Source organism: Lithobates pipiens, unplaced genomic scaffold, assembly GCF_037356315.1.
Source record: "Lithobates pipiens isolate NorthernLeopardFrog02 unplaced genomic scaffold, aLitPip1_a1.2 Scaffold_18, whole genome shotgun sequence".
NCBI classification, from domain to species: Eukaryota; Metazoa; Chordata; class Amphibia; order Anura; family Ranidae; genus Lithobates; species Lithobates pipiens.
In genome coordinates, this window is record NW_027507758.1 from 332,439,490 (window position 1) to 332,583,668 (window position 144,179).

Sequence of the window (144,179 nt, forward strand, 5' to 3'; positions counted from 1 at the left end):
CGCTGCAGTCTTCCCAACTCCTTGTAAATAAACGTATCAAAATAAGTTGGGTAAGGAAACACCTTAGCCATGCAGGCCGGCTTGTGGGACCCGAAAGGGACCGACTCCTCTGTAAGTGCCCCCCGTCGTATCCTCCATCTTTAGGGTATCCCGCACCACTGCGAAAAGTGCTCCTACAAGCGCTTTTTCCTGCATTGACCTGGACCCGGAGTCATTCCCACTGTCCGAACGGTCCTGATCTGCATCCTCTGACATGTCAGAACAGGGGCTACCACATCGGGGCCCTGAGTCTGAATCAGCTTTCCCCAGAAGATGGTGGGGGGAGGGGGTGTTTTTTTTTTTTTTTACCCCCTTGGCCTCGAGGACTGCCGACAGAGCGTCCATAGGGACCGCAGAGGCCACAGTTGCCGTATCAGGGATGTCCGGGGAAGAAGCGCCATGCTGACGCACATTCGCCTGTCACCACTTAGGGACCTAAAACAAGTCACACAAAACATCCACCCTCCTAGCTGCCACAGACTGAGGGGCCCCCGCAGGACTCAGCACCCTGACCCAGGTACTGCGCTGTGCTTCTGCCCTCTCTTCCCTGAGTCAGCCACGAGGTGTTCTGTGTAGAAAGAGATGTTCTAGAAGGAAACAAGCACCCAGCGCTAGAGGAAAAACAAGCTGAGGCTACTAGAAAATGGCTGCCTCAGCAAAAAAAATCTGAGGGCATCGGGAAAATGGCCGCCGGACTTCCAGAAAATGGCCGAAAGAAAAAAAAAAAAAAAAAGGCTGTGGCTACAGAAAGATGGCAGCAGAGCACGCGGTGGCCTCCTCACATCACATACACACCAAATCACCCCACTGTGACCCAGAAACAGGCAAGAGGACGAGCGAACTTCCAACACCCAGCGCAGCCCCCCGGCCAGGTACGTGCACACTGGCCACCCCTGGATCAGACGGGGCATGTCATGGCCAACCCAGCGTGTAGCTAAAGTCTGCTCACGCTTGATTGCCAGGCTGGGGAGAATACCAGGATCTATTATCCAGCCTGTCACCCAGCCCGGCTGTTGATTGTAGATCACAAGAATCAAAAATGCAGAAAAAGAAAAAACTCCCAGGACCAATGGTCCCACCGGGAGCCAGGTCCTTCTACACTAGGTGGAAAAAAAAACAGCTGCTGGATGCAGTGTGAGGGGTTATAGCCAGTAGGACTGGCCCCTGGGTGGTACTGTGCAGTTTTGCGGTTTTTAACATGTTCTGCCTAGTCCTCTCCTAAAAGGGGCAATATAACCCTAAGGTCAAGATGAAGATATTGTGTCCATCAATGAACGAAAGGGAATTTTTTTTTATGGCATGCCCCCCCCAGAAAAAAAAAAAAATCCATACCAGACACTTATCCAAGTATGCAGCCTGGCAGGTCAGGAAAGGGAGGGGAGGAGCGAGCAGCACCCCCCTCCTGAACCATACCACATGCCCTCAACATGTGGGGGTGGGTGCTTTGAGGCAGGGGTCTCCAGCTGCCCCAAAGCACCTTGCCCCCATGTTGATGGGGAACAAGGGCCTCTTCCGACAATCCTGCCCAGTGGTTGTTGGTGTCTGCGGGCGGGGAGCTTATTGGAATCTGGAAGCCTCCCCCTTTAACAAGGTGGCCCCCAGATCCCCTCTTTTGTGAATGTTTATCGGGTACATCATACCCTTACACCCCAAAAAGCAGCGAAATGTAAAAAAAAAAAAAAAAGTCCTTTATTAAAAAAAAAAAAAAAAAAAATAGCTGAGCCATCTTCTTCCTCACTGCCAGTTACCCACTAAAAACAAAAAAAGGACGCTCTTGTCCTTAGGCCGTCTTCCTCCGTTGTGATGTCCCCCGATGTCTGGCATCTTATGTAGCCATTGGGGGTGGCCATCTGATTAAAAAAAGAAGAAAAAAAAAACACACACAAAATCAGGGTACAAATGCAGTAATTGCGTATTGGATGTGGGTCTATTACATGCAAAACGCTATGTCACTGGAAAAACAAAAAAAAAAAAAAAAAGTCTCCGGCCCTTTGAAAAAAAAAAATGGAGAGGCACAAATTTGCATTGATGTGAACGAGTGCCATAGGAACCCATGTTAAAAAAAAAATTCCTGACATTACTGCAAAAAGCATAGAAAAAACATCAGTGCGAATCAAGCCTAACATGTCAAGACAGTACAAATATTCCCCAAATTACCCCTTTTTGGAAAGTAGACAGTCCAATGTATTAAGAGGTACAAGTACAAGTTTTTTGTCAATTTTTCCCACAATTCTTTGGAAAATGTATTTTTTCACAAAAATGTAATTTTAACAAGTTATTTCTCACACACAGCAGATGCATACTTTCATCTACGCCCAAAAACACATTCTGACACACTGTTCTGAGTACGGCGATGCCACGTGTGAGACTTTCACAGCCTAGCCACAGAGAATAGCACCTCCAGCCATTATCCACCTTAAAACCAGGCCTCCTGACACTTTGTTTAAAGTTAAAAAAATTATATATATATATATATATATATATATATATATATATATATATATATATATATATATATATATATATATATATATATATATATATATATATATATATATATATATATATATATATATTCTAGAAAATTACATAGAACCCCCAACCATTTATTTTTGTAGCAGAGGCCCTAGGCCTAGAGAATAAAATAGTGGGTTTTGCAATTTTTGTCACATGGTATTTACGCAGCAGTTTTTCACACCAAAACGCATAAATACATTTTAATGAATTTCAATGCACACAGAAACAATATAATACCCAAATTTTTGGTAAAATATGGTGTTGCACCAGACAAATAGATAACTAAACATATCATACTTTAAAATTGCACACATTTGTGAAATGGCAAACTTCGATATTTGAAAATCTCCATAGGCAACGCTTTATAAACCTTTAGTGGTTACTAGAGTTATACAGGTCTGGTGCTAGAATTATTGCTACTGTTCTGACCTTTGCAGCGATACCTCACATGTGGTGCGATCGCTGTTTACGTACGAGTTCACCTTTGCACGCGAGCACCGGGGGGACAGGTGCAATTTAAATGTTTTATTTGTTAGTGGGACACTGACAGATGTTGATGTTACAATGGTACACTATTGCAGATGTTTTGTGCACTGGTACAGATGATGTGATGGGGCATTGTGACAGATGTGTATAGGGACAGTGGTGCTTGGTGTACGGTTTGTGGGGAATCTGTGACAGCTCTCTGTGTAAAATCATCCTTACAAAGAGCTGTCACAGAGGCTGCAAATGGCCCACCTGGCCATTTATGGGTAAAAACAGTACCTCTACTTTCTGCTTTTGTTTTACTTTAGTTTTTATTAGAACAACATACTCGCTGTGTGCAATGGTTTTATCCCCCCCAGCGCTACGTCAGCAGTGTTGCTGCGGTCTCTCCGCACAGGGGGAAATGGATATAAATAATATATTAATAAAATATCTATCTCTGTCATGAGAAGTGGAGACTCCCCATATCTGAATACAAATAGATCTATCTGGGATACAGATCATCCAGACTAAGGGTTGCCAGGCCGCTCTACCTGTTCCTTTCACATCACCAGCACTTGAAACCCCAAAGAGCCAATCCCTATGTTCTATATAGATTTGTTTTTATTGTGCTTTACAGGTCAAAAATGTATCTACAATCTTGACAGTTTACGCATACATCAACAAAACATTCCTTGGATAGGTTTTTTAAATATGGCATTGGTGATGTTATTTAGAAAAGCATTAGAAATACATATATACAAACATATTAAAGAGTAACATTTACAGAACATGGATGTTATTTCACAGACTAAAAATCACATTTCACACAGGGATGTTGATAATCTGTTGAGACTGATAACCTGTTTGAGAATTTTTATGGCTTCAAGTGGAAAGTAATGACTTCATCATGTATGGTAAATGCAGCAATATACAATGTACAGAAACGTGGATTGATGAGAATTCAAACTAGAACCAAAAAAAAAAAAAAGAAGTGTTCCAGGGAAAAAATTGGTTATACAGGTTACAACTGAATTACCACAATCAACACACACTGCTGGATAACCTAGACAGACACAGATGCCAAATTGAATCAGGCCATTCACACATGCACGCAGACTAGCCAATGTTTTTAATAGTGCTGGGTAATGTGCATCAGTTTTTTTATGCATAAAGGAACACAGAATTTACATATACATTTCTATTTACAAGCCAACAGTGGTAGTGTTACTGAAAGACACGGTAGAGGATTTGCTTTAATACTCTGGAGTAGTTACAAGGGTTTGGCTACAGGTCTTCACCTAATGATCATGCAAGGAGCTTTAAATGGCTCATTTTGGTGTTGCACTTTACTTGGTTGTCCATGTGTTCTGACTGGTCTCTTTGGCAGCTGGGCACAAATCAAGGCCCTTGTTGCTACTGCTATATTGTTCATACAAACTCTGCAAAACAAAAAATACACACACGCTGAAATGGTTTGTATTTAATTCAAATGAAGAGAAATTACTAGCATACATAATCTCACATCTTAACTGTACTAGCCCAATATACGGATACTAAAAAGGAAAGGTTAAACACATTCAAAGAATTATCAGCTGTAAAAGTTTATGCCTACTATTTACATATGTGTTCTGGGGGGAAATGCTGTATCAGTTTAGCTATTGGGAACGCACGGGGCTATCCTTGTACAGAAGTAGACCTTGGCAAGTAAAAACATCAATCTTCACAGTAAAGAGTACATAGGCACACGACAACAGTTAAATATTGTAGCATCTGATGTTAAAGCTTTTTTTTTTTTTTTTTTTTTTCACCTTAGCCGCTCTGGATATAGAATTTGGTGAATTCAGTGCAATGAGTTGTCCAAGAACTCGTTCCATCTCTTTTGCGGTATCATTCCTTACTTGATCTATAACCAAGCAAAAACACAACTTTAAACTTCTCTACAAAATCACAAATCACACAAAATATCATGTCACTACCGGAGGAAGTGTGTCTGAAGTGTAATGAAAAGCATTCCATTAACCACTTGCCTACTGGGCCCTTGTACTCCCTTCTGCCCAAGCTAATTTTCAGCTTTTAGCACTGTTGCACTTTGAATGACAATTGAGCAGTCATGCAGCACTGTAACCAAATTACATTTTTATCATACAAATAGCTTTCTTTGGTGGTATTTAATCACTGCTGGGTTTTTAATTCTTTTTTTTCGTTTAGCAAAAAATGCCTTAGTTTCGTTCCCTGATAGACTGCACTGATGGGCACAGTTGGGGCTTCACTGATATCAGTGTCCCGATTATCAGTGCATATGTCCCCTTTCCACTAGTCAGTTACCAGCTCTCTTCTCACGCTGAAGAAATGCTGATAATCAGCACGTGTGTTTGCATTGTTATCGGCTGTGTCCAATCACTTGGCTCTTTACCCCAATTTGTGATCAGCTGTGTCAAGAGGACACATCGATCATAGAGCTCGCTGTAGCGGGTGGGATCACGCAAGGAAATCACATGACGCCTTCTCAGAACTGGCCGACAGTTATATTTTGCTATAGCTTGGGTCGGTAAGTGCTTAAAATGTGGTGTTTCTGTTTTTTCCACCTTAATTTTGAAATGGAAACATTTTACATACCTGTTTGAGGAGGAGGGTGAGGGTGAGGGTGAGGTTGTATATGAACGTAGGGGTGCACCAACAGTTCAGCAACAGAAATCCTTTCCTTGGGATTTCTCACTAAACATTTCTATAAAAAAAAAAAAAAAAAAAAAAAAAAAAAAAGAAGGATTATGGTGATATAAAGCTGTAATCGCATAACATCCTACAGCATCGCTTTATAGCGTAAAATATGGTAAAAGTGCTATCATACCTCTCGATCGAAAACAATGTTAAAGTGGCTATATAGACTATGCCATAAAGAAAAAAACACAACCTTTCAGTAGCAGATTCCCCATTCCCCTCCCTAAACACTTACCTGAATCCTCCATCGATCCAGCAATGTGCCAGGCTGCAGGTCCTCTCTCCTCTTCTCCCCCCTCACAGGCTTGTCTGAAAGCAGTAGGAGCCACTGGCTCATGCGGTTGTCAGTCAAATCCCGTGAAGAGGGTGTTTTGGAGCAGTTCTGTACAAGAGTGTTGCACAGAGCAGTGAAGTATTACGATTATAGTAAAATAAAACAATGATTAACCACTTGACCGCCAGAAGATTTACAGCCCTTCATGACCAGGCCATTTTTATTGCGATACGACAGTTATTTTGACTGATAGTTGCGTGGTCATGCAGCACCGTATCCAAATAAAATGTAGGTAATTTTTCCCCCACAAATAGGAGCTTTCATTTGGTGGCAATTGATCACCGCTGCCTCCCCCCCCCTCGCACTTTAAACAAGAAATATATATAATATAGTAATGGTGGTGATGAGTGAATTATAATGGGACTGGAACCAGTGACACCAATACACAGTGCTGGAACCAGTGACATTAATACAGTGCTAAAAATATACACCGTCACTGTACTAACACTGGCTGGGAAGGGGTTAAACATCTAGGTCAATAAAAAGGTTAATGGTGCCTAGCCAATGTTTTTGTGACATGTGTGCTGCTTTTACAAGGGGAAAAGATAGATTTTATTCCCTGCTTTGCAGGGCACAATCCATCCCTTCCCCCCCAAACAGAATGGAACTCTGCCTTGTTTACATGGGCAGAGTTCCATTCTAAGTTTCTACAGACATCCAGTGCCCCACCTGGAGATCAGCTTCTGCTGTGATTGATCACAACAGAAGCGGCGTGTACCCCTGTAGACAGAAGAGCAAATCTTCTGTGGTGCTGTCTGGAAGTGGTTACCATTAAGCAACATAGTGGAAACTCTGCATCTCCTTTTTTCATTCAGCACCCAACACATAATCAACACAGTCTATAATCATGTTCTATTTTCTGCAACTTTTATGGACTATCACCAGGATCAAAAAACAAACAGAAAATTAATTATTTCACAAAGAAAAATAAAAAAAAAGTAAAAACACAATTATCTTAAAAAACTTTTCCAAATCCTCCAGGATGGTCACAGGATAGTAGACTCCTCCACCTACCGGAAGCACAAGCACAGTGGTTAAAAGCTCCATACCAGCTGCCACCCCTCAGTTTTAAAAAGATGCACAAAAGGCTAAAAAAATGAATTTAAAAAAAATGTGCCCATCAAAAGCCAGATCTTGGCTAGATACCAAGTGAATACTGTAGTGCCTCAAAGAGGTAGACTAGCTAGACCAAGTGGTGGCTTTGCAGATCTGCTCAATGGGGGCCTCATCTTTGTGAGCTGCAAACATTACAGAAAAATTCTAGGGTGGAACAGCCAGACTTGTGCACAGTCAACTTCCAGATAATCCACAAAAAAAGTTTAAGTAGCAGATGGGTGGCTAAGAACTATTCCAAATATAGATAGAGTCAGCTGTATGCATTTTCAGGGTACTGGTTGATGAGGCCCAAGACCTATATGTCTTAAAGTGGTTGTAAAGGCTCAAGGTTTTTTATCTTCATGCATTCTATGCACAAAGGAAACAAACCTTCAGTGTGCAGCTCCCCACTCATACTTGCATAAACTTGATCCAGTAATGTGCACAAGACCAAAGGCTCTATGGGCCTCTCTCACTTGATTGGCTGAGATGCAGGAGCCAAAGGCTCCCGCTGCTGTCAATCACAGCAAGTGAGGCAGAAGCAGGGGGCAGGGCTGAGCCTTGCTCTGTCTCATGAATGCAGAAAGCCAGCTCAGGAGCAAGCCATGCACTAGTACCCCCACAGGTGGCTTGCTATAGGGGCACTCCGCAAAGGAGGAGAAGCCCAGAACACCAGCGGGGGGACCAGAGGAGGAGGATCGGGGGCCGCTCTATACACAACCACTGCACAGACCAAGCATTACAGGTTCTCTTTTTTTTTTTTTTTTTAATTAAAGGTTTTCCTTTACAATCACTTTGAGTCGGTAACCCACGCTTTGTTTGCCTGGATTTTCTAGTTTCCTGGGGAGTAGTACACATATGCTAGAACAGGGGTGTCCAAACTTTTTTTCAAAGTGGGCCAGATTTGATGAAGTGAACATGCGTGAGGGCCGACCATTCTGTCAGACATTCTTTGAACCATTAAAATTGTGTTCATCCGAGCACTAATGCACTGCCCAACAAAAATTCTCTTACCTTTGTGGCGGTGTGTGGTGAAGAAATTAGCTTGGGCATGTTATATATTATAGGAGATATATTTCTATCTTTTGTGCCCCCCCCCTCCCCCAACGATTCCTCAAGCGCCGCTCAGGGCTAAGGAGGAGCTTGGGTGGGTTTATTTGGATATACCTTATTTATTGGCTTATAATAAGCACCTTCATTTTAAGAAGGAAGTTTCAGGGGGAAAAAGCTTACATTTTAAATAAAGAACTTTGAAGCAAAATAAGGGTCACAGTCCATCAATGCAGCCTGATCAGTGCCCATAAGCAGCCTCTCTATTGCCCATTAATGCAGCCTCGCCAATGCAAATTAATGCAGCCTGCACAGTGCCCATCAGAAGCCTCTCCATTGCCCATTAATGCAGCCTGCTCATCTGCAGCCTCGTCAGTGCCGGATTACACAGCGCCACGATCTCCTGTGTACCCAGCGATCAGTCACACACAGTACCGCCTCCTGCGATAGACAGAACAGTGGTCCAATCCTGGACCAGGATGTGGGACTGTGTGACCGATTGCCAGGTACACAGGAGATCGCCGCTCTGTGTAAGCTGGCATTGCCCGCCCCCTCCTTCAACTCAGACAGCAGGAATCGGCACACACAACTCCCCGATTTTCAGAGGGAAAAGTGCGTGTTATACACCAATATATACAGGTATATATTTTTTGTGGCCCCCAAGGCGCTCTGGGATTAATTGGGGCCACAAAAGAGAGAGAGGTTTATATATCCAAAAATACCAGTGGGGCCGTTTGAAACTGTAATGTAAGCCGCAATTGGCCCACGGGCTGGACTTTGGACATGCATGTGCTAGAATGAAGGCCCAAGTAAAGGTCAGGGCATCTTAGACTAGCGTTTGTTCTTCCTGTCAGAGAAAAAAAAAAAAAAAAAAAAAAAAAAAAAAAAAAAAACACAACACACCCGTTTAGCCAGGAAGTGATTTGCAGCAACTTCCTAGACATAAACTTGCCCCTGATGTTTTAAATAAGCCACCGTTGTGATGTTGCCTGAGAAGACTAGCATATGAAAACCCCAATACCTATTCTTGAAAGGCCAAGACAGCTTTGCAGATTGCTGTGAGCTTGCGAATGTTTAACATAAGAGATTTTCTTACACTTCCTTGCAGGACATGACTGTCAATGTGTGCCCCCCACTCATTGGTTTTTAAATCTGTGTTAAGGCAGACACGAGTTGGGGTAGATCAGTCTTAATTGCTTTAGGAGGGTCCTTGAACTCAACTACTGTAGCAATACAATAACAACCCTCAATGTATCTCATGTTCTGCTTCATCAAACTACCTGGCCATTTGGCAAAAAATTACATTTTCCCTCCAAAAAATAAATAAAAAATTATCTATTAGATCTCCCTATCTTGGATCTATGTACATAAAATGGTCGTATACTTCAAAGACAAAAGCGAAAAGATAAAAAGCGGTCTATGAGAACAATGTCTGTAACACAAACACTTTCAAACATTGGTCATAAAAAAAATTAAAAACACGCTTACTTTAAGAACATCCTGGAGGTGGTCCTCTGGTATATCAGGTATCTCTATTTCATAGCTTGGATCCAAGATTGTATGCAATTTAGTGAATTGATTAGTAATATGCTGGAATGGGGTCTTCCCGTAAGTCATACAATATAGTATGCAACCCAAAGACCACACATCGCCCTTAGGACTAATCTAAAAGAAGAAATCAATAGTTAAAAACACGGTGTCTCAGAATATACATGAAACGTACAAAGAACATAAAATATTCACATAAGTTCAAGTTATTTCCAATATTTTTTTTAATCTTCCATTTTCATTAAAGAATACCAGACAATCATGTTATGAAGGCCTTTGCTTTAGCTTATCCTGTTATAGGGTGAAAAAGCTTTATGTCCCCAGTTGTGCCCCTGTGTTATTGCAGTTTCATGGAGACTACAAGTGGCTAATTCATCACACACTGGTGCATCACCATCAGGAAACCCTCCTTCAAAAATCCCATTAAGTCATAACCCAAAGTAAATACATGTAGACTATAAAATGCTGGTGAAGGTGACTACTTTTTATTAAATAAAATAAGGGGTAGCAGCGCTCCTGCACTACAAAAGCCCTGAAATCATTGGCGATGTTGAAAAACTGGGATATGTAGGGAAACATCCTTATCCACTGATTTCAGAAGTCTCCCTCAAAGAAAAGCAATCATCCATCCTGAATTTTTAGCAACTTGTAAGGACCCTTGAGGTCTAGGGTAGGCCAGACATCTGTCTTGGGAAGCGTGAAATCTCCTCTCTACCAGCACAGGTACAAGAACCCTGTTGGGCAGTAGTGTTTTCAGGGCTACGAGGAAAAAAGTTTCAGGGATCTGAAGACACCCTTGAGCACATAAAAGTGTGAAGGGGAAAGCACAAATATTCCAGCTTGTATTCTGTGGACCCAGCCATCTGAGATCTCCTGAACCCGAGAGGCAACAAAGGCCCTTAGCAGCCCCACAACTGAGCAAGGGAGGTGTCCCTTCAATTAGAGAAGTATTTGCTTCAAGGACTAGGGAGCTTGAGGTTCTAGTTCTTACAAAGCTGAGATGTGGGCTTTTATTTGAAGCCGGAGGTTGGTTGCTTACAAAAGGAAATGCTTACTGGCTCCCAATCTGTAACCTTTGCCTTCTTCTTAAGGGGTAAGAGTACTTTTCCCCACAGTCAACTTCTGAAAGTAGACATCCAAAGATGGTCTGAATAAGTGTTAACCTTCAATGGGCTGCCTCTCAATACGCTTAAGCCATTGGATCATTCTCATATGAACAGGTATAGTGCCCACTCATGAAAGCTGCCATATAGAATCCTACAAGGTATCTATGGAGAAGCTCAGGGCTTTCTGAAAATTTTTCAGTAGCTGCTAAATGGCAGGATCTTTCAGATCGGGTTCTCTGAAACAAATACACTACAGAACAGCTGCACTGTGACTGCATCCGATAGATGCAACTGGTGTTCAGACATTTTTTACCTCCTTTGATTTTCTTATTGAAGTAAGTCGGGTGGGAGGATGTACCACAATTCAAAATTTTTAGCTGGTTCATTAGAAACCAGCCAAAATTTGCTTTGTGTAAGGCCAGCCTAAGCTCAACTGAGCAGATATGGGAGGGTTTACAATAGTGCAATATACATGCAACATAAAAAATGCAATGGCTATAATGTTATTGAACAAAGTCTTTGATTTTTATTTTATTTTTTCAAATCAAAGGGCAGGTTCTGAGAGAAAGGAATAAATCTTCTAGAGATATGAATAGTTCTTTTTTTTAGTTTTTGTTATTGATTGTGTGTGTGGTTCTTTCCAGATCAATATCCAATACATCTGATGAAATACTGCTAGGTTTTTTTTCCCCATTCACCCCAATGGGCTCAACGAAAAAACAAAAAAAACTGACAGCTCAGGTTGGAGCCGATGAACTAACAATCTGATGTTGGTACAGCAATATGCCCTGCTGCTGCCCCGACACTCCGGTCAGCAGACCTTTATTGGTCTTGCCTCTTCGACAAATTGCAAACGGCCAGCTTCTGTCAAACTGGCTGCAGTACATACTGGCTAAATGACGTCCGGTTTCTATTGAACCAGCCGATGCCCCCCAACATTCAGCCTGTGTGTACAGGCTTAAGTTTTTAATTGTAATATAAAACATTGATGAGTCTCCAGATAGCAACAAGAGAAGAAGCCAAAACAGCAAAAGGAATGGACATGTGACCAACTAAATAAAACCAGATATGACATTTTACCTTGGACCTTGGCCTTCCATTTTCACCAAAAGAAGTGTTATCTTTGATAGCCTCAGGTGGCATATAATTGACTGTGCCAACCTATTAAAATAAGCAGAACAGGCTTGTAATTACATATACTCAAGAGAAAGCAAAAAAAAAAAAAAAAAAAAAAGGAAGGTGGTGAGGAATATAAAGATACACAAGGTATGTTAGGTAGATTGTTAGAAAACCACACACGGTTGTTCAAAGCAAAGAAGAAAAGGCAGTATACTTTTCTGGGATATTTACCTGAGAATCTTTAACAATGCTAGTCACATCTGGCTGTATTTGGTTAGCAATTCCAAAGTCTATTAGTTTAAGCATGCCATCAACAATCAAAAAGTTTGCAGGTTTCAAGTCACTATGAACGATACCTAAAAAAAAAAATCAAAACGCAATTCCAGAAAACATCAAAATTGATAAAGGAAGTGTTATCCGTTTGTAATTTTACATGTTTTAGGCAATTAACGAGAGGCACTTTACTTCTAAAATTGATACTTTAGTGCTCTAGATATGCTCTTGTATTATTAAATAACACCCCCTTTTCTTCCCACTTTTTTTCCCCCTTTACCTCCCTCTCCCCCCACCTAAATCCTCGTGCACACAGTACGATTGTTGGCAGGGGATTGTCTGTTGACGGACTGTTGTCCTAAAATCTTACTGTTAGTACGCTCCATTTGACAATGGTTGTCCAATTTTCTGCCAACAAATGTTGGATGACAGGCTAGTAAGTTTTCAGCGAACAGTTTGACGTCAGATTTTCATATGATCAGTACACAAATCCATCACACAGAAGTTGAATGTACAAACATGCATGCTTGAAATCAATGCTCAAACACGAAATTGGCAGAAGGGGCAAAAAAGGGTGGCGCTCAAGAGCTGAAATTCCTCATTGTACGTCACTATATTCGTGTTTGTGACACAACAATTGTGTACCGTTAGTATACAAGACAAGATCCTGGCACACACCCTTTTGAAAAAAAAATCTGATGCTTGGTTTACCAACAATTGTACCGTGTGTACGAGGCTTAAGTTTTCATGTTCATTTTCCATCTTTCCCTTTTGAGAGCAATTTTTCCATTGCTTTTTTTCCCCCAGCTTTTAGTTTGTAAAAGATGCCCCAAAACAAATATATATTTTCTAAAAACTCATGGACAGCAGAATAAAAAGGTGCTACTGATTAAGGCACTGCAATATTTGCGCAACTGTTTATCCAGTGAATATTTTCACTAATAATACACTAAAATCATTAGTAGATTCATAAGTTTCAAAAATTTACGAGATTCCTGCTAAAGTCCTACCAAATATAGGAGTAAAAACTGTAGAGTTAATAAGAAATATTTGTACATTTTAAATGGCACCTTTTTATGAAAAACCGTGAATAAAAACAATTTACTCTAAAAAGCTGGAGGTTTCCAATTTCTCTCTTACAGCTTTCAGAATTTGTAAAAGACCCCTCAAACCATACATTTTGTAAAAGCTTATGACCCATGGAACAAAAAAGTTCTGATTTTTTGGACCCCGCATTGCGCAAATGTTCATCAAAACGATATTTTCACAAAAAAAAAAAAAAAGGAAAAAAAAAAAAAAAAAAAACATTAAAATCATTACTATTGAACATAAACACAACTTAACTTACAAAATTCCTGCTAAATTGCTACTAAAGCATTGTTTACATGTGGCATACTAAAGCGTATGCCCTTTGAGGGCCATGTTTACCCACACAGGAATACACAGGTGTTCCATGCATTCCCGTGCAGGTAGTCCCATTTATGTCAATTCAGATGCAATAGCTGCACAGGCATAGCCAATGCCTCCAATCTGACATCCTTGGGTGTGTGGGTGCACGATCCCAAACGCAGACCATGTGAGCTTAGGGACATTGGGGCAGGAACTGGAACCTACATGGATGTAAAATTGGGAGCAACAGCAGTTACTACACCCCAAATGTCATCAATGGGACTGCCTGCACAGGGATTCACAGAACATCTGTGCATCCCTATACAGGTAAACACACGATTCCAGAGGTGTAGGCCCCACATGAACAAGGTCTTTAGCCCCCTTTCACAAAATGTTAAATACCCTTAATATGGTATTTAAATCGTTATTCTGTAAATTATATTGATGGGGAAAGTTCCAAGGAAGCCTGTTCAGCTCATGTGTAAAAATTGCAAAAAGTAATAAAATATCAAATATTACAAGAACGATATCAAAATGTAGAATATAAAAATATCAATGTATTATATTCTTAAAGCGGAGGTCCACCCTAAAGTGGAGCTTCCGCTCATTGGAACCCTCCTCCCCTCCGGCGCCACAATTGGCACCTTTCAGGGGGGAGGGGGGGTGCAGATACCTGTACAGTACAGGTATCTGAACCCACTTCCGGCATAGATATCTGCAGAAGGTACGCCCCTTTCCGCAGAATCTACGCCCCTTTCCGAAGGTCCCCCGCTGTCTGCTGGGAAACACACGGATCCCAGAGACAGCAGGGACCATCCTTATTGTGCAGCACGACTCGCACATGCGCAGTAGGGAACCGGGAAATGAAGCCGCAAGGCTCTACTTCCTGATTCCCATACCCAAGATGGCAGCGGCAGCACCCGAGAGACGATCGAGAGATCGGCTTCGGGTGCCGACATTATTTTAAAAGTCAGCAGCTGTAGTATTTGTAGCTGCTGGCTTTTAAAAAAAAAAAAAAAAAACGTCGGACTCACGCTTTAAGATGAAGATTGAATCAGGTGTGTGTGTGTGTGTGTGTGTGTGTGTGTGTGTTTCCTTCAATGTCTTGTGGTGTCTGTCTCTGCAGCAAATTCTGCCCAACTGTCTTTTTGTTCCTAGTTTTTACTCCTAAAATCTGACCGTGACCTTATCTTTAAAAGGCCTGGTTTAAAGTTCTTCTTCCTCAGACATGTGAAAGAGCCTTACTATGGGGTTTTTTTTTTTTTTTTTTTAAGGTGGGGCACATCTTTGGTGAGATATCACATCTCAGACCGCAGATATCTTTTTTGAGACAGGGGAAAGGACTGAAGAAAGTCCCATTCTCTGTAGTCTAAGCTGCACATTACATGGATGGATGAATGAATCTATATAGACTCCTTTTTCATTCATAAACCGATACATAGTGAACACCGTTTTATGGGGGTGTGGGAGGATGAAAATCAGCCCTTTAGGTGTTATGAAGGAGATCGGAAAGAAGAGTGGAGGAAGCGTTTTTGTTTTATTAAGAGGAAGGGGAGTATTGGGAGGTGGAGAAGCTGGAGACAGGGAAGCAGGAGGTCACATTTGAGGTGAATGACTCCGATCAGCAGATTGTTCAGCAGAGTCTGATGAACAATTATGCTATATGTCTATGGTCATTGAAGTGACCTGGCCAGCTTGAAGCAGTGCTTTAGGTCCATACGCTGTACGACCTGGCAAGTGAAAGGGTTGACTGCTGTGGATGGTCCCAATCTATTTGCTGAAAAGAGAATAAATACAGTGCTTTTCTCGATTAATATTCTTTACATTTGAGACAATAAAATTAAAACACATTTTTCGTTCCATAATAGGATTTTTGGAATCCACTGAGAAACAAGGCAATTCTTAACCTTCAGGTACAAACTTCTGCCTACAGGAGGAGAATTGACACTGGCAAAAAAATAAAAATAAAACCTGCAGGCCAACACATACCCCATGCCACTACCAGACTGCCTCAATTTAGGAGCAAAGCAGTACCAAGTGCTTGATCACAACAGAGGGGCAAGACCTGCATCCCTCATAGGACAAGTAAAGTATTTTATGGCAAGCACAAAAACCCTGCTTTTCCTATTCATATTTTGAGGGACACAGGAAGTCTCTAACACACTATAGCCCATGAAGTTGACCCAGGGGCAATTCAGATTGATCAGCACCATCACAGTGAATCTCTCTGATCCATCCTGAAGCACTCCAGATGGAAGAAAGCAGAGGATTTCAAATTCCTGGACTGGCTGTGTGGGCACTGACAGCTCTTCATCCCCAGAGGCAAATACAGCAGGAACCAGGGGGGGGGGGGGGGGGGGGGGGGGTAGAGTGTTTGTTCACCTTTTATTTAGAAAAAAAAGAAAAAAGGAGTGGCCGAGAGAAACTCACAACTCAAACTCATCCAGACAATGGAGGAAAGTTTGCTTTTGTTGAACTGCAGCCAGACAGAGGGACAGGAGAACAATGTCCGGATTAAGGTAAAAAAGAAGAAACTCTCAGGCAAGAAATGCTGGGCCTTACCACCACCTTACTCCTATGCAGAATCAAAAAAGGTTCCTCACAAGAGAAGGTCACCAGACACTCACATTGCAGAGGTAATGGCTACATCAGGCAAACCTGACCCTCTAAAGTGCTGAGAGCAAAATGCTGACCCAGATGCAAGGAGAGGATTTATCTCACACAGAAACTTCTGGGGTTAAAGCCCCTTGGAACTTCAGTTTCAATGGAAATGTTAAATCTAGTGACCGAGACAGGATGGTAAATCAGTCCCTAGAAATTAAGCATCCTGATACAGTAGACTACGGATAACCTGCTAAGTTTCATCAAGTCGTTGAACCAAACTTGCCTGAGGCAGTCTGACAGAATGAGGATCATTAGAACACCCCTTTGGTTCAACATCCCAAAGCATAATGAGGAAAAAATTTAAAAGGGTATAAAAGGCATAGGTCAAGGTGTACTGATCCCAGAGCATGATCTTTGTACCTGGAGACAAACAGGTTCACTTTGATGCTCAACCTGGAGGCATCCCTGAACTGACAAGTCCTAGAAGACCACAACCCTGAGTTCAGGCACTGACAACTGAAAGTCTTCTTGATTATCAACATATGCCACTGCTGTGGTGTTGTCCAAACGAATCAGATGACCATCTGGAAGGATGGTACTACATGGGAGGAGACAGCTAAAGCATCCAAAGTTTCAAGATGCATATTGGGAGATAAAAATTATTCCAAAAATGTCTGTGCTGTGGTACAAAAAAAAAGAAAAAAAAAAAAAAAAAAAAAAAAAAAAAAAAAAAAGCAGTGCACACAGCTAGAACAAATATAAAAAAAAATAAAAAAGTGTGAAGTGCCAGAAAATAAATGTTACATTTAACAAAATGAAATTGTGCAAGTAATCAGACAATAAGATCCACCCCCCCCCCATAAAAGATGGTAATATGAATGTACTCATGCGCAAACCACAGCAGCTAACACTAGTGAGTAGCTGCCAACATGAAATAGGTTCTCACACAGCAATAATCTAAAAGTGGTTGTAAACCCTTACAACACACTTTGACCTACAGGTAAGCCTAGATTAAGGCTTACCTGTACGTCCAAGAAATATCTCCTAAACCTACACGGTTTAGGAGATATTTGCCGAAAGACAGGCACAGCTGTCTACGGTGCATGCGCCGTAGACAGCAGTGCGCAGGCGCACTGAGCGCGCCACGGTCAACGGCGATATGCCGCGAGTGGCGGCTCCCGTGCACATGCGCGGGAGTGACGTCATCGCAGCTTCGCCGAATGACAGTGGCGAGATCCACCGAGAAGATGGATGCGGCGGACTACAGGGGACAGCGGTGACTTCGCTGGCTCCTGTGTCAGGTAAGCGACACATAATGGACTACTATGTGATGCATAGTAGCCCATTATGCTTTGCCTTTTCAGGGAATGAAAGAGGAAGTAAACTCATCAGGGTTTACTTCCTCTTTAAATTAATCTGGAGCTCTCACAAAATCCTTAAGTGCTAATGCAATAATGTAATCCAAATATGCAAAAAATACAGTAATAAGAATCAAGTGCTTGGTGCAAAAAATCTTCGGCGTAAAGAATTTATATGGCGCCGCTAATCACCATGCAAAACAAGAATATAAAGTCTCAATTGATATGGTATTCAAATAAATTCATAAATATTTTCGGTATAATAAAGTGCAATATTGATTTGTAAATAACAAAGTCCATAAAGTGCCTGGTGCAACAAATAGGTCATAGATTGCGTCACCAATCACAGTGCAAAACAATATCCAATACTTAAGTAGTTCTTCCACCACCCGTGCACATAGTGTGTCCCAGCTGAGAGGCTGGGACACACTATATACACAGATGGTGGAAGCACTACTTAAAAGAAGAAGTTCAGCCTGAGCTTTTTTTTTTTTTTTATCCAAACAGCCTGACCTTTTTAAGCTGGGCTCCGAATGGTCACAGGAGTGCAGTCTGAAGTCCACTCTCTGCCAACATCACTGTCATATCAGTCGAGGCGGCGCGTCACCCCCACTTGCCATATCGGTATCCGCCAGCTGCCTTGATTGATGGCAGTGTCAGCAAGCGGCTGAGATGGCCTCTCCCCGGTCCTCCACAGCTCACTGCTCCAATGAGTGTGGTTAAACAACAAAACTTTGTATTTTAGGGGTCTAGAGTGAAACTGGACAAATGGGACCACCTCAAAAAGGAGGCTACAATCAGACCTAGGACTCGTGCAAAAGCAGAATATCAAATGGCTCCTGAACTGGAGACTTCAAATATAGGATACTGAAGTGTCTGATGTTTTTCTTTTGGAAGGAACACTGGCCTGAGTCCAATGCAGGACTGGACCCAAATACTAGAATCTATTCCTCTGCTGATATGAGGGTTCCACCAGATCCATCCAATATAACATTTGAAAGAATAACTTCATGTTGTCCGCAGAAGCTTGCAAACTGTTCTCTGAACAGGAAGTCATCTAAGTAACCAAACAATAGAGACGCCTTCAGAATGCAGTAGGGCTAGTAAAGAAACCAGCTCCTTGGTGAAAACCAGAGGTGCAGGCTGAAGGGCAGGGGCATGAACTGGTAGTGCAGGGCCCCCACAGAAAAACGTAGGAATCACTGATGTGCTGGAAAAAGGGGACAGGTACGTGAGCACCTTTGATATCCACAGAAGCTAGAAACTCTCCCTGGCAGTGACAGATTCGGTAGATTCAAATAAGGTTTTTGTAACCTGATTGGCTTGAATTCCTCTAATCTGTAGCCAATGGATTTACAACAATTAGCATCAATATCTAGCAATTTTCTTCTTGGGCATACATCTCTGCAGTCAGATTTTGCTGCATTCAGATATTATAACCATCAACCAGTGATTAAAAGTCTCTAAACAATTAACTCCGTAAGTTGCGAAGAACTAGTATTCAGGCCCATTTGCTGTGATAACACCTGTGTTCCCAGGTGCCTGGATTTTTGACCAGCCAGACATGGTTTGACAAAAAAAAAAAAAATTCACAAACCGAATTATATGAACAGGGCCAACAGGGCCTGCCAATAAAAACAGATGTCTAGAAAGGGCTTTAAACTGCTTATTTATAAAGAGCCTAGTACTGGAAAAATTAAAATCTAGCTATAAATCAACTAGCCTATCTAAAATAGAAATTAAGGTGCCTTGTGCTAGTGTATTCTAAAACTTAAATTCCAGCAATCATGTGTTTATATATCAACATAAGTAACTAAGTAAAAGGAAAAAATATTCCATAAAGTGCAAATGTTAAAACGTGCAATTCATAGTGCATGAAAAAATGGTAAAATACAGTCTTTAGTGAAATTAAATAAAGTGCCAGTGATAGTTAGTTCCGTAATCTTCTTAAAAAATAAAAAAGTTGTTAAATATGTATATAAGACAGTCTATATAAAAGCTGAAATAGGTGCTCAGTGACTTGTTCAGTGCTTCTCAAAAAGAAAAACAGGTGCCAGCAATCGTGTTGTAATTTCTGTGTCTCCAGTATACACGGCACATTAGGTGAAATGGCCCCTTACCTTACTGCTGTAAGGTAAACAGCAAATCAAGCAGCAAAAACAAGGGTCCAGGGATTCTATCCCAATTCCTAGCAGGTGGATATTGGTCCCCTCAGGTAGGTATTTTTCTCTCAGATAGTTTTCATATAGATCTTTGGCTTCAGTATAGCTCCCAGAGGTCTTTTTCCTAATTGATATACAGCTGCCACGCGACCCAGATCTTCCCCAGCCTGTCAGACAGGCTGGGGAAGATCTGGGTCGCGTGGCAGCTGTATATCAATTAGGAAAAAGACCTCTGGGAGCTATACTGAAGCCAAAGATCTATATGGAAACTATCTGAGAGGAAAAATACCTACCTGAGGGGACCAATATCCACCTGCTAGGAATTGGGATAGAATCCCTGGACCCTTGTTTTTGCTGCTTGATTTGCTGTTTACCTTACAGCAGTAAGGTAAGGGGCCATTTCACCTAATGTGCCGTGTATACTGGAGACACAGAAATTACAACACGATTGCTGGCACCTGTTTTTCTTTTTGAGAAGCACTGAACAAGTCACTGAGCACCTATTTCAGCTTTTATATAGACTGTCTTATATACATATTTAACAACTTTTTTATTTTTTAAGAAGATTACGGAACTAACTATCACTGGCACTTTATTTAATTTCACTAAAGACTGTATTTTACCATTTTTTCATGCACTATGAATTGCACGTTTTAACATTTGCACTTTATGGAATATTTTTTCCTTTTACTTAGTTACTTATGTTGATATATAAACACATGATAGCTGGAATTTAAGTTTTAGAATACACTAGCACAAGGCACCTTAATTTCTATTTTAGATAGGCTAGTTGATTTATAGCTAGATTTTAATTTTTCCAGTACTAGGCTCTTTATATTTATATTTATATCTAGTTCAGGTAGCGCAACACCATCTGTTTGATTTTCACTTTTATTATCTGGGGGTTAGGGTTCATACCCCTGTCGGTAGTTTGCTGCAACCTATCCTTTTATATAGTTTAGGCCCTTGACGACAGCGCGGGGATACCCTAAACCCAATTTAAACTGCTTATTGATTTGGTCCTTAACCGCATGACGATGTATGTCAGCACAATGACATGGCAAATGGGCATACAGGTGCGTCCGCTTTAAATTGCGGCATTGTGGGCACACGCACCCGCCGCGTACTCCCTGACCGCCAATTCTATGTCTGCCGGGGGACACGGAATGGAAGAAGCCTTTGTAAACAAGGCATTTCCCCTATTCTGCCTAGTGACATGACCGGGATCTACTGATCCCTGTGAACAGGAGCAGTGATCGGCGTCATGTCAGTGGTAGCCCCACCCCCCACCCCCCCCCACAGTTAGAACACCTCTCTAGAACACACTTAACCCCTTGATCGCCCCCTAGTGTGTGTGATTATATGTCAGTATTACATTGTATATCCCTGTATGTTGCAGTCGTTCAGGTGCCTATCTAATCGTTTTTTTTTTAAACTATTGATGCTCCCCGCGGAAAACACCGCCTGTGGAAGGGAATTCCACATCCTTGCCGCTCTTACAGTAAAAAAAAACCCTCTACACAGTTTAAGGTTAAACCTCTTTTCTTCTAACTTTAGTGAGTGGCCATGTGTCTTATTAAGCTCCCTTCTGCAAAAAAAGTTTTATCCCTATTGTGGGGTCACCAGTACAGCATTTGTAAATTTAAATCATATCCCCCCTCTCAAGCGTCTCTTCTCCAGATATAATAAGTTCAGTACTCGCAACCTTTCTTCATAACCAATATCCTCCAGACCCTTTATTAGCTTTGTTGCCCTTCTTTGTACTCGCTCCATTTCCAGTACATCCTTCCTGAAGACTGGTGCCCAGAACTGGACAGCATATCCCAGGTGAGGCCAGACCAAAAAGTCTTGTAGAGTGGGAGATACTTAAGCTGGATACACATACAATTTATGTTCAATTTCCTTTAGATTTACCTTCAACTATTTAGTGCAAGGGCCTGCCTGATTGCATACAAATTCAAAGTGTTTAGATTTGACATTAACATAATAAAAATGTGTTCCCATGCATTCCTGCATGACTCGAGCCCTGCCCCCTGCCCCTCCCCCCCCCCAGTAATGTCTTCCTCTGCCCCCTTAATCTACCCCCCCAGTAAGGTCCACCGCTGCCCCTTCACCCCCCCCCCCCCCGGAATGTCCTCCTCTGCCCCCCTCACATCAGTGTCCTCCTCTCTGCTGTGGCGAGGCGCAGCCACTGAGACACTCACATCAGTGTACTGCTACCATCCTCCTGCTCTCTGCTGGTGCGAGGCGCCGCTGAGACTGGGTGTTACTGCCTTCTATTCAAAAATGGCACCAGGTGGAGCCATTACACCACTGCGCGTGCCGGGCGAAAACGGGTGATCATGTACGAGCTTTGCAGGCTTTGGAGTGGCACATACACAGTTGAGCTATTGGCCCTGCAGGACATGGCTGCTAATGGGAACATCGTTCCCATGCGTTCCTGCAGGACTTGAATCCTGGATTTGGTAAAGCTAAAAAGGAAACTAGACACACACACACACACCCATCTGCAGGTTTAGGCCATAATGTGCTAGTATGCACTGCATACTAGCACATTATGACACACTTACCTGTCTAAGAAAGCCCTCCAGCACTGAGCCGTCACTGCTCCCACACCCATCCATCTGCTTAGTCTTCTTTCTGTGTTTCGTCTATTCAGCCACTTGAATGGCTGGGCCGTGATGAAGTCAATCCCACACATGCACATGCACATGGGAGACATCACCACAGCACAGGGCGGGTGCCGTAGATATATGTAAGCTGACAGACAAGGGGGAACATTTAGGACAAAAGACACCGATAGGGTGTCTTCTGTCAATCATCCTACCTGTCAATCACCCTACCTGTAAGCAATTTTTTTAAACGGAGTAATACCAATTTAAACTGTATGTTAACCCAACATTTCATATGCCTAAAAATACCTCTGTTGTACCTCTTAAGTATATGAAAAAGTATCTTTGTTCTCTTTACATTGCTTCCTTTTTGTGAAATACCTGCCAATCCCCGCTTTCTGATTTTAAACTGGCTATACTAGGAATGGAAGAACATCCACTCTACGTGGTCAGTTTTCTTTGCACTCTAATTGAGAGCACAGCCTGCCTGTACCTTCGTGGTCAGATTTGTGCTGATATGCCCCCTGCACAGCTCATCACTGGGATTATGCTTGTACCGCTGTAACTCTGCCTCCTGCTGACATGCCCCCTGCAGTCTCCACCCAAAGCTCTTCATGTAATCACTTCTATTTAAAAAAAATATAGCTAGATATAAATGCAGGACGTAAAATAATGAACACGTCATCATTTTTCTAGGTAAATAGATTTCTAAAGGTGACATTGACCCATGCAAGCCATACAGAGAAACCAAAACAAATAAAGTTGAGAACTTAAGTTATATGTAATAAAAAGGGAAAGACATAGGGAAAAAGTATTGAATACATGAAGAATGGGAGGTGTAAAAAGGCAAGTAAAACCAAGGCACCAGCAAAAATGTATCAGTAATTAGAAAGCAATCCTGCCCCTTGTCAGTGCCAATTAATATCAGCTGGTTCAGTCCCATAACGGCATTTAAAAAAGTTGACTCATTAGTACCAAGGTGTCACACAAGAAAAATCTCATTATGGGTAAAGCAAAGAGCTCTCTCAAGACCTTCACAAACATTTTGTTGCAAAACATACTAATGGCATTGGTTACAGAAGGGTTTCTAAACTTCAGAATGTTCCAGTGAGCACTATTGGGGCCATAATCCAGAAGTGGAAAAATCATCCTTTCACCATAAACCAGCCACAACCATGTGCTCCTCGCAAGATTTCTCACAGAGGAGTGAAAAGAATTATCTGAAGAGTTGTCCAGGAGCCAAGGACTTGTGAAAATCTTCAGAAAAATCTGGAATTAGCAGGTACAATGGTTTCAAAATAAATAAGTAATGCACTCAACCGCCATGGCCTGTATGCACGCTCACTACACAAAACTCCTTTGCTGAAGAAAAATCATGTTGAATCGCGTTTAAAGTTTTCTGCACAACATTTAAACAAGCCCACAAGACCTCTTTGGAGGTCAAATGGCACTGAACATCACTCCAAAAACACCCTTATACCACCAACAGTGAGGGTTGGAGGTGTGAAAATCATGGTGTGGAGCCGTTTTTCAGCATACAGTACTGGCCAACTTCATCTCATTGAAGGAAAAATGAAAAAAATGGACCAAGACATTCTTGATACAAATCTACCACCATATACCAGGATGATGAAGATGAAACAAGGGTGGACATTTTAGCAAGACAATGATCCCAAACACAAAGCCGAGGAAACGCTCAATTGGTTTCAAAGAAAGAAAATAAAGCTGCTAGCATGGCCCAGCCAATCACCCAACATGAGTTCAATAGAAAATCTATGACTAAAAATAAAGGTCAAAGTTTATATAGCAGCCCATGGACCTTCAAGATTTGAAGACGGTTTGTGCAATGCATGTGATTAGGTTCTCCATACAGGAGGAGTCTTGAATTTGTCATTACCAACAAAGGATTTTGTATAAAGTATTAAATACATTTCAGTTAGCATGTTCAATACTTTTTCCCCATGTAATTCCATTACATACAACTTAATTTCTGAACTTATTTGTTTTGGTTTCTTTGTATGTATGGATTTCATGGGTTGTTACCAAAATGTGGAGAAAATTGAATGTCAATAGCACCTTTAGAAATATATTTACCTAAAAGTATAGCGTTTACAACTGCTTTGAGGCTGTAGTACTACTTTAAGCACTGAAATCCTCTACCACAAAGACAAAAATCAATAACCAGTTTTTAAAAAGGTTGACAAGTGTGTCAAACACCCCCCCCCCCCCCCCCCCACCAAACTTTGGGAGTTAACGAGAGGTTATAGTGATAGATCTTGATCTTTCTTTATCCTAAATAACCACGTAGGTATGTAAAAACAGATGTCAGCAACCAAAATAGTCACCTACCATGCTGGTGTATTGTGTGAACTGCTTCCAGCATGTTCTTCCAGTAACTCTTCCTCTCCCATGGGTTAAGAGTCTTCTTTTTTCTCAACCATGTATTTAGATCAATGCTGCCACATTCCATAACCATGTAGATGTGCTGATTTGTGATTTCACTGCAGGAAACAAGTTAGCTTATTTTGGGTATTTCAAAAATAAAAGTAAAAAAAAAAAAAAAAAAAAAAATCAATAAAGGATTGCATATACTTACTAATCATACAGTCTAATTATTTTATCACTGTGTTGCTGAAGTTTATTTAAATGACATATCTCATTTTGATAACTCTCAACAGTCTGTTTGTCAGCTTCCTTCAGGTCCACATACTTTATAGCATACAAATGTTTTTTCTCATCCATAACCTGAAAGACCTGTAAAAACCCCACAAAATGCAGATTAGACAGAAAAAAAAAATCCTTGAATACATTTCGGAGTATATTATAAAAAAAAAAATAAAAAAAAAAAAAAAAAGGGATACCACTAATAAACCCATCTATAATCAGAGAAATATCCTAAGACACTAGGCTTTGTATATGAGGTTACAATGTCCAACAAATGGCAGAGCATTTAAGTGTTACTAAACCCACAAAAGTGAAATCAGTCTGTATATACAGTAAAAGTTATACTTCTAAACCTAGAGGTTAATCCTCCGCATTGTGTAAAAAGGCTGTCTGATACAGTTTTCTCTGATCCTCCCCTTCTTTTACAGGCCCCAACCCATGCACTGATAGAACAGAGCCTAGGGGGCTAGAGAGGTTTTGGAGTTTTTTTTTTGGAGTGGGTGCATGTGACCAGCACAGGGACAATCAGCACTGTTTAGACACAGTCAGGGGTCATGCAATTTTATAGGACAGTCAGGGGAGAAAACGCCTACAAGCTTTAACTCATGCTCAGCCGGACACTGCTATATACTGCTGATGAGAAAATGTATTTAGCAGTTTATATTTACTAAAATAATTGCATTTCCATGTTCTGTGGGAGAGCAGATATAGTGACTGGAGGGTCCGACTCGTCCGAAGTTTAGTAACACTTTAACCTAGTAAAATACCAAGCTATGTTTACAAGTGCAAGATAATCTCTCCAAGTGGATGGACTGCAAAAAACAAGATGCGGATGCATTAACCAAAAGCATACAGACTGAGATTAGCCATGTCCTTTCATGAACTTCAACGGTGGTCAGGTGTTTTTTTTTTTTATCTTCATGCATTCTATGCATGAAGCTAGAAAGCCTTGTGTGTAGCAGCCCCCCTAATATTTACCCAAGGTCCCTCTAGATCCAGCAATGTCGCAGGAGTATCTCGGCTGCCCAGGACTCCCCTCATTGGGTGGGACAGCAGAGTGGCGCCATTGGCTCCTGCTGCTGTCAGCCAGCCAATGAGGAGAAAAAGGGGGGGGGGGGGAATGGGTCGTAGCTCCATGTCTGAATGGACACAGGCTGCTTTGTGCAAAACCAATACATAGGGCAGGCAAGTATGACTTTTTTTCTATTAAGAGAAAAATGAAAAATTACTGCGCTCCTAATCTAAAAAATAAGAATTCACCTAAATTCCTAAAGCTGCAGCCACCAAGATGTGATACACATCCAAAATATCAGTAAACGCAAAAATGTGTAGCTGCGCTATCTAAATGCTCCCACCTGGCTGAATCTGAATGACTGATATCACAACATACAAACCATCACCATGATAAATAACGCAGTCACGTGATCTCTGAGCGAACGGGCGCTCGCTTGCCGGCCGGCATATACTCTGTTATTTGACTTGTGTTTGAGTATTATGTGGTTTATTATAAAGTTACTTGCCAGTTTTACACTATGGGAGGCTTCTCTATTTATATTTTATGAGTCACTTATATGCGAGTTTCCCGGGAGAGGTTCCAGTCAGAATTGGTGAGGATTTTGCGATCCATCCGGCAGACCACGTTGCATATTGAGCGAGCATTTACACGCTTCCCTCTGGTAAGCGTGCATTTTTATTGGTGATCAGCACAGTTTCTTGGTGAAGGAGGATTGCACGTTTGACTGATATCATTTGAAGGAGCCATTCCTCTCACTGAAAGGACTTTTATGTGGACTATGGGTTACTGTTTCGCACATTTATGTATTGGTGCTCTTATCTTTTTTAGATTATTGATTTAAGCATCTCATTTTTTTTCACCCTCATTGTTTGTCGCATATTAGCATTTACCAATTTGTGCATTTTTTATTCATTTATTCATACATTTCTTCACTCTTATCCTTCACCGATATTTATTAGGGGTGCACCGAATGGGTTTTTTGGTGCCGAAACAGATACCGAAAATGAAAAATACACTAGGCCGAAAACCGAAACCGATACCGAAACAGCACCGATACCGAAAATGACTGTTTTTAAAAAATATTTTCATACATCAGATGGTCAGAGACTGCAGGCATGGTACAGGAGCTGGTCAGAGACTGCAGGCATGGTACAGGAGCTGGTCAGAGACTGCAGGCATGGTACAGGAGCTGGTCAGAGACTGCAGGCATGGTACAGGAGCTGGTCAGAGACTGCAGGCATGGTACAGGAGCTGGTCAGAGACTGCAGGCATGGTACAGGAGCTGGTCAGAGACTGCAGACATGGTACAGGAGCTGGTCAGAGACTGCAGACATGGTACAGGAGCTGGTCAGAGACTGCAGACATGGTACAGGAGCTGGTCAGAGACTGCAGACATGGTACAGGAGCTGGTCAGAGACTGCAGACATGGTACAGGAGCTGGTCAGAGACTGCAGACATGGTACAGGAGCTGGTCAGAGACTGCAGACATGGTACAGGAGCTGGTCAGAGACTGCAGACATGGTACAGGAGCTGGTCAGAGACTGCAGACATGGTACAGGAGCTGGTCAGAGACTGCAGACATGGTACAGGAGCTGGTCAGAGACTGCAGACATGGTACAGGAGCTGGTCAGAGACTGCAGACATGGTACAGGAGCTGGTCAGAGACTGCAGACATGGTACAGGAGCTGGTCAGAGACTGCAGGCATGGTACAGGAGCTGGTCAGAGACTGCAGGCATGGTACAGGAGCTGGTCAGAGACTGCAGGCATGGTACAGGAGCTGGTCAGAGACTGCAGGCATGGTACAGGAGCTGGTCAGAGACTGCAGGCATGGTACAGGAGCTGGTCAGAGACTGCAGGCATGGTACAGGAGCTGGTCAGAGACTGCAGGCATGGTACAGGAGCTGGTCAGAGACTGCAGGCATGGTACAGGAGCTGGTCAGAGACTGCAGGCATGGTACAGGAGCTGGTCAGAGACTGCAGGCATGGTACAGGAGCTGGTCAGAGACTGCAGGCATGGTACAGGAGCTGGTCAGAGACTGCAGGCATGGTACAGGAGCTGGTCAGAGACTGCAGGCATGGTACAGGAGCTGGTCAGAGACTGCAGGCATGGTACAGGAGCTGGTCAGAGATTGCGGACATGCTACAGGAGATCAATGCAGCCTCACTGTGCCAGCAGCCTACCAGTGCATATAAACATACACATATAAAAACGCGTGCACACACACACACACACATATATATAAAACATATAACACATACATGCGCACATGCACACACTTAACACACATACATATAAACATGCACACACTTAACACACATACATATAAACATGCACACACAACACACACACATATAAACATGCACACACATATAAACATGCACACACATAAACATGCACATACATACATACATACACACATACATACATACACACATACATACATGCACACATATAACACACATACATACAACACACACATATAACACACATACATACAACACACACAACACACAGGCATACAAACATATAGACAGTCTTTTTTTAAAATTGGCAGCTGCAGCTCTTCATTAATCTCCATGCTGGGTACTGCACTCTAGGGGGAGGCAGAGAGCACAGCACACACTGCTAGACGCCTCTGCTTTGGTTTCACTTTCACAGTGAACATCGTGCCCAGCTCCTGCACAGCCGATTTACACATCGGCTGAGGAGACATATGCAGCCACCGCTGTGGAGAGGGGGACTTTAGAGCGAGACCCCACAGGCTGACTGCAGCATAGGTGAGGAGGGAGGGGAGCAGGAGAGCTAAAGATAGAAGGACACCCCCCCCGTGATGGGCGGCACCGGGGGCGGGGCCAAGCCCCGCAAGCCCCGCCCCATTTTCGGCACCAGTATCGGCGGAAATTCTTTCGGCTTTTTGCCGAAAGGGCCATTTTCGGCCGATATGTTTCGGCGGCCGAAATTTCGGTGCATCCCTAATATTTATTAGTAACATTTATGAATTTTGTGTTTTATTTATTACTCTTTTTATATGTTAATGAATCATTTGGGAAAGTATTCACTTTTTTTTTTTTTAAGTTAAAAACAAGACTTGAAATCACTAGGAAACGTAAACTGATAAAACAGGGTCTTTCGTAGCAGCATAAATTTTATTCAATAAGACTACTGACAAAAGTGTTAAAAGGCTGGCAACATGTGCAAATATATTTTTGTAAACACCACATGGTCTTCTTGCATGAGACATTTTGACTTGCCTGTAAACGCCATATGTTGCAATACAGTACGGGACACAGGCTAGATAACCATGGACCCTGGGTTATAGGCTGGTACCTTCAGGTGACCGGACACTGGCAAAGCTTTTAAAAACCATGCCCCTGGGTGCCTCCCTTATAACTACCCCAACTCTACAAGTCTTCAGTTTTGTAGCATGCAATGCAGAGTAACCAAAGAACAGAATGGAGGGTGGCCTCTGTACTGTCTGCCAAGATATGCAATTTGTAGGTACATCAAAACTGCCATTATCTTAATCATACAGTATAGCCGCGCTCAAAAATTTCCACTCTCCTGCTCACATTTGGTGAGTGAAAATTAGTTGAGGGACAGTGTGGAGCAGGGGCAGACTAGGCCCTGTCAAAAAGGCTTCACTGCTTCTGCCAGAAGTGACCAGACAGGAAACGGTCAGGAGAGCCAGCTGAATCGCACAGAGGGGAATCTCCCACTGTGACACAGCTTGTTTATGAAACGCCGGCAGCTGTCAAACAAAGTCCTGCCTCCAGGACCGGCTACTACGATAGACAGCACAGTGGTCCAATGCCAGTCCAGGAGGTAGGACTAAAAGCGGGCGGCTTTTCTTATATACACGCTGTGTCACAGCAAGAGAACCCCGCTGTGTGATGCGACTGGTAGTCCTCCCGATTCCTCCCTCGGGATCCCTGTGGCACTGATGGGCTTTATGTTAATATTGTTAATATGTATTTTTGTAACTTACCGTTATTCTGCAAAAAACATTTAACAGTGTCATTTCATTAAAGATTTTATGAGGACGTATTTAGGGGCGGGGCAGGGTAGGGGTTGGTGGGGCAACTGGTGGCTTTTAACTCATAAGGCCTGGCTAGTAGCTCAGGACTTGAAATTTTGAGCTCTGCAGTACATGACACAGGCTGGATATTAGACCCTGAGACATTCCCAAGCAATGAATAAGGCGGCTGGGCAACAAGGCAAAACAGAATTATGCAAACAGACCCAACAGACTTCTGCAGCAAGAACTTGGTGGTCGAAAAGTTGCATATGCAGAAGCTTGAGAGAACTTGGAGAAGGTATAAACTAAAAACTAGGTGACTGTCTTGAAAAGCTGGGCAACGGAGGCTTGGTGTGCAAATGCCAAGGAAACCTGGAGGAGTATGCATGCAGGAGTGCTGGAGATCTCCTATCCTTTGGAGTCTAAGCTCTTGAGAGGAGTTGTCTTATCCACCTGGCAAAATGGGATTTTGAAGTAAGATGTCCTTTGCAAGGCCCCGACAACAAGAAAGTTTCCATCTTGCCTATAGAAACCGTAGCTTTTAGAAAACCGACAGCTCAGACAACTTCTAAACAATGAAGGACAATCTTTGGGGTGCTTAGGAGCAGGGCACAAAGAAGGACCAAGTCTTCATTAAAGTGGAAGTTACTGTAGGTCTTGGGTGCAAGACTACTTGGTCTTTGTAAAGGATCAAGAAAACCTTCTTACAAGAGATAGAAGCTAGTTCAGAGACGTATCTGACAGACATGTAGCCACTAAGACCACCACTTCACAGGAGAGATCACTCAACGAGTTCCAACAGGGAACTTTAAGGGTGATCTGATCTGAGAAACACCTTAAAGAGGAAGTAAACCCTAATGGGTTTACTTCCTTTCATTCCCTGCAAAGGCAAAGCATAATGGACTACTATACATCGCATAGTAGTCCATTATGTGTCACTTACCTGACACAGGAGCCAGCAATGTCACCGCTGTCCCCTGTAGTCCGGCGCATCCATCTTTTCGGTGGGGTCTCGCAGCTCTGCTGCTGTCATTCGGCGGAGCCGCAATGACGTCACTCCCGCGCATAGGAGCCGACACGCGCGGCAGCTCCGTTCTTGGAAATGCCGCGCTCAGTGCGCATGCGCCGTAGACAGCGGTGCCTGTCTTCAGGCAAATATCTCCTAAACCGTATAGGTTTAGGAGAGATTTCTTGGACCTACAGGTAAGCCTTAATCTAGGCTTACCTGTAGGTCAAAGTGGTTTGTAAGGGTTTACAACCACTTTAAAGGCTTGCCCCCCAGGGAAATGTTGACATTTCTCACATGCATGAAATATTTTCATTTTTGTGACAGAAAATGACTTGGAACCACAAAGATTATATACAGCATTTTCTGAAAGCAAAAGGCCCTAAAGAATAAAAATGGTTTCTGTACTTTTTGATGTTACATGCCATTTGGGCAGTAGTTTATCAAAAGCAAATAAAAAAAAAAAAAAAAAAAAGGTACAAAATACAAAATTTCAATGCACACAAAAAAAAATAATAGAGGACAGTAAATGGATATTTAATATGTCTCGTTTTGAAATTTTGCACATCCATGGAATGTAGACAAACTATGGAATATTGGGGTTGATTTAAAGGCAAATCCACTTTACACAAGTGCACTTGGAAGTGCAGTCGCTTTAGATCTGAGGGGAAGTTCTGAAACAAGGGGAAGCTCTGCTGATTTTATCATCCAATCATGTGCAAGCAAAAATGCTGTTTTTTATTTTCCTTGCATGACCCCCTCAGATCTACAGCAACTGCACTTCCAAGAGCCCTTGTAGTGCAAAGTGGATTTGCCTTTACAAATTCAACCCCATTGTATTATCCATAGGCGACGATTCAAAAAAGCCTTTACAGATTACCAGTTTAGAACGCAGAGCACAGTGCCACTTCCATGCATAGGTTCAGGAGTGAAGGCATCAGCCATTCAAACACCTGAGGCCCACGAACCCAGAAGGAACACTGGGTAAAGATGGTATGCCCTGGCAATGGTGATAGCGCACCACTGGAGGGCTTTATTTGTAAGGTACATTTGTCTTGAGGTGCTAGTATGGGGCACATTATGGCATAAACCTACAGGGAGGGCTGTTTTATTTTTTTTGGCCAGTTTACTGCTGCTTTAAAGAGGAAGTTAAGTTTACTTCCTCTTTGTTTCCCTGCAAAGGCAAAGCATAATGGGCTACTAAGCATCACTTACCTGACACAGGAGCCTGCGATGTTCCCGATTTCCTCGTCGGTTGGAAGCGTCCATCTTCCTTCTAGGGTCGTGGACTGTGGCTTTGTGACTGGCCAGAATCCGCCAGTGACAGCATGTCCTTTAATGAAAACGGCACTCCGTGACCCTTCTAAAGCGTGCATGCGCTGAATACACTGGCGCATGCACAGAAGGAAAACTTGTATGGGGAATTGTAAATATCTCCTAAACCATCTAGGTTTAGGAGATATTTACAGAACCTACAGGTAAGCCTTAATCTAGGCTTACTTGTAGGTGAAAGTGTGTTGTAAGGGTTTACAACCACTTTAAGCTTGCAAGATGAACAGCCAACCCATTCTGTGTGGCTTTACAAGTAAAACAAATTCAAACTAAGACCAGTCCCTTGTTAACATTTTGACATGCTAATCACATGATTTAAACAGTCACCTTCCTCTCGGCTCTGAGCTATGCAGAGACCTTTTTTTAAATGAAATCTTATAAGGTCTCATGAGTGAAACATGAAACAAGTATTTTATATTTTCAGTGCTAAGAAACAATAGCTAAAGCATGGAAATCCTCAACCCTTCACAGTCAAAATCACAACAAGCAATATATTTTTACATGAAGACGCAACTATCTTATCAGACAATCAAGACAAATTATTGGCCAAGTGGCAACCACAGACTGAATATACTTGCCCTGCCAATTTTGACTCCATGCTTTTACAACTCTAGTCTCAATAATACGGACTGCTATAGATGCCACCTTGATTTGGTGGTAAATGGTAATAGATCTCTTATCAAAACTGCCACAAAAATAATAATTTAAGGTGTATATTTTTTGTCATTGAAAAAGCAATGCACACAAATGAAAGCAATCCCTTCTCCGAATGACAAGGTGCTAATTCCAGTCCATGCTCTGCACAATTATGTGAATATGTTTAAGCAAATCTTTTCATAAAACACGTTAACCATGCTGCAGTCTGTATCATGGGATTGTGAAGTTTTGTATGGCTATTATTGAATAAAGCTTGTTTTCTTTTAGGTCTGGAGTGCAGTCGCTCTTCTGTACATAATTGTGCATTACTGCCAAAGAGCTAAAAATAAACTCTCCTGCATCGGACAATCACAGCAATAACACATATGTATAGGTTTGTACCCATAGTATGATGCAGAAACAATAGTGGAAATTTTGCTTTTTATCCTACCTAGATTGGACATTGCAATTTTACTTTTTTGTTTTCCTTTTAACTCGGGCCCTAACCTAGATCAAAACCCTGATCTAGACATTTGATCTTTATTTTTTTCTTAAAATTTTTCCTCCATTCTAGAGTACATAAAATATAGGGGCGGGGCTGTAGAATGACTGATAACTGACAGCCAAAGGCTAGGCGGCTCCTATGGGTCTTGGTGCTCTCAATGAGAACAAGTCTCTGTACGAGAAGCACACTGTGCAGCGTGTTTACAGCACAAACACGTACGCATACACCCACAAATAAAGACCCACTACTGTGAGGCTACATGTGTTTGTTTAGTTGGCGAGAAGGGATTAAATATGGTAGCTCCAGAATACAATTTGCACAAGGCATACAAGTATTGTGGTATATATATACAGATCATATCTTATTTTGTAAGTCAAGACACAAGGTCATCATTAAGGACAAGGCCTTAAGCCATAGTTTCATGTATCAGTCACTTTAGTTTAGAAGCACTCTTTTTATGGGCATATTTGAAAAGAATCTCTGCATGAAATTTACTGAAAATGTTTTATTTCCTCTGCAATCACCTGCTTTTATTCCCTAAATACTGAACAGGAAATATGTTAGACATGTTGCAGAACCATAAATCAGTGGTTACCTTGCTAGAGCCACCAGTACCGATTTGCTTTAAAACTGCATAAATTCTTCCTTTCACTACAATACAGTCATTGAATGCAATTGACGGAGTCATCTGAAGAAAGAAAAAAAGGGTACAGGTTAGTTTTATCGGCAACTAAGGTAGCCCCCCCCCCCCCACAACCACAAAGATCTGTCTATTATTGCCAAGTCCAGTGTTGCAAAATTTGAAACAACTCCAATACTCTAAAAAGGATCTCCTTTTCCTATTGAAAAAAACTACTACTCACAAGTCTCATTTTCTAACAAGCTGGAATGGATTTAAATGATTAAAAAGCACTTCCTAGGTTTGTGCATGAACTGCACAGTGTCACCCAATGTTAGCATAAAAATCTTTTTTCTCCTGCAGATCACAAAGTCTTGTTCATACAGTAAAAGATATCATGTGCACGGGGAGGGAGATGCAAGGGACCACAGATTGGGCAGTATTACCTGGTTTGGCATTGGCAATCAGGAGATACCACCACTTTGCCTTCAATGGCAAACTATACCCCCTAGAGAGGTGATCTAATGATTGGCTTCCCACCAGTAAGAATGCTGAAAAATTTCCTTTGATTAGCATGCTGCAGCCGGTCGACTAAAGCTCTGAACAGTGTATTCTGACAGTTGAGGAGAGTCCCTGCTTTCAGAATATAGTAGTGCAGCAGGGAGGATTACTTCATTCACTTCAATCTTGTGAATGAGGGAATTCGCTCAGGTTTTGTTTAGTCACCTGAAAGGATAAATATTAATATGCGGATGAGGACATCTTCCTTGTGCTAAGATCTGGGGAGGGTAGAGTATCCCAAATCCTACGGAGAAGTGCTCTCAGCACTGTTCTGCAATGTCTTCTTGCAAAGACTAAGTATTCACCATTCCCAGAAGAATAATGTCATGACCTACACTAGGAAGCCAGAAGAAAAGAATGAATAAATCTTTCTGCCCTTTTTTTGGAATCTGAGTAAGAGGGGTAGGGAGAGGTGGACACATTAAACCTTTTTGATGCCATTTGGCACAACTATTAAATACACATTTTTTTTTACATGAAAAATACCCTTAAAAACTACAAAATAATAAAATGCCTGTTGCAATTTTTTATGTTAGCACTAGTTTTTTTTTGTTTGTTTTTTTACTGAAAACAGATACACAAAATAATTTTAACAAAAACACTAGAAGAGCAATTTTTTGGGATATTATAAATATATATTTATATTAAAAAAAAGTGATGGTGTTCGATAGCAAATATGGTACCCACAGGCAATACTTTTAAAACCTTTACAGCTCAATTTAGAGTTAACAGTGAATGATCTCCTAAGAATTATTGCCCTCATTCCAGGTTGTGTAGTGATAACTAAGGCCAGTTTCACACAACGGACAGCTGCTGGAGCACTTTACCGCTCCTGCAGGCTGCCTGCTACTGGCTTTGGTAGGGGTAGTGTGGTGCATGGTTCAGTGGATCACATGGCTCCCTTTGTTTTGTACAAAATGTACACTTCATTCATGGCACTGTGCTGCCGTATAATTCGATTTGTGATTCGGTATGATGCGCCATGATAAAATGCAGGAGGTCTGCATTTTAGTGTCTGCGTTGCAGTGTGAATGGGACACATAGGAAACAGTTTCCTGTGTGTTCTTGCAATGTCAGACATTTTACAATGCAGTAGTGAATAATGTGAATTAGTCTTAATGTGTGGCTCAATTGTAGCTTTTGTACCAAACATGTACGTCTGCATTCTTAAGCGCATGTACTTTTTTTACTTTAATGTTCTTGCCATCACATGGGGGCTCCGGGTACTATGACACTTTTGAACTCAGGGGGGCAGGAAGAAAGGTTAATGTACGATATGTAAAGCACTGCGTAATTGTTTGCGCAATATACTGCATATACCTGAAATAAATAAATACAATCGGCTATAGTAGTCGGGAATTTTTTACATGCTGACCCTGCCACCGCAGCAGTGAACATTTAGACCTTGCATGCAGTGAAGCAATGTTTATCAATTAAGCAGAACAAAACTAGATCACAGAATACACACACACAGATGTGTGTGTACCAAGAAGAGAAATACATTACCGGGAAAGTTGAAGGCTGCAGAATAGGATTGGCTGGAGTATGTGGGAGTTTATAACTGGGTAAGTTGTTACATGGAGTAGAAAGCATTGAAACGGGTCTCAGTGGGTCTTTCACAACAGGAGTTCTGAAACTAAACCATAAGAATTATGTTAAAAAAAAAAAAAAAAAAAAAAAAAAAAAAAAAAAAACTTACAAAACCTACAACTTTTTTTTAATATTCTGGTATCCAAAGTGCACAAAAACCAAATGTCATAAAAATTACGCCACCCAAGTGAAACCTAAGGTGTTGCAAACATCCCTATAATTCAGAACCAATTGCAAAAAGGTATCCCCCAGTACATTGGGACTTTGTATTGATGTTGGTGGATGCCATAACCCCAACATTAGTATCAGAGGTCATTAACTCCCAGCACTGATGTCAGGGGATGCATCAACCACTAGCACAGGTGTCAGTATTATTAACTCCCTCTCACACATTGGTGGTCAGTGACATTGAAATGTATCCCCTCCCATTACCCCCAATGTGGGAGGGAGGGGCTTAACTTTTACTGACATTACTACAAATGCAGAAGGGGTGGAGGGTTAAAATGTCACTGCCATGAGGACCAATGCAAGGGTGTGGGGGGGGGGGTGTTAATAACTGGCATTACGAATAATGCATGTGAGGGATGGGGGATAAAAAAAAAAAAAAAACCCACAACACATAGAATCACCTATATTTTATGACAGGGCCTAAAATATCTTATGTGCATAATCCTGCGGCGTGGCGTCTGTGCGGCGCGGCGTCTGCCACACACATAGTATGGCTAATATTGCACCGCATCTGGTTCAAACACGCACAGGACCCTTTTTTCTGTTCGGACCAGAACTGGATCGCATGCGTGTTCACACATCCGATTCATGTCCGAACTGTCAGTTTGCAGTGTGATATGCGAGCTGAAATGGGGGTGTCGTTAACATAATGACAGTGTGAACTGCCATGTGTGTCGAGTGCGGTGCGTGAACCCGCAGTTGATTCGCAGGGTTCTCGCATTGCAATAATGTGAACTGGCACTTAGAATCAGGAAAAAAAAAAAGCCAGTGCATTGAGGAGAAGCGGAGTTTTGGTTGAAAAAATGCTTGACACTACTAAATGCATCTAAAAACACACTTGAGCATTAATTCGTTTCCATGGGCAGACTAAATTATTCTGGCCGACAAAATGAACGCCTATGCTCTTGAAACATGTAAAGATGGCTAAAAGCTTGTAAAAACTTTAGACACTTTTACAAGCCTCAGGGTTTTTTCTACAAAAACATTGCTGCCAGGAGGAAAGGCTTCAAAGGAATGTTTGCAAAACATCCTGTGTACATGAGGCCTAATGTTTAGCAACGTGCAACTAACATGTTACAAATATTGGTAAAAATGTAAACACTGAAACGTTCATGTTAACAAGTAGGCATTTACATAACATTTTCAATTTATAGTCTTTATTGGCAATTACCAGTTCATATAATCCTCCTGTGGTTTGGCAGGTGTTCTGCACGTTAAAACGGGATCACATTTAGATACTGCCACTGGTGGGATTATCCTTCTGGCAGCTGGAAAAACACTGGGATCCATACTCTTTCGCTTGCCCTAAAACAAAAAGACTCAGTTAGACTTACCGGTGACGGTATTTCTAAGAGCCTTTCAGGACAACCCCGGAGAGAGTAGCTCCACCTTGCAATCAGGAAACACATGCCCACTTTAAAAACACCTCCTCCTCCTCCATGGCTTCAGTTATTGTGGCCTTCCGACGCTGGAAAACAAAGCACAGAAAGCACAACACCATGGTAGAACTTAATACATTTACTAAGCATAACCTAGGGAGGGAAGTAACGGTTGTCCTGAAAGGCTCTTAGAAATACCGTCACCGGTAAGTCTAACTGAGTCTTTCTCAAATCGCCTTTCAGGACAACCCCGGAGAGGATAACCGAGAAACTTACCCTAGGGCGGGACTACTGCCTGCAGTACCTTCCTGCCGAAGGCCTGATCTGCTGCAGACAGTAGATCTAACCGGTAATGCCGGAGAAATGTCGAATAACTGGACCAAGTGGCAGCCTTGCAGATTTGTTCAGGCGTGGCACCGGCCCTTTCAGCCCAGGAAACTGCCGTGGATCTAGTAGAGTGGGCAGCAATACCTGAGGGAGGTATTTCTCCTTTTGCTTTATAGGCTTCTGTTATAGCCAACTTAAGCCACCTACCCAGCGTACTTTTAGAAGCTTTCTCCCCCTTGCGTGATCCAGAAAATATCACAAAGAGGGCGTTTGATTTTCTAAATTCTTTAGTAACTTTCAGAAACTGTAAAAGACATCTTCTCACATCCAATGTGTGAAAAACTTCCTCTCCTGCATTTGCTGGGCTTGCAGAGAATGTAGGTAACACTATTTCCTGTGATCGATGGAAAGTTGAGGATACTTTCGGTAGGAATGCTGGATCCGTCCTCAGTACCACCCTGTCCTGATAAATTCTAAGGAAGGGTTCTGTAATAGCTAGAGCTTGGAGCTCGCTGACTCTCCTGGCCGAGGTGATGGCCACCAAAAAGATTGTTTTTAAAACCACCTTCTGCAAAGAAGCTTCGTGTAAGGGTTCAAACGGTGCTCCCGAGAGACCCTGTAAAACTGCAGACAAATCCCAACTGGGAAAGTCTTTAAGGGCTACTGGTCTATTTCGAGCAAGAGCCCTAAAAAATCTAGAAATTAAAGTTTCTTTAGATAAAGTCTTTTCAAAGAAAACTGATAAGGCAGCCACCTGAGTCTTCAGGGTACTGGCTGCGAGACCCTTCTCCATTCCTTCATGGAGAAACTCCAAGACTGACACCGTGCTCTTGACCTTGAGTTCTCTAGAACTGCACCAGGAGTTGAACTTTTTCCAGACCTTCATGTAAATTGCCTGTGTAACTGCCTTCCTACTGGACAGCAGGGTCTTTACTACTTTATCTGAGAGACCTTTAGCCTTTAACAGGTCCTCCTCAGAAACCAGGCGGTTAGCTGCAGGAGTTCCACTTCTGGATGACTTACTGTCCCCTGGGATAACAGATCTTTTCTGAGTGGTAACCTCCATGGGGGCTTCGAGGCTAGGTTTCGAAGACCCGCGAACCAGGGTCTTTTTGGCCAGAAAGGAGTGACTAGTATTAAGTCTGTCCTTTCTTCCCTGAATTTCCTCAGTACTAGTGGAATTAGAGGAAAGGGGGGAAAGGCATAGCACAGCTGGTAATGCCAGGGGTGAGCAAATGCATCCAACCCTATTGCTGCATCTCCTCGGTGAAGAGAAAAGAATCTGTCCACCTTTGAGTTCTGCTGGCTGGCAAAAAGGTCTACCTGAGGAACCCCCCAGGCCTCGGAGATCATCAGGAACACTTCCTGATTCAGACTCCATTCTGCCTCTAGCAATTTGCGCCTGCTTAGGAGGTCCGCAAACAAATTCTGAGAGCCCTTCAGATGCACTGCCGATAGTGAGGCTGTGTTCTGTTCTGCCCAGGCTAACAACAGATTGGCCAGCTCCATCAAGCTCCTGCTTCTGGTTCCCCCTTGCTTCATAATGTAGGTAACCGCTGTTGTGTTGTCTGACAACACCTGAACATGGTGGCCTCTCAAACTCTGCTGAAATGCCACTAAACCCAGAAAGATCGCCTTCAACTCCCTCCAGTTGGATGATCTTTGAGCTTCCTGTTTGGACCAGACCCCCTGAGATGTCTGACCATCCAGATGGGCTCCCCAGCCCCAGGCACTTGCGTCTGTAGTAAGGCGCTTGTCCACAGGAAAGGTCCACACCAGGCCCCTTGAGAGGTTTGCCTGGTCTCTCCACCACCAAAGAGCCCTTTTTGTCTTTGACAAAATTTTTAGCTGTTTTTCCAAAGGATCCTGATGGGACCAGCTTGACAGAACCTCCCTCTGAAGGGGTCTGGAATGGAACCTGGCCCACTGAACAGCCGGGATTGCTGCCGTAAGCAGGCCCAGAACTGCCATAGCCATCCTGACTGAGACTGTCTGGTTGCTCTGTATCCGCTGTACAGCTAGCTGTAACTTTTCCTGTTTTTCCAACGGCAGGAAAACTTTCTGGAGAATCGAATTTAATGTATACCCCAGAAATTTCATTTCCTGTGAGGGGGTCAGGATTGACTTCTCTAGGTTTAGAAGCCATCCCAGGCCCTCGAGGTGAGACTGGGCCCTCTGGAGATTGACTAGGACCTGCTCCCTGGAGTCTGCAAAAAACAAAAGGTCGTCCAGATAAGGAACGACTGGAATCCCCTTCAATTTCAGGGGTTCCAAAGCCTCTGCCATAATCTTCGTAAAGACCCTGGGAGAGGACGAGAGTCCGAACGGCAGAGCCCTGAATTGGAGGTGCCATACCGAACTCCCTACCTTCAATGCCAGGCGCAGGAACTGCTGCGATGCCTGATGGATTGGTATATGAAGGTAGGCATCCCTTAGGTCCAGGGATGCCATGAAGCATTCTGGGGTCAACAGCTTTGTGATGGAGAAAATTGTATCCATCCTGAAATGTTTGTACCGAATGAACCTGTTCAGGAATTTCAGATTCAGGATTAGACGGTACTTCCCTGAGGGTTTTTTCACCAGAAAAATATGTGAATAAAAACCCCCGCCCTGCTGGTTTACTGGGACTTGAATCAGAACCTCTTGCTGTATCAGCTCCTGTAACAACAGCTTCATTGCAGAGGCCTTCTCCTGATCCCTTGGCAATGTTGTCACATAAAACCTGCTCGGGGGTAGTTCTGAAAACTCCAACCTGTACCCCTGATCGACAACGCTCTTCACGAACAGATTTGGAGACAGCCTGTCCCATTGTTCGCGAAAAGCTGACAGTCTCCCCCCCACTGGGGAGATATTGTCACTTGTTCTTAGGGGACTGCTCTGTGGGGGATCTAAAGAGGACTCCACCCCTGCCTTTGCCCTTCTGTGAACCCCATCTGCTCTTGTGCTCCTGGTCTTTTTTATGGGACTGCTGAAAAGCACGAAAATTCTTTTCAGCAATCTGCTTTTTCTTAACTGGAAAAGCCTTCTTTTTATCGGCTGTTCTATCCAGCACAGACTCTAAATCAGGACCAAAGAGCAAGTCACCCGAGAAGGGAAGACCACACAGCTTGACCTTAGAGGCAGTGTCCCCAGACCATGTTTTCAGCCAAACTGCTCTCCTGGCTGAATTTACAAGAGCCGAAGACCTAGCGGCCAGTTTAACTGATTCTGCTGATGCATCCGCCATGTATTTGACTGCATTCAGGATCAGTGGAAAGGACTCTAAGAGATCCTTGCGGGGTGTCCCCGCCTCAATATGGCTCTTCAGCTTCTCTACCCAACATTCCAGATTCCTGGCCACCACCGTAGCTGCCATTGCTGGTTTTAGACTGACTGACGCAGCATCCCAAGCTTTTTTAAGGATGGAGTCAGCTTTTTTGTCCATTGGGTCTTTAAGGATCCCCATATCTTCAAAGGCTAGATCCGTTCGTCTGGATACCTGCGAGAAAGCTGCATCGACTCTGGGTTTCTTGTTCCAAACCTCTGAGTCCTTATCTTCGAAGGGAAACCTTCTTTTGAGAGCTTTAGAGAAGAAAGGGGCTTTTTCTGGGTCCTTCCACTCCTTTCTCACTGAGTCTGAGAGGACCCTGTGGACAGGAAAAACTCGCCGTTTTGTTTCGTCCAACCCCTGGTACATTTTGTCATGAACTGACAGTTGTACTTTTTCTTCCTGAATTTCTAGAGTAGTGTAGATTGCTTTTAAAATATCATCTACTTCCTCTAGTGATAGCTTGAATTTGGAGCCCCTGCTATCTTCTTCCTCTTCCTCCTCCTCAGAATCCCTGAAGGAGATGAGAGTACTACCCCCTTCGTCTCCAGACTCTTCAGTTTCCACTTGTCTGGATGACGACGCCCTGGGGCTGGGCGGTAAGTTCTGGGGCTCGGTCTGTGCGGGAGGGTTTTGTATCAGGATGGACTTGACTGAACTCAAAGAGTTTGTCAGCTCTTTAACCGAAGAAAACAAATCCTTATATTGTTGAGATGTTTCCTCTTCCACCAATTCTCTGATACAATTTCTGCACATTGCCTTCTGCCATGAATCTCTGAGGGGGGTTTTGCAAGAAGGACATTTTCTCTGACCTGGTCTAGCTTTTCCTAGTGATTTTTCCTGAAACGACATACAGGTTTAATTCACTAAAAGCTCTCAACAACCAGTTGCTTAACACCAAGCCAGTGCAGAGACCCACCACCAAACAGACCTACTAGTGAGACCCCAGAACTAGGCTGCAAAAGGTCAGAGCGAAGTCCACCTCTGACCTGCAGCGACAAGCCCCCAAGAGGGGGGAACAAACAAAGACATACCCACAGTAAAGCAGAGGGTGCCAGTGCACCTTACGTACCTGGGCTGGACCGGTGCTGGGGGCGCCTGTCTCCGCCATAGCTGGCTTGCACTCTTCCATCGTTTGAGTGAGGCAGCTATTTTACAAACAGCTCTCATTTTAAATTTTCCCGGCCGCCGCGTCATCAGGGCCGGCCGGAAGCGGAAGCACGCGGTCACCTGACCCGCCCCATGACCCCTGCGTTCCAGGCGCTGAACCACGGCGCCACGCCCCCTCAGAGCGCCCGCGCGTCACCGTGAACGACGCCGTCGCCGCCCGGGACCCGGCGCCGAAAACGGAGCCATGCCGCTGACCTGCAGCGGCCTCCGCCAGCAACAGAGCCCTCCCTGCGCTAACAAGCGGACACCGGGCACCCGACGCCGGCACTCCGAGGGTCCTTACTCCCGTGAGATGGCGGGACCAGGAGCTCCAGGAGTCCTCTCCCCGTGGAGATGCTGCTGGGGGTCAAAGAGAAACAACCTGCAACAAAAGGTAAGCCTTACTCCCCTGCAGAGAGTGTAGCTCTCCCTGGTTCAGGCACATGCTTCCTCCAAGGAGGAAACACAATAACTGAAGCCATGGAGGAGGAGGAGGTGTTTTTAAAGTGGGCATGTGTTTCCTGATTGCAAGGTGGAGCTACTCTCTCCGGGGTTGTCCTGAAAGGCGATTTGAGAAAAATTGCTCAAATTAGCACACAACAGCAAAACCAGCAGAGAAAAATGTAATATCAATGGCCAATAATGATTCACTAAAACTGGTAACGAAATGCAAATGCAATTTCTGACTTTAGGCCTCACGCACGCTAGAAGTCCTGCGTTTTGCTTTTCTAAGCGCAAAAGAAGCCATTTGGGAAGCAGAGATTTGTATAATATGCTTCCCAGATCACTTTCCTCAGTTTAGAGGTTTCTGCTTTAAAGCAGGTTCAGCCACATTTGGATGTGTTTAACCACTTGCCGCCCGCCCTATAGCAAATAGACGTCATATGATCAGGATTATGAGCCGCCCCCGGGGGCGCGCATCGCGGCGATCGTTGTTGCGGGGTGTCAGTCTGACACCAGGCAACTACGATCTCGGTAAAGAGTCTCCGACAGAGACTCTTTACCACGTGATCAGCCGTCACGGCTGATCACAGTGTAAATAGGAAAAGCCGGTGATCAATGTGACTGCCTTAAAGGATAATCGGCAATTACTTTACCATTTAAAATGTGCTGGTTTACAATTGGTTAAGTCCAAAGAGGTGTTTGCCACCACATGGACTTACCTCCCATTTACAAATGACAGCTTTACTAAGTGCCATGCTATAGCTACACTCCCAGCGCTGATTGGAGAGATGAAGTTGCTGTGTGACTGTCTACCTTCTACCAGCCCCTTTCCTGTCCATTCATAGAAGACTTTGTATGCAGAGGCGATCAAATACCACCAAAAGAAAGCTCTATTTGTGGGGGGGGGGGGGGGGGGGAGATGTCAATATTGTTTGGGTACAACGTGGCACGACTGCACAATATTCAGTTAATGTGGCTTAGTGGCGAATCACAAAAAAACGGTCATTCAGTAGCCAAATCTTCTGGGGCTGAAGTGGTTAATGTGTACGTGAATAAACATTTCTGTACAGTACTACTCACATCTCCTTGAAAAATATCACTTGGTATCTCCCGAATTTTCCACTTCCATTCCATTTCAGAATTGTTGGGTTGTTGAGGCTCAAGCTGCTTTGCATCCATTTTGCTGTCACTTTGGGGCACTGGTTCTTGTCGTTTATTACACTGTGGGATGTATGGTGCTGTAGTAGAATCTGTCTCATCCATATCTACATCTATAAATTATAATAGTTAAAATAAAAAAGGTGTAAAATGGATTATATGAGGTCCGTGCATTAAAAAAAAAAAAAAAAAACACACACACACACACACACACACAGCTTCTCTTATGGGTCTGAATAAAGGTGCACGGTCATCTAGGGGACACAAAGCTGAGTAAAGTTCCGCAGTTCATGGAGATATATATATTAGGGGTGCAACTAACGATTATTTTCATAATCGATTAGTTGGCCGATTATCCAGTTAATCAAAACTATAACCTTAAAAGTGTGGTCTATAATTTAGCTAATATATAAAGCTTAAAAAAAAAGCAATTTATTGTTAAATATCTCTATGTAGTGGTAAATATAAATAACCAGATATATGGCAAGGGAGCAAAATCTCTAATCCACTCTGAGGACAGACAGAAGAGAGATACTGTATATACCAGTGATGGCAAACCTTGGCACTTCAGATGTTTTGGAACAACATTTCCCATGATGCTCAGGTACATTGCAGAGTGCACGATCATCATAGGAAATGTAGTTCCAAAACATCTGGAGTGCCAAGGTTCTCCATCACTGGTATATAACAATAGAGGTTGAATCTGGTAAAGATCAGACTCAGATCAAAGACAGTTTGGCAGATTTTCAGAGAGAACATATTATGTATGACAGACAGCTTGATAATAGCTACCTGCACCTGCTGTCACTTATGCTGGCCATACAAAAACCATGTCTTCCTTAAAAAAAAAAAAAAAAAAAACTTCTTGGTGAAAGGAATGTTCAGTGTATGCGGTTTTTATTTTAAAACTGAATGTTAAAAAGCAACATAAATTTTCAAACATTCTTTCATTCAGTGAATGTACAAAATAATTTTCGTAATGAATATTCTTGTCTGAAAATCGAAATGTGTATGGCCAGCATAAGGCTCGGTTCACATATATGCAATTTGCTTTTGATCTGTTTCTGCAGTGCTTTTTGCATCTTTTTATGCTTTCTTTTGGCCAATTTGTTGTTGGGCAGATTAAAAAAATGCAAATCACAGCAACAACGCACTACATGCTTTTCTGAAGCTTCTCCATTTACCTTTTCCAAATACGCAGAGGCTGAAAAAAAGCAGACGTGAACGTGTCGCATAGGAAACCATGTTACATGAACCTTAGTGCATTGCTGCAAAAAGCACCAAAAAAAAAAAATGCATAGGTGTGAACCCGGCCCAAGATGTTTAGTAGCAGCATGCATTATTTTGTATCACCTATCATAAGAGGGTTAAAAAAAAAAAAAAAAAAAAAAAAAAAAAAAACTAGCCCAGTTCACACCAGATGCAGTTCTGTGCACTTCTTTTCTGCAATAAAAATGCATGCACAGAGTTTTCCATGTATTCCAATGGCTCAAGTTCACACCATGCAGTCAGTTTCCGGTGCAGAAACTGATCGGAAACTGACTGCATGGTGTGAACTAGAGCCATTGGAATGCATAGAAAAAACGCCATGCTTTTGGTGCAGAAAAAAGCACACAGAACTCAACGGAACTCCGTCTGGTATGAACTAGCACTATTTATAGTACAAAAAGGAGCAAGGTGGCAGATGGGCACGGAGCAAGGCGGAAGATGGGCACAGATTAGGCTGCCTTGATACTCACTAACCATTATCTTGCTTCAAAAAAAAAAAAACACCCTTTCCTGAAACTTCCCTCTTAAATTTGTGTGCGTGTTATACGCCAATAAATACGGTATTTACATCATCATATAGAATGGCAAATATTACTCCTATTACTCAATGCAGTGCATGTTAGCTTGCAGAGCTTGGATTAAATGAGTTTACCAAAAATGCAAAAATATTGCAGAAAATACAGCCTCATGCTATATAACTTAACTCCATGTCATGCTGAATAAACTTAATTATTAATATATCTCAAATAGATTTTTACTCCAAAAGCATTTTTTTTTTTTAATAAAAACTTTTAGAAAAAAAAATGCTATCTCCATGCAGAGCGGGGATCGTCAATAATTACTTGTATGACACAGCAGGGATCTCCCACTGTGTCAGGAATTGTTATAACACCGATCGCTGATCTCCCCCCCCCCCCCCCCCCCGGTAATAGTAACATTGCGCTGTCAATCATAAAAGCATCAGTGATTGGTGTTCTCATATATGAATACCTGATACAGAGAGAGATCCCCACTGTGTCATACAAGTGATTCCTAATAATCCCAGATTTACACTGGTGGTCTCTGGCATGGTGGTCCCTGACAAGCGGCACTGGTGGACACTGATAAGCTGCACTGGTTTGCATTTATATTAAATGCAATATTATATTAATATGCTTTGAATTTATATGGCTGTAACCTATCATACCGTGTGTTATGTATGGCTTGCTGGCTGCAGAATGAGTGGTGCGATTTATGTTGAAGTGGGAGAGTTCACATTTACAAGTACAAGCCTAGTGTACCACCCACATTCACTCCCATCCCAGGGATTCATGGGAAATGTGGGCCGATTACAGTTGGGCCCCTTTCACATGTGCGAACCGTTCAGATCTGCCTGAAAAAAAACTGACAGCGGATCTGAATGGTCACTCCATACATCTATCTCTATGGAGCAATGGATGTAAGCGGTGACATGTCAGCGGATATCCAATCCGCCCCGATCCAATCTGCAAAATCCAGCCGGATGGAAGTCCTATTTTCCATCCGTCTGGCGGATCAGATGAAAACGGACAGTTGGTCCGTAATCATCTGACCCCCCCATAGAGGAGAGCGGTCTCTCTGACAGGTCCGTCCCTGCACAGTGTGCAGAGACATCCCAATCCTGGGACGGGTGATCTTTCTATTAAAGTTCCCCGGATAAGGGGGAGGGGCTGTATGTGACGGCACGCAGCAGGGAACACACACTTGAAATTAAATCTGATGTTCCCAATGCTCTAATCAACCAGGTGGCTCTCCTCTCTTCTACTCTATAGGAAGCCCCCGTGATAGGCGGCACCAGGGGCTGGGGGGTGCAGCCCTGCCCACTTTTTCGGTTTAATTATCGACCACTTTTCTCTTTCGGCAAATTGCCCAAAAGGCCATTCTTGGCCATTTTGGCGGGCGAAATTTCGGTGCATCCCTAGCTGCACTGTTCTAAGAGCCTCCCTGCCAGAAAAGATTATGCATTTTTTGAATCACAAAGCAGACTTCCTGAAAGACCAAGTTAGACTTACCGGTAACTTGTTTTCCAGAAGTCTTTAGAAAGATAGTGACTCCTCCCTCCTCATTAGGAAACACCTTTTTCCTCCAACATTTAAAGGGAGGCACCTCCCTACTACACCTCAGTTGTAGAAGAGAACCTCCGGCCCCGGCTGGAACACAAACATATACGTTAGTCACAGCGTAGCATAATACAATACAATAGGGCGGGATGTTGCTGTCCTGAAAGACTTCTGGAAAACAAGTTACCGGTAAGTCTAACTTGGTCTTTCCCAAGGCGTCTTTCAGGACAGCACCTGAGAGGATAACAGAGACTTACCCCTTAGGGCGGGACAACAGCTTGCAGGATCTTTCTGCCAAACGCTTGATCGCTGGCCGATGTGGGGTCCAGTCTATGTTTCACAAATGTTTGAAAACTCGACTATGTCGCCGCCTTGCAGATCTGCTCAGGGGTGGCACCAGCTCTCTCTGCCCATGTAGATGCCAGAGCCCTGGTTGAGTGTGCACAAATTACTGCCGGAGGGGATAACCCTGCTTGGGAATATGCTTCAGAGATAGATAATTTCAGCCATCTAGCTAAAGTAACTTTAGAAGCCTGGAAACCCTTTTTATTTCCGGAAAAAGGTACAAATAGTGAATCTGAACGTCTGAAAGACTCTGTCCTTTCTAGATAATTCAACAGAGTCCTCCTGACGTCCAACATGTGGAAAAGAGTCTCCTTATCTCCTTTTGGGTTAACGCAAAAGGTTGGAAGTACCATGTCCTGTATACGGTTCTGAACTGAAGCTACCTTCGGTAAGAACTTTGCATCTGTTCTAAGAATAACTCCGTCAGGAAAAATGGACAGATACGGTTCTTTAATTGACAGAGCATTTAGCTCACTGATCCTGCGTGCAGAGAGAATGGCAAATCAGAAAAACGGTCTTTAATGTGAGAAACCTAAAGGGCGCCTCCTCAAGGGGCTCAAAAGGACCCCTTGTTAGAGACTGTAGGACTACCAACAAATGCCATCTAGGAAAAACCTTAACCACTTTCAGACCGGACCAATTTGCTAGTCAAAGACCAGACCACTTTTTGCGATTCGGCACTGCGTCGCTTTAACTGACAATTACGCGGTCGTGCGACTTGGCTCCCAAACAAAAATTGACGTCCTTTTTTTTTCCCACAAATAGAGCTTTCTTTTGGTGGTATTTGATCACCCCTGCGGTTTTTATTTTTTGCGCTATAAACAAAAATAGAGCGACAATTTTGAAAAAACTTTTTGCTATAATAAATATCCCCCAAAAATATATATATATAAAAAAAAAATTTTCCCTCAGTTTAGGCCGATACGTATTCTTCTACATATTTTTGGTAAAAAAAAAAAAAAAAAAAAAAAAAAAAAAATCGCAATAAGCGATTGATTGGTATGCGCAAAAGTTATAGCGTTTACAAAATAGGGATAGTTTTATAGCATTTTTATTAATAATTTTTTATTATTTTTTTTTACTAGTAATGGCGGCGATCAGCGATTTTTATTGTGACTGCGACATTGTGGGGGACCCAATCGGACATTTTTGACACATTTTTGGGACCATTGTCATTTATACAGTAATTACTGCTATATAAATGCAGTGATTCCTGTGTAAATGACACTGGCAGTGAAGGGGTTAAGTGTTCCTAGGGGTGTGTTACTAACTGTGGGGGGGTTGGGCTTTCATTTAGTGAACACTGATCTCTGCTCCAATCACATGGAGCAGAGATCAGCATCACTAGTTGCTAGGCAGAATAGAGAAATGCTGTTTACAACGGCATTTCTTCATTTGGCGGCTCCGTGAGACAATCGCGGGTATGCCCGCGGCGATCGAGTCCGTGAGTCCCGCGACCGGACTCACAGGGGTCCCGACCAGCGCGGGAGCGTGCTGCCGGCGGCGCGCTCCCGATGGCAGGGCGGCACATTTAAAAGGGGCGTACATGTATGCCCATTTGCCTGCCCGTGCCATTCTGTCGACGTACATCGGCGTGCGCTGGTCGGCAAGTGGTTAATAGGCGCTGGTCTAGACCTCTTGAGAGCTCTAAAGAATCTGATTACCAGAGGAACTGAGGCCACAGATCTTTCTAAGAACACTGTCAGTGCCGCTACCTGCACCTTCAGGGTACTAACTGCTAGTCCCTTGTCTGCTCCATCTTGTAAAAACTCCAAGATGGAGACAAGGCTCCCTGGCACCTGGGCGGCTGAAAAACACGTTTTAGAACGCTTCCAAACCTTAGAGTAAATGGCCCCTGTAACCCTTTTCCTACTTGCCAAAAGGGTTGAGATCAAACGGCTGGAAAAACCCTTGCTCCCAAGGAGCTGCTTTTCAGAAACCAGGCTGTGAGGGCCAAGCTGGCCACTCCTGGATGGTTTACTGGGCCCTGCAACAACAGATAGTGCCTGAGGGGCAGATGCCAACAAGGCTTGATTGTCAGACCTAGAATGGTCGAAAACCTCTTTGGCCAAAAGGGCATGATTAGTATAACTGGCACCCTTTCCTTCTGAATTTTTCTTAAAATTAACGGAATTAACTGAAATGGGGGTGGGGAAGCGTAGCAAAGACGGAATTCGCATGGATATGCTAGCGCATCTGTGCCCAGCAACCCATCGCGACTGTCCAGGGAAAAGAACTGGGGAACCTGGGCGTTCTCCTTTGAGGCAAACAGGTCCACCTCTGGTAGCCCCCATTTCCCGGCAATCATTGCGAAGACCTCTGGGTTTAGAGACCATTCCGCTTCCCGAATAGGGTTTCGGCTTAGGAAGTCCGCTAACCTGTTTAGATCCCCTTTTAGGTGGACTGCTGATAGAGACAACAAATGCATTTCCTCCCACCGAAGGATCTCCATGGCCAGTACTTGGAGCGACCTGCTTCTTGTACCCCCCTGCCTGTTTAAATAAGCCACCGCCTGGACCTGAACATGCTGGGACTGAAGATCCTGAACAACTCCAGAGCTAAGGCAATCGCCTTGAGCTCTCTCCAGTTTGAGGACCTTCTTTGGCCCAGGATCCCTGAGTAAAACGTGTTCCTAGGTGGGCTCCCCATCCCCAGGAACTGGCGTCGGTTGTTAGTCTTTTCTCGACTGGAAAGGCCCAGACTAACCCCTCTGATAGGACATCCTGTCTTTTCCACCACCATAGAGACCTTTTCACCTGGGTTGGCACTCTTACCTCTGCCTCTAGGGATGCCACTGTGTGATCCCAAGATCTTAGAAGAAAAGCCTGCAGACACCTGAAATGCAGCCTTGCCCACTGGACTGCCAGCATTGTTGAGGTTAGAACCCCCAAAGCTGACATAACCTGTCTTACCGTCAGATTTTGACTGGTCTGCAGTAAAAAGACTGCACTGCAAATCCTGTCCTTTTTGTCTGAGGGAAGGAAGATCTTTTGATCCACAGAATTTATTAGATACCCTAAAAACCGAATCTCCTGGGATGGGTTTAGGGAAGACTTTGAGGTTCAAAATCCACCCCAGAGCCTCCAAATGGCTGCGAGCTTTGCCTAGATTGATCTGCAATTCTTCGCTGGATGGGGTGAAAAACAGCAGATCGTCTAAATAAGGATTAACTGCGATTCCCTGAAGTCGCAGCGGAGCTAAAGCTTCTGCCATCACTTTGGTAAAAATTCGGGGAGATGATGACAGACCGAAGGGTAAGGCTCTGAACTGGAGATGATGAACCACACCCCTCAACCTCACCGCCAGCCTGAGAAACCTCTGAGACTGGGGCGAGATTGGAACATGCAGGTATGCATCCTTTAAATCCACTGACGCCATAAAACAACCTGGTGTCAGCAGATTCCTGACTGAGAAAATTGAGTCCATCTTGAACCTTCTGTACCTGATGGACTCGTTTAAAAGTTTTAGGTTGAGAATCAACCAAAATTTTCCGGTCGGCTTTTTTACTAGGAAAACATGCAAATAAAACCCCTCCTGCTGTTCTTGCAGGGACACCTGTACTACTACACCCTGCTGCATCAGTTCCTCGAGAGAGGACTTCATGGCCAGGGCCCTTAACGAGTCCCGCGGGGTGTTTGTAATCAAGAACCTTCTTGGGGGGGTTGTTGGCAAACTCGAGTGTGTAACCCTGCGAGAGAGTGGTCAGAATAAACGAATTTGAAGTTATCCCTGACCACTGCGGAAGAAATTCTTGTAGTCTTCTGCCCACCCGCAGAGACGAGTCATTGAGATTTTTCGGCCTGTGTAGGAGGACGAAGAGAATTCCGCCTCTACCTTTCGGCTTCGGGGCAGACCAATTTTTCCTTCTCCCCTTGATCCCGAGTTTTTTTGAGGTCGAAAAAGACGTTTTGGTACCGTTTTTTTTCTTTTTGACCAGGAAGGATCTCTTTTTATCGGCTATCCTGTCAAGAATATTATCGAGGTCAGGGCCGAAGAGAAGGTCATCCGAAAAGGGTAACCCACACAGCTTGTTCTTTGATGCCGAATCACCGGGCCAGGTTTTAAGTCATAAGGCTCTTCTTGCAGCAATAGTTAGAGCTGCTGACCTGGCTGACATCTTAAAGAGGAAGTAAACCCCTTCAAACCACTTTGACCTACAGGTAAGCCTAGATTAAGGCTTACCTGTAGGTCCAAGCAATATCTCCTAAACCTATATGGTTTAGGAGATATTTGCCCGAAAATGGGCACCGCTGTCTACGGCGCATGCGCCGTAGACAGCGGCGCGCAGGCGCACTAAATGCGGCAAGTCCAAGAATGGATTTGCCTAATTTGTCGACTCCCGTGCGCATGCGCGGGAGTGACGTCATCGCGGCTTCGCCGAATGGCAGCGTCGGAGCTGCGAGGCGCGACTCCCGTGCGCATGCGCGGGAGTGACGTCATCGCGGCTTCGCCGCTGTCATTGGTCGGAGCTGCGAGACGCCACCAGCAAGATGGATGCGGCGGACTACAGGGATCAGCGGCGACTTCGCTGGCTCCTGTGTCAGGTAAGTGACACATAATGAGCTACTATGCGATGCATAGTAGTCCATTATGCTTTACCTTTGCAGGGAAAAAAAGAGGAAGTAAACCCATCAGGGTTTACTTCCTCTTTAATTGCCTCAGCTGAGGCGTCTGCAATATAAGCAACTGCCGCAGGAAAAGAATCTAAGATTTCCTGTTTGGGGGAATCTGCAGCTATATGCGACTTTAGCTGGTTGAACCAATATTCTAAATTCCTGGCTACACAAGTTGTGGCCATTGCTGGCTTTAAATTTCTCATAACTGATTGCCATGATCTCTTGAGCAAAAGATCCATGCGTTTGTCCATCGGATCCTTCAAAACTCCCATGTCTTCGAAGGACAGATCCGTGGACCTTGAGACCTGGGAGAAGGCAGCATCCAGTCTGGGCACCTTGTTCCACACTTCTGCAGGGTCCTCGAAAGGAAAACGCCTCTTGTGGGCTTTGGATCCTGCCATTCTTTCCTAATGGCCTCAGAGATGACCAGATGAACTGGGAACGTTCGGCCCTTAGGCTCGTCCAACCCAGCATACATGCGGTCATGGAGTGATAATTCCCTTTCCTCACTTAAGCCAAGCGTAGCATGAATAGCTTTAAAGGAGCCCATCTACCTCTTCAAGGGACAGTTTGAACTTAGAGGGGACCACCTCAGTCTCCAACTCCTCTTCCGAATCCTTAACGGAAAGAGCAGTGGACTGCTTTTCCCTATCTGAAGGGTCTTCAGGCAGAGATTCCAACACTGGGATAGAGAACGACCCCTGGGAAGACTCTGAAGTGGAAGGCTGACTAGCAGCCGGGTTTACTAGTGAGTCACGAAAATTCTGAATCGTGGCGTATAGCTCCTTCTTTACAGAGGCAACCAGATCCTCACATACAGAGGCTGATTCCTCTTTAACCAAAGAAGTAATGCAGGCACTGCATAAGGTTTTCTCCCAGTTTGGCCCTGCAAGAAGGACATCTCTTCTTTGGGTCAGTGCTCTTAGCCTATGAAGAAAAAGACAAAAAAAGGGAAAAAAAAAACAGGGGACCCTTAGCGAGACCCAGTCTCAGCTTTGATAGGGATCACCACACAGGTGCACTGAGAAGAAGCCAGTCAGCCTCCAGTGCCCAGACAGGCCCCCCTTGCCACCAGGGGGGAAAGAAAAAAAAAAAAAAAAAAAAAAAAAAGAAGAAGAAGAAGAAGAAGAAGAAGAAGAAGAAGAAGAAGAAGAGAGAGACCAAAAGCCAGGAAATAGGAGAAAAAGGCAGACTTTAACCGCTGCCTCCTACCTGACTTTGCTGGTGCCTGTCCCCACTGCTGCAGACGCTGATTCTTCCATAGCAGGTGTGAAGAATTCCACTTGTGGCTTCACACGCCGCCTCCGGACTCCCAAAATGCATCTGCACCGGAACGGAAGCGGAAATGGGCACCAGCACCTGTCCTCCCTCCTCCCCCCTGCGTCCACGCCGGAAACTACGTTTTTGCCGACCCAGTGATCCGCTCTGTCGTTTCCGGCGCGATCGCCGAAAGAACATGGCGGCGGCACGCACGCGCCGCCACTCCTACGGACATGCGGGCCATTGAATCTTCGGCTCTCTCCGAGCACTAAGAGGGGAAGAGGAGCCCGCTTGCTACCGCTGCCGAGGCCTGGGTAGGTCGGGAGGACAGCGGGTCCCTAAGGAGGAAAAAAAGGGAAGGAAGCCCTGTCCCTCAGGAACACCCAAGAGACCTTGACTCCCTCCAAAAAAGATGTTCCCTCCGGGCCGGAGGAAACACAATAACAGAGGTGTGGTAGGGAGGTGCCTCCCTTTAAAGTTTGGAGGAAGAAGGTGTTTCCTAACGAGGAGGGAGGAGTCACTATCTTTCTCAGGTGCTGTCCTGAAAGACGCCTTGGGAAAACTCAGTTGTATCTCTTAAACAGTAAGAAATTTCACAAATGTAATAAACTGTTTAGTGATGTGATGTGTGTGCGTGCGTGCTAATGGGGGATTTTTTTTTTAATTTTTAAATCCTGGAGTTCTGCTTTAACAGGCCTAATGCCAGGACAGATCCCCTGAAGAAAATAAATAAATAGCCGCTTTATTCCTGCCAAAGGGAACCTGGTATCAGGAAATCAAGATGCCCTGCTGGCCATCGGTCCTGAAAGATTGGAACTTGCTCTGGAGATCCCAAGTTACTGAGGCAGGGCTGCTGTTAGAAATCATGGGGCCCCATACAGCCTACCTGACAGGGCCCCCCCCCCCCCATGCCCTGCCAATCATTAGTGGTCGAGACATTCGGCACATGTATACTTTTATCCATGTATATGTGTGGCTGTGGGTAATGCCTCCAGTTATGATTGGCAGTGCACAGGGAGATGCTAACTGTTAAGTCTTGATTACTTTTGTGTTTTGGGTGGGGGGAGGCAGTAAAAATATGCAGCTGAGCCACATTTTTACCATCCCCCAAGCACTCCCCCTTATGCAGCAAAGGCACTACTTCTGTAGTACACCTGCAGGGTGTTTTACACAACATCCCGTCACTACTGCAGCACTATGGCAGTAGTGTCTTTGCAGCATAAAGGGGGAGTGGTTGGAAGATGGTATAACTGTGGCTGAGCTGCACATTTTTACTGCCTCCCCCCCAAACACAAACGTAAACAAGACCTAACAGCATCTCGCTGTGCTTATGTGATTATCATCATTATGATGATGATCACACGGTACAGATGTTGTATGCCTCTCTTAAGTTTGTTTCTGTACTGTACCTTCCAGAAAACGTGAGCCTGCCCGTGCATCGGGATCCTTATGCTGCCTGCGCTCTCAACCACTTCTCTCTCATCTCCCGCTCAGATACAGCCCATCCTCTGCCCTCCTCGGTTACTAAGGGAGGAAAGGAGAATCACTCCGCCAGAGATCGGCTGTCATCAGCCGCGGCCAGCAGGAACTTTTAAAAAGTGCGGCGCTGACATTAGACGCCTGCACCCGAAATTGAAAAAATAGTCCCTCTCTGCTAATACCTCCTGGGCCCCTCTGCTGTACTGATGGGGCCCAGGTAAAATAGATTTATGTTACAGCAAGCCTAGGAGCATTATCAATGCTTTCACCTGGGCAAAGTGCTTTTACCAAAGCTGAAGAATAAAGTTGTCTGGGCCCCCCTGCTGGCCGGGCCCGGTACAGTAGGGCTGGCTGTACTGCCCTATCAGCGGCCCTGTACTGAGGCAAGTACATAACCCAAACAGTCTAAACCAAAAGTTCTCCTCAATTGGGCAAAAATACTATTGTGACAGTAGAATAGTTTCTTGAAAAAAAAAAAAGGGGGAGAATTCAGAGGCATTCCAACATAATACGCACATATTATGGCCTCCATATTTGCTCCTGGACAGGGTTCATGGCACCCTCGGGACACACACACACATGGCTACCAGTAAAGAGAAAATGTAACTCAGGAGAATGCCCCTACAGGCATTGCAGTCTAGTCTGGGAGGGAGGTGATTTACCCAAGGCTGAATTCCACAAAGCAAAAAGGGTACCACCTGCTCTGGTAAGCTAAAAAGTAAATGTGGCCAAGGATCAAAGGGAAGCATCAAGAGGAGAACAGTCTAATAAAATAAGGTCCCTCAATATTCTATGCAAGGGAGAGAAGAGTATGCACCTTCCAGCAAAAAAGGGACATCATGACTGAGTAGTAAAGAACCATGTTTGGTGCTAATACCACAACACTGAGTCTGATGAAAGAAAGATCCCCCTCGATCGTGGAGGTTACCATAGATCGGTAAAAAATTTTTTTTATAATATATATATATATATATATATATATATATATATATATATATATATATATATATATATATATATATATATATATATATATATATATATATATATATATATATATATATATATATATATATATATGTTCTGGCCTAGTGTAGAATCCTGAGTAGCCAGTGTAATTCTGAAGAGAAGAAGGTTAGGCAAATCAGATGCTTTTTGGATATGGCAACAGTTCCAGGCCTCTGTGCCAGCAGCAGACCCATGCAAAATCAAAGTTCAGAAGCTTGTAACAAAGAATCAGACACTTGAAGACAGGGTCTACCAACAGTCCTCAAAGTGGTTGTAAAGGCTAAACCATTTTTACCTTTAGTCCTAGGTAGATCCAGCACTGTGCTCGTCTGCAGTGGTGCTGGTCTCTCACTCTCTTCCTTCACAAATTTTGACAACAGTGGAATTCATTGGCTCCTGCTGCTGTCAATCATAAGAGGATAGAAGAGAAGCCAAGAGCGCAGGCGGGGGACCCCAGAAAAGGCGATTCCCAGCTGCTCTGTGCAATACCATTTGTTTTTTGTTTATTATTTCAATAAGAAATTAAAAACACCATTTACAGCTGCTTTAAAATCTTAGAGATGAAACAAATCCTCCTACACAAGTTGTACCGATTTATCTGCAACCTTCTCTCCCTTAGCTCAGCTTAAAGCACATAATTTATAAAGCTTGTCTGACCTTCAGCAGGCAGGGTTATGTTACACACTGCACAGCTCAGAGGAGAGCTCTGTTTAATCTAAGAGTGGAGGGAAGTCACAAACCCCCCCTCCACAAAGGACACATGGAAACATGCACAGCTGAGGCCAACTATTACAGGCCGTGTGCTGAAGCATCCCGCCCTGTCCCTTTTCAGTAGTGAGTCAAGCAAATAGTGGAACTAGACAATATAGTTCAATATTCATGGAAAAGGTTTACAAAAAACGTTTAATAAGGAATCTTATTTTAACCCTGTTAGAAGAGACCATCAACTGATAAAATTCCCTATAAAACTGGGGGCTTTTATTTATTTTCATCTGGTGATTCAGCCAGTAAGTGTTTTTCCAAAGAACAAGCTCTTTTAAATCAGTTACAGGGTTGAAACAAACATTGGTAGGGGTTCTTACAATGGTCAGAATGTAAAACCTTTATCCCAAACGAAAAAATATAACTGTTTGCGGTCACTGCTTATACAGCATTAACTGGCATCTTGCTTCAATTTGTTAGGTGTACTAGCAAGTTTTATATACATCATCATCATTCCCCTCCCCCAGACTGATAATGTTGCTGCCCCAAATGCTGTAATACAGGGGGTGCGTTACTGGCCAGACCACCATCTGATTATAGGTAAACTGCAATATATGACATTTGTGGTTTTGGGTTTAAAACTGCTTTAAGCTGGGCCAGTTGATATCTAGTAGTAGGGGTGGAAGAGTAAGTAGAGACCAATTTGGTGGTCTAATGCCGCGTACACACAATCGAAGTGTCCGGCGGACTCGGTCCACCGGACCACAGTACGCCGGACAAGAAGATCGTGTGTGGGCTCCAGCGGACTTTCATCCTAAAGTCCGGAGAACTTAGAAAGTAGTTTTGACTCAAAATTTGTCCGCCGGACTCGGCTTTCACGGACAATCCGTTCGTCAGTGTGCTAGTCCGGCGGACTAAGAATGACGCATGCTCTGGATTGTTTGCCGGACCATTCAATCATGTGTACACGGCATTAGAAATTGTGCACAGGGGGCAATAGGTGAAGGGTTATTATATGTCCCACACTGTATCCAAAGTGCATGGCGAAGTTGATAATTATGGAATAGTCATTTAGAGACGGTAATGTTTTGTAGCTGGGAGAATTACTTCCTTACTGCACAATACACTGGATCCCCACCACGAGGGTTAAAGCACTCATTAAGCACAATAGTAGGTACCACAAACAGCAATCCCGCACACCAAGCAAATGAGAGAAGAGAGAAGGAAAACACCCACTGATCAGCTGGTGTCTGCAGATTATGGCCCAACCTGGAGGGGAATACGTCAAGCCAGGCTGTTCCAAGTTGGGCAGAGAGAAATCCCCACCAGTTAGGTGGACTGATCACCAATCATGTCAAAGCCACAAGCGTACAAAGCTGCCGGAAGCCCTCCATCATAGTCCACTGACAAATTCCTGGGTTTGAATTCTCTTAATGCCATGTAGGCAGCCAATAAGCCTCACCCATGAAGTGCAGCACAAGTTACATCCACCAAGTGGAGATAACAGCTATTCTGGTCAGTAGCAAGGCCAGAATGAGTTGTGCCACCAGAATTATGTCAGCACCTGCCAAACATTACCAGAACCGGCCTCTATCATGCTGCCACCAATGACCTGCCCCGGTCACAATGGCAAAGCTGCTAGCCCCAACCCATAAGTTCAAGTCCCTGCTGTCGGAAACTGACTCAGCACAGCACTAGATCACCAAGGATGTAAGCCAGGCCAGACACAGAGAATCACCTTGGAGGCCAAATAGTCACAAACGATGCCCATCTCCAGCTCAAAAGGCCCTCGTGCCTGTGCCAAAAGCTGAGGCATTTACCAGGAATCAGGGGTAGAAAGACAAGGCGCAAAAAAAAAAAAAAAAAAAAAAAAAAAAAAAAAAAAAAAAAAAAAAAAGAGCTTGCAGGTACTGTAGGACACAAGAACTGAGGGAGAGAATTAACTTTTAACCTCTTTGTGATAGTTTACTGGCAGTGGGCCAACTCATGTGCCCATCCTTGAGGATGACTTTGCCATATGCATAAATTCAAACACTGGCAGAGGATGAAAAACGCATGTACGTTTACGTGAAGTTTTCACAAAAGAAAAAAACCTTACATTTTTCTAAAGATCTTTCTACCATCAAGATCTTGTGTATAAACATCTCTAAAATTGTTAAAAAAACATGTACAAGAAGCCTTAAAAATATTTCTAAAGCCGAAGTGTTTTTTGTGAATGGAGTAGAGAATAGTTAAAAACAACCCTATAAGAGTTTTTTTTTTGTCACACATGTCCTATTTGAGTTTTTCCCCTTGATTTCTTGCCCTGAAAAACACAAGTAGTCAGAGGTAGTCTCTTCAAGTGAAGTAATGCCCCTCTCATACATTTATCACCAGGACATGTCGGCACTGAAAGGTTTCTTCTCTATCTCTGTTCTAATAGCATCTCCGAATTTAGAATTTTTCCCCATTTTTAGTCAATCTCCTGAACAGGGACACAGAGCAGTGAAACCCCAACATGGGCTCTAACCCCTCACTAGTCTAACAAGAGAATATATAAAAAAATAAAATGTAAACATACATACACACACACACACACACACACACACACACATAGGCCATTTTATTAGGTACACCTGTTTAATTGCTTGGTGACACAAATTTGCTAATCAGCCAAAAATCTGATTCATTCTCTGAAAATCCTAGAGATGGTTTTGTGTGAAAATCCCAATAGATCAGCGGACTTTGAATTGCTCAGACCAGCCCGTCTGGCACCAACAACCATGCCACATTCAAAGTCATTTAAATCCCGTTTCTTCCTCATTCCGATGCTCAGTTTGAACACACATATATACATACTCACCGGGCATTTTATTATGTACACCTATTTGCTTGGTGACACAAAATGCTAACCAGCCAATTACATGGCAGCAAATCAATGCATTTAGGGATCTAGACGTGGTGAAGACAGCTTGCTGAAGTTCAAACTGAGCATCAGAATGGGGAAGAAAGGGTATTTTAGGGACTTTGAACGTGGCATGGTTGTTGGTGCCAGACGGGCAGGTCTGAGCATTTCAAAAATCTGCCGATCTACTGGGATTTTTATGCACAACCATCTCTAGGATTTTCAGAGAATGGTCCGAAAAAGAGAAAAGCCAGTGAGCAGCAGTTGTGTGGATGAAAATGCCCTAATTCAGAGGAGAATGGGCAGACTGGTTTGAGATGATAGAAAGGCAACAGTAACTTAAATAACCACTAGCTACAACCAAGGTATGCAAAATGCTATCTCTGAATAAACGACACATCAAACCTTGAAGCAGATGACCACACCAGATGCTACTCCTATCAGTTAAGGCTCAACAAAATTGGACAACAGAAGATTAGAAAAACTTTGCCTAGTCTGACAAGTCTCAATTTCAGCTGCGACATTCAGAAGGTAGGGTCAGAATTTGGTGTAAAACATGAAAGCGTGGATCCATTCTGCCTTGTATTAATGGTTCAGACTGGTGGCGGCGTAATGGTGTGGGGGAGGTTTTCTTTTTTTTGCATTTATGCAATTATCTTCAGTTCAGGGGAAGAGAAAGGAAATACCTTCCATAGGCACATACATAACCAAAACACTAATATTCCACTTTACAGGCCAACAGTCTCAGAACGTAACAATTGGTGTTTAACTATCCCACATCATAGTCAATAATATTATCTTGATCTATTAGTCAAGATAGATTCCCTACTTTGGTCAGGGCCCCCCCCCCCCCAACCTATCCCCATACTTGTCCTCCTAGAGCAGTGATGGCAAACCTTGGCACCCCAGATGTTTTGGAACTACATTTCCCATGATGCTCATGCATTCTGCAGTGTAGTGGAGCATCATGGGAAATGTAGTTCCAAAACATCTGGGGTGCCAAGGTTCGCCATCACTGTCCTAGAGTATCCATCACTTAAGGTGTCCAACATTCTCCTCCCTCCCCCTTTTTTCTTTCTCCACTTTCCTTACCCCTCCCTACCCATTTTCTTGGCACACTTGGGGCCCCTTATTACCAACTGAACATTATTTAAACGCCACGGCCAACCCAAGTATTGTTGCAGACCATGTCCATCTCTATGTAACTACAGTGTACCCATCTTCTGATGGCCAATTCCAACAGTAGAATGCACCATGTCACAAAGTTGAAATCATCTCAAACTGGTTTCTTGAACATACCAAAATGGTCACTGTACTGCAATGGCATCCACAGTAGAGGCCAGCCGATATATTGGCCGATATTTGGCGTTTTTTAATTAATCGGCATCGGCCGATTGTGCTGTTAAAAAAGGCCGATATATTCAGCGCGACTTGCAAATGACTTCAGTAATAAAAGTCAGTGTAAGTTGCCTGGAGACTTGAGTGAAGAGACTTGTCTCCTCTCTGGGCAGTCTGCCAAGAAAAGATCAAAAAGCTACAATGTTTACACTTGAATGAATGAACTCAACTCAGTGTGTAGAGTTCTCAGTTTAACCATTTAAAGACCAAATCTTTTTTGACACTTGATGCTTACAAATAAAAATCCTGTATTTTCTGCTAGAAATTTACTTAGAACCCCCAAAACTTTATATATATATATATATATTTTTTTTTTTTTAGCAGAGATCCTAGGGAATAAAATAGCGGTTGTTGCAATATTTTATGTCACACGGTATTTGCGCAGCGGTCTTTCAAACTCAATAAAAAAAATAAATAAAAAAAAAAGAAGAACAGTAAAGTTAGCCCATTTTTTTTCATCCAAAAGTTTTGATTACCAGTTTTTGTGTAATATATCTAAAAAAAAAAAAAAATTTTTAATATATATGTTTGTTTTGTTTAATAAATGTAAGAAATTTTCTGTATCACTTAAGGCTGCTTTCACACTGGAGCGAGCAGGCGTTGACTGTAGAACGCTGCCAGTTTTAGTGGCACTTTACCGTCATTTTAGCGGGGCACTTATAATCCAGCTAGCGGCCCAGGAAGGGATTAAATGTGCCCGTGAAGCGCCGCTGCCAAACTGCATTGCAGGTGCTTCGGCAGCGGTGCCCATTCATTTCAATGGGCAGGAGTGGTGGAGGAGCGGTATACACCACTCTAAAGATGCTGCTTGCAGGACTTTTTTTAACGTCCAGCGCATCGCCTCAGTGTGAAAGCACTCGGGGCTTCCACACAGACTGCAGGGGAGCCGTTTTGCAGGCACTTTACAGGCGCTATTTTAAAGCTATTTTAAAGCGCCTGAAAAATGCCCCAGTGGGAATGGTGTCTAACTGTTAGATTTTATGAGATGAAGGGGAAAAAAATAAATAAATAATCAGCCTAACATATCGGCCCAAAAAAAAAAAAATCGGCATCATATATCGCCCATCGGCCGTGGCGATTTCTAAATATCGGTGTCGGCATCGGCCAGAGAAAAACCCATATCGGTCGACCTCTAATCCACAGTCACCGGATACCAATTCAATAAAGCCCCTTTGGGATGTGTTGGAACAGGAGATTCGCATCATTGATTTGCAGCCGACAAATCTGCAGCATGAGGCAATCATGTCAATATGGACCAAAATCTGAGAAAGTTTCCAACACCTTGTTGAATCTATGGCACAAAGAATCAAGGCAGTGCTGAAGGCAAAAGGGGGTCCAACCTGGTACTAGCATGGTGTACCTAAATAAACTGCAGCCATAATCTTAGTAATTTTCTTGGACAGCGATTGGCTGTCTAGTAAAATTAATCCCACAGGTAAGCTCTATAGCCGACCAATCACATTTATGGCATCAAAAGTGTTGTGTGCAAATATAGTTCTCTCGTGCTACATCTATATACGCAACTGCCATTTTATTCCCCAGGGCCTTGGCTTTTATAAAACTAACATTTGGGAGTTTTAAGTAATCTTATAAAAAAAAAATGCAGATGATTTTAACTTGTGTGAAAAGTTGCATAACCAACAGTCATTGACTTGAAGAAAAGAAAAAAGGCGATGCACAAGAAGACAGAACTCCCTATCTGCCAACCAGGTAGCACAGGTCAGGGACTTGGAAAGCAGGTTTACTTTGCCTTATATAAACAAGGTCAGCTCTGGTATTATTGGTATTTTCAATGACCAAACTGAATTTACTGCAGTACACAGAGAGAACAAAGCAGATAGCTAAGGAATGCATAAAAAGGGGGATGAAGTCAGAGAACTACATTTTGGTCATTCAAAAACACTGAGCAGTAAATTGGTTCACAGTTTGCAAAGTACTAGACTATGTACGAGATCCTTATAACAAAAAGGCTCCCCAAAATTTAACATAAGAGGTTTAATGCTCATGAAGGCAAGATATGAAGATCATACCTTTATCTTTTCTGACCGTGATGCTGCTGTCTGTTCTAATGATCACTGACGAAGCAGTCTTCATCTCTATGCTGTCCCCATTGAGCTGATGTTGAATTGCCAGACTTCCAATGTTGATTGACTAGGAAAAAAAAATTAAAAAAATGTTTTCAATAAAACTGCATTCAGGTTTTTCCGTAAAAGACCCTGCAACCAAGCCAACTAAAAACAACTTTAGGTCTCGTAAACTGTCTGACTATTTAAAAAGGGAGGAGTACAGCAAAGCGAATAAGCTTCCCAAAATTAATTTTAGTGTCATTTCAGCCATAATCAACTCTAACTTCAGAAAACACAGGAAGCCGTGTCTTGCACTGCTCAGCTTCAATTCCACCAAGGGTGCCAATTTATCGGAGAGATCACTTAGGATCGTGATAAAGGGCAAGTATTTTCCTTTGTAGTGATACATTTTCTGACACGGCTGCTTTAAAGCAGACATTCACGCTAAAGGGCATGTTGTGTCACTTTGCCTCCTATTTCCCCAGCTATCTGTGCATGTGCAGGGTTTCACACGCAAAGACTGCTCACAGGGTAGTCCAAAACCTTCCTTGCATATGCATGGATAATCACCCGTGCAGATATGCCAACAGGTTCTGCCATGAACAAAAGGATGGGCAGAGCCCATAGGTACATCTGTGCATGCACCTTAAATGGTGCCAGCCAAGGGTAGGGTGGAGTCATCTGGGAGGACCACTGAAGTACTGCTTTAAGTTTATTTAAGCATTAAAAAAAAAAAACAATTCAAAACATTTTGTGTTGCTTTCTTTAGCATGTGGTATAAGATGATCAGTTCTCGTGCATTTCCTGTGCTGTCAATACACCTACAAAAAAAAAAAACCCACACACACCATGCCAACATTTCCCCCTGGACAGAAGATTTTTGCAATAACAAATCCTAAATGTTACAGGTTTGATAAGATGTTGTAATCTTAGTTTCCTTACATAGCTTTTAGACTGAAAACAGAACTCCTGTGATAAAAAAATATTAGTCTGGGAATTTAAATTGATAAAAGAAAGAAAAAGAAAGATTCTTAAAAAAATGGTAAGAAGGGTCGTATTGCAGGCAACCAATCAATACAGAGATGTAATCATTAGATATTACAACATGACAAGGCTAGCAAAGACTGACAATGTCACATGCAGCATACATAGCTTCTAACCTGGTTTTTGGAAGCCTGTAGGTCCTCATCTACACATCTGGATTTAGACAAAGAAGGTAGGACAGGTGCATGCATAGAACTAACGGGTTGCCTTGGGGGGAAAAAAAACAAATATATAAGAGAAAAAGCAGTATATTATTAAAAAGGGTCACTCAGCTTTAAAGTTCAATACTGCCGTTTTGGGTAATTAGACCCATTTCAGAACCATCCCTGTAGCACGCAAGTAGCTTCCAACAACTACAATAGAACTATCAGTCGGTGGTTGTAAAAAAAGAGAAGGCATGATAATACTGTCTTACCGAAGATACGGGCCCTATAAAATGGTCTCTCTCAGATATGCGATACGGGTACACTAATCCACATGGACACAAATAACCACTGATGGACGAGCCCCATATATCTCCATGTCCACAAAAAAAAAAAAAAAGCTTGCTCTTAATCAAGACTACATTAAAGCGGTAGTAAACCCGCAATTTATTTTTTTATTTTTTTAAACCTGCAAAGCAAAAGGCATAATGAGCTTGTATGCACCGCATACTAGCTCATTATGAAATACTTACCTTAGAACGAGGCCCCGACATCTCGCCCGATCCACGCCGAGGGAGCCGATATGCTCCCTCGGCGTCTCTTCCGGGTATCGCGGCTCCGGCGCTGTGAGTGGCCGGAGCCGCGATATCGTCACTCCCGCGCATGCGCCGAGATTTCAATCCGGCCGGGCGAGCGCTGCCGGATTTTCACGGAGAGAACCCCCTTGTGCTGCAGTCAGCGGCGCATACCGAGGGGAATATCTCCTAAACCGTACAGGTTTAGGAGATATTTTTTTTACCTACAGCTAAGCCTTATTATAGGCTTTCCTGTAGGTAAAAGTTAAAAAAGTGGGTATACAACCACTTTAACACAAGATCTCACGCCACAAAAAATAAAAATGGAGAGGTTGAACTTGGTAGATGTTAATATTACCACAGAGATAGAACGTTACATTTTTAAAAATAACGGCAATGACCTCATCCTAAAGGTATACCTGTTATGGTCATTTACATAATCTTTATTGTAAATCATAAAAATGAAGTTTTAGTTAAGTGGCCTTTTGGTGCATAGGGAAGCGCACCCTCGTCTAGTTCTAGTCTAATTTTGCCACAGTTAAGTATTATCAATATCACAGGCTTTTGTATATAAACAATGTACACTTGCAGATTTTAACTCACTTAAAGGATATCTTATCCAAGTATGTTTGTCAACAAATTCCTACCTTTCAACACTTGAGGTGGGGAGCACACTACGATTTGTTGTTCCAGCATTTGGAGAAGCTACAGACTGTACAGATACCCTTCCAAACTGACATGTCTAGCAGGTTACAAACAAAAACAAATCTCAATTAAATACATTAAATACTTGGCAGGAGGAACCTTCTGGGGATGTCAACATATTACAAAATTACCTTAATGGGTATATTTGCTAAAGGTCTTCGTTGCATCTCTCCACATTCTTCAGGTGAACTAATCTTTTCCCTATAAAAATGAAGCAATAAAACAGGTCATTTAGAAATACACACATATAGATAGATATCTCTCTATATCTCTCTGCTTACCCAAATAAAAATCGCATGTTTACAGAGAGCTCGTCTGAGCTTTCACTTCTGGTTTTCCTTGGTCTCCCAAAGCCACAGCTTGGAACATTTTCTCCATTATGTTGATGCAAAGACACTGCACCAAAAAAAAAAAAAAAAAAAAAAAAATCAATTTGAAAATTAAAGGTGACTCGTGAAGGCCAATCCAACAATGGTGTCAACTAGACAAATACTAACAAGATAAATTTTCTTTATCCTCCTCTGATATCAGTTGAGGTTTCCTTAATTGCAGGTTCTTCGTTGCCAACTCAATCATCTCAGTTGGAACAGCTCCACATTCCTTACCTCTCAGAAGGATTTGCTTGCTTTTTTTAAAGTTTCCTAAAAACAAAAAAAAAATAATAAATAGAATAAAGGAAACCAATGTAGCGCAAATCTGAAAATCCATAAAACATACCACTAAGAGAAAGCTCTATTTGTGGGGAAAAAACGACCTCAATTTTGTTTGGGTGCAGCATCACATAACCACGCAATTGTCAGTTAAAGTGACGCAAAAAGTGCTTTGGTCAGGAAGGGGGTAAATTCTTCTGGGGCTGAAGATGAGCGCATGCTGGATTGTTGTACTGGCCAAGAGAAAATCTTTAAAGCCCCAATTGGGCTACTAGGTTTATGTAGAGTATAGAACTATGAATGTTGCCTTAATGTGCAATTGCAATTCCTTATAATAGAAACATAACATTTTAGAAGTTCATCCGATACTTTTTACCATCAATTAGGAAACTTATTTAGAACAAAAAAAAAATTGTTTAAATATTATTAAAAATTACCTCCTGAAAGCTCAAACTGAGCAAAAGCAACATATACAAAAGCAAATGTTTTGCAGTTTAATCTTGCAATTTGGAACTGATCACGTCCCTCATCTGGATCCAGAATACTAAAATAGGAAAGTGGAGAATTAAACTTAGAACTACTAGCTGCTGAAAAAAAGTATAAAGCAAATGACCAAATATTTATGGAACAAACCCAAAATTGTTTGCAAAGTTTAAAGCGATTGTAAACCTGATATATGAACAAGGCATATCCCTCTTTAGCGTTTGCTTGTCTCAATCCAGAGCACCAAGTCATTTCTGTCTGCATTCTCCTTCCTCTGCTATCTGCATGAGTCACTTCTGACAGGTCTTCCTGACACCAAGAGGAAAAAAAAGTGACAGGGGAGGGAGCTTCAGCACATAGCCTGTGATGAAGAGTCGAGACCGAGACTCATCATGTGATCCTTCCAATCAGCTCTCAGAGCTCCCCTCATTAAAGTGGATGTAAACCCAAATCATGAAATTTGAGCTGGGCACATATCTGCAGTGTTTTGTTCTCTCTCGTCAAAGCACCATTTCCCATAGCTGTCTCCTGTTCCGTTCTGTGATCAGCCTGATAACTCCCGACAAGTTCTCAGTCACATGTGATAAAAGCAGCCCGAGTTTTGTTTTGGGGAGGATGCTATAGATTAGCACAGAGTTGAAAGTCTCTACCTATGAGGTGTGTGTGTGTGTGTGTGTGTGTGTGTGTGTGTGTGTGTGTGTGTGTGTGCCTTTCCTCCAATCAGCTGTCTTGGCTGCATGCCCAGGCTTCACTGCAGTGCTAACCAGGAAGGGAAAAATCTAACACGAAAGTGCTTTTTCTAAACAGTATATAAAGATGAAGACCACAGATATACATGTAAAACTTTTGTAGAGAGATTTGTTTCATCCTTGTGCATCTGAGACTGTTCACTTCACTGAGTATATGTGAGGGTTTACATCCACTTTAAGGTCTGCATGGTAACTTTAGCTTCCTGCCCCCTGCTTTTTCAAAGCTCAGACAAGCTGTATAAATTCAGCATTTTGACTGGATGGCTGTAGAGAAGGGCTGCAGATAAGCAGGTACATCTTATGGAGGAGGACTTGTTTAATCTCTATCACCTGAGGCTAGTCACTTCACTAGGTATATGTAAGGGTTTATTACCACTTAAAAATTAGTTGACTAATTCTTGATGTTTCAAACGGAATGCTTTAGAACAGAACTACACCCAAAATATCCTCTGGCAACTTGGCTTTTCAGACAATCTTCCATTATCACCTGCCTTTAGTATGCTTGCAACTTGCAGCATAAATAGGCTTCCTCTCTACTCGCAGCCACACAGAATGGCAGGAGAGCAAGAGAAATGCAACTACACTGTATGTGTGTATGGGCAGAGCAGCAGTTAAAAGAGAAGTATGGGTTTTTTGCAGATTATAATATATATATATATATATATACATACATACATACATACATACTTACCTAGGTGGATGCAGCATTGTTTTTTATTAAAGGCATGTGTGTGTGGAGCGGGTCTCTACCTTTAAGTTTCTGGGAACATGAATTTCTGAAAACTTATAATGGACAATCATTAAAGCCACTATTAAGAAATCGCAACAGCATTTATTTTTTTGCAACTTCTTAGGAAGACTGGCTTGGGAAGGAAGGTGCTAGGAGACCTTCTATCGCTCTGCCATTCAGAGTATATTAACATATTGTATTCTAGTTTGGTATACTAGTTGTACGCAGGCAGATAAAAAAAAGGAGAGTGGTTTGAACAGCGCAGAAAATTGTAGGGTGTGAACTTGTTTCTCTAGAAAAAATAGATGAGACTTGCTGCCTTTGTAGAGCAGGAAAAAGTGAGAGAGACCAGACTCATCCTGGTTGTCATTTCTTTGAATTATTGCCATCTGGGAAACATTTTAGGGTGATTAAAACAAGGACGAAGATTTCTTTCCCAGGGCTATCAATGCAGGAATAAAATTAAAGAGGTCAGTCTTAATGTCTTGTTTAGTTTTTAATATGAGGACACGTTATACTTTTATAATATGGGGACAATTTTATATATATATTTTTTGGTATAATTTAATCCTGTGTAGTAAATGCATGGTTGATAATTGTGATGTACGAACAACATGTAGAGTAGAAATTTAATTTCGTTGTGAATTTGTTTTCTACAATGTCAAAATATTATCTCTTCGATGCTGCATCTGTCCCCCCGCGATCTAACACCGCAAATCAATCAGTTCTCATAGCACCCCGAGCAGAGGTCGGGACGGTGTCTCTGGCTCTTGGCGGTTCGCAAAAATGCAGAGCCAGATGACAGTCCAGGCATGTGGGTAGATCCTGACCCTAGTGTAGCAATCTCACCCAAGCCTGGCCCGGCTCTGACGTCAGACAGCGGACTTCAGTCTGCTGAAAATGGGTCACAGGAGTGCAGAATGAACTGCACTTCCTATGATCCACAGCCAAATGAGCTTTGGCTGTACTTCTCCTTTAAGTGAACCTGTTTTACTCTACATTGTGAAAGTCAAGGTAAAATTTTACCAGAATTCTCTCTAATCCATTTCAGGCAAACTTCCCAGTACTCTAAACATCTCGGGTGTGTGTCAAACAGATTCAACTTTTAATAAAGTTTGAAACTGACAGGCAGCTTTAAGAAACACCACAGTACACTCACTTTGATACACAAGGCATTCTTTACCTAATAGAGCAAGGAGCTTGCACTTCTGTATTACAAAACACTTAAGCAAAAATTTTAAGATTACCTGTAGGATTCTCCGAGTATATAACAAACATCAGTGGATTTCATATTCATGATTATTTGGGATGTCCCAAACCCCTGAACATGAGGGATGGGCAACAAAGCAACAAGGTCAAACACCTAAGCCCAAAGACCCAAATGGGGGGACCCCACTACAAAGCCACCCGCAAGATTTTCTGCCCACAGAGGCATGAACATCTATAATGTATGGCGGAACACCTTGATGGAGGTCAATTTTTTGCCTTGGGAGGGTAGGATTTTCAAAGTCAGAAACGCTCCTATCCCTCAGCATTGGGCTTCAAAAGCCAAAGCAGAATAGATTGAAAACTGGGACAGCAAAGCTGGCATAACTGGAAGAGCTCATGGCTTGCTACCAAGAAAATGCCAATGTCGGCATAGCACATTCTTGGCCAAACAGATGTGATCAGGATCACCAAAACACCCTTCACCTTTAGACTGCAGAACAGGCAAGAAAAAAGGCTGCATTGAATCGAAGGATAGATCAGGGAAAACTGATCACAAGGAGTCAATCATGTTTTTAAGAAAAAAAAAATTGGGCCCAGAAGCCGAAAATTGTGGGGGGGCATGGCTCTTCCGGACGCAAGTCGTTATTTCTAAAGCTTTGGATTGGTGCCGCCACGGGTCTCAAACAATGGGTACAGGTACAACAGACCCTTTCTGGGATCCCGTTGGAGTCAGTGCAGTGGTGTCACATGGACTCCTACACTCGGGTTCTGGCTCATCCTTCAGGAGGGGGAGACATGGCGGTTCAGCTCCAAGGCATTTGGGAAGTTTGCTATTGCCCCAAGCCCATCGCCGCTCACTTCCATAGTTGGGGATCTGGCTTTCAGCCCTGGCCCAAATTTAAAGATTTGAAAGCTGCGGGGCTGTTTCAGGCCCAGCACTTAATAGTGACTGGCCAATGGGTCACTTGACAGCATAAAATTGATGACCTGAGGTTTGAGGGATTGTCTTTTTGGTATAAATTACAGCTGACCCACTTTCTAGGCTCCTTACCCCCACCAGATGCCTTACTACGTTTGAGCTCCTCTGTGTGGAGCAATCACTTCCAGTTTAATCACAGGAGGAAACCGAGGAAAGATTGCTCCTCGACCTTCTCTGCAGCTTGCCATCGTGGAACATGCATGGCAAAAAAATAAATAAGGGACACACACACACAAGGCATTAAGATCCTCCTTTACTCTATCCCAGGTTTTCTCCTGAGACAATTGCAAAATGACAGCACAGCTCTGTCAGAATAGTAAACAGTAATACTTACGCTTTCAGCTCTGCAAATCGTACCAAGATTTTTGCATAACTCTCATTGTTGCTGTGATCTTCTGCAGGAAGTGATCCAACAGCATGACTGTAATTATCAAGCAGTCTATTGAGCAGTACATGGTCAATCTGTGGAAGGCCTGTGTTTTCTAACTTTAAAAGAGAAGCTAGCCATTCTTCCGGGGTCTTCGGTGTCAGAAAAGAATTAAAAACTCCAGAATGTTCTGAAAAAAGAAGAAGGGCGAGGAAGAGAAAGTGTTAGGTATTAAAATCAAATAAATAGATGTAACCAAGAAATCACCACCTCAAAAATAGAACTAAAATCTTGACTGTATAGTTATTACCCTAAACATAATCCAATTAATTATAATACACTTTGGAACTCCAACTCCAGACTGTTCCCTTAAGGCATGGAAAAAGCACCTGAAAAACACAATTTTTCAGCAACTCTTACCTTATTCCCTGGCCACTCTGCAAACACCAAGCAGCAGCAGCATTAAAATAAAACAGATCTAACAGTTTTTATTACAGCTTATCACCTTTCGACATACTTATGGCTTTCTACATAATGTCTTATATTGTGTAATTTCTCCATGCCCTATTAAAGTAAATGGTGTATGATGGAGTCTGCAAACACGTTTTTGTGCAACACCTTGGTGGATGCATGTACCAACCCCACTCCCTGTTAAAGCAGACATGCTACAGTGGAAATATCAAAGTACAAGCTCCTAGAGGCTGTCCTGAAGTTGCTTAAAGTGCCTGTAAACCTCAGACATAAAAATATGACCAAAAGCATATTCTTCTATACTATGCCTTTGTCTCACTTCTGTCTGCAGTTTTGTTTCTATGCTAAAAACATGTATCACTTCTGCCAAGTTTTCCTGACACGGGGGGGGGGGGGGGACGACACACAACCTCAAGCTGATTGATGGCTTCAGCTATGTTCCTGTGCACTGTGTAGAGAAGGTTAGACAGCAGATTTAAAAAAAAAAAAAGGAAAAAAGAAGAAAGAAGAAAGAAAAATAAATAATACAACTTATGAAGGAGGATTTGTTTCATCTCTTTATCACCTGAGGCCAGTCACTTCACTGGGTATATGTAAGGGTTTATAACCATGTAACAGCATTTTAAGTAGAACTATAGGCAAAACTTTTTTCGTTTTGGATAAAGTAAGGAATTGTTATAACCCCCCATGAAGTCCCCCCCCCATCCCATTAGGGGAGATTTATCTTCACTTCCTGTCCCATAGCCAAACAGGAAGTGAGAAAATCCCAGCACATTAAGATAACTCCTTGGGGACCGCCAGGTCACCAGAACTAGTGTCCCCATTGGAAGATTCCCCTCTGGCTTTTCTGGGGAAACCCAAAATTTGGTATTTGCTTTTACTTTCAATGATAACGGTACACAGAAAAAATAGAGGAGGGGGGGGATAGACAGCAATAGAAACTGACAGGGGTTCCAGATAATCCCCACTATCCAAAACTAAAAAGGAAAAGGTTTAGTCTTTAGTTATACTTTAATATACCTGCATTTTATACTGGTTGTCAAAGTCTACAGTACTACGTCAAATTTGAAGGCTGGTGGTACAAAATTCAAATCGCAATAAAGCTAAACATATCGATATATGGACAGGATGAGTTCATAATGCAAAACTGTAATAAGTAGAGCAACGAATAAACCAAAACAATAAAGTATGACTTTGAAAGCATTACAAAATTCCATCAGAAGGACAAAAAGTAAGCGACTATTGGTTTATTTTGCAAGAGCAGCAATAAGGGGGAGATCTATTTAATAGGTACAGTGCCTTGCAAAAGTATTCACCCCCCCATTGGCATTTTTTTTGTTTTGTTGCCTTACAACCTGGAACATGGTTTGAGGATGTGCCTCAATTTACAGAACATGCCCACAACTTAGAAGTTTTTATTGTGAAGCAAACCCATAAGACAAAATAATAGAAAAAGTCAATATGCATAACTATTCACCCCCCTAAAGTCAATACTTTGTAGAGCCACCTTATGCAGCTACTACAGCTCCAAGTCGCTTTGGATAAGTCTCCATGAGCTTGCCACATCTTACCACTGGGATTTGTGCTCATTCCTCCTTGCAAAACTGCTCAATCTCCTTCAATTTGGATGGTTTGCACTTGCAATCCAAGTCTGACCACAGATTTTCTATTGGATTGAGGTCTGGTCCTTGACTAGGCCATTTCAACACATTTACACATTTCCCCTTAAACAACTCAAGTGTTGCTTTAGCAGTGTGTTCAGGGTCAATGTCCTTCTAGAAGGTGAACCTCCATCCTAGCCTCAAATCACACACAGAGTGGTAGAGGTTTTGCACAAAAATATCTCTTTATTTAGCACCATCCATCTTTCCCTCAACTCTAACCAGTTTCCCAGTCCCAATTGCTGAAAAACATCCCCACAACATGATGCTGCCACCACCATGTTTCACTGTGGGGATGGTGTACTTTGGGTAATGTGTTGGGTTTGCGCCAGACAGCGTTTTCTTTGATGGCCAAAAAGTTCAAATTTAGTCTCAGACCAGAGCACCTTCCTCCACACATTTTGGGAGTCTCCTACATGCCTTTCCTCAAACTCAAAATGTGCAATTTTTTTAGCTGAAAGTAATGGCTTTCTTCTGGCCACTCTGCCACAAAGCCCAACTCTATGGAGCGTACGGCTTATTGTCATCCTATGTACAGATACTCCAGTCTCTGCAGCTCCTCCAGGGTTACATTAGGTCTCTGTGCTGCCTCTCTGATTAATACTCTCCTTGCCCGGTTTGTGAGTTTTGGTGTGAAGCCGTCTCTTGGCAGATTTGCTGTTGTGACAAGTTCTTTCCATTTGGTTATGATAGATTTGATAGTGCTTCTAAGGATCAAAGATTTGGATATTACCTAACCCTGACTTGTACTTCAATAACATTGTCCCTTACTTATTTGGAGAGTTCCCTGGTCTTTATGGCAGTGTTTGGTTAGTGGTGCCTCTTGCTTAGGTGTTGCAGCCTCTGGGGCCTTTCAAAAAGGCGTGCATATGTAATGACAGATCATGTGACACTTAGATTGCAAATAGGTGGACAACATTTTACTAATTATGTGACTTCTGAAAGTAATTGGTTGTACCAGAGCTTTTTATGGGCTTCATAACAAAGGGAGTGAATACATACACACATGCCATTTTTTTTATTTCTGAAAAATAGTTTTATGCATATATTTATCTAAATTTACTTCACCAACTTAGACTATTGTGTCCTGATCCATCACATACTGTATATTTCAGATTAAAAAAAACATTGAACTAAAGGCTATAATGTAACAAAATAGGTAAAAAGTCCAGATACTTTTGCAAGGAACTGTATTTATTAAAAACAGAAGAGATGATCTGTTTAAAAGTATCACACAACATGAAAAGAAGGTGGGGGAAAAAAAAAATAAAGGAGGAGGGGGGGGGGCGGGTGCGGGGGCAGGGGTTTACAAGTGGTGATGCGATCCCAAATAGACAGTATAGTCGAGGTAAATTGTGTAAAAAAATTACCAAAGCAAGAATAGGGTGTCAAAGTCTGGAGTCCAGAGTTTCGCAAATTGACCGATTAGAACTCTTTCGATTGCTTCCATTTTAGCACAAATAAGAGCTTTAGTTCTGTGTATGGTTTCAGCTAGATATAAATATTGTAGATGTCCATGCCTTAGCAATGGTTTGTTTTGTGGCTATTAGGACCTGTAAAAGAAGGTGAAATTGATTGTGTGATCCCATCAGGTTTAATAGGGCTGTAGCAGGATTGGACTGTATAGGCGTTTCAAAGATTTTGGAGGCCAAGTCAAAAACTGCCTTCTAGAATTTTTGGGCAATTAGGCAATCCTACCAAATATGAAGCCACGAAAACAAGCTTCAGGGTGGTAAGAAGCATATTTCGATATTCTAACAGGGATCAAATACCAATGGGTTAGCACCTTAAAGTTAGCTTCCATAGCAACATTAGACGAAGTAGACTTACAGGCGGACCATATGCTAGACAATTCAATAGCATTAAAATTAGCGATTAAGGCAGGGGTAGGGAACCTTTTTGGCTGACAGAGCCATGAACGCCACATATTTTAAAAAGGAATTCCGCGAGAGCCATACAATGTTTAAAACAAATTTTTATTTTTTTAAATCGAATAATCAACTAATTTCAATTATAACTAATATCCACATCTCCCCTATGATTGTCTGCTTACTTACCACTACACAGGCAGGCAGATCCACGAGCAGTTGAGGCGGACGATGGTGAGGTCAGTGCGCCGCTCACCTAGGCCGCCGCCGGGTGTACCAAGATGGCCGTAGCTCCGGAGGTAGGCCGAAGCTGCGGCCTTTCCTATGGGCTCAATCCACGGATCAGCACACTACGCAATCCGCAGATTGAGAGGGGAGAGCCAGATGCAGCCATCAAAAGAGCCACATCTGGCTCGAGAGCCATAGGTTCCCTACCCCTGGATTAAGGTCTAGTTCCCATTTGGAGACATGTGGGGGGACCAGTGTTCGTACTAGCTAAAATTTGATTATAGAGAAACAAAACAATTCCTCTAGCATGAGGGTCAGAAATACATATGGGTTCAAAATACGACATCTGGAATAGTTGGGAGTTGGAATTGAGATAAGGTTGGAAAACAAAATTTAATTTGCAAATATCAGAACAGTTCCGATTGAGGAAGGCCAAATGTATCACACAAAGTAGGAAAAGAATGTATGGAGGAGGCAGATACCAAATTATATAGACAGGATAAAGATATAGTCCATGCTTTGAAAGAAGTTTTGAATCTGTTCCAGATGGATAAAGAATGTTTTGTGATAGGATTGCAAATAAAAGTATGATCAGTTGGTCTTAACCATAACATGTTAGAATGAAATAGGGTCACCGTCAATAGACTCAATTGTTACCCATAAAAGGTGCAAGGTGTACAGCACGATAGTAAGCAGAAATATTTGGAAGAGCTTAACCTACACAGCATTGTGGGAGACAGAGTGGGTTTAGGAGGTTCCATGTTTTGTTTTACCCCAGATAAAAAGGAGATAATTCTGTGCTGTATAAGCCATAAAAAAAAAAAATAAATAAAACACACTCTAAAGATATAGCTATCTTCATTATATAAATTTTACCTCAGCAGGATAGAGGACTATTGTGATAATTCAGTAACCTGTTAGTAATGGAGGGCTGTAAGCTGAGTAGAAGTCAGTTATCTTTGGAGCGAGTTGTATTCCTAGGTATGGAAGTCTATGGAGGTGTCCAAGAAGAGAAGTGAATATTCAGCAAGCTGAAGGAGGCAAGGCAATGTTAAGTGCAGTCGATTTGATAGTTAACGGTTAAGCCCAAAACGTGTGCAAAAGGTTTAGAACAGAGGAGGAGACGACAAGAAGAGCAAGATGTCATCATTAAGGGTCTCTTTGCAGATGACATCCAGCTAATTCAATGGGTCAAGGGTTCAATGAGGAGTGCAAATACAAACACGAGAGATCTTCCAATAGGGAAAGGGTTCGATTTAAAACCAGCATATTTGATAACTGCATTCGGCTTGTCGTACAAGGATGAAACCCACTTTAAAAAAATAATAATAAAAAAAAGAGGCCCAAAACCCAATTTTTGAAGAATATATTGTAAGTATGGCCATGAGACAGTGTAGAATGCTTTTCTTATATTGAGCGATAAACACGCAGGTAGACGTCTGGATTTAGCGGCATGGGCGAGTAAAGAAGCACTAAGAATATTCTCACTTACTTGGTGTGAGGGGATTAACCCAACTTGATCTCAACTAACAAGTTTGCTTATTACTTGATTCAAGCAGGTCGCAATTATTTTAGCTAAAAGTTTAATGTCAATGTTAAGAAGCAAAACTAGGATGGTAAATTGTCCAAAGAGGTATCAGATTTAGATTTGGGAAGCATGGAAATTATGCCCATTAAAAAGCAGAGGGGGGAGAGGGGGGAGTAAATACAATACAGGTATTTTGCTCTCCACCGCTGTCTTCTGGGAGACACACAGGTCCCGGGATACTAGGAGTGCAACGGATCAAAAAACAACTCACGGATCGGATCATTCCCCAAATAGGATCATTTTTCAGATCAGCAAATAATTGAATTTGCAAAAACCTGTGAAAATTCCAACACATAGTCCCCATTGTAATATACATCTCCCCCAATGTAATATTGGCTGAGCATGGATGGGTATGGCTAGGTATTGCAGAGTATGGAGGGATGGCTGTGACTGCAATTGTCACAGAGCAGCCCTGTGGTCACTACAGATGCAGTCCACAGCACTGCTGCCATCCGATCTCTCCCCTCCACTGTACAGATAGGGGAGAGAGGAACCGGCGTCATGTTTCCAAGTGATCGGTCATTTGACGGAGCAATCACTTTGTAAACGCCGTCAGGTGCACCAAGATGGGTGCCGCGCCACAACTAGGCTGAAGCCGTGGAGCACGGCGTGTGCCGATCTGAGCGGGATGACCCGTTTGGATTACGGATCGGTGCCGATCCGTTGCACCCCTACAGGATACAGCAGGGACCAGTGGGAATGCACAGTAGGGACTTCCCGTTTCCCTTAATGAAGATAGCAGCGGCAGCACCTGAGAGCCAAAGGACAGATCGGCTTTGGATGCCGACATCACGGGCGCCCTGGACAGGCAAGCGTCCATATTTTTAAAAGCTCACCAGCTGCAGTATTTGTAGCTGCTGACTTTTTTTCAATTGGCGGAACTCCGCTTTAAGGATTCTGAATGAAAAAAGTGTCCCCTCAACATATTGAAGGTCTCAGTTAGGATAGGAGGAGATTATCAGAAAATTTCTTGTAGTAGGAAGCAGAAAATCCATCTAGGTCACGTTTATTACATTTTAAAGCCTTAATAGCAGCGACGACTTCTATTGCACAGATGGGACACTCGAGTCGTTCACAGTGGGTTTGTGAGAGTGTTGGAAGAGTAATTTGTGAAAAAAAGGTAATCTGCAGCAGTATGGTCATTAATTATTGGGCAAATATAATTTAGCAAGATTTGAGCAGAATGCGTTTAAAATTTTGACATGGTTACTTGTGTATGAATCACGGTTTAGTTTGAGTTGCACAGATGTCCTAGGTTTATGCAGTGAACATAAGGTTCGAGCTAATGTAATTTGTTTGCTTTGAGGTAATAGGGATGTTGTGATTCACATATTCATTTATCTGCAGTCAGCAAAAAAGTACCAGTTACTTACCGGTAACTGTCTTTCTGGGAAATCTTCCAGGACGGCACACCTGAGAGATGAGAGGCTCCTCCCTACAGGAAACACAATCAATCGACAGCTGTTTTAAGTCCCCACCCTTCCCCTTGATCCTCAGTTTGTAGAGAAGTAACTCCTGAACCAGGTTCACAAGGGAAATCATTCCTCATAGGTACTCACCTTCTAGTGTTCTAGAATTTTCCCTCCTCCAACGGGCGGGAAGTAGGCCTGCCGTCCTGGAAGATTTCCCAGAAAGACAGTTACCGGTAAGTAACTGGTACTTTTCTCAAGTCATCTTCCAGGACGGCACACCTGAGAGGATAAACAAGTACCTCAGGCCTACCTTAGGGTGGGGCCACTGCAAAACCCTCTTGGCGAACCTTGGCTCTGCAGTGAGCTTTACCTCCATTCCATACGCTCATATGCTTGATGAAGGCATCTTAGCTGGATCATGCGGCTGATCTGCAGGTCTGCTCCACAGATGTTCCTGCCTTTTCCGCTTCAGATGCAGTATCTAGGTGAAATGGGCTCTTAAAAATGGAATCAGAAAACATGTTAAACTTGTAGGTTAGCAATGTTGCCTATCTCACACATCTAACAACCATGGCCTATTATGCCTGTAGGTGCTACTTAGAACCACTAAAAAGATAAATAAGAGACCTGTGTAAGACAAGGACACTACATTAATCAATAAGAGGGCCTGTCTTAACACTATCCTGTTGAGGGAAATAAAACTGCTTCCTTTTTATCTTTATGTCAGCAAAAGACTAAAGGGAAGCCTACTTAAGGGAAATAGATTAACAGAAGCTTGAACCCTGGGTTTAAGGCACGCCCAATCTATGTCCTTACTTACGCCTGAGAGCCTTCTTCAGGAGATTAAAGTCCCTAGCAGGAGTAGACTACCCATATTGCTATGTCTAGTTTTGCTAAAAGGGCAAAATGAAGGCCATGCACCGAGCCGAAACCTATTCGATCGGGTATACATCTTTATACTTCATCCTTAGGCCCTAATACTCCTCTGAACAGAACTCTCCAAGTTCTTACTAAACAGGGCGATTCATTATCCCCTTCCTCCAGTGTCCCATAACCCTACAGGGCTTCAACCCTAGGAAATGGTTCTGGCATCCCTGAATGCAAGTGGTCAAGGTTTTCTGACATGTGAAAGCTGCAGCCCGAACTCCTGGCCCCTCCATGGAAAAGAAGGCTGAAATACAAAAAGGTGATACATGCATTATTAATATCACAAATAAAATGATCATAGATTGTGGGCACGGCACAATAGATTTAGACAGAAAGGACACAAGCATAGACAACAATGTTGTGTGCCTGAGTGTGACTAGCTAAACCAATATATCAAATATGGGAAGAGACCCAAATCTGAACCTCAACGTAGACAAACAGTCCTCATAGTCTGGTTTTCTGATGTGCTGCCAAGACGTAAAAACATTAAGACTCAAGCAAACACTAAATGCTGCGTATTTCTTTAGTGCAGCTAGCTAGGTCATAACTGATATATAAATACGGAAAGGACAGGAACCCCCTTTACTGTTGTGCTTTACCTATGTACAGCAAAACAAGGCTATAAAGACAGAAAGACCCAAACTTCTATGTTGTGTATTTCTGACAAACCACCACAGTTATAAGATTAATATGAACACCAACTCCCGTGTTGTGCATTTTTGCTATGCCACAGGGAAAAATATGGAACACAAGACAATCCTTTCTGTCATGCACTTCTGTAGTGTAGTTCAGATAGAACCAACACTGAGAAAGGACACAAGCAACCTGCAGCATTGTGTTTTTCTGAAACAGAAAGCACCAACAAGCTTCAATCTTGAGTATTTCTGCTGTGCAACAACATAAAAGCAGACACTGAGGAAAAAGACAGACAGCCTTTACAGCTGCAATCTTTCTGGTCTGCTGCAAAATAAAACAATAACGCCATGATGAGTATTCCTGCTGTGTAGCAAAACCTCAATCAGAAGGGACAGATAAGTTTAGGGTTCCCACACCCGTGCGACCCAACCTGCGACTTGGGACTGCAAGACGCATGAGAAGTCATATACTATGGCTTCCAATGGGTACCATTTGTGTCTGTGCGACACCAGCAGTCCCTGATTCCTGGATCCACAGACCTCAAGATTACACAGGTCGCAGGGAAAAAAAAAAAACAAATAGCAATTTTCAGGTCGAATAAGTAAGGGGTCCCCAATGCTGTGACTCCCTGGAGGATTGCAGCCAACAAACCCCTGCTGTGTATCCCTAAGATGCAGAAAGGTAGATCCATGAGAAACACTGCTTAGCCTGATATACAAACGATAAGGCAGTAAATATAGGACATACAGGACACAAACATTCAATCTTTGTGTATGTCTGAAGTGTAGTAATATACCACTACTGAGCAGAGAGGCCACCATCCTCAATGTGTCTCTCAGCTGAGCAGCAAAAACAAAATCAGAAAAAGACAAGCAATCTTCACTGCTGTGTCCTTTCTGATAGGCAGCCAATAAGGCAGTATATGCAAGACATAAAAGGACAGACAACCTTCAATCTTGTATATGTCTGATGTGCAACAATATAACAATTCTGAATAGAGATAGCACATCCATATTGAAGCGATTTGGCCTTGCGACTCAACATGTCAAATCGCATGGCTAAAATCAGCACAACACCACTTTGTGGTGCTACATGGATTACCAAAGGCAGTATATGTACTACACCTGGCAGGGGTTCAATTTGTATTTCTACTAAGTAGCCCAACAAATTCGAACCATCAATTTTCACTGCTGCCTTTCTGATAAGGCAGCAATACAGGACACAAAACCTCATAGACCTTAATGCTGTATAAATCTGATGTGCAACAATAAAACACTATGAATAGAGATAGCACATCCATATTGAAATGATTTGTCATGCGACTCAACATGTCAAATCGCATGTTTAAACTCGGCAGCCATTGCTGTTAATAGCACTGTCTGAATCAGCACAGCGCCACGCAAATCAGGACCATCAGACTTCACTGCTGCCTTTCTGATAAGTAACCAACAAGGCAGTAAAACAGGACACAAAGCCCCACAGACAGACCTCAATCTTGTGTATGTCTGATGTGCAGCAATATAACCATTATGAGCAGAGATGTCACCAGACTCAATGATGTGCATTTCTGCTGTGCAACACAAAACCAGAAAGTACAGACCACCTTCACTGTTGTATTCTTCTGATCTGTAGCCAAACAAAGCAGTACCTTTAGTATATAAAGGACAGCAAACAAGCTTCAGTGCAGTGCATTTCTGATGTACAGCAATATAGTCCTTATTAAGCAGAGATGTCACAAATCTCAATGTGTATTTCTGCTGTGCCACAAAAACATCCCAGCAAGCACAAACCTTCACTACTGAGGTCTACTGGTGTGCAGCCAATGAGGAGTCATGGTCTATCCCTTTATGAAATAACCAACAGGCAATTTATTTCATAGGCATAGCCTGGGCTGTAGATACTAAACCTTCACCACCAGAGAAGGAACAGATCCTAAAATGGTTGGACACCCTACTATTAGTAGTAGTTGTTGTCCTACCTTACCTCCATAGACTGAGCAAACGCTAGCCAGCACATATCCAGGTGGTGCTGATTAGCAACTAAAGTCTCAATGAGCTCAGCCCTAGAGACCAATTTAAGACCTCTCTAGAAGAGGTGGTTACCAGTTTAGCCTGGGAGGTAAATAGCTATTTGCAGGCTTCAAGCAATCAATTATGTAGCTCTTGCATAGGTTTGCACAGAAAATCCTCAATTAAAAGGATGTAGGGAGCGATCTATGGTGAATCGCCTTTAGATCTGCCACTGAGTGGATTGTAGCCCAAACCAATAAAAAAAGTTTCTTCTTACCTCCTACACTATAATATAAACACAGTGTAAAGGTGGAGTGGGAGGTTGGAGCTTATGAAAGTTAACTATAGCAGGCAACCCCCAAAAGGAGGATCTGTGACAAGGGAACCCCTACTGTGCCACACAGTAGCTTGGTCTCTGCCCATCCTTGAATGTTAGGTCAGCTTTTAAACATTGTGAAGCAACTTCAGATTCCTAGCAGCTGGGCTAATAGGGCCGGTAACCTAGTGCACCTGCTGACCAGGGGAGCTTCTGAATCCACCAACCACTGCCCAATTAATAACCTGTTCAGTGGTATACCTGGCCTGTAAGTAACTTTGTATCTACCAGGTCCCCTCTGTACGCTATATTCATCCCTACTAAATGTACCACAACTGGGCATGTAGGGAGAGGCTGGCAACCTACTGCTGCGATAACCACAGTGTCTCTGCTGTAAGAGGGAGCTGTGGCTGGTGGTTTTAGCAGTGGCGTCTGCGCTATTTGTATCCCGACCCCAAGTTCTGCACTGCACCAGTCAGTATATACACGGGGAAGGGGGAGCAATGGCCTACCTACCTCTTTCTCATCTGAGGTGGTTTAGGCACACTCGTTCCTCTGCACCACCTGTCCACCATACAGCTTCTCTGATGTAAGAGGGGCTGCAGCTGGTGTTTTTAGCAGAAGCTTAAGGGCTATTTGAATCCAGACCCCAGGTGAGATCTCAAATGCCCAGGAACCCTCTGGCTGGAATTGGGGATTTTGCAGCTAATTTCCCACGGCAAAAGGAAAGTAAAGTACTCACCGTTGTCGTCTTCCTCTTTTTGCCACAGCCAGCGGGCTTGCTTTTCCATCCTTATGGTCCACACGCAAGGAGGATAGCCGCCAAAGTGCTCCCCCCCCCCCAACTGCTGTCCCCATAGGGAGGTGCTAGGTTAGGCTGTGTCCTGCACTGTACCAGTCAGTCAGTCTATATACATGGGGGGGGGGGCAATGCCTTCCATTCCTCATTCCCATCTTCATATCTGAGGTGGTTAAGGCAGACATACACCGTAGTAAACTGGTGCCTCCTCGCTCTAGAGAAAGGAGGATGTGGGCGCCTGCTCCTACTGACTCTCAGCCTTCCCTCCTGGGTAAGAACGCCGCTGCCATTTTCCCGAAGTTTGAAAATGACGCGGGTGCTTGTTGCCACGCCCTCTCCGGCAGCCCACGCGAGCTACCGGGGACCCAGGAGTCGGGGACAAGATCCCCCTGGAAAGAACCGATGGCCAGCACCCCCGTCTGAACAGCCACCTGTACAGGTTAGGAGGGGGGAGACAGGATAATGGCCCCTGAAGTTCTGGGTACACCACTGTACCCAGGGTCCTTCAGCTCTCAGGGGGGCTCTTCCAATTTCTGCTGCCCGCCCTGAGGAAAAGATAGGGGAACCCCCCAGGAAGGACAAGAATATCCTACCAGACCCAGAGGCTTCCCAGGCTTGTGGTCCGGCTCCCAGGGGGAGACCACCAGCCCCAGGCTTCGGGTCATTTGGAAAAAAACAAACAGTTTTGCTGTGTAGGGAGAAACACAATCAAAAACTGAGGATCAAGGGGAAGGGTGGGGACTTAAAACAGCTGTCGATTGATTGTGTTTCCTGTAGGGAGGAGCCTCTCATCTCTCAGGTGTGCCGTCCTGGAAGATGACTTGAGAAAAACAGGTCAAATTCTAAGCGGGCTCCATCAAGCTTTAGTAGAAGGGGAGGGAGAATTTTGGAATGCATTGTGACATCGTTTGAAGTAATTTTCAAATTTTTGGTGAAGGAGCTTACGCTTGAAATGATGCTTGCCGGATAAGCGTAACTTGAATTACAGGTTTTTTGTGCTTCCCAAAGAGTGAGAGGGAAAATATCTGCAGAAGTGTTGATAGTCATTGAGAGCATGTTTAAAGCGGAGGTCCACCCCAAAATGGACCTTCCGCTCATCGGATTCCTCCCCCCCTCCGGCGCCACAATTAGCACCTTTCAGGGGGTAGGGGGGTGCAGTTACCTGGATAATCCAGGTAACTGCACCCACTTCCGGGCTAGCTCTCTGTGGAAAGGGGCGTACATTACGCCCCTTTCCGCAAGTGCCCCGCTGCCTGCTGGGAAACACAGATCCCAGAGGCAGCGGGGACCGTCCTCATTGCGCAGCGCGGCTCGCGCATGCGCAGTAGGGAACCGGGAAATGAAGCCGAAAGGCTCCATTTCCTGATTCCCATACCCAAGATGGCGGCAGCAGCACTCGAGTGTCGATCTAGAGATCGGCTTCGGGTGCCGACATCGCGGGCGCGCTGGACAGGTAAGTGTCACTATTTTAAAAGTCAGCAGCTGCAGTATTTGTAGGATGCGGACTCCCGCTTTAATATCTAGAGAATGGGACGGGTGAGTTAGAATGGAATCATTAATGCACCAAGACGAATCCTGGGCTCTCAGTAAGGGAGAGGCGATGGTAACAAACTGCACTACGATCGGATCAAGTAAAGGGCATTATAACTGATTGGAAGATAGGACCAATCCTAGAAAACGATTTGTGAGGATGGGAGTAATCTGTAAAGCATTTACAAGTTGGACTAAGCTCAAGCCAAGAATCTAACATGTTCTGCTTAGAGATAAGTTGCTGAAATGAAAGCTTAGGGGAACAGGAGGAGATTTATCCAAGAATGGAAAAACTTGGTTTGAGTCTCCACATAATATCACTATACCCAACTTGTGTAAATCAATTACATGAAAAAGATGGGAAATAGATAATGGATGTTTATTAGGAGTAAAATATGATACAATGGTTACAGCAACATTTAGAAATGTGCCCAATAAGAATGAGGTAGTGGCCATCAGGATCTTTAATTTCAGATGAAAGTACAAATTGGGTTGTGCAGTGAATAGCTATAAGAACACTTTGTTGTTTAGTAGCTGCCTAGGCTGTATACACCTGTAGATAAGAGGAGCTGAAAAACTTAGGAGTACCTTGTTCAGTAAAATGTGTCTCCTGTAGGCAAAGAATGTGGATTTTAGCTGTGGCAAATAAGCGGAATGCTTTAGTAGTATATTAGGACCTTATAGATTTTAGGGTCAAAATGTTGAACCACTTCAGCCCCAAAAGATTTGGCTGCTCAGTGACCAGGCTATTTTTTGCGTCACGGCACTGCATCGCTTTAACTGACAATTGTGCAGTCATGCAACACTAACAAAACGTCCTTTTTTCCCCCACACAAATAGAGCTCTCCTTCGGTGGTATTTGATTGCTTCGGCAGATTTTATTTTTTGCGCTATAAATAAAAGAAGAAGAGTGACAAATTTGAAAAACAAATATCTTTTACTTTTTGCTATAATAACCCACATTTTTTAATAAAAAAAATAAAAAAATGTCCTTAATTTAGACCGATATGTATGCTACATATTTGTGTAGAGAGAGATATAGATAGATATATCGCGTTTACAAAATAGGGGATAGATTTATGGCATTTTTATTTTACTAGTAATGGCGGTGTCATGCAATTAAATCAGGACTGTGATATTGCGGCGGACACATTTTTGGGACCATTGACAATTCTACAGCAATCAGTGCTATAAAAATGCACTGATTACTGTATAAATGTCACTGGCAGGGAAGGGGTTAAAACTAGGAGTGATCAAAAGGCGAAGTGACACAAGACAACGTCGTATCCTCCAGCCGAGCCATTCTGTCACAGTAAAAAACTGCGGCGGCTGGTCAACAAGCGGTTAAGGGGCCCATATTGGTAATATAAGGAGTTGCATTATAAAAAGACAGTAGGACAGATTACAATTCAGTATAGGGGTTAGGAAAAAGGAAAGGCTGGAAGAAAAGTAAAGGACGTGGCTCTTGAGCAGATATTACTATGATTTGTAAAATAATAAAAAGAGCCAATAGCTCAACAGAATGGCGTACAGGGGGGAGTGACAAGCTGTCCACCAGAGGCCAAAGAGCTACTGTTAGAAGCCCACATAATAATGGGGATCCGAGGGTAGCAAACTGGCAAACTTGCAAAAAACACCATAAACACTGCCAACAAGAACAAGTAATACACAAAACAGAAATGATACCATTGTCCCAAAAAAAACATCACAGAAAACAAAAAAAAAAAAAAAAAAAAAAAGGAGAAGGAAGTTAAACATCTAGTTTGTTGGTAGTTAAAGATATAAAAATACCCGGCATCAAGTTTTGTTTTCCCCTGGCGACACTCATATCCTTCCATTTTTGTACAGAACCGGTAACCATTCAATTTTGTGTGTTTCTTTGGTTAAGAGGGCAATCTAGAAGCTGGATGTTTTGTAAAGATTGGAGTTGTTCAGCAGACATATTTATATCCTTGGTAAGTGAAGAAAATTTAAAATGGAAAGCCCCATTGATAGGCGATTTGATGTTGCTGTAAAAAGAAGTGGCATCAAAGCCCGACACTTAGAGATAGTGAGCTGAGATAGATTAGCAAAAAGTTGATAGGCATGTCCCTGGAAAATCAGTGAATCTTTTGCTCTAGCTGCAGCTAGAAGCTGTTCTTTGGTACGGAAATAGTGAAAATTTGGCAATATCGCACGGTGGTCCATCAGCTTTGCACGGTTTGAGGGCTCTATGAACCCTGTCAATCTCCATTCCTTTGATTGCTATGGAAGGATGTAGTTCTTGAAATAGGGATACCATAGTGGCTTGCAAATCAGTGACAGATTCAGGTATTCCACGTACACAGATATTGGAAAAGCGAGCCCTGTTTTCATGAACTTTTAAATGAGATTACAAAAAAAAAAAAAAAAAAAAAAAGACTAAAATTTTCCTCTTTGAGGTTTTCAAATTCAATTGCATAAGTCTGGGTGTTCTTTTCAAGTTCATCAACTCGCAGTTCAAGATTTGCAGTGCACTGGCCCAGTTCTCCGATTTTCCTAGTCAGACTGTTTGTTATATGATCTGAGGTCTGTTTAAAAGGCTTTCTGAAGCATTTTTTCCAAAAATGCCTCAGAACAGAAGAATGAGCAGTGAGAGGATTTCACCGAGTGTGAGGTAACAAGGGTAGAGAATGAAGCTAGTGCCATTCTGACTGAAAGCTGAGGCAGTGCTGCTTTGTTTTTTGCTTTGTTTTCGGGAAAGAACTCCCAAGAACCATTATATTAAGTGGAAGGGGTTATTAGACCTAGTAACAATATTTACCAGGTGAAGCTGAGCTGGGACAAAGCACAACAATATGACAGAAACGTCCCTTCAAAAGCAGATCTGGAAGCTGGCATGTCTGCTCAGTCAGGTTCTGCCCATGTGCCTCCGTCTACAGTACTTCTCATCCAGTATTTGGCATCGCTTCTATTCTACCAAAGACATTGCTTATTTGAGGTGTCAGCTAGAGCAGAGCAAAAAAAAAGGTATTCTGTATGGGAAAATTTAGAAAAGGCAATTGCAGAAATGGGATTAGAGAGGAGAGTGATATTGCTGCATCAAAATCACATCCCCTGATCCAGTCCAAAATAAAATAAAAAATAAATAAATAAATAAAAAAAAAAAGGAGAAAGGGGGGGGGGGGAAGCGTTTGTGAAAGTGTAAGCTTTTACCAAATATACATTTAGAGGGTGAAGCTAAGCTCTAGCTTAAAATCCTGGCACCCCCCCCCCCCACACACACACACACACACACATCAAGACAATGTAGTGATTACTCTTCCCTGGAACACGGTTTTGGAAAAAAAAATGATGGCAGGATGACAGTATCTTGGTTCAGGTGAAAACCTGAGACCACAACACCAATCTGTCCTCATGAACAAGCATGGCCCTTTACAATAAAGAACAAAAAAAAAGTGTGGCGCTAATTACTGCAAACAATGCATCAATGTACTCAAACAGTGATGATATGATAAAATGGGGAATACTGCAAAGAAAATAATAATGAAGTATCAATGTGCTCAGACGGTGACAATGTGTAAATAGCAGCAGTATATGCAATGCTTAGCCCAGATCAGCAATCCATGTATATAAACAAATATACATGCATAAACTGTAGGGGGATCACCCACGATGATATTAAAATATAAAGTCCCACACAGTGAATAGTCCAATCAAGTGAACTGTGATTCCATTGCCTGAAGTTGTGGTGATATAACAGAAAATCCCACACAATGAATAGTCCAATCAAGTGATCATTTACTCAATCTCGGTAGCTTCACTGGTGGAAATCAGATGGAGAGATAAAACACTCTTCCCAGACAAGTTGGATACAGGTACCATACGGCAATGTATCATACAGGCTTGAAGTGCTAGAACCATATGCTCCAGTGGGCTACGCTTATCTTTAGGGCTGCAACTAACGATTATTTTCATAAAATCAATTAATCGGCCGATTGTTTTTTCGATTAATCGGATAAAATCACAAAAAAAAAAAAAAAAAAAAAAAAAAAAAAAAAAAAAAAAACGTAATGTTCAATTTTTTCGTTTATTTAAAAGTAATAATGAAAAAACTGGGACACCAATGACTGGGCTCTATTCCCCCCCACTGATGGGGCGCTATTCCCCCCCCACTGACACCAATGACGGGGCGCTATCCCCCCCCCCCCCCCCGACACCAATGACGGGGCGCTATCCCCCCCCCCCCCCCGACACCAATGACGGGGCGCTATCCCCCCCCCCCCCCCCCCGACACCAATGACGGGGCGCTATCCCCCCCCCCCCCCCGACACCAATGACGGGGCGCTATCCCCCCCCCCCCGACACCAATGACGGGGCGCTATCCCCCCCCCCGACACCAATGACGGGGCGCTATCCCCCCCCCCCCCGACACCAATGACGGGGCGCTATCCCCCCCCCCGACACCAATGACGGGGCGCTATCCCCCCCCCCCCGACACCAATGACGGGGCGCTATCCCCCCCCCCCGACACCAATGACGGGGCGCTATCCCCCCCCCCCGACACCAATGACGGGGCGCTATCCCCCCCCCCCCCCGACACCAATGACGGGGCGCTATCCCCCCCCCCCGACACCAATGACGGGGCGCTATTCCCCCCCACCAATGACGGGGCGCTATTCCCCCCCCCCCCCGACATCAATGACGGGGCGCTATTCCCCCCCCCCCCCCGACACCAATGACGGGGCGCTATTCCCCCCCCCCCCCCGACACCAATGACGGGGCGCTATTCCCCCCCCCCCCCCCGACACCAATGACGGGGCGCTATTCCCCCCCCCCCCCGACACCAATGACGGGGCGCTATTCCCCCCCCCCCCGACACCAATGACGGGGCGCTATTCCCCCCCCCCCCCGACACCAATGACGGGGCGCTATTCCCCCCCCCCCCCGACACCAATGACGGGGCGCTATTCCCCCCACCAATGACGGGGCGCTATTCCCCCCCACCAATGACGGGGCGCTATCCCCCCCCGACACCAATGACGGGGCGCTATTCCCCCCACCAATGACGGGGCGCTATTCCCCCCCCCCCCCGACATCAATGACGGGGCGCTATTCCCCCCCCCCCCCCCCGACACCAATGACGGGGCGCTATTCCCCCCCCCCCCCCGACACCAATGACGGGGCGCTATTCCCCCCCCCCCCGACACCAATGACGGGGCGCTATTTCCCCCCCCCCCCCGACACCAATGACGGGGCGCTATTCCCCCCCCCCCGACACCAATGACGGGGCGCTATTCCCCCCCCCCCCGACACCAATGACGGGGCGCTATTCCCCCCACCAATGACGGGGCGCTATTCCCCCCCACCAATGACGGGGCGCTATCCCCCCCCCCCCCCGACACCAATGACGGGGCGCTATTCCCCCCCCCCCCGACACCAATGACGGGGCGCTATTCCCCCCCCCCCCGACACCAATGACGGGGCGCTATTCCCCCCCCCCCCGACACCAATGACGGGGCGCTATTCCCCCCCCCCCGACACCAATGACGGGGCGCTATTCCCCCCCCCCCCCCGACACCAATGACGGGGCGCTATTCCCCCCCCCCCCCCCCCGACACCAATGACGGGGCGCTATTCCCCCCCCCCCCGACACCAATGACGGGGCGCTATTCCCCCCCCCCCCGACACCAATGACGGGGCGCTATTCCCCCCCCCCCCCGACACCAATGACGGGGCGCTATTCCCCCCCCCCGACACCAATGACGGGCGCTATCCCCCCCCCCGACACCAATGACGGGGCGCTATCCCCCCCCCCCCCCCGACACCAATGACGGGGCGCTATTCCCCCCCCCCCCCCCGACACCAATGACGGGGCGCTATTCCCCTCCCCCCCCCGACACCAATGACGGGGCGCTATTCCCCCCCCCCCCGACACCAATGACGGGGCGCTATTCCCCCCCCCCCGACACCAATGACGGGGCGCTATTTCCCCCCCCCCCCGACACCAATGACGGGGCGCTATTTCCCCCCCCCCCCGACACCAATGACGGGGCGCTATTCCCCCGCCCCCGACACCAATGACGGGGCGCTATTCCCCCCCCCGACACCAATGACGGGGCGCTATTCCCCCCCCCCGACACCAAATGACGGGGCGCTATTTTCCCCCCCCCGACACCAATGACGGGGCGCTATTTCCCCCCCTCCGACACCAATGACGGGGCGCTATTTCCCCCCCCCCCCCCCGACACCAATGACGGGGCGCTATTCATTTTTTTTCAACTAACAGACAGGCGGAAGGTGCGGACCAACTAATCGATGATAATGAAAATCGTTGTCAACGATTTTCATTATCGATTAATTGTTGTAGCCCTACTTATCTTACGCTTCCCACATTGCTTTTAATCTTTTTATGTCACATCTGTTTTACTTTAAGATGTCAATAAAAGTTTTAGATAATTTTTGACCTGCACCATTGGCATTCTTACAAAAATGATGCCCCGTTTCCACAAATATTGGTCCACTTACACCAATTCTCAGTAAGATTGAATTCCCTCTGGGTTTACATTGCTAAAGATGCCTATATTGGGGGAAATCTATACACTCCCCAAATAGGTAATCGGGTTAACTTCTCACTCAGAGCCTGACGCTTTTGAGAAAAACTAAAAATATTTTGGCCACAATTTATACTGCTACATATCTTTGTTAAACAAAAAACCCAAATTAGTGGATATTATTTGGTCTTTGTGAAAGTTAGAGAGTCTACAAGCTGTGGTGCGAATCATACAAAAATTGATCACACCTGATGTATGATGGCCTATCTCATTTTTTGCAACACTAACAAACCAGGAAAGTACAAAATAACCCCCAAATGACCCCTTTTTTTGAAAGCAGACATTACAAGGTATTTAGTAAGAGGCATGGTGAGGTTTTTGAGGTTGTATTTTTTTTCCCACAACATTGTCATTGTAATAGGTTATTTCTCTCACATGGCACGTGTATACCACAAATGATGCCCCAAAATACATTCTGCTACTCCTCCTGAGTATTATGATACCACATGTTTGAGACTTTCTCACAGCCGTGCCACTTAAAGAGGCCCAACATGCAGGGAGTGCCATCAGGTGTTCTAGAAGCATAAATGACACATCTAAATTGTTGACTACTATTACACTTTTGAAGGCCCCGGAGCACCAGGACAATGATGTGACACTGATGGCACGCGACACTGACAGATACTGTGAGCACTGTGTTGTAGTTAGTTTTCACTCACTCCGCAGCACAGGTCGCTCTCCCTCCTCACACGCGGTCTCTGTGTGAGGAGGGAGAACCAGCAATGAGAGATTGTCTCATATGTGATCATCCCTCATTGCACACTCCAATCGAGTGCTAAATGGCCGCTATGATTGGCCATTTAGCACAATCTGTGACTGGCCATGTCCCTTGGACACAGCAAACACAGATTTCCCCCGATGCGCAGGGAGGAAGTAAACAGGAGGACGTCCAGGGACACCCTCCCGGCAATTGAGTGCCGCGATGTAGCCGTCTTTCGGCTATAGCATGGACACCTAGTGGTTAAAAAGCACCATCCACTACAACACTACAGGCAAGCAGTTCTAAAACAAAGAGGCACAGCATGCCTTTGTAATGTGAGCATTATGTATATCTATGCAGATCAAATGACAGTTGTATTTTTATGTTCTATAAACTTAAAAACAGAACAAAATAAAAATACACATGGGGAGGAAAGATACTGACTCACCCAGTTTAACTAAAAAGCACAATATTCTTACCTGTTGTATCAGCCGATGACTTTGTAAAGATCAATTCACCTGTCCAATTATCATCACTGCTGTACTTCAAAGCATCTTCAGTTTTCTTAAGTTTTTTAACTCTATCCAGAATCGATGCAATTTTCAGCTTCCTCTCGCTTATATCTTCATCAACCATTTTGTGATCAATTCTAGACTGGACAATGACGACACGTTACCAAAAATTTCTAATCAAAAACGTTACACCTTTTACAGCTGTGCATAAAGCCGGAGGGGTTATAACTGAATCACTCTCCAATTGCATTAAAATAAAAACACATGGCCAGTAATAGCCGACAGCAAATATCACCAGCCTTCGTGACTGAACAACCAGTTTCATTCAATCCACTTCCTCTGAGCCCAAGCGGTCATGAACATATACTATGGCGGTATGTCACCACAGCAGCTTGGGCTTACCGTACTACTGCAACTAATTGGCTTCCACCACCAGAGGAGAAAAAAGGAAGGAAAGATCAATGATATGTAGGTTTCTATTTGTCTCTTAAATTATTTATATCGATTGGTCTGCATAAAGGTCATAACATCTACAAACTATAGTATAGATATTCAAATTTGTTTGTCTTTTTTTTAACTAGTAATGGCTACGATCAGCGACTTACAGGGGTACTGTGATAGTGCAGCGGTCAATCTGACACTGGCTGGTGCTCCCAAGGGGGGGTGAGACACAACTTACTGCCACTGACCTCCCAGGGACACTAAAGTCTAGTACACACCAGTAGGTTTTTTTTGTTCAATCAAGCAGGGCTGGACACCAAAAAAAAAACCTGACAGATCAGGGAGGAGCCACTGTACTAACAATCCAATGTTAGTACGGCAATCTTCCCTGCTGTGCTAATGTGTTCTGACAGGGGGTCAGCACTCTCAGCCATTGGCTGAGAGCATTAATCGGAAGCCAATCTGCAGACCGTTTTTGGTCATGCCCATTTGACAAGCTGGCCAAACTACCTGCTTCTGTCGGACTGACTCCAATACTTACAGGCCGAATATGGCCGGTTTCTATTGAACCAGCCAATGCTGCCCGACATTTGGACCGTGTGTACTAGGCTTAAAGCGGAGTTCCCCCCCAAAAGTTTACCTTCCACTCATTGTACTCCTCCTCCACTCCAGTGCCATATTTGGCACCGTTCAGGGGGAGGGGGTCTTTCACAGGTATGCTGTCCCCACTTCTGGGAGCCTCAGCTGCAGATATTGATGTCACCGTTCGGCTCCCTCCTCCTACCCCAGCCACTGGGCCAGTAGGAGAGAGGAGCAGCACATGCGCAGTAGGGTTCCTGTCGTAAAGCTGTATGGCTACACTGCTGGATTCACTTATTCACAATGAAGGTGGCATGCACCGGACAGCTGATGGAAACATCAGCCGTGGTGCCAACATAGCTGGACTCCAGGACAGGTTAATGTCCTATTAAAAGTCAGCATCTGCATGTGCAGCTGCTGACTTAATTTTTGCAGTGGCGGGCGGACTTCCGCTTTAATACTGTGATCGGTGCTAATAACATACACTGTCTCTGTACTGTTTCTGGCTGGAAAAGGGTTAACATTTAGGAGGCAATCAAAAGTTTAACTGTGTGCCTAACAATGTTTATTGTGTGCAGTATGTGCAGTTTTGATTAAGCAAGGTGTTGGTTTTTACTCCCTGCTTTGGATGGGAAAAAAAAAAAATGGCACATCACCTCTGTGTGTAGAAAACCCTGTTGTTTACCTTCTACCAATTGCTCAGCGGGTTCCAACCATAATTCATTGGCTGGGACCCGCTGATCGGCTTGTGCTGTAGCAAATGGCAGCACAGCCAGAGCAGCAGATGCACGCCCTCTACCCAAAAGAGCCAGATCGTATACGAGATCTGGTGCAGTGGCGCAGCTCTGCCACAGTATATCTGCGGTTGGCGGTCACCAAGTGGGTATGCAGGTGCTGTCTGAGTTACCGTTCACATGCATACAGTGCACAGCACAACATAACCCTATAGATTGCTAGGACCCAGGCGGCTGCAATAGATTACATTTGCATGGCACACATGTAAACATTAGCGCACAGGATAATATGCTCCGTAGGCAGGTCCTGGGATGCAGAAAGTGTGGACCCACACAATACAGTGCTGCTGTCTTCACAGACAAATCAATGACAGAGGATTGTACACCCATGGGCGTGAGGCCTTATATGAATCCACCCCACAGGGACAGACAGCTAAAAACAGACAGAGGTGCTGTGTGTGTGTGTGTGTGTGTGTGTGTGTGTGTGTGTGTGTGTGTGTGTGTGTGTGTGTGTGTGTGTGTGTGTACACACACACATTTATGTGTTTCAGATTGAGGTGTCATGTACAGTATATGTGCCGGTAGCCATAGACATGGAGCCTTGATAACGTAGACAGAAGCTGTGTGAGAGGAGAGCCTAAATGTCTTCCCACCCCTAATACAAGAATAACAGAGGCCGGAGTCCTACTACACCCCCTTTGTGTATGTAGAGCTGAACTGTCCTGTAACGTCAATAATGACAGTTCCCTTGCCCCCTGTTCCGGGATCTCCCCGGCTTCATCACACACCTGACGATCCCGGCCGCCGCTCCTGCTCTCTTCCCGCCAGGCGCCTCCGGTAACGAACTCCGGTAAAAACTTCCCACCCCAACCCCGTACAACACGAGAAGCTGCAAGTTTGAAATGTGCACATCCGCGATACCGAGTCCTGATTGGCTCTTGAAGAAAGGCGGAAAAGGAATTGCCTGGAAGTCTCCTGATTCATCCGCCGCCATTTTACTACTGGGCAACGCGATTATTTTTATTTTTTTGTAATCATCCGCTTGTTATTATTCCTTCAATAACGAATTATATATATAAAAAAAACACACTTATCTCAGCATTATGTGTTGTAAAACACAGAGAGGGATTACTGAATTTCTGGATATGTTGACATTGTTATGGAAATATTTGTGTACAGATCTTCTCTGAAAGTAAAACCCATGTACAGGGAACAGTTTAAGAATTACATTTACAAATTTATGTTCCCTCCAGGCACTCTACAATTTTTGTTGGATTCAAAACATCTTCTGAGGTAGAAGCTGCTGTATGCTATAGATCAAGTTTTCATAAAGAAGCAAAAACAGAAATGTCTTCTTCAGCAGCCCCCATGGGTTGGAATTGGCTTCTGCTTCTCCTTTCACTTTCATAGCTCCCAACTAAGGATGAGCTCAGGCGTGTTCACACGCTCTACGTGCAGAGCCCGCCAGGAAGTCAGGGACAGTTGGGAGTAGGGATGAGCTCCGGCGTGTTCGCATGGTCTATGTGCAGAGCCTGCCAGGAAGTCGGCACAGCATTGCACTAATCACAGGCATTTAGACATTGCCCCGATGCGCGGCGGCAGAGATCGGAAAATGTCTCACTGCCTGTGATTAGCGCAATGCTGTGCCGACTTCCTGGCGGGCTCTGCACATAGACCATGCGAACACGCCGGAGCTCATCCCTACTCCCAACTGTCCCTGATTTTGTGGGACTGTCCCTGATTGTCCCTCTGTTCCTCTTCCCCCCTCATTTTGGTCTAATCTATATAGTTGTATATAAAATGCACTTTTTATCTTTCAGAAAGTGTTTCCCAGTGCTAAACCTTTCATCCAAATTCTAAATTGCTGCATTTGTAAATTTTAAAAGCCAATATAAAGGAATATTAATTGTAAAAAAAAAAGCCCTTGCGGATTTAATGTACCTTTATTTTGTTGGTTAATTCCCCTTTAAGGGTGTGTGGCAGGGGGCGTGTCCTATGCCTACATACGTTTGCTATTAGTTGTCCCTCATTCCCCTCTCAAAATGCTGGGAGGTATGCATTTTACAGGTTGACAGGATTAAATTACAGTCTATGGAGTTAAGTTACACGTAGGGTTGCCACTAGATCCTTGCGACCTGTGCGCTACACACTCCCAACCTCTGCACTTTCTGTGCAATACACCCCTTACTCCTGCTTTCTGAGCATTACACACTCCTGGTCTCTGCTCTCCCAAACCTCTTCTCTCTGTGAGTTATGCACTCCTGACCCCTGTACTCTGTGAGTTATGCAATCCTGACTCCTGTATTCTGTCAGTTATGCACTCCTGAACTCTGTGAGTTATGCAATCCTGACTCCTGTATTCTGTCAGTTATGCACTCCTGAACTCTGTGAGTTATGCAATCCTGACTCCTGTATTCTGTCAGTTATGCACTCCTGTACTCTGTGAGTTATGCACACCTGTATTCTGTGAGTTATGCACTCCTGACCCCTGTACTCTGTGAGTTATGCACACCTGTATTCTGTGAGTTATGCACTCCTGACTCCTGTATTCTCTCAGTTATGCACTCCTGTACTCTGTGAGTTATGCACTTCTGTATTCTGTGAGTTATGCACTCCTGACTCCTGTATTCTGTCAGTTATGCACTCCTGTACTCTGTGAGTTATGTACTCCTGTATTCTGTGAGTTATGCACTCCTGTACTCTGTGTTATGCACTCCTGTATTCTGTGAGTTATGCACTCCTGACCCCTGTATTCTGTGAGTTATGCAATCCTGACTCCTGTATTCTGTCAGTTGTGCACTCCTGTACTCTGAGTTATGCACTCCTGTACTCTGTGAGTTATGCACGCCTGTATTCTATGAGTTATGCACTCCTGTACTCTGTATTATGCACTTCTGTATTCTGTGAGTTATACACTCATATACTCTGTGAATTATGCACTCCTGTACTCTGTGAGTTATGCACTCCTGGCCCCTGTACTCTGTGAGTTATGCAATTCTGACTCCTGTATTCTGTCAGTTATGCACTCCTGTACTCTGTGAGCTATGCACTCCTGACCGCTGTATTCTGTGAGTTATGCACTCCTGTACTCTGGGAGTTATGCACTCCTGTATTCTGTGAGTTATGCACTCCTGTACTCTTTGTTATGCACTCCTGTATTCTGTGAGTTATGCACGCCTGTATTCTGTGAGTTATGCACTCCTGTATTCTGTGAGTTATGCACGCCTGTATTCTGTGAGTTATGCACTCCTGTATTCTGTGAGTTATGCACTCCTGTATTCTGTGAGTTATGCACTCCTGTACTCTGTGAGTTATGCACTCCTGACCCCTGTATTCTGTGAGTTATGCACTCCTGTACTCTGTGTTATGCACTTATGTATTCTGTGAGTTATGCACTCCTGTACTCTGTATGTTATGCACTCCTGACCCCTGTACTCTGTGAGTTATGCACTCCTGTATTCTGTCAGTTATGCACTCCTGTATTCCGGGTTATGCACTCCTGTACTCTGTGAGCTATGCACGCCTGTATTCTGTGAGTTATGCACTCCTATACTCTGTATTATGCACTCCTGTATTCTGTGAGTTATGCACTCCTGTACTCTGTGAGTTATGCACTCCTGTACTGTGTGAGTTATGCACTTCTGTACTCTGTGAGTTATGCACTCCTGACCCCTGTATTCTGTGAGTTATGCACTCCTGTACTCTGTGAGTTATGCACTCCTGTACTCTGTGAGTTATGCACTCCTGTACTGTGTGAGTTATGCACTCCTGTACTCTGTGAGTTATGCACTCCTGACCCCTGTATTCTGTGAGTTATGCACTCCTGTACTCTGTGAGTTATGCACTCCTGTATTCTGTGAGTTATGCAGTCCTGTACTCTGTGTTATGCACTCCTGTATTCTGTGAGTTATGCAATCCTGACTCCTGTATTCTGTCAGTTATGCACTCCTGTACTCTGTGAGTTATGCACTCCTGTACTCTGTGAGTTATGCAGGCCTGTATTCTGTGAGTTATGCACTCCTGTACTCTGTGAGTTATGCATTCCTGTACTCTGTGAGTTATGCACTCCTGTACTGTGTGAGTTATGCACTCCTGTATTCTGTGAGTTATGCACTCCTGTACTCTGTGAGTTATGCACCCCTGACTCCTATATTCTATGAGTTACGCACTCCTGACTCCTGTATTCTGAGTTACGCACTCCTGACCCATGTATTCTGTGAGTTATGCAATCCTGAGCCCTGCACTCAGTGCATTACACACTTCTGACCTCTTCACTATGTGAGTTATGCACGCCTGACCCCTCTTCTTTGTAATTTTTGCACTCCTAAGTCAGGGCAAACTAAAATCAAGTTTTATTTAACCAAAGCTTTTCAAGCAGCTCTCACTGTGCAGTTTGGTCACACCCAACGTTAGGCAGAGCGCACAACATAATTAGCCCCTCTCTGCTCCCTGTCATTTATTTTACCAGACAAAGATGACAACCCTAGTTACAGGGCTCATGTGAAAAGTAGAGAAGAACATCTTAGCCCTCATGTTTTAATAAAAAAAGTATTGTTGGGTTACCAGGCAGCATGTAGCAGCTCCTGCACCATTAGCCCCTGTTCACACTGGTGCAACTTGTCATGCCAAGGCGCACTCTATTGTAGTCAATGGTTCTGTTCAAATCGGTGTGATGTCGACTTTGCGGTGATGCCATACCGATTTGAAAAAGTAGTTCCTGCACTACTTTTGGCGATTTCAGGTGTAACTTAAATAGACATCAAGTGAAGTCGCACTATTTAAAAGCCGCATTCAGTGTGAACCTAGACTCAAGAAGATAGTTGGCATAGATGCCTACTGTCCCTGATTTCCTGCACCTAGGCTCTCTGTCCGGAAGATTCTGTGTTCCGGACTACAGCCCGAGATCAGAGAATCACCCTAAGCCCTTGTACACACGGTCGGAGAATCTGTTGGAATGAGTCTTATCGGACCGTGTCGTCAGATAATCCGACTGTGTGTGGTATGCATCGGACTGATTCCGTCCGAATCTCAGTCCGACCCAATTTTCCAACATGTTGGAAATATTTCCCGACCAACTGGGCTGGATGGACCTAATCCGATCATGTGTAGAGCATTTTGATCGGACCAAGTGCCACGCATGCTCAGATCAAATTCCATATCAAAGCTATTGGCTACTAGCCTGAATGTCGTAACGAAATTACGTCATCACGTTCTGAAATATCGGATTTTTCGACAACTTGGCCCGACCGTGTGTATGCAACAGTTTCGGACACAATCCGTCGGACTAAATCCAACGGGCAAAATCCGACGGATTTGGTTGGCAAAATCTCCGACCGTGTGTACGTGGGCTAAGGGCTCTTTCACACAAATTGGGGATTGCTTCAATCAGCAAGGGATGGGTGAGCAGATTGTCTCCCTGCTGAATTGGAGCTGAAAGGGACAGACATCATATTTTTTTACATCCATGCCTGTTGAGTATGCATATAGCTGACATGGGCATCCTGATGTAAACGGAATCCAGCGACGTTTACATCAGGCTACCCCGGTCCCTCACATTTAGGTCCAGAAAAACTGAAAAGCTTGCAGTCCATTTATTCTTTTTTTTTTTTTCCATAACTGGGTAGACTCAGTAAAACTGACAGGTAGACCTGATCAGAAAGCCAGTGTGAAAAGGCCCTTATTTGAGTTCCTGAGCATACAGTACCCATTGTAGCCAGGCGCTCATTGGCTAGAGGAGTGCTCAGGTTCTCCGCTTCCCCCTTCTCACTACTGTGTGCAAAGCGGCATGGCTGTGGGCTGTGTCTGCTTGCCCACTCCTCCTCCTGGTAGCCGCAGTGATACACAGGGGAGAAGAAAAAGGAGTGCAGCTCAAACAAACTGCAACTGCCCCAATCTATAACTGGCCTTAATACCAAGGAGCACATGGAAGAGCGATGCATGGCAAACAAAAAAAAAATTAAAATTCCCAGTTCAACTTACTAGCCAGCCTGCAACATACTGAATTGTCCTGGCCAATAGTTCATGTTAAAAACAAGGGTTTAATTAGCACACATTTGCAAATGCATGCATAAGCTGCAAAGGCCACAACAAGGCACCCCAGTATTATCTGCAGTCCTAGCTCTATACATTAGAGTACAGCTGCCCTTTCTCCTCTCCCCCTAAATGACGCCACAGCTGCAGGGGATGCTGAGAACTGCAGTGTGGGAGATGATTTGGGGCTACAAACTACAGGAGCTACAAGTATGCCTTGAGAAGGGATTAAAGCAGTGGAAGTATCCCAGACTTTGAGCTAGAGGTCTGGGCAGAGTAGTAATGGGACCCAGTGTGTGCAGACCCTTGGCTGGTAGAGTCTGTGCTTAGCATCAGGAAGACTGAGCCCGTGTACAGAGCAGAGTACAATGATTGAGCCACTGAAGGGTCTTTTGGTTGTGCAGGACCAGAGCAGTGCAGATCCATGAGTGGAATGCCTACACTTAAGTGCTGGGACTGTGCCTTCGGATGATCAGAGTCCCTCCAAGCAAATCCAGATATGAGCTGATCATTGGCTAGCAGGACCGTTGTCGCTGTATTGTTGGAACTGGTGAAAGGGCATTGCTGCCACTATTCTACCACGACTAGCAGAGACTGAGCATATAAAGACTGGCCATTTAACTAGTAGCCCTACCAACTTCATGCTGTACCTGTACGTATGTGCACCACAGAAAGGACTGGGTCCCAACATTAACTGGCAGAAGAGTTGGGCCAAAGGACTTTCCTCTCAGATAGCTGTTCTATAAGAATTTTTCTTGTCGTTCAGAGTTAAATGTATCTCTATAAGGAGGTCTGGGTCTTAATGTAGCAATTCGTACAGAGTGCACTCTAAGCAGTATTGCATACTGGTCACAGGAAAGTTATTGCAGTGTTGATCACCATAGTCGTTATTGTTATTTATGCCCTTTTGTGTTGTTGATTTATAGATTATCAGGTATAGAACTCCATTCTAACCTGCTATAACTTAGTGATTTTTGCAGAAACAAATATGCATTTATTATTTTTTTCTGCAGGACCCTGGAAAGCATTGCACCCATGATCAGAGGATCAGAGGAGCAATGTCTGTCTTCTGCAGACAAGTCCAACAGCTTTCAGCCTGAACCCCAAAACGGGTTGCCTGTTTGAAAGTTGCAGGGCTTACGAATGAACTACAAGGGGAGTCCCGCAGCCATGATGTTTTTGAATTGTGACAGCAGGGGCAGGGAGAAAATCCCCAGTCTACTATCCTACTAAGGGGCGGATTAAGGGGAGAGGTGGCAGTAGCTGGAACAAGTTACATGTTCCACTGTAAATACAGATGTAACATGAAAATTGTTCCAAAAGGTGAACTTATCTTTTAAGTGATACTCTTTATTGGCTAATGTAAAGCAGAACTTTGAGTAAAACATTTTTTTTCTGGGATATGGGTTCAGTAACATTACCTACCTCTAATGAAATATATCCTGCTTCCTGCTGCTTGCTCCTTAGTGCAGAAATGTTCTCTTTAGTGATGACAGGTCTTCTTCACAGTGCCGATGTTTTGGCTCTCCAGAGTTAACCTTCTCAGGCTCTAACATTGCAGTACATTGAAGAAGTCCCTACAACTGGCTAGCTCTATCTGTCCTTTCCTCAATTCAGAAAAGTCCTTATATTTTTTTCCCAGAATGCAACATGTTCTGTGAATAGGGGAGAGGTGGATGAATGATAGGATCCCTTCCTTCATTCACAGATCATGGTGTCACTAAAAGGAAAAATGCTGCTGTGACATTGGGAGGATAAAAATGCTGCTGTGACAGTGGGAGGATAAAAATGCTGCTGTGACAGTGGTGTTAGTGCGAGGATGACTCCTTTGGCATCTTTGTCAGTGGGAAGGAGGGGAGCTCTTAGTTTGGGGGGAAGGGGTTCTCAGTGGGGTGCATTGAACTAAGGGGTCCTGGTGGCTTTAGGGGAAGGGAGTTGAAGGGCTCTGAGTGAGTCAGGGTGGCTATGGAGCTTTGAAGGGAAAGGAGAGCTCTGGGGCTTGTTGTTCCCTCTACCCTCTGTGTACTTACAGGTAAACCTCCCTCTCAGTGTGGCTCCTGCCCAGGAATGAAAGCAACTTCCCTTTCCATATCTAGTCATAGTGATATGTCACCATTATTCATCTTTTAGGGGCACTGCAGGTGAGTAGTTATTGAATTTTTTATATGTTCTTACTGTATTATTTCAATATTCACACATGTCTACATTTAGATTTGTGGGTAAGTACTGTATATAAGATCACAAATGATGCGAACACATAGCATGTGCTTGGAAAAGGGATATAAATATATATCTCAATCACACATATATTTTTCTATACACTTTTTTTTTTTGGTGAGGAATTTGTTCCAGTTACAATTTCCTTTGCAAAGCCATCCTCCATTATTATTTCCTCCATGAATATTTTGGTGTTTTATTTAATTTTTGTACCTATAACATATTTTGTGATGTTAACTCATGATGTTTACTCATATTGTTTTAATATTACATTTATATATTTTGTTGTATATATAATATTATAAATATATATTTTTTATATATATATATATATATATATATATATATATATATATATATATATATACATATACATACATATATATATATATATATATATGAAATTGTGGTTGATAGTTTTATCCTTTATTTTATATATTGTTTGTTTATCTTACTTTTTTGACTATTCTGATTTTGATGTACATAGGTTGTTACTTCCCACTATTTTTGTTTACTTACCATGTTTAGATTTATTTTTGATTATTTTATCATTTTTAAATTAGCAGCTTTTATGTTTTTTCAACCAGTTAGCAGACAAATGCTCAATCCCCAGGCTCTGGCTAGTGTACATAATTTCAAGGTCCTGCATAGGCTTCTCTTCCAATCACTCCATTTGTATTTGACAATTTAGAGGGGACCATATAAAAGTCCACTAAGCAACCCACAGCATCACTTCTCCTGATAAAGCTGCTTGGACAGCGACATGTGGATAGCCTTTGGTCACCAGTCCCCATGATAATGTTCATCATTTTGGATTCACCTAGGAAACATCACCTCCTTGTTTACTTACAGGTTTGCTGCACACTTATTTTTTTTACCTAGTCTTACTTTTCCAGTTTTTGCACTTTTTTAAAGCTATTTTTGGAATCAGCAGTGGGGTTAGCGCAAGAGGCTCCTATATACTGCTTGGAAAGGCTGTTGGTGAAATCCTTAACGGAGTGGTTATCCTAAATGAACTAAAGGCGCATATACAGATTTAATCTGGTGAGTGGCCATTTTGGCAGGTGGTGGTTAGGGATGAGCTTCGTGTTCGAGTCGAACGTACGTTCGACTCGAACATTGGCTGTTTGTCCGTTCGGCGAAATCCGAACATTTTAGTCCGTTCGCGTCAAATTCGTGTGCGATGGCGCAGTGCATTGCTGGCTCATGATTGGCCAAGCATGCAGTGTGACCCTGCATGCTTGGCCAATCGCAGCGCCAGCAGCGAGGAGAGCCATGATTGGCCACAGGCAGGATGCCTGTGGCCAATCATAGCTCAGGCTGTGTAGTGCAAGCCCCACACTATATAAGGCCGCCAGTGCGGCGGCCTCGTGTAGTGTGTTGGCGTCTGAAGCAGTGGGTGTTCTGTGTACCTTCAACACAGTACACACCGATCGTTTTCGGCCGATTTTCGATCTTGCTGTTGTGTAGTGGTTATTGTCTGTGTGCCCTGACCGCAGTATACACCGCTATATTCACCTCACCTATATAGCTAGTGATCTATCTTTTATAATAGAGCTTGCAGTCAGTAGTGTTAGGAGATAGTGCGTGCTGAGTTAGAGTAGGATTTTGCAATATCAATCAATTGGATCGCTCTGCAAATGCTGTCTCATGTACCCCTTAAATGGACAAAGCCTACTTGATCTTTATGCGCAGCCACTGCGCCCATCAAGCGCAGCCACTGTGCCCATCAAACGCAAGTACTGTGCTCATTAAACGCAGCTACTGGTGCCACTAGCGGCTGGTGCTCAAAATTTTTGGGGAGGCGCAAACAAACTGAAAAAAGAAAATCAATTGCGGCCATTGTGCCATCAAACTAAGCCACTGTGCCCATCAAGCCCAACCACTGTGTCTATCAAACGCAGCCACTGTGCCCATCAAGCGTAGCCCCTGTGCCCAGCAAGTTCAGCCACTGTGCCCATCAAATGCAACCACTGTGCCCATCAACCACAGCCACTGTGCCCATCAATTGCCACCACCGTGCCCATCAAATGCAACCACTGTGTCTATCAAACGCAGCCACTGTGCTCATCAAGCGCAGCCACTGTGCCTATAAAATGCAACCACTGTGCCCATCAAACGCCGCCACTGTGCCCATCAAATGCAGCCACTGTGCCATCAAACGCAAGCCACTGTGCCCATCAAATGCTGCCATTATGCCCATGAAATGCAGCCACTGTGCCCATCAAAGGCAGCTACTGTGCCCATCAAGAGCAGCCATTGTGCCAACTACCATACCTATCAATTGCTGCCAGTATGCCCATCAATTTCTGCCAGTGTACCCATCAATTGCCGCTCCTGTGCCCCATCAAATGCTGCCAGTGTGCCCATCATTTGCCGCTGCAACTGTGCCCCATCAAATGCTGGCAGTGTGTATCACCCCGGCACTTGCCTGTCTCGCAGCGGGTCAGTGGCAGTGTCCTGCGTGCTCCTTGATGTCTTCTTCCGTCCTCTCTATCAGGCGTCCAATCACAGCGTCTGATGTTTCAGCCAATCAGGTGACAGATAACAGACCCGAGCACCTGATTGGCTGAGAGGTGGTTCAGTGTTAGCAAAGTGAATTCCTTCGCTTTGCTAACAAACAATTGAGTGAGCAGCAAACGCACAGCATTGCACCCGCTGTTCACCTTTTTGGGTGCCTATTAGAGTCTACGGCTCTAATCAGGTGCTTCCAAAAAAAAAACCCATCACTATAATTCAGGTGCCCAGCGCCAGAAAAGGGGCCAGACACCTGAATAGGGGGTGTCAGCGGGGACTATAAATAGATTCATGCAAGGCATGAATATATCTATGGTGATAGAGCGGTGACAGAAGAGAGGGGGCAGCGCTCCTGCGCCCTTTACGGACGCACTGCCACTGTATGTTATACTTTTCATTTAAAGCCCCTCTCAGAGATAAAAATCCACACCCCTGCCTGTTGTAGCCACTTCCTATTGGATGGGCTATGGTAAAAAAAAGGTGGACGTCAGCAGAGAGGATTGGAGGAGACTGGTGGTCCCCTGGGTCGGTGGTACTCCTAACAGTGGGGATGTGGGATCTAGTTTGGGGATTTACGTGGGTATATCTGGCTTCACACAGTAAGGGGGAAAAGGCCTAATACAAAAAGATAGTGGGTATTTAAGTCAAATAATGAAGAGGTAGAGAAAACATTTTGGGAGCCCAATGGATCCAGCAAATTATGCATTCTAATTATTTTCCTATTGCATTCTTCTTTCTTTTCTCCAGTACCACTACATTAAAGTGGTTGTAAACCCTTACAAACCACTTTGACCTACAGGTAAGCCTAGATTAAGGCTTACCTGTAGGTCCAAGCAATATCTCCTAAACCTATATGGTTTAGGAGATATTTGCCCGAAAACGGGCACCGCTGTCTACGGCGCATGCGCCGTAGACAGCGGCGCGCAGGCGCACTGAACGCGGCAGTTCCAAAAATGGAGCTGCTGCATTTGTCGACTCCCATGCGCATGCGCGGGAGTGACGTCATCGCGGCTTCGCCGAATGACAGCGGCGGAGCTGCGGGACGCCACAAGCAAGATGGATGCGGCGGACTACAGGGGACAGCGCGACTTCGCTGGCTCCTGTGTCAGGTAAGTGATACATAATGGGCCTACTATGCGATGCATAGTAGTCCATTATGCTTTACCTTTGCAGGGAAAAAAAGAGGAAGTAAACTCATCAGGGTTTACTTCCTCTTTAACCACTTGCTTACTGGGCACTTAAACCCCCCTCAGTCCCAGACCAATTTTCAGCTTTCAGCGCTGATGCACTTTGAATGACAATTGCGCGGGCATACAACACTGTACCCAAATGAAATTTTTATCATTTTTTTCCCACAAATAGAGCTGTCTTTTGGTGGTATTTAATCACAGCTCGGAGTTTTATTTTTTGCTAAACAAACAAAAAAAGATGCAAAAAAAATAAATAAAAAATCATGTTTTAATAGTTTGTTCTAAAATTTTGCAAACAATTCATTTTTCTCCTTCATTGAAGTGCGCTGATTAGGCGGCACTGATAGGTTGCATTGGTGGGCACTGATGGGCTGCATTGGTGGGCACTGATGGGCTGCACTGGTGGGCACTGATAGGCTGCACTGGTGGGCACTGATAGGCATAGTTAAGGCGGCACTAATAGGCACAGATAAGGCGGCACCGATGGGCACAGATAAGGCGGCACAGATAAGATGGGCACAGATAAGATGGCACGGATGGGTGGGACTGATGGGCACTGATAGGTGGCACTGATAGGTGGCTCTGATAGGTGGCACTGCTGGGCACTGATGGGCGGCACTGCTGGGCACTGCTGGGCGGCACTGCTGGGCACTGATGGGCGGCACTGGGGTGCAGCACCTTTTAGGCAGATTGTGGGCACTGTGGGTGGCACTGTGGGTGGCACTGCTGGGTGGCACTGTGGGCACTGCTGGGTGGCACTGTGGGCACTGCTGGGTGGCACTGACGGGGGGCACTAACTTTTATTAAACTGGCACTGCAGGGGGCAGGTGGGCACTGGCAGGGGGCAGGTGAGCGATTAGATTATTGGCCGTGATCGGGACTGATGTCCCGATCACGGCCGCCGGTGATCGGCTTTTTTTTTTTCTCCTCGCGCTGTCAGCGCGAGGAGGAATAATAGCCAATTACCGGCTCCGTTCTATCACATGATCAGCTGTCATTGGCTGACAGCTGATCACGTGATAAGGGGTCGGGATCGACCCCTTTCACGGATCGGTGATCAGGCGAGTCTCATGGACTCGCCGATCACAGAGCGCGCCGCGCGCGCCCCTCAGGGGGCGCGCAGGCCGCTCGTACACGGGACGACGTCAATAGACGTAGTCCCGGAAATGTAGGTCCGCGCTAATGCCGTCATTTGGCAATAGCGCGGTACCGAAGTGGTTAAACTCCCACTTAAATTAATATTTTATTGCTTCATAGGCAGAACAAATGTCATTTGTAATTATATGGCAGAGGTTGCAGTGTGGTGGCACCAGCACCAGTGCCTAAGGCCCAATTTTTCTGCCCCTGTTTAACAGGGGCATTTAAGTACAATTTTTGATGCAATGCTTTGCAGCAGGGCTAATTCCTGCAATAAAACTAGAGTATATGGAAGAGGTTGCAGTGTGGTGGCACCAGCACCAGTGCCTAAGGCCAAATTTTTCTGCCCCTGTTTAACAGGGACATGTAATTACAATTCTTGATATAATATTTCACAGGAGGGCCCCTTCCTGTGCCCACCCAGAGTAACGGTGAGGACCACAACCACCAAAGGTAAATTTTTCTACCACTGTTCAACAATGGCATGTAATTACAATTCTTGATATAATCGTTCACAGCAGGGCGCTCCAGCGCCCACCAAGAGTCACTTTGAGGGCTTACAATGTTGTGGCAAAACCAACACCTTGTTCCGCCATTTCTGCAGAGCATATAGGGCAGGCCCCTACTTTCAAACATCCAACTTACAAACATCTCCTACTTGCAAACGGAAAGAGACAACAGCAAGTGAGATGAAAAAAGATGTACGACAAAACAAATTATACAGGGGTGATAACCCTTCCCTATGTTTTCCAAAAAGCTTAAAAATCGTTTTTTTGACTGGAGCTACACTTTAAAAATGTACCAGTTGAAAATTACAAACAGATTCAACTTAACACAACAAACCTACACAGTCCCTGTCTTGTTTGCACTGCCTGTATACTGCTGTTCTGAGGGGCCACACGCATTTCCTTTTTTTAATATGGGTACGGGGTTCCCCTAATATGCGTACAAGACCCAAATAGGCTGGTAATGGGCAGGGAGGGCTACCCATGCCATTTTTCTCAATGATTTTCAACCATATTGCAGGAACCAGATATAACATTAAAACCGCAAGCAGTTTTAAATGGTGTTATTTCCATTTAATGTCATTTTGTGCAGGGACTGTTCTAAACACGGGAAACACGTGGCACTTCACAGGCATACTATAGACACCCCCCGGCACCATATTTAAAGGAATATTTCACTTTTTTTTTCACTTTAATCGTCATTAAAATCAGTGCTCCCGCCAAAACGGCCGTTTTTAAAACTTTTTTTTGCATTGACCCATGTCCCCTGGGGCAGGAGCCAGGTCGCCAAACCCTTTTTAGGACAGTATCTTGCATATTAGCCGTTAAAATTTGCACTTTTTATTTCGAACGTTCGAGTCCCATAGACTTCAATGGGGTTCTAACGTTCGTTCGAATTTGGGGTCCGTTCGAAAGTTCTGGTGCGAACCGAACCGGGGGGTGTTCGGCTCATCCCTAGTGGTGGTGAAGTCACTCGGTTGGTGGATAGAAGAAGCACTTTAAACAGGAGGAATTTAGTGGCACTGGAGTGATCACTCACTTAGGACATTCATTTTGCACTGGAATTGTTTTTCTATCTATACATATATATATATATATATATTGTTTTATTCATTTTTATATTTTCTTTGAGGTATTGTTTACAATAATTGCACTTTATATAGCAAGATGTACACTCTTATATGCTCTCATTGAGGGTGGAGTGAGGAATTTAATTGAGGCACGGCACTTTTTGTGGTTTTGTAGAAAACACTGTGAAAGCGATATTTGACATTTAATGACTGTGGTGGTAGTTAGCGCAATCCATATTACACGTATATTTTAAATTAAATTTGTTTACTTATATAGTGACATTTATACCAGATTGCAGCAAACTAAGATATAACCTGTTAACGCCTTTTTGTGGCGGTAATTCATTGGTTTTCATATACCATAGTTTGTAACGCTATAACTCTCACATAAATTAATTAATATAAATTTATTGATTTTTTTTTCTTTTTTTCTTACCAAAGACATGTCGCAGAATACATTTTGGCCTAAATTTATGAAGAAATTATATTTTTATTGGATATGTTTTATAACAGAAAGTAGATCTGTGCAAAGAAGAGAGACTAATTCACACCATCTGTGTGTCAACTCTATGGGCCATTGCTCTACATTGGAAGTTCTCAAGGTCACCCTGTCCACAATATTAGATAGAGTTGATGGGGTCATATTCATGGAAAGGGTCCTATACACCCTACAAGATAAGGTGCAACTGTTTAATTGCAAGTGGGAGACTAGGTCCAATGGAATCAGTCCATCAGACAATCCGATCGTGTGTGGGCTAATCTGATTGTTTTTCATATAAAAAAATCAGACGGACCTAGAAATAGAACATGTTTTAAATCTGTTCGACAGACTCAATTCCTATCGGGAAAACCGTTTGTCTGTATGTTGGTCCGACGGACCAAATACAACAAAAGGGAAGCTATTGGCTACTGGCTATTGAACTTCCTTTTTTAGTCCCATCGTACGTCATCACATTCTAAATGAACGGACTTAGTCCGTTTGTGTGTGGCCAAGTCTGTTCGTTCGGAAAGTCTGTCCGAACTCTGCCGAAAGTCCATCGGGAAGACCGTTGGACCTTTTCTGCTGGAAAGACCGGTCGTGTGCATGCGGCATTAGAAGACTCATAGGCATATCCTGTTACCCTGAAATGATACAGTACGTGCTTATGTCACCATGAGTGGAAGGATCGATGCCATTGGATATATTTTTGACTTTCAATATACCTATATCTGTACAACTGTTGTTTCATATGCCCCGGAGATTTTCTGTATTGCTTCTGAGTTGTTGTTTGTTTTATGCTTTAAATCTATTTTGTGGCATATACTCCTTTTTGTATATTGCCATGATAATATGTACTTTATATGCCTTAATAAAAAGTTTGTAAACAAAATAAATAAATAACAGAAAATATTTTTTCAAACTTTTTGGTATTTTCTCGTGTATATATATATATATATATATATATATATATGAGAAAATAAAATAAAATACCAAAAAGTTTGAAAAAATATTTTCTGTTATTTATTTATTATTTTGTTTACAAACTTTTTTATATATACACAAGAAAAGAAAATATAAAATCTCTCTCCCTCTCTCTCTCTCTCTCTATATATATATATATATATATATATATATATATATATATATATATATATATATATATATATTTGTTTAAATTATATAAATGCAATTTTGTGCACAGCATCCCATGACCGCACAAGTACCAGTTAAAGTGCTGAACAGCAAAAAATAGCCTGGTCATAAAGGGGGTGAAACCTTGTGGAAGACAAGTGGTTAAATAGAATAAGCCTTTAATAGGAATTAGGAGTGAAAAGTAGGCAGCCTGGCTAAGCTGATGAACAATGTCCTCCTTCCTATGGAAGTATTGTCTTCTGAGCACTGCAGCAAACATCACAGCCCACCCCCTCTTCTCTACACCCCTCCATGATGAGCCCACCGCCCCTTCATTAACCAGACACGCCCACACACGCAACCATTGGCTGCTGTAGTGACTGGGAGGTTGAGCACCGAATGCGGCTGTAACCTGGGTAACCGCGTCACGTGTGCGCGCCGAGCTGTCATTTGGAGGAGAGGTGGCGCAGTTGTTCTCCGCCATCATCCTTGGTTTTTTTTTGTCACCCGGCTGCCCAGTCACGTCATGCCAGGATCTGCCCTCGTGTTCTAGATAGGATTAGTGGGTAGAGCTGGTCGCTGCTGTTGCTGGACCGAGGAGGCAGGATGCTGAGCACGGTGTCCGAGCTGATCAATGACACGCTGCGTCTGTACACTTGGAGCCTGAGCATCGCAGGTAAGAATGTATATGGGGGGGCCTGGGAGCTCTTCATCCTCCCCTCCGATCTTCTGTGCCCAGCCCTGATCTCTGCAGGATTCCATGTATACACCAGTGCCCATCACTGTGCTCTGATACCTGATCTCCACTCACCACTCCTTTGTCATCCCCGGACACAGAGCTGCCCTTTTCTCTTTTGTTTTAAATGAAGATGGTATCAGATGTCAGAAACACATGATTAGGCATTAACTAGGATGTGTGGAATATTCTAGACATGCAAACTCTAAGCTGCAGGACATTTGGTTGTCCTGGTTTCTTCATGGTAGGCCTTCATGCAGCATTCCCAGGGGAATTGTGCGTGTTCTGTCCGGGAGCCTTCAGGGGGGGCCACAGCCATCACTAATTCTACTTTACAGATCTATACGGCAATCAGTGTTAACTTTATGGTCACCCACTCTAACTGGTCAAGGTATGGACTCCAGTAGACCTCTGAAGGTACCAAGCCCCCATAGAAGATCCTTTATAGCAGCAAACTGTGGCTCTTTCCTGTGTCTGGCCCTTGGAGCATTATTCCTCCCACTGACGCCAATGACGGGGTACTTTTCCTCCCACTGACGCCAATGATAAAACGATATTCCTCCCATTGACACCAATGACGGGGCGCTATTCCTCCCTCTGACGCCGACGGGGAACTATTCCTCCCACCGACACCAACGACAGGGCGCTATTCCTCCCACCGACACCAACGGCAGGGCGCTATTCCTCCCACCGACACCAACGGCAGGGCGCTATTCCTCCCACCGACACCAACGGCAGGGCGCTATTCCTCCCACCGACACCAACGGCAGGGCGCTATTCCTCCCACCGACACCAACGGCAGGGCGCTATTCCTCCCACCGACACCAACGGCAGGGCGCTATTCCTCCCACCGACACCAACGGCAGGGCGCTATTCCTCCCACCGACACCAACGGCAGGGCGCTATTCCTCCCACCGACACCAACGGCAGGGCGCTATTCCTCCCACCGACACCAACGGCAGGGCGCTATTCCTCCCACCGACACCAACGGCAGGGCGCTATTCCTCCCACCGACACCAACGGCAGGGCGCTATTCCTCCCACCGACACCAAGGACAGGGCCCCATTCTTTCCACTGATATAAACGATGGAATGTTCGTTCCACTATTACCAGTGATAGGGCATTATTTCTCCTACTGACCGTGTCATTTTCTAATGTCAATATTTTTCTCCCACAGACCACCAAGTCATTGTTTGCTCTCACTAACGCTGGGGCATTTTCTACTCCCGCTGGCCACCGTCCATCCCCCCTAAAGTCTAAAGCACGGTAAAAAAGCCCTTGGTTTAGAAAGTTTGGAGACCCCAGCTTTATTGAAGATATATTTATTTTTTTAAATGACAAACATGTTTTGCACAGAGCAGCCCCTCCGCCTCTTCTGGAATCCCCCAACGGAGCTCCTGGCTCCTCCTCTTCTCCAACTGCCCCTATAGCAAGTTGATTGCTGTGGGGGCACTTGTGCATGCTTGCTCCCAAGTGTCCATAAGGACTCATTTTACAGTTAATTCAAAATGTGGCATTGGACACATTTTTTTTTAAAGTGGGCGATTGATCAGGTCCACCTGTCCATTTTTCAGGCAGACCTGATTCTTCCATAGTGCGGCGGATTTCCATCGGATTGCCCCATAGATGAGAGCGAGCTGTCAACCACCTGCTCAGCGGGGATTAGCGGAGAGATCCCCCATAGAGCAAGAGGATACTGCTTCACGGAGGTGCCCATGTGAAAGGGCTCGAAAGCATCAGTTACTACCCCATGTTGCTTTCTTGGCGCTTCAAAGCACCTCCAAAGCACCTCCAAAGCCTCCATAGAATTCTATGACAACGCTCGCTTACAGCACTTGACACTTTTGAGTGGCTTTATTCAGCTTTAGCTTCACTTTGTTTTGAAGATATTGCAGGTATGAGATATCTCAGGATGCACTGGGAAACCAACAAGAGAACCAGAAATACTTCTTCTGCAGTCACTTCCAGCTCATGTGTCTCTATTCTGGAAGTGTCTGGTGTAGATGTCACATCTGGTGTGGAGCAGCAGGAAGGTGAGTGGGATCTGGACTGGAGAGGAGCAGCTAGCAGATGACACACAAAGTGGGAACGCTATAGTGGAAGGTGATGGCGAACGGCGAGTGAGAACTTTTCGGCAGGGGACCACAGCAGGAGAAACTAGCAGATATCACACATGGTGCGCAGCATGGGAGATATATTTTGGGAGGTGAGCAGGCAATGGAGAGAGAGGAGGAACAGAAAACCAGAGGATCAGCAAAGCTGAGGGCTACTACTGAGCAAGGGTCACTACTGAGTGGGGGATCAGCAGAGCTGGGGGTTACTACTGAGTAGGGGATCAGCAGATCTGGGGGTTACTGCTGAGTGAGGGATCAGCAGATCTGGGGGTTACTGCTGAGTGAGGGATCAGCAGATCTGGGGGTTACTGCTGAGTGAGGGATCAGCAGATCTGGGGGTTACTGCTGAGTGAGGGATCAGCAGATCTGGGGGTTACTGCTGAGTGAGGGATCAGCAGATCTGGGGGTTACTGCTGAGTGAGGGATCAGCAGATCTGGGGGTTACTGCTGAGTGGGGGATCAGCAGATCTGGGGGTTACTGTTGAGTGGGGGATCAGCAGATCTGGGGGTTATGGCTGAGTGGGGGATCAGCAGATCTGGGGGTTACTATTGAGCGGGGGATTGGCAGATCTGGGGGTTACTGCTGAGAGGGGGATTGGCAGATCTGGGGGTTACTGCTGAGAGGGGGATTGGCAGATCTGGGGGTTACTGCTGAGAGGGGGATTGGCAGATCTGGGGGTTACTATTGAGCGGGGGATTGGCAGATCTGGGGGTTACTGCTGAGAGGGGGATTGGCAGATCTGGGGGTTACTGCTGAGAGGGGGATTGGCAGATCTGGGGGTTACTGCTGAGAGGGGGATTGGCAGATCTGGGGGTTACTGCTGAGAGGGGGATTGGCAGATCTGGGGGTTACTGCTGAGAGGGGGATTGGCAGATCTGGGGGTTACTGCTGAGAGGGGGATTGGCAGATCTGGGGGTTACTGCTGAGAGGGGGATTGGCAGATCTGGGGGTTACTGCTGAGAGGGGGATTGGCAGATCTGGGGGTTACTGCTGAGAGGGGGATTGGCAGATCTGGGGGTTACTGCTGAGAGGGGGATTGGCAGATCTGGGGGTTACTGCTGAGAGGGGGATTGGCAGATCTGGGGGTTACTGCTGAGAGGGGGATTGGCAGATCTGGGGGTTACTGCTGAGAGGGGGATTGGCAGATCTGGGGGTTACTGCTGAGAGGGGGATTGGCAGATCTGGGGGTTACTGCTGAGAGGGGGATTGGCAGATCTGGGGGTTACTGCTGAGAGGGGGATTGGCAGATCTGGGGGTTACTGCTGAGAGGGGGATTGGCAGATCTGGGGGTTACTGCTGAGAGGGGGATTGGCAGATCTGGGGGTTACTGCTGAGAGGGGGATTGGCAGATATGGGGGTTACTATTGAGCGGGGGATCGGCAGATCTGGGGGTTACTATTGAGCGGGGGATCGGCAGATCTGAGGGGTTACTATTGAGCGGGGGATCGGCAGATCTGGGGGGTTACTATTGAGCGGGGGATCGGCAGATCTGGGGGTTACTATTGAGCGGGGGGGATCGGCAGATCTGGGGGTTACTGCTGAGCGGGGGATCGGCAGATCTGGGGGTTACTGCTGAGCGGGGGATCGGCAGATCTGGGGGTTACTGCTGAGTGGGGGATCGGCAGATCTGGGGGTTACTACTAAGTGGGGCATCAGCAGAGCTTGGAGTACTACTGAGCAGGAGATCTGCTGAAAGAGGGTACTAATAAGTTGGGTATCTGCTGAACAGGGGTACTAATGAGCTGGGGTTCTATTGGACCCCTTTTAAAACAACTAGAAAAGGAACACATGGCATTTGCCAAGCTTCATTAAAGTTTCAAAACACATCATAAAAGCATGTTGAAGCAGTAGGTGCTTTAATATGTGTTAAAGTTGAAGCAAGTGTAAACAAGCCCTAAGACACACAGAACGGTGCTCTGCCCGGCCCCCTGCTCCCTCCTAAATGGCTGTGGTTGACAGCAGCAGGAGTCCTTTCAGCCAATGAGGAGGCAGAGACCGGGGATAGCAACTGCTTTTGTGCATATTGCTGGATTGCAATTGGGCTTCGGTAAGTATTAGGGGGAGCTGCATACTGAAGGTTTTTAACCTTCATACATAGGCTTAGTGCTTTCAGAGGTTTAGTGGAGTCCATACCTTGACTAGTTACATTGGGTGGTCATAATATTAAGGCTGATTAGTGTGTATATCTGCAATATAAATTCTTACTAGAATGTTGTTCAAGCCTTTTTGTGCCCCTTTTCAGCCTTTAGAACCACTTTAAGTTTTGTAAATTGGGAGGTGGGGCCTCCATCGATTGGGCCAGATTTTCCAGCACATCCCATGGATGCTCGATTGGATTGGGATTTGGAGAATTTGAAGGCCAAATCAACACCTCAAACTCATTGTTGTGCTCCTCAAACCATCTTTGAATTTATCAGACCAGGCTACCTTCTTTCATTGCTTTTTGGTCCAGTTCTGATACTCATGTGCCCATTGTAAGCGTTTTTGGGTGTGGACATGAGTCAGCATGGGCATCCTGACTGGTCTGCATCTACATACATACACCACAAACTGTGATGCATTGTGTGTACTGACACCTTTCTATCAGAATCAGCATTACCCTTTTCAGCAGTTTGGGCTACAGCAGTTTTTCTATTGGATCAGACTACACAGGCCAGTCTTCTCTCCCACGTGCTTCAATGAGCCTTGACAAACCAAAAAGCGTTTGCAGAGTTTTCAGCAAGCTTTGTTGAAATTTGTAAATGTTAAACACAGGTCCTAATAGGAGTGTTGATTGCCACTTTAAGGCTCCATTCACATTAGCATATCTCCAAAGTTGCATGAATTCCAGCACGACTTTGATGCAACTTTTGGAGCGACTTTGATCGACCCTTACACACTCTGGACCAAAGTTACATCAAAAATCGCACCAAAGTAGTGCAGGCACCTTTTCAAAATCACTGTCCAGCCTGGCCAATTTCTTTCCTACACGTATAAATCATAATTTTTTATGCTAGAAAATTACGCACTCAGAACCCCCAAACATTATATAATGTGTGTGTATGTGAATATGAGACCCTACAGAATGAAATGGTGATTGTTACAATTTGATATGTCACACGGTATTTCCGCAGAAATTTTGAATGCATTTTTTGGGGAAAAAAATACACTTGAGTGAATTTTAATGCAAAAAAAAAAAATATATCTATATAATAACCCAGTTTTTTGGCAAAATCTAAAAGATGATGATACGCTGAATAACATAACATGTCACGCTTTGAAATTGCACACAGTCATGGAATGGCACCAAACTTCAGTACTTAAAAATCTCCATAGGCGACGCTTTAAAATTTAAAAATGTTTACAGTTTACCCGTTTAAAGTTCGAGAGGCGTTATAGTGCTAGAATTATTACTCTTGTTATAACGTTTGCAGCAATACCCCACACGTGTGATGTGAACGCTATTTACATGTGCGGGCCCAACCGTATTCATTTGCTTCTGCGTGCGAGCACAAGGGGACTAGGGCATTTAAAAAATATATTTATATTATTATTTATTTTATTTTTACACTGTCCCTTTTATTTTTTTTATGACTTTTATTCCTATTGCAAGAAATGTAAACATCCCTTGTAATAGGAATAAGGCATGACAGTTCCTCTTTATGGAGACATCTTGGGTCAATAAGACCCCAGATATCTCTAACCTGGAAAGCATGAGATCAAAAAAAAAAAAATCGATCTCTGTTTTCCAGGGAAAAAAACTGGCAGTGTTTCCATCTGCCAGAGCTGGAAGGGACGTTTTTGTGGAGCTGCTTCTGGCCTCCTAGGGTCATGGAGAGGGTCTGGGGACCATCCGGTTCCCGACCTTCTCTATGGTAATCTGGCATGGGATCTCTGGCTTCATGATTGCACAGGTGGCGGGGGGGGGGGTTGGCGTCCCCTCCAGCTGCCTGTAAATGCAATCCAGCGGCTAAACAGCCATGGATCGGCAGGTATGGTATACTGCAGTCTTTCTCAACCTTTTCAACACAGAGGAACCCTTGAACTAGTTCTCCGGTCTCAGGGAACCCCTGCTAAAAATGAGAAATCTACAACTCATGATACATTAGTGTAATGGTCAGTGTTAATTATGGTCCTTACACTTGTGGTCATTGGGAAGAATTACCTCCTTACAGATAGTTAAAAAGAGCAATGGTGTCAGTGGGCACTTATCTGAGAGGCAGAAATTGCCCAATGCTGAAGGAACCCCTAGCAGCCTCTGGAGGAACACTAGAGTTCCATGAAACCCTGGTTGAGAATCACTGGTATACTGTGTAACATTGCATGAAAACCAGCACTAAACGTTTTGCTTTTATATTAACCCTTATGCCACGTACACACACGATCGCAATTCCTGCCAGAAAAAGACTAATGGGAGCTTTTCATCGGAAAATGCGACCGTGTGTATACTCCATCAGAATTTAGCTGTCCGAATTTCCGCCAGCCAAAAATTTATAGCATGTTCTCAATTTTCCCGACGGAAAAAATTTCTATCGGTAATTCCGATCGTGTGTATGCAATTCCGACACACCAAAAATCAGGCATGCTCAGATTCAACTACGAGACAGAAGCTATTGGTTACTGGCTATTGAACTTCCTTTCTCACGTCACCGCGTTGTAAACGATCGGAATTTGGTGTGACCGTGTGTAGGCAAGACAGCTTGAGCCGAATTCCGTCGGGAAAACCATCAGAGCTTTTTCAGACGAGAATTGCGATCATGTGTAGGCGGCATTAGTTATTGTCTCATTGTTTTATGCAGTATATTACCTCTACAACCCATTTTAAAATTAAAGTTTGTCCTTGATCAGAACTACAATAACCCACCCTCCCTGAACTAATCTACACTAAAACCCATCAACCCCAGCTGCCTACTTATGTTAGTGGGACAGCCATGGCCTGCTGCTCACCTTAAAATTCTCTTTACTGGCAGCCTGTGCCCATGGGCATGTATTGGGCAAGCATTCCAAACATCTGCTTCAGAATTGGGTCTTATTCTTGTCTATAAGGTTTTTAGATTTGTTCATGCATGCTCGGAACGTTGAGTAGTGTAGTTTTTTTATTCAAGTTAAAGCTGTAAATAAATATGTTACTTGATATCTTCACTGGTCTTTTCACAAGGCATGGAGCAGAGTCAATACTAGGAGCCCTACTCTAGGAAGGTATTCATTATTTAATATACAGTTCTATCCATTCCAGTGTGCAAGGAAGCGCTCAGTGCACTTGGAGTTTAGAAAAAAGAAATATAATGCATCTATTCATAAAGGACATTCCTATATACCCTCAGCATATTACCTGAACATACATTTAATGGCTGAAGTGTAAGTCATGTCCTTACTTGGCAAAAAATGCATTTTTTTATTTATTTTTTTACGAAACATCTTACCTTGTGTATCAGTTAGATCAACAGGTAAACCTGATGCTATGTAGCCTTAGTAATCGCCATTAAGAGAACTGTACAGCACAAATTATTTTCCCCCAATCAATATGAAATCACAAATGGGGTGAACATCATGGAAAAATAAAGGCTGGGTCCTGATAAGTCTTCTGTGATACTATAAAGTGGCTGTAAAGTCCAATTTTATTTTTTTTGTATACTAAAATAAAAAAGACGTTATTATACTTACCTGCTCTATTCAAGGGTTTTGTACAGAGCAGCCCTGAACCTCCTCTTCTGGGATCCCCCGCCAGCGCTCTCAGCTCCGTCGCTTCTCCATGTGCCACCATATGAAGCCACTTCCTATGGTAGCACACATGCAGGCTCAACTCTCGAGCTGGGCATAGACACTAACAGCATGGCTCGGGCCCCATCCCCTGCTTCCTCCTCAACTCACAGTATTTGACTGATAGCAGAGTTTAGTAAATGAGGTAAAGCTTCACTTTCCAAAAAATACCCAATCACATAAGGAAATAAAAAACAGCATTTTTGCTTTTACATGATTGGATAATGGAAGTCAGCAGAGCTCCTGATCATTAATTAAGCTCTGGAGCAACTGCACTTTGAAAAGTGGACAGTCTGTTTGCCTTAAAGTGGTTGTATACCGGCACAAACATGTCTTTTTTTTATTTATTTTTTTAAAATGTAAGACAAAAGGCATAATGAGCTAGTATGCACCACGTACTAGCTCATTTTGAAATACTTGCCTTAGAACGAGGCATCGGCAGCTGATCCGGGTCACCACCAAGGGACATTTCCCTTTAGGTGTGTCTTCCGGGTTCGCGGCTCCGGCGCTATGAGTGGCAGGAGTCGCAGTGCGCACGGAGTCTTCTTCCCGGCAGGGTCTGCCACACCTTCACAGCTGTCGTCAGTGGCTGCATGCAAAGGGAATTTTACCTAAACCACTTTAAGACCCCTTTCACACTGGAGTGGTTTTCAGGTGTTTTAGCGCTGGAAAACCGCATCCCATTCATTCCAGTGTGACTTTTCACACTGGGGTGGTACGCTTGCAGGACAGGAATAAAGTTCTGCAAGCAGCATCTTTTGGGGCGGGTTGGGATCACTGTATACAATGAAATGAATGAGCAGCACTTTCAAAGCACCTCAAAAGCACCTTAAGGGATTAAAAACTGAGTTTTTAACCCCTTTAAAAGCACCCCACTAGTGGCCGAAAAGCACCTCTTAAACAGCACTAAAGCACCGCTAAAACGAGCGGCGCTTCAACGCTAAAGCGGCCCCGGCCCCAGTGTAAAAGGGGTCTTAGTAAATCAACCCCAATGACTCAATATGCACAAGAACTCAGCTAAGCACTTGTATTGTATTTAAATGGAAACAGTCTGCTGTGTCAGTCCATTTGTCACTTGCACTTCTATCACTTGCAGGCAGAAACTTTAAAGTATAACTGATGCCGCGTACACGCGATCGGAGTGTTTGTCGGAAAAATCTTGGATGTTTTTTTCCGACAGAAATCCGCTCAAGCTTGGCTTGCATATACACGGTCACACAAAAGTTCTCTGAACTTTTGACCGTCAAGAACGCGGTGACGTACAACACTACAAAGAGCCGAGAAAATTAAGTTCAATGCTTCCGAGCATGCGTGGAATTGTTTCCTGGATTTTTGCACATCAAATTGCCACAGGCGATCGGAATTTCTGATCAGAACTTTTTCTGTCAGAAAAATAGAGAATCTGCTTTCAATTTTTTGCTGGCGGGAATTCCAAAAGTCCGATGGAGCATACATATGATTGCATTTTCCGACCAAAAGCTCTCATCGGACTTTTGCTGGCGGAATTTCCGATTGTGTGTACGGGGCATAAGCCCAGGTTCACACTGAGCTGCGGGAATGAAGCCGTGCGAGTTCAGCTGAACTTGCACTTACCACAAAGTTGTAGGTTTTCACTGAAAATGCTGCATGTCCTGACCTGAAAATTTGTGTTGTCTACAAACGTAGCACAGACTCGTAGGTAATCCCTTAGGGGGTCTGTTTATAAATGTTTTCACACAAGAGTCCCACAACTTTCACCCAACAGTTGCACATTTTTATAGTTTGATTCAATTTAAGAAAAAAATTGAATCCTTGTCAATGTTGTATATATTTTGTGTGGAAACATTTATCAATAGACCCCTGAGAATTTGTTTAGGCAGCCATTTTTAGCATCATTTAAACCTTACTTTAGTTGGGTTGTTCTCAGCATGGCCACAAGCAAAGTACACAGTATACTGTTTACAAATCGGAGGTAGAAAACCTGTACTGCTTCACAATGGTTAACAATGGAACTTTATTTTTTATGGCACAAGCCTCTGTAGGAGGACCAGAACAAGCCTAGGATGAGGGAAGTCAGCTGAAGGTCAATTGGAATTGATTGAATAGTAGTTGCTGGTACGTGTGATGCGAGATGACGATTGGATGCAAGGTGGAGGGCTTTACCTAAAACTATGTGCTTAGAGGCACTTGCATTTTGTTAAAATAACTCCAAAACTAAAAAAAAAAAAAAAAAAAAAAAAAAAACCTGTTGGCTTTTTAACCACTTTCAGACCGGACCATTTTGCTGGCTTAAGACCAGACCACTTTTTGCGATTCGGCACTGCTTTGCTTTAACTGACAATTGCGCGGTCGTGCGACATGACTCCCAAACAAAATTGACGTCCTTTTTTTCACATAAATAGAGCTTTCTTTTGGTGGTATTTGATCACCCCTGCGTTTTGTATTTTTTGTGCTATAAACAAAAATAGAACGACAATTGTGAAAGAAAAACGCATTATTTCTTACTTTTTGTTATAATAAATATCCCCCAAAAATATATAAAAAAATAATTTTCCCTCAGTTTAGGCCGATATGTATTTTTCTACATATTTTTGGTAAAAAAAATTGCAATAAGCGATTATTGATTGGTTTGCCCAAAAGTTATAGCGTATACAAAATAGGGGATAGTTTTATGGCATTTTTATTAATAATTTTTTTTTTACTAGTAATGGCGGCGATCAACGATTTTTTTTTTTATTGTGACTGCGACATTTTGGCGGACACATCTGACATTCTTGACACATTTTTGGGACCATTGTCATTTATACAGCAATCACTGCTATACAAATGCACTGATTCCTGTGTAAATGACACTGTCAGTTAAGGGGTTAACCACTAGGGGCAATGTAGGGGTTAAGTGTTCCTAGGGGTGTGTTACTAACTGTGGGGGGCTGGGCTTTGTGTTAGTGAACACTGATCTCTGCTCCAATCACATGGAGAAGAGATCAGCGTCGCTTGTTGCTAGGCAGAACGGGGAGATGCTGTTTACAACGGCATCTCCCCGTTCAGCCGCCCTGTGAGACGATCGCGGGTATCCCCGCAGCAATCGAGTCCGTGGGACCAGCGACCGAACTCACAGGGGTCCCGACCGGCACGCGAGCGCACCACTGGTGGCACACGCGTGATGGCAGGTACGCCAATATGCCTGCCCATGCCATTCTGCCGACGTACATCGTCGTGCGCCGATCAGGAACTGGTTAAAGTTACCACATTGTCTAGCTTTCCTTTACTCATCCAGAGTCATAAAATAACATACTGAGTTTGATTTACAAAAACTGGAGAGTACAAAATCTGGTGCAATCGGCTTCTAATTTCAGCTTGTTCAAAAAAAAAAATGGAAGCTGATTAGTTTCTTTGCAAAGCTGCACCAGATTTTGCACTCTCCAGTGTTCGTGAATCAACCCTACTGTATTTAATTCTGGCAGATTGCTGATTCCTTTTTTTTAACTTCAGTCCGGATTGTATCCTAACCCTTGCACCGAAATTGCCCTTATTAAAGCTGCCAATGGTCTTCTGACTACAAAATGTGAAGTCCCCTATGCCTCTTCTCCTTGATCTGTCTTTAGACCAATCCTCATGTTCAGAAGATCCAGACACGTACATTGATAAAATATGCAAATCTTCTGTGAAGGTCATGCTCTGTTCTGCCCTTTCCTTTACTTTCCACTCTTCATTTGGTCATTGATGGTGCCCAAGCTTGATTTTTACAGAATGTGTTGAGTTTTTCACATACCTTCGTATTCTCTGGATCTACTAATCATTTAGTACAGCAATCTCCAAAATGTGGTGTGAGGGCCAGATGCACCCTTTTGCCTGCCTTTATTTGGCTTGGGGCACTATTCCATCCACTGACACCATCTAAAGGGCACAATTCCTCTCACTGACACCAACGATGGGGCACAATTCCTCTCACTGGATGCCAGAACACGTTCTACTCCCGCTGGCCCCTTTATAGTCTGAAGGACAGTCAACTGGCCCTTTGTTTAGGAAGTTTGGATACCGCTGATTTAGGACATATGGTTTTCAATAAAATCAACCTCTCCTTAAAAAGACCCTGTCATAAAATAAGCTGGTGCAACCGACTCTAATGTCTTTTTTTTTTTTTTGTATGGCCAAATTCCAGGCCATTTTGACAGGCATAGTTAGTCAGGACTTTCTCTCCTGTTGTGCAGTTTACCATAAAAATAAAATGGCTATGCAATTCTATGTAGCAGTCATTTGAAAATGAAGTATTTGTGACAGGGTGGATTTGATTTAAATCCCTAGTAAAAAGGCTTGATTTAAATCAACTCGCATTAAATCATCATTTTTAAAGAGCAACTGTCTTCTCTTGTCCCACAGCGGCTCCTCCTATGACCCGCAGTTGACTCACCGACAGTCCCATTCACTTTAATGGGATGGCTGGTGATGCGGCAGTGACGCAACAAGGTGAGGGACGTGGTGGCAGCAGGTGAGTGGATGCCCGCTAACAGGCGCTGCCATGATGGATCTGAAATGACAGGTGCTCTTTAAATGTAAGGACTCATTCTTGCTGGTAGTTGGAATATTTAATACTTGCAAACAAAATGAAGATTTCCTATTTAGAATAATAAGCTGTCATGTTAGTAAAACAGTGATATCAGAACAAATTCAATCATACAGTTTGTAGTGTACATAAATTTGCAAAACAGTGGGATAAAGGAATATTCCAAAAGTTTATTTTATCTCATGGTTACTGTGCCATTGTGTGAGTGCATGTTATCTCAGCTTGAAAAGTTTGGATTCATTTGAATGAGTTTACCAAAAATGTAAATATTGCAGAATATACAGCATCATGCTATCTTTAGATAGATTTTACCCCAAAAGCATTTTATTAAAATAAATTTGATAAAAAAAAGAAAATCTGATTTAAACAATTTTTTTTAAATCATTGATTTATATACACCCTAATTTGTGATTAGATTTCCTATTTCTGTGTCCTGTGCATTTCCATTTCTGTAGGCACAATATGTGTATCTAGCATAGATCAGGGCAATTTTTTTTTTTTTGTTTTTCTTTTCTTCTGTTGGAGTAAGCCTCTAGATGTGAATGCAGCCTAATGCCGCGTACACACGTAGCAGACTATTCTGCGGACTTAGTCTGGCGGACTTTCCGCTGGACTTTACGAACGAGCTACCTGCCCACGCAAGGCACTTTTGCGGCAGACTAATATGGAGTACTAAGTCCGCCGTACTTTTGAAATTAACGGACTCTGCCACACACGTGGAGGAAAGTCTGCTAATTTTGAGCGCGTCTCCAGGATGCCGGGGCCAGTGAAGGAGGTGTTGCTGGCCTCGTCACCTGGTATGGACTCCCTACGCTGAAAGATCGGCGTGGGGGTCCCCCCTAGGTCCATATCAGACCCTTATCCGAACGCGCTACCCGGCCGGCCAGGAAAGGGGGTGGGGGCGAGCAAACGCCCCTCCCCCCGGGCCGTACCAGGCCGCGTGCCCTCAACATGGGGGGGTGCCTTGGGGAAGGGGTGGCCGCGCGGCCCCCCCACCCCAAATCACCTTGTCCCCATGTTGATGAGGACAAGGGCTTCTTCCCGACAACCCTGGCTCGCTCGTCCCCCCACCCCATTTCCTGGCGGCCAGGTAGCGTGCTCGGATAAGAGTCTAATATGGACCTAGGGGGGACCCCCATGCCGATTTCTCGGCGTAGGTATTCCCCTTTATGTGCATACCAGGTGACAGGGCCAGCGACGCCTTCTTCGTTGGCCCCGGCTACCTGGAGACACGCTCAAAATGAGCGGACTTTTCTCCGGGCGGGAAAAGTCCGTTCATTTCAAAAGTACGGCGGACTGGCACACACACGGCCGTATTGTCTGCCGAAAAGCGAGTCTGGCGGACAGATTGGAGTGCAAAAATACTTTCTTAGTCCGCCGGACTTTTGGGTAAAAAAAGTCAGCCGGAGCCCACACACGGGGATGTCCGCCGGACTTTTCCACCAGATTGTTTGATCGTGTGTATGAGGCATTAGTGGATTTTTAACGCATTTAATTGAAATGTCTTAGGCCTCTTGCACATGGACACCTTAAAATGGAGCCAATTTTTTTATTGGGCCTGTACAGACAGGCACATGAACTTGCACTGTGTATAGTTCCGTATTTTTTTTTACAAAAATCTGCATTAGTGGACAGTATTTTACACACATTTGTGCGCAAATACACACGTATGACACAATCCAAGACCATCTAAAACTATTTCCACGTGTATGCATACATGTACAAACGTATGTATACATGCATTTATTACACAGCCCATCCTTGTTTTTTACGCAGGAATTTTCAGCCAGGAATCTGATGTCCATACATCATTACTGTGTGCAAGCAAGTGGGTTATAACAACACAAATATTTTTCTAATGCTGTAGTGATAAACATTACTCTCATAAGCTGTGCCTGCAGGAAAGCCATCATTTGAAGCAGTTGGGGACACTTTAGATTGGTATGTTAAGACCTGAAAATGTTCCTTTAGGTCACAGATAATGTCATCACAAAGATTTCCTGTGGGAAATCAAATCTTGCCTTTTACCACAAGCAATAAGAGAAATGCGTATTGATTTTGCTTAACTTATGGACCTTGGAGAATGTAGATTGCTGTATTGTGCTGTAGATGGTAAAAGAAAGTTGCTGCTTCTTGACCACATGCACAGATGTGTTTTAATGGTATGGATACAGTATCCTAGAAAATCATTTATTCTTAATAAAAATTGTATGTGCATATTTATGTGTACAGCAACTAAAACCACACCCACAAACCAAAACTGTTACAACCTTGTGATACTGGTCTCATCAGTATTAATTTACCACACACACACTATAAAACATAAAGCAGGACTTACAACAGGAGGAGCGGACATTTGGAAAATTCCTTCTGTTGCAAGCCCTGCCTAGTGCACCTACTGTCTGCTTCATATTTTTTTCATGGTCTGTACCTGGGCCTATATCCCTACAAGTATGTATGGTTGTCCGCCTCTACAATAAAGAAAAAAATATATATATATATTATAATTTTTTTTTTTTTATAAATACAGTTGTGCTCATAAGTTTACATACCCTGCCAGAATTTATGATTTCTTGGCCATTATCCAGAGAATATGAATGCAAAAAAATTTCTTTCACTCATGGTTAGTGTTTGACTGAAGTAATTTATTATCAATCAACTGTGTTTACTCTTTTTTTTTTTTTTTTAAATCAGAATAAAAAAAACTACCCAAATGACCCTGATCAAAAGTTTACATATGCCAGTTCTTAATACCACTTATTGCCCCCTTTAACATCAATTACAGCTTGAAGTCTTTTGTAGTATTTTTGGATGAGGCTCTTTATCTTCTCAGATGGTAAAGCTGCCCATTCCTCTTAGCAAAAAAGTTCCTGTAAATTCTTGGGCTGTCTTGCATGAATTGCACGTTTGAGATCTCCCCAAGAGTGGTTCAATGATATTGACCACTCCAGAACCTTCGCTTTATTCTGCTGTATCCAATGACACATCGACTTGGCCTTGTGTCTTGGTTCATTGTCATGTTGGAATGTCCAAATTCGTCCCATGCGCAGCTTCTTGGCTGATAAATGCAAATGTTCCTGTGGTATTTTTTGATAACATACTGCATTAACCACTTCCCGACCAGCGCACGACGATGTACGTCGATAGAATGGCACGGGCAGGCATATTGGCGTACAGGTACGTCCAATATTCAATGCCGCCCTGCCATCAGGAGCGCGCCGGCGGCGGCGTGCTCCCGCGCTGGTCGGGACCCCCGTGAGTCCGGTCGCGGGCATCCCCGCGATCGTCTCACGGAGCGGCCGAATGGAGCAAATGCCGAGTAAACAGCATTTCTCCATTCTGCCTAGCAACTAGTGACGCTGATCTCTGCTCCATGTGATTGGAGCAGAGATCAGTGTTCACTAAATGAAAGCCCAACCCCCCACAGTTAGTAACACACCCCTAGGAACACTTAACCCCTACACTGCCACCCCCTGGTTAACCCCTTCACTGCCAGTGTCATTTACACAGGAATCACTGCATTTATATACAATATATATATATAAAAGTGTTTGCCCCTTCCTCATTTCCTGTTCCTTTGCATGTTTGTCACACTTAAGTGTTTCGGAACATCAAACCAATTTAAACAATAGTCAAGGACAACACAAGTAAACACAAAATGCAATTTGTAAATGAAGGTGTTTATTATTAAAGGTGAAAAAAAAATCCAAACCATCATGGCCCTGTGTGAAAAAGTGATTGCCCCCCTTGTTAAAACATACTATAACTGTGGTTGTCCACACCTGAGTTCAATTTCTCTAGCCACACCCAGGCCTGATTATTGCCACACTTGTTCACAATCAAGGCATCACTTAAATAGGAGCTGCTTGACACAGTAAGGTCCACCAGAAAATCCTTAAGGCTGGGTTTACACTGCTGCGGGGGGAGATCCGGATGTGATTCGCACCGCTAATCACATCCGATCTCCGTAGCGATGCGAGTTCAGCCATACAGATAGTATGGCGGAATTTGCATCGCTCCCGCAGCAAACTCGCACGGGACCCTTTTTTTGGTCCGCAACAGAATCGGATCGCATGGGGGTTCACACCATGCGATCCGATTCCTGTGCGAGTCGGCAGATCGCACTGCGATATGCGGACGGATCTGGGGGTTTCATTAACATATCATTGACACTCCCAGCCGTCCGCATAGGGCAGTGTGAACTGCCGGCGGGAGTAATGCGATGCGGGAAAACGCCGCGGATTCGCGGCGTTCCCGCATCGCAGCGGTGTGAACCCGGCCTTAAAGCTACACATCATGCCGAGACCCAAAGAAATTCAGGAACAATTGAGAAAGAAAGTAATTGAGATCTATCAGTCTGGAAAGGGTTATAAAGCCATTTCCAAAGCTTTGGGAATCCAGCGAACCACAGTGAGAGCCATTATCCACAAATGGCGAAGACATGGAACAGTGGTGAACCTTCCCAGGAGTGGCCGGCCGCCCAAAATTACCCCAAGAGCGCAGCGACGACTCATCCAAGAGGTCACAAAAGACCCCACAACAACGTCCAAGGAACTGCAGGCCTCACTTGCCTCAGTTAAGGTCAGCGTTCATGCCTCCACCATCAGGAAAAGACTGGGCAAAAATGGCCTGCATGGCAGAGTTCCAAGGAGAAAACCACTGCTGAGCAAAAAGAACATCAAAGCTCGTCTCAATTTCTCCACAACACATCTTGATGATCCCCAAGACTTTTGGGACAACATTCTGTGGACCGATGAGACAAAAGTGGAACTCTTTGGAAGGTGTGTGTCCAAGTATATCTGGCGTAGAAGGAACACTGCATTTCATAAAAAGAACATTATACCAACAGTAAAATATGGTGGTGGTAGTGTGATGGTCTGGGGCTGTTTTGCTGCTTCAGGACCTGGAAGACTTGCCGTGATAAAAGGAACTATGAATTCTGCTGTCTACCAAGAGATCCTGAAGGAGAATGTCCGACCATCTGTTCGTGTACTCAAGCTGAAACGAACTTGGGTTCTGCAGCAGGACAATGATCCTAAACACACCAGCAAGTCCACCACCGAATGGCTGAAGAAAAACAAAATGAAGACTTTGGAGTGGCCTAGCCAAAGTCCTGACCTGAATCCTATTGAGATGTTGTGGTATGACCTTAAAAAGGCCGTTCATGCTCGAAAACCCTCTAATGTAACTGAATTAGGACAATTCTGCAAAGATGAGTGGGCCAAAATTCCTCCAGGACGCTGTAAAAGCCTCATTGCACGTTATCGCAAACGCTTGGTTGCAGTTGTTGCTGCTAAGGGTGGCCCAACCAGTTATTAGGTTTAGGGGGCAATCACTTTTTCACACAGGGCCATGATGGTTTGGATTTTTTTTCACCTTTAATAATAAACACCTTCATTTACAAATTGCATTTTGTGTTTACTTGTGTTGTCCTTGACTATTGTTTAAATTGGTTTGATGTTCCGAAACACTTAAGTGTGACAAACATGCAAAGGAACAGGAAATGAGGAAGGGGGCAAACACTTTTTCACACCACTGTAGCAGTGATTACTGTATAAATGACAATGGTCCCAAAAATGTGTCAAAAATGTCCGATGGGTCCCCCACAATGTCGCAGTCACAATAAAAATCGCTAATCGCCACCATTACTAGTAAAAAAAAAAATAATAAAAAATTATTAATAAAAATGATATAAAACTATCCCTATTTTGTAAACGCTATAACTTTTGCGCAAACCAATCAATAATCGCTTATTGCGATTTTTTTTTTTTTTTTTTACCAAAAATATGTAGAATAATACGTATCGGCCTAAACTGAGGGAAAATTATTTTTTTATATATTTTTGGGGGATATTTATTATAACAAAAAGTAAAAAAGAATGCGTTTTTTTCAAAATTGTCGCTCTATTTTTGTTTATAGCGCAAAAAATAAAAACCGCAGGGGTGAACAAATACCACCAAAAGAAAGCTCTATTTGTGGGAAAAAAAGGACGTCAATTTTGTTTGGGAGCCATGTCGCATGACCGCGCAATTGTCAGTTAAAGCGACGCAGTGCCGAATCGCAAAAAGTGGTCTGGTCTTTGACCAGCAAATTGGTCCGGTCTGAAAGTGGTTAATCTTGACCAAATTTCCTGTGCCTGTTTCACAGTAGGAATGGTGTACCTTTTCATCATAGGCCTTGTTGACTCTTTTCCAAATGTAGCATTTATGGTTGTGGCTAAAAAGCTAAATTTTGGCCTCTTCACTCCAAACGACGTTCAACTTGATCAATCAACTTGGGTACAAACAGCCTGTCAGATTTTACATTAAATTATTGCAATTGTTTTTAAATAAATATATTCATATTTGGATTTTGCAAAGGCATTTGATACAGTTCCCCATAAATGTTTAATGTACAAACTAAGGTATGTTGGCATGGACCATAGGGTGAGTACATTGATTGATTGAAAACTGACTACGGGGGGCGAGTTCAGAGGGTGGTGATAAATGGGGTATACTCGGAATGGTCCGGTATGGAAAGTGGGGTCCCCCAGGGTTCTGTCCTGGGACCAGTCCTATTTAATTTATTCATAAATGTCCTGTAGGATGGGATGAACAGTTCTCTGTATTTGTGAACAATACAAAGCTAAGAAAGGCAATAACTTCTCTGCAGGATGTGGAAACCTTGCAAGAAGAACTAAACAAATTAATGGGGGGTCAACTACATGGAAAATGAGGTTTAATGTTGAAAAATGTAAAATAATGCATTTGGGTGCCAAAAATATGAATGCAATTTACTCGCTATGGGGAGAACCATTGGCAGAATCTAGGATGGGAAAGGACCTGGGGATAGTAGATGATAGGCTCAGCAATGACGTGCAATGCCAAGCTGCTGCAAGTAAAACCAACAGAATATTGGCATGCATTAGAAAGGGGATTACCTCCAGAGATAAAATGATAATTCTCCCACTCTACATGACTCTGGTCCGGCCGCACCTGGAGTGTGCCATCAGTCCTCAGGAGGGCTGTTCTGGAACTGGAGAGGGTCCAGAGAAGGGCAACAAAGCAAATAAAGGGACTGGAGGATCTCCGCTATGGGGAAAGGCTACAAGCATTGAACTTCTTCTCTCTGGAGAAGAGACGCTTGAGAGGGGATATGATTTCAATGTACACATACTGTACAGGGGATCCTAGCATAGGGAAAACACATTTCCGTGCAAGGGAACTTAAAAAGACAAGTGGCCATTCACTAAAATTAGAAGAGAATCGGTTTAAACTTAAACCGCGTAGAGTTCTTTACTGAGTGGTTATGATGTGGAATTCTCTTCCTCAAGCAGTGGTTTTAGCAGGGAGCATCGATAATTTCAAAAAACAGGGCTGGAGTATATTGGTTATGAAGAAAGGTTGCGAGCACTGAACTTATTCTCTCTGGAGAAAAGACGCTTGAGAGGGGATATGATTTCAATGTACAAATACCATACTGGAGACCCCACAATAGGGATAAAACTTTTTTGCGAAAGGGAGCTTAATAAGACACGTGGCCACTCACTAAAATTAGAAGAAACGAGGTTTAACCTTAAACTGTGTAGAGGGTTCTTTACTGTAAGAGTGGCAAGGATGTGAAATTCCCTTCCACAGGCGGTGGTCTCAGTGGGGAGCATCGATAGTTAAAAAAAAAAAAAAAACTATTAAATGAGCACCTTAATGACCACAATATACAAGGATATACAATGTAATACTGACATATAATCACACACTTGTGTCTTTTTTCAATCTTGCCAACTATGTAACTATATTTAACCCGTTATTAACCCTTAATTTAAGTGAGATTAAATCCTAACACTAGCTATTCTTACATGTTTTCCTTCCCCAATGTGTAACAAAGACCTGTATACTTATGCTCCAGTGCGGTCACGTGATTCTGCAGTTTCGGTTCCCCTGTGTACACATTACACTCCATAAATATAATCTTAAAATCCCAGTGTTTTTCCCATGTATTGAATATTTGAAATGGAATCCTATGATTTCAAAGTGTAGAGAGAAAAAAAGGGCACAGTGCTGAAAAAAAAAAAAATCTAGTGAAACAGAGTTTTCATGCACGTTAGTTTGATTTTCATTGTTCTATATATGCCATGGTATTTTTTGTGTTGGCTAATGCTGTGATCACAGTTAAAGAAAATTAGGCTGTCTGCTAGTAATAAATCTATCGCCCACCCCCTCTCTTGAAATCCTTGCATCAGGTTTTGTGTGCATCTGAGCACTTTTTGCTGATTAAAGCATTAATCACATGCCTTAGGGAACCCCTGATGACTAGGGGATGTGTGAGATTGTGGTTCAGTCACAGGGATGTAAGCCATCTGAACCTGGGCCTAGCTTAGCACTATACTGCATTTCTGATAGTATACAAAATGACAGCTATCTGGTCACTGCTGTCATGCATGCGGTGCTATCTTTCATTCACAGAACTATTTTCTACGATTTATTTTGTAGCTAAGAAGAGCGTGATCAAGTGAAACTAATCTACAGGCCGCAAAGCTGTATCCTCTCATAATACTGATGTGACTAAACCATTTAAGTGTATTGTCCGTGTCGCTGCTTATTTTCTTATTACTTCTAGCATTTTGATCTCTGAATATCAGTTGTCATCATGGTTAAAAAAGCCCTGGGGAATGTTTAATAAAACCCTGTCTTTTTACAGCTAGTTTGTTCCTATTAACTGACTGGTAATAATTTTTTAGTTCTGTTTGCAAAAAGAAACAGAGAAAAAAACCCTAGCAGTGGGACTTTAAAGGCACTACCACACGATCAAACAATATTAGAAAAATATAAAGTATTTATTGAAGAACACGTATAAAATATTGCATATAACCGTGGATACAATATATGCAAAAAAAAAAAAAAAGATATAGCTTCCTGAACCCAACGCGTTTCTGAGATGAATACTATCCCCTTCATCAGGGATTTTCACAGGAAATTTAATATCTATAGAATTCAAATGCATAATGATCAGCAATGGTTAAACTCTAACAAGTATTGCTAGATAATCATATAGAGCAGTGGTCATCAACCCTGTCCTCGCTAACAGGCCAGGTTTTATGTATTACTTTGGGGAGATGCCGACTAGAATACTGCAATCTCTGAGCAGCAAAAGATATCACTTGTGATGTATTTCAGTTATCTTGCAAACCTGGCCTGTTATTGGGCCCTAAGGACAGGGTTGATGACCACTGATATACAGAATACTGCGGGTATTCAAAACTTACAACATAGTCATTTTGCATACACATCTGAGTATCCACGTTAATTAAAAAAAGGAATGACACCGTCACATAGAGTCCCCTGCACATCCTGTCCACATAATTGTTGCTTCAATTTAGAATTGATATGAATGGGAGAAAAGACTAAATGTTGTAAGGGGATAAATTCTCCAATCACACCAAAACCAGTTGAAATCTGGAGACCCAGATACAGCAGAACACACCATGTGTACTGAGGCCCAACAAACGGAAAATCTGGAAGAAAAAAGCAAATATAATGAAGTAAAACAAATATTTAAAAAAGGGGGAAAGATATAAAAACTGCACCCCTCATTACTAAACCCCAACTAGGATGATTGGACATGCCTATATGGAGCAGTGACATGAATTACAGGCAGAGAGGTTGGTTGGGACGTGGAGGGCACAGAAAACCGTAGACCGGTTGAGTGAGAAAATGGCTGATTGATGTCAACATTACCAACAAATGGGGCACCAAAAGAAGAAAAAGGAGATAAGCAAGACAAAAAAAAGTATATATTAGGAAAGTATATGTCTACACTCCGACATGCATAATGCATATAAATCAAAGGCCCAGAGGCATTAAATCACAGGGTTACCCTAATGGCTTACTCTCAATGAATGTGCTCCACCATCAGCCTCTCCAGGAACGTCCCGTCCATAGCCCTGTCTGTGTATGAAATGGAGGTTTAAAACGGAAGTCATCCTGGGTGCAAATGGGAATGGAGGTTGACAAATGGTGAGGCAAACAGCTACTCCCCAAAGAGTCTCCAAAAGGGAAAACTCTTGGCCGTGCTGAGTACACATGAGTGACTGGCGTGAACACTATGTGTGGCGATACATCACTCCAAACAGGTACAACCTGAATCTGTATAAAAGGCAAACGGGAAAAAAAAAAAAGGTAAATAAAAAAAAATATATATATGAGAAATTTTAACAATTGGTCCGATAATGCTGAGTCAAGTTGTATATAAAAATCAATCATAAGCTTTTTTTGTAATAAATATATGTTGGCTTATAAAAAGTAGTCTGCACAGGCAAAGGAACATGAGATAGTGGGAGCTGACCAAAGCCAACCAAGAGAAGCTTACTGCTCGTATCTTCTGCCCCTGTTGTTAGTAAAGGGGGGAAGAACAGTTAATTGGACTTGTTGTGATGTGACTTAAAGCAGAGTTCCAGTCATATTTTTGTTTGTTAAAAGTCAGCAGCTACAAAACGCGAGTGGCTCTGCACTCTGTGACTGGTCCCGAAGGCTTCTAGGACCTGCCATATGTCCCAGAAGACTTTGGGGAGGGAGAACTTCCACTTCCTAATGCGACCAGACCACAAGTGGGAGCAGGTACCTAAAATCTGGCACTTGTTCCCCCCTCCTCCCCAAAACATCAGTTACACAAAACGGGAGCCAGGGAGGAGGCCTTAAAGTGGAAGTTGCACTTTTGGGTGGAACCCTGCTTTAAGTCAGTCATAGGCATTGATCATTTTTCTGATGATGGGGAAAGCTTCCCATTGGCAAAGCACAAAAGCACTGCAGGAGGTATTCCCATTCAACACTGACTGTGTTGATGACCCTGTATCTGACATTGCAGCTAGTGTTACAGTTTATTGCCCCTTACATAGATAACGCTTCCCTGGCTACTGTAAAAAAAACAAAAAACAAAAACAAAACACTATTTCACTGGATATAAAGCCCAACATAGAGCAATCAATAGAATTGTTAATAAACACTGGCCAATTCTGATACAAGACAATAAATCAGAGTGTTGCCAAAAAACTAATATTAGTATTTAGGATGGCCAGAAATATTAAGAATATTGTTGCACCAAGTAAACTAAAATCCCTAAACACTCAGATTAGAGACATGCCTACATTTCCAAATATTTAAGGCACATATTGTTGCCAAGAAAGAAAAAAAAAAGTGGGGAATTTCAGATTCATCATTCATGGTCAGAAGGTCTTTCAGGATTCCAATATCAAAACCTTTACAATTAAACTGTGTAGAACAAGTAACGGATTGCTTGTGCTACATATAATGTCCCTGTGAGTGCAGTTCATTTGAATTTTATTTTATTCAGTTTATAAAAACTGTTTAACTGTGCTAGATTGTGCACTTCCCTGTGTTTTCTCTTTCCTTGTATCTGTTAACAACTTCAGCCCCAGAAAGATTTAACCCCTTCCTGACCAAGCCCTTTTTTTTTTGCTATTCTGCATTGCTTCGCTTTAACTGACTCGCTTTTTGTTTCCCACAAATAAAGCTTTCTTTTGGTGGTATTTGATCACCTCTGTGGCTTTTATTTTTTGCGCTATAAACAAAAAAAGCGTACATTTTTAAAAAACGCAATATTTTTTACTTTTTGCTATAATAAATATCCCCAAAAAATATATAAAAAAATGTTCTTCCTCAGTTTAGGCCAATATGTATTCTACTTTTTTTGGGTTAAAAAAGAAACAAAAAAAACCCTGCAACAAGTGTATATTGATTGGTTTGCGCAAAAGTTATTGCATCTACAAAATAGGGGATAGATTTATGGCATTTTTATTATTATTATTTTTTTTTTATTAGTAATGGCGGCGATCTGCAATTTTTATCGTGACTGCAACATTGCATTGGACAGATCAGACACTTTTCAAACTATTTTGGGACCATTGGCATTTATACAGCAATGAGTGCTATAAAAATGGACTGATTACTGTGTAAATGTCACTGGCAGGGAAGGGGTTAAACATAAGGGGGGCGATCAAGGGGTTAAGTGTGTTCCCTCAGCATGTTCTAACTGTAGGGGGGATGGGCTACCTAGAACATGACAGATCACTGGGAGCAGTAGATTCCCTGTCATGTTGCTTGGCAGAACAGGGAAATGCCTTGTTTACATCTCCCCGTTCTGCCTCTCCATGTCACAATCGCGGGCCACCAGCAGACAGAGTCTGCGGGCACACGCCCGCTTGCCGCTGATGACACAATGATGTACGGGTATGACGTTTGTGCACCTGTGCCACTTTGCCGACAGGTATCAGCGTGAGCCGGTCGGCAAGTGATTAATGATGATTGGGTACTTTTGGTACATGTCATTTACTATTTTATAGCAATCCTATGTTGCCATATGCATGCTTTTGACGTCTTTGTACTTTGCATTTGCTAAGCATTTGAGCCATATCATTGGGTAAGTGGAGCTTTAGAAATATGTATGCAACTTAATATTATCCCAACCAGTGCAAATGGGAAGGAATTACCTTACATATACATGTGGGTTGTAATATTATACAGTGGTTTAGTGCACTTAGACATTTAGGTAGAGGTCGACCGATATGGGTTTTTCTCTGGCCGATGCCGATATTTAGAAATCATGGCAAGCCGATAGCCGATATATGATGCCGATTTTTTTTTTTTTTTTGGGCCGATATGTTAGGCTGATTTTATTTTATTTTATTTTTTTAATCCCCCTTGATCTCATAAAATCTAACACACCTTTCCCACTGGGACATTTTTCAGGCGCTTTTGGGCTAAAAATAGCGCCTGTAAAGTGCCTGCAAAACGGCTCCCCTGCAGTCTGTGTGAAAGACAGAGTGCTTTCACACTGAGTGCCCATTCACACAGGGGCGACACGACTTGCAGCGCGACTCACAGACGCGATCTGCACACGACTTCAGCAGCGACTTGCAAAACGACGACTGTATAGAAGTCAATGCAAGTCGCCTGAAGTCGCCCCAAAAATAGTACAGGAACCTTTTTCTAAGTCTGAGCGACTTGAGTCGCTCCTATTAGAACGGTTCCATAGTACAGAACGGAGCGCGACTTGTCAGGCGACTAAGTCGCCTGACAAGTCGCGGTAGTGTGAACGGGTACTAAGGCGATGCGCTGGCAGGATCTTAAAAAAAGTCCTGCAAGCTGCACGTTTGGAGTGGTGTATACCGCTCCTCCACCACTCCTGCCCATTGATATGAATGGGCACCACTGCCGAAGCGCATGCAATGCGATTTGGCAGCGATGCTTCACGGGCGCATTTAACCTCTTCCTCGGCCGCTAGCTGGGTTTTATGTGCCCCACTAGCAGCCAAATAGCGCCGCTAAAATGATGGTAAAGAGCCGCTAAAACTTGCAGCGTTTTACCATCAACGCCTGCCCGCTCCAGTGTGAAAGCGGCCTTCATAAGTGATGCAGAAAATTTCTTACATTTAAACATTTATTAAACAAAACAAACCTCCAATCGGTTTACTTGTATGTATGATTTAGATTTAAAAAAAAAACTATATATTAAATAAAAACAGGTAGTCAAAACTTTTGGACGAAAAAAAAATGGGCTAACTTTACTGTTTTAAATTTTTTTATTTTTTTTTTAAATAGTGTATTTTTTTCCCAAAAAAATGCATTTGAAAGACCTCTGTGCAAATGCCGTGTGACATAAAATATTGCAACAACCGCTATTTTATTCCCTAGGATCTCTGCTAAAAAAAAAAATATATATATATATATATATATATATATATATATATATATATATATATATATATATATATATATATATATATATATATATATATATATATATAATTTTTGGGGGGTCTAAGTGATTTTCTGGCAGAAAATACAGGACTTTTACTTGTAAGCAACAAGTGTCAGAAAAGATTTAGTCTTTAAATGGTTAAACTGAGAACTTCTACACACAGAGATGACTTCATTCATTCAAGTGTAAACATTGTATCTTTCTGTTCCTTTCTTGGCAGCCTGCCCAGAGAGGAGACAAGTCGTTTCTATGACGACTCAGGCAACTTACACTGACTTCTATTACAGAAGTCATTTCCAAGTCCCCCTGTTCTAAATCGGCCTTTTTATCAGCACAATCGGCCGATGCCGATTAATTAAAAAACGGCAAATATTGGCTGATATATCGGTCGACCTCTACATTTAGGTGACGTGTTTTGGCAGTTACTGGGTTTTCTTTGAATTGTAAAACTGTCATGGAAATGGTTTATGCGCTTTATATCTTCCTGTTATTCCTGCCATGCCCATTGGTATTTTCAACTATCCAGGATCTATTATTGGGCCATGAGGAATTACCGTATTTATCGGCGTATAACACGCACCTTCATTTTAGGAGGGAAGTTTCAGGAAAAAAACCTCAAATTTTAAATAAAGATAAAGCAAAATAAGGGTCATCTCTGCAGCCTCACCATTGCCCATCTGCAGCCTCACCATTGCCCATCTGCAGCCTGATCAATGCCATGTGCAGCCTCACAATTGCCCATCAATGCAGCTTGATCAGTGCCCACCTACAGCTTCACAATTTCCCATCAATGTCCATATGCAGCCTCACTATTGCCATGAATGCAGCCTGATCAATGCCCATCTGCAGCCTCACTTCAGATTACTGCTGCCTTGGAGGGGACAGGGAGTGGAGCGGTACGAGCGCCATCAGATTACATACAGATAGAATCTCCTGTTTACTCGGCGGCCTCTTTAATACAAAGTCCCGCCTCCTGGACGGCTTCTTTGATAGACAGAACAGTGGTCCAATTGCGGCCTAGGAGACGGGACTTCCTAATACAGAGGCCGCTGAGTAAACAGGAGATTCTTGCTGTATGTAATCTGACAACGCTCTTCCCGCCCACCCCCCTCTCCGTTCCCTCCTAGGCAGCCCAAATTGCAGTATCGGCGTATAATACGCACACATTATTTGCACCCAATTTTCAGGGTGAAAAGGTGCGTGTTATATGCCAGGAAATACAGTAATTGCTTAGCATTCATTGGCGGTGAGGTCAGATTGGATTTCAATTTACATATCTCTGCTTTATAACGCACATGCATAGTGCTATGCTTTAACAAAATTAATGTACACCAAGATATATATTAGGATTTGGCATTGTTGCCTCAGATGTGCATATGTGGAATGTCCCCAGTACGTTCGTTGTTTTCCTAGGAGGTAAAATACAATATAGTGCACTGAACTCCAATATCCTTATTGGCACATAACAGCAATGGATAAAATAAGGGCAGGTATGTTTGGAGGAAGCCCATTCCCCTTTTAAGGAGTAGAGAGACACTTGAAGCCCAGCTTAAACTGCCCATTGTGTCCCTACACCATTTTCAGCATCCTAAACAAAAATGATAACCGCCACTACAATTACTAGCGTGTAAACTAAAGTGCACATGGAAGGGTTTTAAACAGCACAAACAAACAAAAAATTTCCCAGCACACTTACTAGCTAGCCAGCAAAAAAAGAAAGAAACTGGCTGCAGAGCTACTTCCTGCACAGCGTGTATAGTACACGTGAAGAACCTACCTGATAGTTTGGAGGCTTTGGCTATAGGGGGAATAAATATGTTGTACTTTTGGACCCAAAATAAAAATACTGTATGGAGGAGGCCAGCAACTAAACAGCCGCTGCAGCTGTTGCTCACACACAAAGGTAGTCCTAAAAGTTGGGTCTTTGAACTGTGATCAGAGAGAGGCTGACAGGCTGCCAATCACATCTATTTCCATAACCCTACTTGCTCCCCTGCTTCTCATTGCTTCTACCTTGTTTGTTCTTATCCTGCCAGTGATGAGATGGACTTTCTTGACGGTCTCATCATCTGCATTTTTGTTCAGGATAGGGAGATCAGTAAACATGACTCTCAGGATAACTAATCTCCTACTCAGTGTAATTGAACCTGGAAGTGGGAAGTAGTCAGTCATTAGCACCTTCTCCTGGTTTACGGTCATTGCTGAAACAGTTAATAGAAGAGAAGGAGGTGAATGAGGATTCTGTGTCTTGGGTGTTTTTTTTTTTCTCCAGCAGAAAGTATAGAGACATTAGGTGCCTAGATCTGTCATAACATGAATAAACTATCACCAGGGGCCCTGTCACCCTGTCATGGTTATACAGTAATATTTCTCTGTCAGCTTACCTCTCCTCATGTTCAGACTAAGAGGCCAGCCACTCTCACCTGGCTGTTTTTATAACCTCTCCTCTAAGCATGGCTTCACCCCAGGCCCTATCGAGGAACCCTATATTAACATGTGCACTGCAAGCCAGTGGTGCTGATCAACCATTGTGTATTCATTGTGTGTTTGGCTTCCCGTTTCCTGCTTGCCATGTGCTCTTCGTTTGTCTCTGTTACCGACCTTGGCTTTTTCTTGACTATTCCAGTCTGCTCTTGACCCTGACTATCCCTGTTTGCCTTTGGCATGTATTCTGTTGTTCTTGTCTGCTAGTCGCCCTGACCTCTGCCTTATCCCTTTTTGTTCTAGTCTGCTGCTTCCTTCTCCTGTAGTCTACCGAGAGCATGAGCTGTGAGACCCTAGGGGCTGCCACCTGAAGCTGACTGCAGCGCAGTCCATCCTCACCACCGCCCTGGGGAATCTATGCCCTAGCTCACACTGGGATCTGTGTTAGTGATCCAGTAGACCTGCTTCCTGAACCTCCCTGGGTACTATTTGCAGCAGTCAGTCCTAGGGTCTGCTATCTTTAGCGGTGAACTTTTAACTCCTATGGAGTGCATCTGTCACCTGGTCTCAAGTGACCTGACACACCCCCTGATATCCGTAATTAAAGCAGGAGTAAACCCGCTGATGTATTATTATTATTTTTTTAGACCTACAAGGGAAAAGGCATAATGGGCTAGTATGTGACATAATGAGCTAGCACTGAGTGTCCGGAGAAGCAGTATTGTCTTATTGATTTCTTTCCGGCAAAGTCCGGCGTCTAATGGGCTTTCAGCTTAAAATCCCCTGTGCGCATGCACCGCTGCAGTCAATGACTCATTGCAAGGGGAATATCTCCTAAACCATACAGGTTTAGGAGATTTTCTTTTTTTTTTAACCTACAGGTAAGCCTTATTATAGGCTTACCTGTAGGTAAAAGTAAAAAAAAAAAAAACACTATACAACCGCTTTAAGTATAGTTTAAAAAAATCTATTACAGTACAAATTACTGTGCTTTACTTTGCATGAAAACGGAATTGTGGCATTGCTGGCTCCTGCTGTAATGTTCAAGTATTCACATCATAAATGCGCACTGTGGCATTTACCTCTAGATTTTCCCTTCTTCAGTGCAGACAGCACCACAATCCCAGTTGTAGCTGCTTTCTCTGGCACTGCCATCTTCGCCTCCACTACTTCCTGGTCCAGTGTCTTTTCTCTTTTTGGCCACTTGACAGTTACTGTTGATGTAACTCCTGCTCTTGCATGCTGTTGTTACACTGTTCTGGCACCCTGCATTTGCTAAAGGCAGTATACCCTAGAACAAGATTACAAAGAGCAAGGGAAAAAGCTTTACCTCCCTAGAATATTTTTATTTTATTTTTATTTTTTCATTTAAATCAGCCTTTCTCAATTTTTTTTTCCTGAGAGGAACCCTTGAAATTCAGGTCTGAGGGAACCCATAATAAAAATAATTGGGGGTTAATGAAAAAAAAAAAACTTTAAATGGGTGGCTAGAGGAAAGAATGCAACCCTTACACCCTACACACAATCGGAAATTCGGCCAGCAAAAGACATATGAGAGCTTTTGGTCGGAAAATGCGATCGTGTGTAAGCTCCATTGGACTTTTGCTGGCTGAATTTTGGCCAGCAAAAGATTGAAAGCATGTTCTCAATTTTTCGGTCGGAAAAAGTTCCTATTCGAAAATTCATGTTCGTTCATGTGTATGCATTTCTGATGCATAAAAACTCACGGATATTCAGATTCAACTACGAGACGGAAGCTATTGGCAACTGGCTATTGAACTTCCTTTTTCTAGTCCCGTTGTACGTCGCCGTGTTCTTGACGGTTGGAATTTGGTGTGACCGTGTGTCTGCAAGACAGCTTGATCGAAATCCCGTTGGAAAAACCATCAGAGCTTTTTCCGACCAAAATTCTGATCATGTGTACGCGGCATTACAGATTGTTAAAAAATATTACTGGCATTGTGCAGATGGCTCTGGAACTCTGCAGGCACCATAAGGGAGGTCAATTAGTCGCAGCTCAAGGAACCTCTGGGGAATTCTAGTTAAGAATTTATGGTTTAGATCCTCCTAAAGATAGCTTGTTCATTTTAAATAGGCTGCTAACACATGGAAACCAATAAAAAAACATGCAGACTAGGCATGGAATGTGCTTAATAGTGCACTGCATGGAAAATGCATGGCTGCCTAGAGTAGTTGTGCAAAGGCTTGCCATTCTAAGTGAATGGTACCATAACGTACCACGCAAAGTATTGTGCTTTAACGCCCATTGCTGTAAGTCGCGGTAAAACACATGTATTGCTGTATGTTACCACAGTGCAATAATGTAAAGCCAGCCTTGTAGTGGGAGGATTTTAGTATAACAATAGAGGAAGCAGTAAGGATTTTTAGCATACATCACTTATTTACAGTTTCATGTACTTACTGTGTTTTTTTTTTTTATTTATTTATTTATTTTTTAAACCAAAATGGTTTTATTGAAAAGGATGCCAATGTACAGCGTATGGTTAGAAATCAATCAATATTTCTAATGTAGTGAAAAGAATCATATGATGTACATACTGTATCAGGAATGGTACATAAGGTAAGTCATAAGTTAAGTGTATATAACAAGACTTTATTTTCTTGCAGCAGCTTACTACCACTTTAAGGGAATCCCTTGAGCCCCCCCCCCCCCCCCCCCGGTCCATTGGAAGATTTGCCCTTTATTACTTTTCCTGGGTCAACCCAAAATTTGGGATTTTCATTTTCAATGATTATGATAAAACAGACAAATCGAGAGGGTGAATCTCCCTAAGGAAGGCTCACAAAGCAATAAAAGTTGATAGGTGCTCTGACTCATCTCCACTCTATCAAACGTTTAAAAAAATAAAAAGGTTTGCCTTTTTACACTTTAAAGTTGCAATGTGCTATTGAGAAATTGACAAAAATTGTAAAAATCATAAGGCCCAAAACAATGCTCAAATGTGTTCTAAATTTAAAGGGACTCTGCTAGGATAAAAGTATGTGGGCTGCCAATGATGGCTTCTTCTTTGATAATGCCAATTCTGTGGCTATTATGCAGATGATTACAAGTCTTGACCTGGAGCAAATACAGAGATAAAGAATTCTGACACTTTTTTCACACTTGTTTACAGTGGGCTTGTTCCAGTTTTCTTTACTCAAAAGTATTGAAGACAGAGCCAGGCAACTCTCATCTTCAAAAATAAAAACAGAAATGGCAGTGCCCATATTTTTTTTTCCATAAGAGTCACTTTAAACCGTCCATGATGCTACCACAGCTGGTACCAATCACCTGTTAGCCCTTGTACACACGGTCGGACATTCTGACAACCAAATCCGTTGGATTTTGTCCGAAACTGTTGCATACACGTGGTCGGACAAAGTTGTCGGAAAATCTGATTGTACATAACGTGATGACGTTATTTCGTTACGACGGGACTACGTTCAGGCTAGTAGCCAATAGCTTTGGTCTAGGAATTTGATCTGAGCATGCGTGGCACTCCATCGGAGTAGGCTACACATGATCGGAGTATGTCCGATCGGAGCATTTTGTCGGAAAATTTTACGGACAAGTTGGAAAACTTGGTCCGTCGGATAGTCCGACGGAAACAGTCCGATGGAGACCACACACAGTCGGATTATCCGACAAAACGGTCCGATAGGACACATTCCGTTGGAATCTCCGACCGTGTGTACAAGGGCTAAGTGACTGGTACAAATTGCAAAGTTCTTAAAATTCTATTTTTTTTTTAAATTTGATGATATAATTAATGTTTATTAATGCATTTTTTTTCCCTCCTAAACAGATAAACGTGTTGAAAAATGGCCTCTGATGCAATCTCCACTGCCAACACTGACAATCAGCACTCTCTATCTGCTGATTGTATGGCTGGGCCCCAGATTCATGAAGAATCGAGAACCTTTCCAATTACGCTACTTCTTGATTGCCTACAACTTTGGGATGGTTATCCTGAACTTCTTTGTATTTAAAGAGGTTAGATTATTTCATGTGTTACATTTTAAGACCAGTGCTTCGAAAGTTTCCCCCATGTAGGTCTAGTGCTCCTATCCGTTTCTTTATAACTATATGCATTTTTATGACTAACTGGATGTGTTATAAGATTAGCCAGCATGTCAATAGCTCCTAAACTAGATACCATAACAAAATTGTTCATTGTTTTCCATTAATGGTATGAAGAAAAGCAAAGTCTGTATACAAAAATATTTACATGTTATATTGTATAGGATATATTTATTATATTGTAGAAGAACCACTGCCTTGCTAGCAGTCATGGCATCTAAAGACTGGTCAGTATTGCTAGTGGTTCAGACAGGTCCATTTAGCCATTGGAAAGTGGCAAAGGTTCTTGAAGTCATGGCAGTGGGAAGTTAGCTATTCTAATTGGTCCCGAGATATCTGCTACACAATCTTGCTGCTTAGTCAAGGTCAGCTGTCTCAATGACAGATGAATAAAGGGCATTGTATTGGCAGTTCTATGCTTTTGGGATACTATAAAAGAGTAATGTATCCCTTTATAAAA

The 144,179-nt window shown here is 43.5% G+C and overlaps 2 protein-coding genes across 2 annotated transcripts in view; one reads left to right on the plus strand and one right to left on the minus strand.

Annotated features, from left to right (window-relative positions):
- Positions 1-3,627: 3,627 nt before the first annotated feature.
- On the minus strand, positions 3,628-94,971 carry TTK (TTK protein kinase). The gene is made up of 22 exons (XM_077487336.1): positions 94,840-94,971; positions 92,265-92,439; positions 71,036-71,258; positions 66,989-67,095; positions 66,399-66,542; positions 66,183-66,297; positions 66,033-66,102; positions 65,844-65,938; positions 64,595-64,685; positions 63,399-63,519; positions 44,252-44,442; positions 37,737-37,870; positions 36,254-36,383; positions 34,163-34,255; positions 24,989-25,146; positions 24,742-24,893; positions 12,226-12,350; positions 11,956-12,036; positions 9,710-9,886; positions 5,641-5,749; positions 4,833-4,927; positions 3,628-4,463 (listed from the first exon to the last, which is right to left on the minus strand). The coding sequence occupies exons 2-22, from the start codon at positions 92,419-92,421 to the stop codon at positions 4,371-4,373; spliced, it is 2,661 nt and encodes an 886-aa protein (XP_077343462.1). The 5' UTR covers positions 92,422-92,439; positions 94,840-94,971; the 3' UTR covers positions 3,628-4,370.
- A 15,763-nt stretch (positions 94,972-110,734) lies between these two features.
- Positions 110,735-144,179, plus strand: part of ELOVL4 (ELOVL fatty acid elongase 4) — a 50,390-nt gene continuing 16,945 nt past the window's right edge. The window contains exons 1-2 of the mRNA XM_077487338.1: positions 110,735-111,006; positions 143,445-143,632. Coding sequence (XP_077343464.1) covers positions 110,937-111,006; positions 143,445-143,632 — 258 coding nt within the window. The 5' untranslated portion in view covers positions 110,735-110,936. The remainder of the gene's footprint in view (positions 111,007-143,444; positions 143,633-144,179) is intronic.

Bases quoted from the DNA above. Each gene is read 5' to 3' on its own strand.
- TTK (XM_077487336.1), bottom strand. From the start codon at position 92,421: ATGGTTGATGAAGATATAAGCGAGAGGAAGCTGAAAATTGCATCGATT. The intron at 63,520-64,594 runs GTTAGAAGCTAT...TTTTTTTCCTAG, and splicing joins TACAGGCTTCCAAAAACCAG to TCAATCAACATTGGAAGTCT. The intron at 24,894-24,988 runs GTAAGTATATGC...TGTTTCCTGCAG, and splicing joins ATAATTAGACTGTATGATTA to TGAAATCACAAATCAGCACA.